Source organism: Typha angustifolia, chromosome 5 (assembly GCF_048772165.1).
Source record: "Typha angustifolia cultivar Huaian chromosome 5, ASM4877216v1, whole genome shotgun sequence".
Lineage (NCBI taxonomy): Eukaryota > Viridiplantae > Streptophyta > Magnoliopsida > Poales > Typhaceae > Typha > Typha angustifolia.
In genome coordinates this window covers 1,890,604-2,034,782 of record NC_133243.1, presented here as the reverse complement: position 1 = coordinate 2,034,782, position 144,179 = coordinate 1,890,604, and the positions used below count along the sequence as shown (strand labels likewise).

The 144,179-nt window shown below is 37.5% G+C and overlaps 6 protein-coding genes across 14 annotated transcripts; 5 read left to right on the top strand and 1 right to left on the bottom strand.

Moving 5' to 3' along the window:
- Window positions 1-6,553: 6,553 nt before the first annotated feature.
- On the bottom strand, window positions 6,554-10,422 carry LOC140759882 (uncharacterized). Its single transcript, XM_073096565.1, has 3 exons — window positions 9,991-10,422; window positions 9,471-9,618; window positions 6,554-7,034 (listed from the first exon to the last, which is right to left on the bottom strand). Exons 1-3 carry the CDS (start codon window positions 10,342-10,344, stop codon window positions 6,805-6,807), a joined length of 732 nt encoding a protein of 243 aa, XP_072952666.1. The 5' UTR covers window positions 10,345-10,422; the 3' UTR covers window positions 6,554-6,804.
- An 8,569-nt stretch (window positions 10,423-18,991) lies between these two features.
- Window positions 18,992-21,189, top strand: LOC140760199 (uncharacterized). Its single transcript, XM_073097050.1, has 2 exons — window positions 18,992-19,084; window positions 20,661-21,189. The coding sequence occupies exon 2, from the start codon at window positions 20,695-20,697 to the stop codon at window positions 21,187-21,189; it is 495 nt and encodes a 164-aa protein (XP_072953151.1). The 5' UTR covers window positions 18,992-19,084; window positions 20,661-20,694.
- A 412-nt stretch (window positions 21,190-21,601) lies between these two features.
- Window positions 21,602-22,710, top strand: LOC140760200 (uncharacterized). Its single transcript, XM_073097051.1, has 2 exons — window positions 21,602-21,772; window positions 22,354-22,710. The coding sequence occupies exons 1-2, from the start codon at window positions 21,602-21,604 to the stop codon at window positions 22,426-22,428; spliced, it is 246 nt and encodes an 81-aa protein (XP_072953152.1). The 3' UTR covers window positions 22,429-22,710.
- Window positions 22,711-32,878: 10,168 nt separating this feature from the next.
- Window positions 32,879-34,904, top strand: LOC140760488 (uncharacterized). The gene has a single exon (XM_073097468.1). The coding sequence runs from the start codon at window positions 32,944-32,946 to the stop codon at window positions 34,768-34,770; it is 1,827 nt and encodes a 608-aa protein (XP_072953569.1). The 5' UTR covers window positions 32,879-32,943; the 3' UTR covers window positions 34,771-34,904.
- Window positions 34,905-42,826: 7,922 nt separating this feature from the next.
- LOC140760506 (ATP synthase subunit b', chloroplastic) lies at window positions 42,827-43,892 on the top strand. Its single transcript, XM_073097489.1, has one exon. It carries the CDS (start codon window positions 42,926-42,928, stop codon window positions 43,616-43,618), a length of 693 nt encoding a protein of 230 aa, XP_072953590.1. The 5' UTR covers window positions 42,827-42,925; the 3' UTR covers window positions 43,619-43,892.
- A 15,456-nt stretch (window positions 43,893-59,348) lies between these two features.
- Window positions 59,349-135,163, top strand: LOC140760111 (telomerase reverse transcriptase). Of its 9 annotated transcripts, XR_012104333.1 has the most exons (15): window positions 59,349-59,722; window positions 67,343-67,420; window positions 68,364-68,453; window positions 68,543-68,722; window positions 68,801-68,860; window positions 73,723-74,769; window positions 81,370-81,496; window positions 82,516-82,654; window positions 83,252-83,390; window positions 94,364-95,677; window positions 97,162-97,835; window positions 98,132-98,401; window positions 116,614-117,716; window positions 133,840-133,939; window positions 135,087-135,163. XR_012104333.1 is itself a non-coding variant. In XM_073096932.1 (13 exons), exons 1-13 carry the CDS (start codon window positions 59,411-59,413, stop codon window positions 112,588-112,590), a joined length of 4,440 nt encoding a protein of 1,479 aa, XP_072953033.1. In that variant the 5' UTR covers window positions 59,349-59,410; the 3' UTR covers window positions 112,591-112,781. The 9 variants fall into 9 exon arrangements, 8 of the variants coding, with proteins under 8 accessions (XP_072953033.1, XP_072953034.1, XP_072953029.1 ...); XM_073096932.1 differs by lacking the exons at window positions 116,614-117,716; window positions 133,840-133,939; window positions 135,087-135,163 and adding an exon at window positions 112,581-112,781; XM_073096928.1 differs by lacking the exons at window positions 116,614-117,716; window positions 133,840-133,939; window positions 135,087-135,163 and adding an exon at window positions 111,858-112,572 and having other exon boundaries at window positions 59,350-59,722; window positions 68,388-68,453.
- Window positions 135,164-144,179: the final 9,016 nt, after the last annotated feature.

Here is a 144,179-nt window from a genome sequence, read left to right as displayed (position 1 = left end):
GCTGTTGATTTAGGATAGTTGTTGTCATGGCTTGGATCACCTTTTCGATCCTCTTGGTTCTATCTATGACTTTCTTCACAGATTCTCATATCATCATTGCCCACACATCAACGGTGGTGGTTGTTGGTGATGGTGATGGTGACGCTAGAGAAGCTTCCATAGGGATGAAGATGAGTTCTTGGTCCTCTTTGACAGCAATCTCCCTCGGATTTGTCTTGGATCGTGTGTTCACTATCGGTTGAAAAATAGTGGCTCTAATACCACTTTTACCAACCAGATCTTGATCGATCTATTCGTAAGAAAATTATAATTTTTTAATGGGTTGTATCCTCTTGAGTTAGAGATCTTTTGGCTATAGTTGCTATGATTTCGGGGTCGAGGACAACAAAGGAAGGTCAAAATAGACAAATTTATAAATTTTCAATATTGCAACAATCGTTGGAGGGCAATAGACGACCAAGGGTGGTAGGAGACAATTGAAAGTTAGGTTGGCTCATAGAGGAAGGTGGTGGCTAGGGTTTGGAGCTTATAGAGGTTCTAGTGTTAAGATTTACTCTTAGGGAAATAAAGATAATTTAATAGCTACGGTAAAACGATAAATGTACAAATAGAAAATAGCTAAAACCAATATCCATTCCACACCTAAAAATAACGTATAACCTGTAACGCCCCCGCCTGGCACGGGCACATGCACGCCCATGCACCCACACGGCACGCGTGGCGCACGCGATTGGTCGGCGGGGCCCGTCACGTAGAGATACTCTCCTATGCACATATAATCAAGACATCATCAAATAATACCTACTAACATATTCATACTCACATAATCAAAAACCAAATAAATCATATTTTCAACCAAATAAAGTTGTTAACACATGAATATCCAAGTCGACAATAATATACACTATACCACTACCTAATCTGGCAGGACCCACACAGGCCACAACAAACCATCAAGATACAACTAAACAACTAATACACGAGTGCTCTATAATCTGACATATACTATACAAATCATCATCTGATACAATAAAGCACCAATATAACAAACAACGATACAACTTAATGTCTGGTTAAACTATCTTCTATACCGCTTCACGTCTATAGCTCACATCATCCTTACTTTAAAATATCTCATCAAGATATCTCAAGTCGCTATCACGTATCATAATATCTGGAGGTTAGAAAAGAAATAAAGAGAGAGTCATGAGCAAAAGGCTCAGTGAATAGATCTTACCCCGAATCAGTGATGCCAAATAGAGAGTAAATCATGTACTGGATAATATGAATCAGAAAGCAGCATGATGCCATGTATAAGCATGTATATATATATCCTCAATGGCATATATATGAATGATATCAATTCTCATGAATGACCATATTATATCCTCAACTAAAAAATATATCACATGATGAAATTACCATATAACCTCACTGAATATCATCGAATATATCAACATATGATGTATAACAATCATGATCCAATGATACTAGTCACATCAATGATGATGCATGATGCATGCCAACCACTAGATAATCGTATATGTCAAAAGCAGATATAATCCACATATCTCTCACTATCACAATCATCCATCTCAAATCTGAATATCATCCACCATGCTGGACTACGGTACCCATCCCCAAACTCGATACACATCATGTCACAAGCTCAGAGCATACCCTGTCATACGCTAAGAGTATTTCTATAGATAAATCTTACCCTGCCATATGCTAAAGGTATCTCAGAAGAAAGTAATCATACCCTGCCATACGCTAAGGGTATATCAATGATAGTTGTACCCTATCATACGCTAAGAATACAACTATCAGCCATCACCATACTCTGTCATACGCTAAGAGTATGTCTAGTACCAATCCGAACCAGATACCGTTCCAGCTATCACATCACATCACATACACATGTGCATGAGGGTACCCCCACCCTTGGTAGCGCATTTAAAGATCGCAAAGAGCCTTCGACCTTCTTTTGTGATGCTTCATGCAGTTGGACTTGATGACCACCCTGGTTGAACACTATTTTCTATGGTAGTGAAGTTGAAGGTGACCGGTCCAAGTCCATAAATCCATTGCACGCCCAACACTAAGTCAGCTCCTTGAAGAGCCAACCGATAGAAATCAATCTGGAAGACATGGCCCTAAATGTGTAGCTAGACTTGGCGACAAATGCCTTCCATTCTTAGCCTTACCATCTCCTATGGCGATGTCAAAGCCCATGTAAGGCTCTGTCCATGAATCTAGAAAATGAGGACTTTACGCTTCTCACTGGCGAATGTATTAATGGATAGCTCAACATGGACGTCAAGGGGGTTGTCTGCTTCAAGTTGGTCTAGCTCCTCCTCTAGACGTCCTCCACGTCGCCCTCAGGATCATCCTTCACCAACTCCTCCATTAGCATGATGATCGTGGGCTATTGGGCACAGTTGTGCCCTGAAATAAAGTGCTCATTGCAGTAAAAGCAAAGCCCTTTGGAATGTAGTTCTTCTGGCTTCGCTTTGGTAAGGTGTCGACCCATCATCTGTGGCTACCCCTTTAGGTCCACTAAGTCACTGTAAGTTTGGCTGGTTGGGATTTGGCCAAACCCACCCTGGACATGCAAGGATGGTGGTCTTGGGTTACTCCCTAACTCGGTTGTGGTCCATGTTGGATGATGGATTGCCTTCAACTCCCTCAAATTTTCTTTCATCATTTGTGCCACTACTAAAGCCTCAAGTAATGTACCCAGGGGAGTAGATTTAACCTCCACTTGAATGTCTCTTCGAAGTTCGCTAAGGAAAGTGCCTTTGAGGGCCGAGTCTGTCCACCCATGAACTTTGTTGCTAATCCTCTCGAACTCCTCTTGGTAGACCCTCACAGAGGTCTTTTAGGTCAGTTTTGTTAAGGTAGTTTGAAAGTCTTCAGAATCAAAGGGCCCAACTATAAAATGGTCGCGCCCTTTGATGGCTTGAAACCATCTCACTGCTATGTTCTCAAGGTAGAAAGAGGCCATCAAGACCTTGTGGTGGTTTGAGGTACCTTGATATGTGAAAAATTACTCCACTCGATAGATCAAATCCAACGGAATGCCTCCACTTAATTTTGGCAACTTCACTCGCACGATTTTTGGCTGGAACATATAATTGCGTTCATCCTCTTGTCCATGGTGTAGTGGCTCAGGTTATGAGCAAATAATTTCTTGATTAAAAAAATTAGGGTTGCACTCCACATATATATAAAGGCTAACCCTAAGCCCACTCAAATTAGGACTTAGTCGACTTAAGCGACTTGACTTAGCTGAGTGATACTTGATCTCAAAATACTTCTCATGATTTGACTAAAATAATTGATAGACTTGGCTAGACTCAATAAACAAATTAACAATTCGAGTACATAATTAGCTAGTAACTGAGTCTATGACAAATGAAATAGCAGGTGCTGAAAAAGAGTAAATGTCTAAACTAAGATAACTAGGCTCGACCCAGCGAGCCCAATGTGCTATGAATGGATCCGAGCCGAGTTGGAGCAGGGTATGTGGGAAATGTTTGGTTTAAACCGAGACACTTGTGGGATTGCAATAAGGACTCGGGATTTTATTTAACTAGTTTTTGGTTAATAATTTATTAATTAAGATATATCTGTGAGCCAATGGTTAGGTTCGATGTGGCAATTGGAGACGGGACGGTCCTGCAGGCGGATAGGAAATATGAAGTAGTTAAGGTCCAAATCCAAGGTCGTGAGTTTGAGCTTGACCTATACCCGCTCACACCTCAACAGGGTAGACCTAGTTCAGACTCGGCCCAATCACTTTTGACTTTAGAGCACTTTGGATAGAGTTCGAGTCCAAAGGCAAGGTGGTTCAACTCAAAGGTGTGGACCAGCAGACTTAAGCCACCTACCAAGCTCTAAGCGAGCTACTACAAACTAGCCATCTAGTGACTCGGATGCACTTGGGCGCAAATCCAGTTTAACCTGATTAAGACTAGACTGAACTCACTCTACCATGCCTAGCTGAGGAAGACCAATTCGAGTGCATGAGAGAGGAGTTGACCTACATAGAACCAGTGAAGATGACTCAGCCAAACCACTCGAACCCGATCACTATTGGACTGGTCCCTCCTTACTGCGCCAAGCCAAGGAGGCTACAACTACAATTGAGATGGTGTAGGTTAGACCTAAACCAAACCTAGAAATGAAGCAGATGTGCAGAATCAAGACAAGAAGGCTAAGGCGTGGTCTTAGGCTAGACATCGATGTCACCCAACTAGGTCAAAACAATCGGAGAGGCACAAGGGGAAGCAATGATTGGAGAAGGCCAAAAGACCAAGGCCTGTAAGGGAAGAAAATGGGTATAAAAGGGGGACATTTCGTTCTCTGATCGGTGGAGGATTAGAAAGGCCAACATTGGAGATTGAGCCTTTTTCCCAACTTGAATTACAAACTTGTTCCTTGAAATTAGTTGACTCGAGTTAGGGTAAAGATTTGGTCACCAGTGAGAAGACCCCAAGCTGACGTCTCCTATGACTACCCACTCATTAGAGAGGTACATGTGCTTAAGTTCGACAGTTTTTCCCAACTTGAATTACTTATTACATGTTGCAGTTCTTGATTTAGAAACAGATTAGGTATGATCAAACAGATTCAAATTGTATTATTTTCTATCTTTGTTTTAGGAAAATAAGATGACTTCTACCGGGTGCAATTCGAATGCAAGTGGAGAGCGTTTGAATGAGGTGTTCAAACGCCTAAGATGCGTTCGCATATACAGAACACTATTTTTGGCGAACGCAGTATTCGAACGCCTAATTCGCGTTCGCATATACAGAGCCCTATTTTTAGCCATTCGAACGTGATCGAGGAGCATTTGAATGCGCATCAAATAAGTTGTTTCGTATTAGGATTTGTTTAGGGTTTTTTAATGATTGACTAGCCTTCAAATATGTGGAAAAGTAGCTGTCTTTGGATTATTGATTATTGGAACTTGTTTTGCATCTAAGCTTGAGCCAACTTCTCCCTCCTCCTTCCTCCCCCTCGGTAGCCAACTTAAGCTCTCGTCTATGGCCGAGGTTAATCCTCTATCACTTCTCCCTCCTCACTCTAGCGACTAGCCACACTTAGAAGCTCCCTTCTCCCACCACATCTTGTTCAAGGTACTAATCCATCCACCATAGCCATCATCATCTCCCATAACCCTAACCACATAATCTACGTCTATCCCACCACCTCTTGACCTTTTGTCATTGTTTTCTTAATAAATTTTGATCTCCTAACCCGATCGATAAGATTCTGGTTGCATTGGATTTCTAACTTCTAGAGGAATAACATATCCAAATATTAGATTGTTCGAACGGTTGGATTGATCCCTATTACCTTCGTGAGTTCTACATTGGTTCTATCCAGATTAACAAATTGGATAGACAATTATCTTCCTCGAGGGTGACCATAATAGTTGATATCAGAGCTAGCCTTCCTTGGCACACATCCGCAATGACGCCAACTACTAGATCTATGGTGGCTCAAAGAAGAGAAGGAGAAGGGGAGACATCCATGCGCGCAGGAGAAAGGAACTCTACAACTCCATCAGTGGGCAACGAAGGGCAAGAGGAGCACGCGCACACAGAGTACCTCCTCCATCCTCCATTATTGACTCAAACATAGAGATGCTATCAAGGTCTATTAAAGTATTAGGACAAACCTTCTCTCCATTCTTACCCAAACCGTTGAAACCTTAAGCCAAATGATCGCGCAACAAAAAGCCAATTTGTTGCGGGCAACTTGAGAAAGGCCAAGCTAAGGACCAAAGGTACCTAGGTCTTTCACACCCGAACCCCCCATGCCGGTTCCACTAGTCAACCAAAGACCACGAAGGGAGACGATGGTGAGGGCATACCAAGAGGAATTTGAGCTGGTGTCTAGCCGATGTGTACCACCTTAGACGGACCAGCAACTCAAAGCCAATTCTAGCATCAGATTAAGGGAAGAAATTCAAGCCGATGTACGTGCCTTGCGACCTTTGAACTTAGGACAAGCGGTGGAGGACGCCTTGCTCATGGAGGACAAACATCAAGCACTCAAAGGACATATGAGGCACCCATGAGTTAACAAGCCATAGATGAAACCAAGTGGCCCTAGCAGCTCAGTTTACCTGCCAAGGACCCTTGCGGGTACAACTAGACAATAGCCTACCTTTTGCATTTCCTCAAATGTGAAGACAATTCCTAGGGCCCCTCTATAAACTCTCACACCTGCCCAGGTGGAGAAGCAAAAGGCTAAGAGGTTGTGCTTTAGATGCAACGAGAAGTTCACCCCCACTATGCACGACAAAGCGGTTCAGTGATGCTTATAGATGGAGAGGCTGAGGAGGATGGTCAGATGGATGATGAGAGTGTTAAAGAGGACGTAATAGATGAGCAGCAGCAGATTGAGGTAGAGGAGATTGAGGCAGATGAGATTAGAGTTAGATTGGAAGATATCTTCCAAGAAGTATACAAAGGTCGGAGGGTGATACAACCCAATTAATCAAGATCAGGAAAGGACACAATTAAATGACGAAAATATGTACATATAATTAAAGTACCTATATTTCACAAAGAATTATACCCTGATTTGCAGAAGTACTGATGATTGTTGTTATAGTGAGTAAAGGGATCATTATACCCTAAATACTCAACTAAAATGACAGCTATCTAGCTTTTCACTCATTACAATCCCTACAAATTTACCACGCCAACTTATCTGCGACAACCAAGGATTCATATTCCTTTTAAGCGCCCAACATAATAAGTTCATCCCCTTTGGTTACTGACTGCATTATAGTTTATATTCGACTTCCTTAAGATGTTCTTCTGTGACATGGAGTGTAGGAACTTTAACTCTCAAAGGATTGCTTGAGCTGTAAGAGTTGGCTGCCAAGAATATTATATGGGGATTTCCATCTCTATCGACATCCAAACTGTATAACTGTTGCCCAGCAGCAAAACTACCCAGTAACTGATATGATCTCTCAGAGCCATCCATTGCCAAACAAAGTTCATCAGTACCTGCACAAAACCAACAAATGCAGAATTTATAGTGAAATCTCAGTTTGATTAATCAAACTAACAAATCACATGCTTGATAGAAATATATTGTCTCATACCATAATAAGAACACCACAGCATGCTGCATCGAAAGATCACTTTGAGATAAACAATGCATTTTAGGCTAGATTTATAACAACTTTACATATGTATCAATTCAAAATCATCTGATTTACTGGCAAACCATCTGACTGTAATAAATAAAGCATAATTGTTGCAACTCCTAGTGATACACTCTATGGTGTGGACACCATCTTTATACGTGTTCTCTCACAGGTACGAGAGGGGCAGCCCACCAGATGACACTCTAGCTTGGCAACAGATCATGAAACGACTTTGTTGTTAAGGACATATTGAGTCTTTTATGTTAGGGTACTTTAGTCTATTGTTTTTTTAGTACTTATTTGCTTTGAGTTTTGTGACGCGAGGAGGGGGCCCTTAAACTTTGTCGCAACTCCTAACCAAGTTCAGCAATAATTTTTTTCTTTTTTTCTAACCAAAGTCACTCCCCAATATAAAATAAAAATTCTAATATAAATTATAAATTAATTCTAATTTTACCCTTGGCATAAATTTAATCTATCACTTCTATGTCTTATCAATGTTGTTTATCTTTCTCTCTCTCCTATCTCTTATTTCTCTTCCAAAAAATGCATTATCTTTTATTATAAAACAAGTCATCTTTTATCAAAGCTTATAAAAAATATAACCTTGGAAAGAAAATATTCCAAAACACCGGTGAAAAAAGTTAAAAATATATTATTTAATATAATTTATAAATAAGTTTAATATGTGTTTAAAATGGCTAATTTACATTTATATTTTATAATAATAATATTTTGGTACTATTTGCATGGCATATACTTAGTTTCCTAAAAATAATAACTATTTCAGATTTTTTCGTGCGATGATAACTATACCCCCTATTTCAAATTTTCTCTCATCTATCTCTAATTTTTCTCCAAAATAAATGCATTTCTCTCCATTTTTTAAATTTAAAGTTTTAAGTCCGTAATAACTCACTTTTTTAATAAAAATATGCAACTTCTTAAAAAATATTAAAAATAATCATATTAAAAACATTAAAAATGATATTAAAAAATAATATCAAAATTATTCGGAAACAATAATCTTATGATGTTATATTAAAAAAATATTAAATTTATATTATTTAGAAACTAATAATATGTAAACCCGCAAATAGGAATACTGCATGTAAGCCTATTTGTAGGAATGCATGTACATATAAGCCCACAAATAGGCTTACATGCATGTAACCTAGGGGTGAAAACGGGTCAGATTAACTTCGACTTGACCCGCTATCCGACCCGACTCGGATCGGATTCGGATAAAAAATTTCTATCCGACTCGGATTCGGATTCGAATACGGATAGAATTTTTGAAAAAAATTCGGATACGGATTTGGATACGGGTCAGATAAATTTTTCAAATTCGGATATGGATATCGGATATCCGTTTACCCGCATATTTTTTTAAATGATTTACAGTTTTTAGTTTGCTTATTTAAATAGTAAGTATTAATATTATTACTAATAATACATTATATATTATTTATAGAGATTAATTTCTCTAATTTTATATATTTGACATACAAAAAAATTATTTCTTGTAAAACTCTTAATAATTTTGTGTTAATTATATTTAAATAAAATATTATAATTATTTTAATTTTAATCAATATCCGTTTAAGATCCGATCCTTTATCCGAAAATTATCCGTATCCGTTTAGTTAGGATATGATTTTAAATTTTGCTATCGTCCAATATCCGTATCCGAACTAAAAATACGGATCGGGATATGGGTTGAGCACTATCCGATCCGTATCCGATCCGTTTTCACTCCTAATGTAAGCCCTTTTGCGAGCATATACATATAAGCCCACAAATCAGTAATTAAAAAGCTTTTAATTGATAAAAAATAATACTTTTAAATTTTATTAGTAAAATCAAAAAGTCATGTTGATCTATTAATTTTATGTCATTTTTTTCCTTCCAAAACTAATATATATTTTACTTTTTCACATCACATCAAAAATAATAATTATAATTTAGCCTACTTCACAACCAAAGATCATATTTTTTTAGCCTAGAAATGAGGGTAGTTAATTAAGTTCGGATAAAAACTTATATAAGGTTTGAGATACTTTTATTGAAGATTAATGAATATTAAAATGTTTTGAGATATTTTTATGCGGTGCAGATATAGAAATGAACCATCTACACACTCATCAAAGATTTCTAGACTAAATAGATAAACAAGTAGATGAAATCATGTGTTTTAAAAACAAAACTACCCTTTAGGTTGTGGTAATAGAGAAAATTGTATTTGTCAAGTAGAACAAGTTACATAGCCTGGAGTAAATAGGTAGTAACTTACATGCAGCAAGCTCTTTCTGTGTCTGGTATACAAACTCCAATGCTGCCGAGACCTCCTCCTCAAACCGAAGGAATGGTCCTCGATTGAAACCCATCTTCTTAATCTTGCAGAGCCCCTCGCCCAATTCCATCATCGCCCCTCGATGGTTCTGAATATCAACCAAAACATGAGAGATACTGATAGAATCAATCCAGTTCACGCCAGTATCAAATTTTGTAACTGATAAAAACATATGATTTTCATGGAAAGCTCATAATTTATCCTCCAAAGTTTCCCTTCTTAAACAAAATCCTACTTGGCAATGCATCCTTTTAAGTATCATATAGTTTTCATTAAATTGGTCCTCAATAGAAATCAAAAGTCCAAAACTTCAATATATTGATAGAATCAATTCAGCTCAAGTCACCACCAAAATTTCCAAATAACATAAGGGACATAAATTTGAACGGAAAGCTCATATTAGTATTACCCTTCTAAAACCCCTCATAATTCGAAACAGAGATAGGGTTTTTGAGATCACCTGGTTGAAGAGGTGATGAAATCCCACGGCGCACTGCAGGATCCCATGGAGGAGGGTCCGGGTCGGCTCCTCCGCGCCGTACCAGAGCTCCTCGAGCACATCGTGGCATCGGTGGTAGTCGCCGCCGTTGAAGAGCCTTACGGCTGCATCGAAGCTCGGATCTTCCCCGTCCGGCAGCACCTCCAGTGGGACATCGCCGCCAGTTAGCCGACGATGAAGCCGGAAGTCGACGGCGCGGCGATGCGGTCGGCCGTCGCGCGGGCGGACGGCAATGTAGGATTTCGGAGGCGGGAGCGGGGATCTGATCTCTTTGAGGGAAGTCAAGGAGGGGATGAATGTCGATGCAGCGGCCATTTGGGCGTGGAGCCGACTCGGAAGGTCTTGTATTATTCACCATGTGGTGGAGGTGAACCGAGCGCGATAGCGTGACGGAAGAGCAACGCTCTAAATCTACGAGTTCTTTACTATAAGTATTTATCAAAATTTACTGAATTTTATTTTATCTTATTTTATTTGGAAAGATTAAGTGAAAAAGACATGGGTTATTTGCACCGAAAACCCTTGGTTTTATATTTAGTCGGACATGGTCATCTTTTGTTTCCCTTATACTTAGAGGGTTTTTTTTTATTTTTCTTCCAATTTTGCTCTTTTTACACTCTAGTCTTTCATTAAATGCTCTAGACAGAGAAAACAATATTTATTACGTGGAGGTGATTGATTAGACGATATAGGAACAGATTGAGTTGCTTTTTCTTCTTCCTTTTTCCTCTTCCTCCTCTTCTTCTAGTTTGTGCATTTAGAAACTTATCTTTATCAACTTGTCTCGCCCTTCTTTATTCATTATATTAATAAGAATAGAACATCTATCTGAGCGTAATGTGAGGGTTTTGTTTCACTATAATAATACTATTATTTTGGACGATAAGAAAAGATTTTTGCTCTATGAGGGCGATTGTATTATTCACAGAAGTATAAGCAGACAATGTAATTTATTAAATTTGAAGTCGAAGTTCTTTGAAGTAATGTGAATCCTTCGATGTGAGTTTGAAGTCGATTTAAAATACCTATTCCCTTACAACCATGATATATCTGTCGATATCTTAGAAGATAGTGATGTTGTAGAGATGTATGATTTGTCACCGTTATTTTGTTAAGCTATACAAATTTTTGGAACGAGGAAAGAGAAGGATTTATCCAGATAAATTAACATTTTATGTTCGTGATTATATTGAACATATGCAAGAAAATTACTTTTTGCTTATTTTAATAATAACATTGAACATAAAAGTCATTATTGATTAACATATGTCGTACTTTAATAATGACATTAGTAATTTAGCTACGAATTTTGTAATCAAACTACAAATTTAGCTATGAATTTCACAATTGAATTACGAATTTACCTACAAATTTCATAATTGAATTATTAATTATCTACGAATTTCATAATTGAACTATGAATATAGTAGCTAAATTTGTAATTGAATTACAAATTTCATAATTGAACAACGAATTTAGTTACGAATTTCGTAATTTAACTACAAATTTAGCTACGAATTTCCTTAATATTTGATATCGTCGTGTTAGTAATGTTATTTTAGGACAATCCAGTTGAAAATTTCCATGAATGAGCAGTTGCCTATTGTTTCAAATATTCCAAGTCCTAGCAATATTCACTTGGATACTTTAGGGGCAGGAGGATCGTCTCTTCTCAATCATCCTGATGATCAGCCCTTCGATTTAAATAAATAGTATGTACCCGACATTAAGGTTAATTCTCTTGTACGTGATCCTCATAAAATGCAAAAAAAATTTGGTGTTTCAATATATTACTATAAGGCATATCGTGCTAAACAGAAGGCAATAGAAGAGATCTATGGCAGCTATGATGAATCTTACAAGTGGTTGTAAGGCTACCTCTGTGAGCTAAAAAAGAGGGATCCTGATACGATAACTAAATTTCAATGGGCAAACTGTAAATGTTTTAAGCGTGTATTTTAGGCTTTTGGTGCATGCTTGCGTTCATTCAAGTCACACTTGCGGCCATTGCTCGGCATCGACGCTACTTTCTTAACTAGCAAGTATAGAGGTTGCTTAGTTGTTACGACAAGTTTGGATGCCTGATACGACTCGGTCAGATTGGATCCATTTGCGACACATTGAGTTTATTGAAATAAGCATATTTATCTAGTTTGATTTCTTGTATTTCTTTTTGGCAACTGGCTTATTAGTTCAACCATGAACTCAAGTACCTACTAAATATGGACTCAACTTATTAATTAGTTAATTGAGTCTAATCAAGTCGATTACTTATTTTAGTCGAGTCATGAGATGTATTGTGAACACAAGTTCAACTCGCGTTAGTCGAGTGGTATTGGTTGATCGAGTCCTTATTTAGGTCGCTATAGGGTTAGTCTTTATAAAAATATGGAGGAAACCCTAATTTGATTATGATCTAATTATTGAAGCATTATAGACCCTATCTCTCTCTCTCTCTATAGTCCCCGGCTCTCCTCCCCCCTCCCTCGCCCACCGTGCCATCATTCCATTGGTTCAGTCTCTCCTAGCTTCTAGTCCCCCTCTTCTATATCCTTTACCCCTTCTAATCTATCTACTATCGTCCTAAGCTCTACACCACTAGTATCCCTATCGATGCCATCCCATCATTGTCGGCCTACCACCACCATACCTCACCTTGGAGTTCATGTCTCCATCCACAGATCCCAAATCCCGTTTTGACCTAATCTCGTAGGTCTGACCCTCCGGCCTTTATCTACCTTTTCGAAGATATCCTCCGATCTACACATTAGATGTACATGAAACTAGACTCGTTGGAAATTCTCCCAAGTTTATCTCATATCAAAATTTCACATTAATCTAACAGCTAGATTCTCTAAAATATCTCTCGAAAGTTTTATGCAAAGTCTATTTAGAACTAGTTGTGAGACGATCAAACCTTTCAAGGGGAGATCATAACAATGCCAATAATCAAATCCTTCTAATAGCATTTTGTGTTGCTGAAGTTGAAAACACTGAATTATGGACTTGGTTCTTATATCATCTTCCTGTATTAATTAAACCGTTTGAGCATACGATGGATATTATCAGATAGGCAAAAGGGGCTAATTCGTATAGTGGATAATGCATTTCCTGGAGCTTGTCATGGATATTTGTTATTAACCGGCTTGATCCGATTCATAGCAATTCTGCATGGGATTTGGGATCCGTAGGTAGAGACACGAATTCCTAGGTATAGGATGGAGGTGATGATGGAGAGGAGGCCGAGTAGTTAATGGAGGTGGCTCGATGATAGATGGTGGTGGTGGTGGTGGTTTGTGAATACAGTTGTCATAGATGGTTGAAGCCTATGATTGGCCTACAATTATGGTAAAAATCATACGGAAGATAGAGACAATTAAGATAAAGAGACAAAAGGAGAGAAGTAGGCTTGTCTTACGGGACTAGGGGGATCAGCGGCAAAGGGAGATTAGAAGTTAGACAAGACATTGCCAATGGAAGAGGTGGCACTAGTTGGTGAAGAGGGAGGAGATAGCTATAAAGGCTAATGACCTAGTTGAGAGAGATGCTAGGGCAAAAGCCACTTAATCTTTTATTCCAAATATGCCTAAGATACAAGCCATAAGGCCCTATTTATAGAGATTAAATGAAAAAGTTAAATAAATTTAACTAAACCAGTCTTCCTTATCTTCTTAGATTAAACCTTCATTTTGCCGTAGATATATTTTGAATATGAAGAAGTCATGAACACCAAAACTTGTACATCTGGAGGTTGGCGATCTTATCCAACTAGTTTGATATTATTCGAATATCTGTAGAATATTCTACGAATATTTTTTTGAAACTGCTTGCAGAGCTGGATTTAGCTAATTAAATAAAATTCTAACATACTAAGACTTTGACTAAACCATATAAGAATAATAAATAAGATAACTAGACTTGATCTATCAAGCCCAATGTCTTTCGAGGTGATCCGATCTAGTCCGAATTATATCATTCCATAACGCTTTCGTTCACCTTGTCCTCAAGGTGAGAAGTAGTCCCCATCTATGAAAAGACGTCTCTTTTATCCTTAAAAATGCCTTCATGATGTTTTGGTGTTGCCTTTCTTGTGGTTAGCATCTAGTCCGAGGAAGACATGCTTTAATACCAAATGTTACAAACCGGCTTGATCTAATTCGTAGTGGTTCTACACAAGATTTAGGATCCGTAAGTGGAGGCATGGATTTCTAAGTATAGGATTGAGGTGATGATGGAGAGGAGGCTGAGTAGTTGATGGAGGTGGCTCGACAATAGATGATAGTGGTGGTGATTTGCTGATGTAGTTGAGATAGATGGTTAAAGGCTATGATTGGTCTACAACTGTGGTAAAAATCATACGGGAGATAGAGACAGTTAAGATAAAGAGACAAAAGGAGAGAAGTAGGCTTGTCTTACGGGACTAGGGAGATCAGCGGCAAAGGGAGATTAGAAGTTAGACAAGACATTGCCAACTGAAGAGGTGGCACTAGTTAGTGAAGAGGGAGGAGAGAGCTGTAGAGGCCAATGACCTAGTTGAGAGAGATACTAGGGCAAAAGCTACTTAATCTTTTATTCCAAGCATGCCTAAGATAAAGTCATAAGGCTCTATTTATAGAGATTAAATTAAAAAGTCTAAAAGAAATTTAACTAAACCAGTCTTCCTTATCTTCTCAAATTAAACCATCATTTTTCCGCATATATATTTTGAATCTGGAGAAGTTGTGAATACCAAACTTGTACATTTGGTGGTGATCTTATTCAACTGGTTTGATATTATTCGGATATCTATAGAATATTCTGCGAATATTTTTTTGAAATTGCGTAAAGTTGGATTTAGCTAATTAAATAAAATTCTAACATACTAAGACTTTGACTAAACCATATAAGAATAATAAATAAGATAATTAGACTTGATCTATCAAGCCCAATGTCTTTTGAGGTGATCCGATATAGTTTGAATCACATCAATATTGTATGGTGCACCTTTTCTGAAACTTTCCAAATGCTCCAAAAAGTTTTCCTCAATATAATAAGTTTTGGGCAGCAGCACAAACTTATAGGGAGACTTAGTTCAATTACCTCATAGAGCAAATAAAACAAGAGTTTCTTCAACAGTATGTTTACATGAGTAAAATTCTTATAAGTATGTGAGCTAATTATTATTTTTCAGATAGAAGATATTCTAGACTAACTACTAACATGTCTGAAAGCCTAAACAATGTTATTCGTCAATCGAAAGCTATGCTAGTATAATATTTGATGGAGACGACGAGATAAAAGATAGTTGATGTTACGAACCATGTGTTCGCTACCCAATCAAGATCAAATGTAGGGAAACAACCCGCGTAGTCGGAGTAAAATAATCACCAAATATTCTATCATAGACAGAAAATTATGAAACTAGAGATGGTCGATTCGTAACTTCCCGATTTATAGTTTAAATATTTACTCTCTTTATAGATTCTAACTATAACTAGGATGAAAATGTGCAAAAGTGGCGGTGATGGTGAGGGTGATGGGTGACGGATGATGGTGATGATAGGGGAGAGGATGATAATGGTGATGGGATGGATGGATCATAGTGTTAAGGAGATAAGGATGAGGGGAGAGAAGTAGTCAAGATCCAAAGGAGGAGAGAGGACTCGATAGATGAGGAACAATAGAAGATCACTGGCATCGAGATGACGCATGGCTAGGGCTTGAATGAAGAGGAAAGAAAATTAGGGTAGAGAGAAAGGGAAGGGATAGAATTTAATATTCAGTCATAATTGATTCCTTTTGGTTTTCATCGACACCTTAAGAGGTTAACCAAATAATCCAAAAATGACCAATAATAACCCTAGAAATAATGAATTCTCGTCAATCACGTTCGAATAGGGTCAAACGTGTTTGAACATAGAATTCTCATTCTTTTCCGATGCAAACGTATGCAGGCATTTGCACACGGGCATTTGAATGGGGTTAAGTGCATTCGAATGCACAAATCTCTATCGATGGAAATGTCTATAGGCGTTCACAAGGGGCGTTCAAATGCGACCCTCTCGCATTCAAATGCGACATATAGAATCTTTATTTTCTAAAGGAAACAACTAAAACAACAATAAGAGTAGACTCCCATAGGGTGTATCCATGCTCGAGATGACTCGATGGGTCCGAATCACATCATTCCACTATGCTTCCGCTCACTTTGTCCTCAATATATCGCTCAATCAAGGTTGCCTCAGGTTCCCATGTCGCTTGCTCCTATGTCTGTCTGATCCAGCTTTCTAACATCTCTGTGACTATTCGTCCTTCTTGTCTAACCCTCCTTGTGCTAGGACCTTCTCGAGAGCGGCCTCAACTGGCTATAATTTGGGTTCAGGTACTCGGGCTCTCAAGTTGGATACATGGAAAATCGAGTGAACTCAGTGACTCAGGTAGGTCCAGCTTATTGCAACTGCTCCCACCTTCTCTAGGATCTAAAATGGACCAAAGAAGAAATGTGCCAGTTTTTGGTTTTGAATAGTTCATACCAAGATTTGCCGGTATGGTTGGAGTCGAACATAGACCAAATCACCAACTTCATAGCTTCTTTTCTAGTTTTTGCGATCATACACTTGCTTCATTTGGTTTTGTGTCGCTGTTATGTGAAGCTTGAGCCACTTGAGTACTTCATCCCGTTCCACTAGTACCTTATCTATGTCAATACAGTCAAGTGCGCTTGGCCGGCATATGATCGCAATTTTGGGGGCATGCGCCCATAGACAGCCTCGAAGGGGGTCATCCCAATAGCGGTGTGATGAGCTGTGTTGTATGAGTACTCCGCCTAGCGTAGGTAAGTTAGCCATCTTTTCGGTTGCTTCCCGGTGATGCATCGCAAATATTGCTCGAGGCGACGATTAACGACTTCAAATTGCTTGTTGGTTTGCGGATGATACGCCGAACTCATTTTTAGTTTAGTACCTTGCTGTTTGAAGTACTCTTACCGAAAGTGACTTGTGAAGATCGAATCACAGTATGAAACTATTGACCTTGGCATTCCATGCAACCGAGCTATTTCTTTCACAAAAATTTCTGCTACCTTCTTTGTAGTGTACGAGTGCGCTAGAGCTGAAAAGTGTGCACTTTTCGTCAATCGATCAACCACCACCATTATCGCCGTATGTCCTCTAACCTGGGGTAGTTCTTCAATGAAGTCCATCATCACATCTTTCCAAATTTGCTCTGGAATTGGTAAGAGTTGCAACAACCCCATCGGTTTTGTCGAGTTCGCCTTAGCGCGTTGATAGATTTCACATGCTCGAACATAAGACATCACTTTTTTCTCACCCCTGCCCATACATAATTGTGTGTCAACCTCTTATAGGTGCTAAAGGTTCCCTCATGCCCCACCATAGGAGTAACGTGGAAGTGGCGAATCAAAGTCACCTGTAGTTCAAATTTGGTCGGTATTCGTACTCGCCCTCGGTCTAGTAGTAGACCGTCCTTCACTTCTAACCGGGGATAGTTAGATGGTTCTTCCTTTACCTTCTTCATGAGCTCCCTTATCTTTGTATCTTCCACACATGTAGCTCTAATCTCTAAAAAAAAGGGAAAGACCGGGATAGAAATCATGGCTAGGTCGGTCGGTTTGGGTTGTCGCAATAATGCATCGGTGACCCAATTTTCAATTCCCTTCTTGTACATCAATTCGTAGTCGTAGCCTAACAACTTTATCACCCACCGCTATTGTTTCGGAGTGTTAATTACACTCTTTTTAGACTATAATAGTGGATACTTGCTCACCATCTTCTAGTGAAAATATTTCAGATCAGTAGATGACCCTGAGCCCATAGAAAATCTAATAAAGAATAATTTATAGTTTCTTTTTATTTATTTTATTAATTTAAATTAAGCTAGATGGCTTATATCCCCTATGTGGGCAATTATATCTGTCTATGGTTATATATTTTGGGGCTTGTTGTGGCATATGATATTATAGGCTTCCTTTTATTTTATATTATTTGTGGAAATGTGATTTTTTTTTTTCTACTTATTGTGTTGAAACATTGACCAATATGTCAAGTGGAAATCACGTGGGTTCTATCCACATAAAGGGCATGTGTATTTGGTAACAAATTTTATAGTTTTCATTAGAAAATGCAAAAGTGTTTAACGTCTTACTTTATAGAAAACACTAAATAGTTTAGCATTTTATTTTTAGATAGAAACACTGAAAAGTCTCTATTAGAAAATGTGGAAGTATTCAGTGTCTCATTTTTTATAAAACGCTAAAGAGTTCAGTGCTTTATTAATGAAAGATAGACAAAATTTAAAATTAAAATTTAGAGGAGCTATCATCTTTTTTTCTTGTTGACTATAGGGAATTACTATGCCAATTCAACACATATATCTTTTCTATATCTTAATAATCAAGATTAAATTTATGACGCTCTAAAATTTTTGTGTATATTTTTATCAGTTTGAGGTTTAATTAAGTTTTGATCAAAATTATTATATTTATTTTTTCTATCTTCGTAATGATATATCATTTATCTGAAATAGGCTATTGGGTAGAAATTTATGACTTTGAAAACTACGCTAAATAATTAAATAATTTTAACAATAAGACACTTAATTGTTTAGCATTTCATATGAAAAAGATAGTATCTTCTTTCTCCAGTAAAACATCGATTTTTCAGCATTTGTCTTTTGAATAAAAATACTAATAAGATTAGAATTTTACTTAAAAGATAAAATGCTCCATTTATCTAAAATTAAAACACTGAACTTGGGTCTGTTTAGTGTTAAGTTTGGGGCGTGGTCTGTTTCAGTAAATAGAGCTTAGAAGAGGGCCAGTTTGGTCAAAATCCCGAGTATATAACCTAAAATCTGCACAAAGTCAAAGCCCGGGGGAGATAACGGGTCGGGTAAATGAGTTTGGTCAGAAATTACCCGAACCCATATCCTTATAGAGAAACTCCTCCCTCGAGCCCTAAATCCTCTCCAATCTTCCTCCCTCGGTTCCTCCTCTCTATTACGGGGCACGGCGGCGAGCGGCATACGACGGCAGTAGCGAGCGGCAGACGTGACGCTGGTATGCCCACCCATCTCTCTCTCTCTCTCACTACCATATACATTTTCTCACTCTCCAACTCTAACTAGTCACTTCCCATCGGTCGCCACCCCAACCCTCTCTCAGCAACCGGCCCACCTTCCCACCAAAATTATTCGATTCGATCTAATAAATACCATGTGTAAGAATTGAGAATTCGTATGGCTCAAATACTTAGTATTCTCTCATTTATCACCTGTATCTACTATTGAGGGATCACTACTCACTCTCTCCCACGTCATTCTCACCTTCCTGCTGCCAAAGCTACAATAAGTTGCTTAATTGTTTCTAGGCATGACAAACTGTCCATCTCCGCTTGTCAATGAAGACTCAACTGATTTATTAGTTAAACTGAAGTTCTAGTTTTTGCTTTTTGTTTTCTGTGAATATATGTTAACTGTTTATTACTTAAATAGAGTGATGTGGTAGAAAGTTCCAAACAATTGTAAGAAGCATAATCAGGACTCATAAATCTTAGATTTAACCAAGATCTCGATAGATGTAGATTAGTATTACAGTATAATATAGATTACTGCTAGTTACTTAATTAGTTTTTAGTTTTTACTGTTTTAGTAGAAATAGAATGTCGACTACTAGTTATTGCTATTTATTTTTTAGTATTACATTAATTGTGAAATTTTATAAAGATTATATTAGTACATATTATTTATCATATATAATTATTTTTAATTTTTTATATATTAAAATTTTAGATTACATATGTCTTCGTATATGCACCTGGACACTGCCTAGGTGCTATATGGTGGGGGTGACCTCCTGCATATTGCGAGTGCCTCTCCGAACATTGGTTAAATATTCGTCCTTATCGTGCACACCTACTCCAACTGTGAGGCATAAGTTAGTCCAGCATTTAAAATAAGTTGTTGATCCACTCACCTAATTCTGTTATTAATGCTATGTTATAAAGTTAATACATAGTACAGCATTTTAGCAATTTCTTGATAGGTATCCCTCTGTGGGTGTGTGGGTGTGTGGGTGTGTTGTATGTGTGGAGATGCACCTCCCATGACCATCACCTCTTTCACTACCACCCTGTGCCACAGTGACTCTTCGCTTCCCGCACACACTCACGCTCTCACAGGGAGAAAGTGAGTTAGTTACTTATTAGATATTAGATGAGGTAAAATTGTGACAAATAGAAGACGACTTATTATTCAATGATAAATCATTGAATGCTGTTGAATTATTCTTGTTAATCGATCAGTAATCAAACCAAAGTGCTACGCTATGCATGAATGATGAAAATTAGCTTTGACTGATTGAGTGTAGGAATCATGCTTATACAATTATGACTATTGGATAAAAATGTTAAAACTTAAAAGCATGTCTCATTACTTCCTTGGGAATTAGATCCGAGTGATTGAGTAGATGGGAAATCCAAGTTGATTTTTTGTTTTTTTTGGTCATTCTTTCAAATTTGCTGGTTAGAAGTTGTTATCTTTTCTCACTGTAGATTTTGTCGCTATCTTGCCTTAAAAAGTGAAAGAAAGAATTCAGGAAAAAACTTGTGGATGAACTTGAATTTGGGTTAATATAGGACACCACCAGATTTGGAGGGCTTAAGGAGTACAATGAAGCTAAAGGTTGTTTGCAGGAAATTATATGATTACATTCGATATGATATAAAGGAAATTGCTTTTCCATCATCCCTGCCTGACCCTCCGCATCACAAGAAACGAAAAGAATTGACCTGGAAAGAACGTTGGTATGTTTTCAAGGAAGCATCTAGGCTTTATGCAGCTAGCTGGGTGCAAGATATTGGCCCTGACCTCAGACCAAATGACTATAAAAAGGATGTGGAAGAAGATGGTCAACCTCATGTAGAAAATGCTAGATCTCGCCAAAGTGAACCTTCAACATTGGAGGATCTTGCAGTAGCAGCAAGAGGTGGGATGGAGACCCTGAGACCTGCATTGCAACGCATCTATATGATGCGTGCTTCCGCTTATAGAGATGCACTTAAAAGCTTCATAGAAGGTTATCAAGAAGGGATAAAGCATGTCATGGAAGAAAAAGTAAATGCTAAATCTCAGCATCAAAGCGATGAACCAAAAAAATCAATGTGATCTCTGTCTATGAAAGATTTCTGTAAGTTATTTGTAGCCTTGACACTTTTAGCCATAATTTCAGAAATACAGTAGAGTCCAACTGAGTCTAACCTTCTGATTGTTTGTTTTGAGATATCTCTGTCACAATCTTTTTCTTAATAATATCTTCTCACTTTTCTAATTCTATCTACCTTTCCATTTTGGATGGTTCAAAGATCTCTGGGTTAAATTGGCTTTCTAGATTCTTCAAGTTGTTATGTAATTTTATTATAGGAATGAAATGCATGACATGAGTTAGTATCTCTTTTATCATATAACATGTTATCCTTTTATTATTGCCTTTAAACCAAATGTACTTTTTTTACAGATCAGTCTCTATTTGTTACTGAACAAGGCTTTGTTGTATGTTGTAGGTGGATAAGTTGGCAACATGGGCCGGAAGGCTGGGGGTTTGTACATAAACCCGAAAAAGTTTGGTGCTGTTGGAAAGCCTTGCATGAAGGAGATGGTAGCATTTCTTGGTTGTTTGTCTCTCAATAAGAACAGTGACGATAAGTGTACAAAACAGAAGGATCTCCTGCTAGCTTGTGCAGAAGCTCAGGTGCTACTTTTGTTCATCTCTTTTGAAAATTTATGCAAGTATTTGTGAAAAGATTTCTCCATTATGGTTCTTTGCATGTTTGGTGGATTCAGTTTGAGTTAACCTTCAAAGACGATTCTCCATGAATACGTCAGCTTAGTTTGCTTGTATTTTATCTTTTAAGGATATTGTCTTTTAATGGTTGTAGTTCCTTACTTCCTTTGTATTTAAAGGAGAAAGTAGATATATTGCTCTTATGAATATTCTTTTCGTTGTTGAAGTTTAACGTAAGGATAATTCCTATAGAAAAGGGATAACTAGAGGTTCATTCTCTAAGTCCAACATTGGAAGATTTTCTCAATAACATGGAACATGTAGTGCTTTATGGGAATCTCAACCCCCCACCCCTCACACCATATATCACCAGACAGAGACACACACACACACATTGCAATATATTAATACTTTTGTACATCTAGTATGTTGTAATTAATCTCTTGCTTATTTGACCAAGTATGATTTTTTTGCCAATGCATTATTTGAAGTATAAATGTTCTGAAGCATTTCTTATTATGTTTTTAACTGTCTTGTTCTTATTGCAGAGAGGAAAACCCAAAAATCCAGCAAGGACGATTAACTACCATTTGCAGCGACTTGGCAGAGCAAAGTTCTTTTAGTTTTATATGCTACTCTCTTTCATCTATGTTAAAGCATCTACATTAGATGAGACCTACATTAGATGAGAGGAACTTTTTGAGTATTTTTTTTTTCTTTTCAAGTTAACAAATTGGCCTTTGTGACCTTAACATTTTGGACAAAGCCCATTGTTGTTTTGATTGTGGAAGTAGATTTCCTAACTTGGTTCAGCTGATGTTTGGATAAATCGTGTGCTGCAGCAGCGCATGGATCGTAATACTTTTTCAGTCTTTCTCTATTCTTAAAAGAGACCATTTATTCAATTCTTTTGCATTTTGGGTTGCTATTTCCACCATGAGAGCAGGACAAGTGTCTATTCATTATTCATTACCTGATCCATGATCCATGATCCATGATCCATATGCTGAAGTGTTTACATGTATGATTGTCTTGATGATGTTGTGTTCTGGAATTTATTTCATGATATATTTTTTTTCTGAATGGGCGATTGATTTAGTCTGCATTTTGTGGACATTAGCCCAATCACTATGATTATGATTTTTTTTCTCAATCCTGCTCAAGTGGCAATTAAGCAATAATGCAGCATGATACTCAGAAAAATGAATTTAAGTAACAGCAATACTTGTGTTGAAAGAAATGCACTCATTTTTATCGTGCCTTTCCATCAATTTAAAAGAATTTCGGAAGTTTTAAAATATCATAATTACTGTTGTATTTTTTTTAAATGTCATATTTGCCATCAAAATTATTGCCCTCTTATAAAATGCCATTCCGCTATTTAAATCTAACTAATTATAATCAAAACACAACTTAGATTCTACAAAGACTATATAAATTATTTAAAATGATTAAAAGCTATTAAATATTATACCCAGTACCTTAGTATAATGAAAAATATATTCTTTTATGCTAGATCAAAGATATTGATAAATATTTTAAATTTTAACTTAAAAAGAGAGGGTATTTTAGTGTATTTGCTAACTTTAATAATAATTTGTTGGAAATATTTTGTTAAAAAGCTAATCATACTTGTAATTATGAAAGAGTGAAGATTTTAGTGGCAATCTTGATATTTAAAGAAAGTAATAGCAATTATAATATTTTAAAAGTTTTAGGTGGCAATTATATAAAATATCTTATATAAAACATCCTAAAGTAGCAACATTTACTAAGTTTTTGATCTTACTATATCTAGCGTAGTTGTTTTTACTTGTCTAAGTATAACATCCCAGAAAAAAGAGCGTATGTGTTAAGCCATCAGCAACAAAATTTAAAGATCTAGCAACAAAAGAAAAGGATAAATGTATAATTTAGTAGACTTGTATCAAATCTTCTTTAATAGCTTCTCCATGCCAAAAGTAAAGCCATATTGTCATTTAGAACAACGCATCCATGAGTCAATTTCAAATAGAATATCAAGCAAACCCAGTCTTGTTGCTTCTTGGACATCCCATATGAGACAACTTCAAAAATTGACCGAAGGAGTTAGACAGTGGAAAATAGTTGCTAGTTATATTATTTGGAGGCTTTGTAAGAAATGGTACTCTCGGATGCATGGTCAGCTAGCTTGCTTAATAGAATATCTTTAGGTTATTTGAACATATCGCCGTGAACAGAGCTTTGTAAGGCAAATGTATTCCACACTTCTTTAGTAAAAGCACAATAAAAGATAAATGATTCAGGGTCTCCAAAGTGACATGATAATGTGGGCACATGCGATCTGAAGTTGAAAAATCAACCCATAGAATCAACAGTAGGTCCTTTTCCCTAAAATACGCCATAAGAATTATTTTATACATAGTCCACAGAGTATCCACCAAACATTATTCCACCATATTTGTTGATCCTAAGAATAGGATGATTTAAATGATCGAAAAACATCCTTGGAGGCTTTGCAAATCTATCTCCACAAGTTAGAACAACTAAAGTACATGTCAAAGGTAAAGAGCATATTCATTTATCTTTGGCACACACCACCTAGTGTCCAAATAATGTCACCATGGTGGAGCAGCTGACAAGCTTATTTCTATAGGTAATTTCATGTATTTGACATGAATTTTTTTTATTAATTTTGAACTAAGTTTTAAGTGGGGTATATACATCTTTAATGATGATTTAATAGTGGAATTAATTTAGTTCAAAAAATATTTTATTATCATATATTCACTTAATCAAATCCATGAAGAGAAGTTAATAAAAATTGGCTCTAATGTGAGTATCATGATAATGAAAATAAAGAGAAATGAGTTTAGTATCATATTGGATATTTGAGAAATGTTAGTATGGTATATAAATGACAAACTTCTTATAAGCTTTGGGCCCAAAAAGGGTATCTATTTTGTGGGTAAATAGTACTATGCAACTTAACTCACACATGCGTGCCCGCCCGGCTCGACTCGGTTCGCATGCGTGGGGTTAAGTCAAATTTAATTTTTTGCCTGGTTCAGATTGGTTGGTTGAACCCGACCCGAATTGGTGCATCCATTCATGATCATTTACATCCTTTCGTCGAGCCTATTTAATTCTATAAATAGGCTATCAGTCTGCATAATTTTATACACAATTTTGGTTCATTCCTTCTAAATCTGAGTCGAGTCTTAAGTTAGAGTCTACATTTGAGAGAGAGTAAAGCACGGTTCAAGTTCAACAAGGCATTCCAATAGCTGCTTCCTTTCGAGTGTGTATCTTGGGAGACCAACGTCCATTATTCCAAAAGTAATCGGTGGAGGGCCAATTGGTCTTAAGGAGATAGTGTCCAATACTAAACTCGACTATTCAGAATTTTATATTCTATAATCTGTAAATTTATTTATTTATTTTTGATCGGTTTTTTTGTGACTTTATCGCCAACAGTTTCATCCTCGGTACTCGCTACCAAAGATCTAATTTGCACAAACCGAGTCCTCTAGTATAAATTCTATCCCATCACATCCAAAAAAACCCAAAATATCATCTTTCCCGTGAGAAGCTTTGACCTGACTCCTCAATCTTTCAAAAGATAGAAATTAGGAATATGAATAGCAAGCATATTATACACAAGCATGGAAAGAAAAACAAACTGTAAAAGCATGACCTTACTGTCCTAGATATATGTTTTGAACCCCACTTAGAAAGCCCAAGCTGCACTTTTAATTGGATTAAAATCCACAGCTTTTAGCTAACTACAACTGATAGGAACACCCAAATATTTTCATATGGAAGTGGATTCCTGAACCTAAAGGCGACAGACAAATCAACAACCTTTTATCAATGGTAATTTTGGAAAAAAAATATAATATTTAATTTTCAGGATTCATCTCCAAACCTGACAAATCTCGAAATGCACTCAAATTTCGTTGCAATTTTTGAACTTCAGTTAAGCTGAAATGAGAGATTCATGTGCATAAAGCAGGTGAAAAAGTGTAAGATTTGATGACCTGTTGAACTATAAGCCAACAAGTAATGCACTTTGTCTCTTAAGAGATGTTATAACGCTTCTCGAACTAGTAAGAACATGTATGGAGAGATAGGATCCCCTTGTCTCAAGCCCTATTGTGTAGTGAGTTAGCCTTTAACCTCTCCATTAATGGTGAAATAATAGAGAGCCTATGTGATATGGTTCAATCAAGCCGAGCCAAATAATGGTGAGGAGACATTGAAGTATCAATTCTGGAATTGCAATAAAGACCCTAGACTCTTGTTATTTATTTTCAGCTTTGTATTTACTTATTTAAGTTGTAATTCAAATTACACCCTAAAGTATAATCCTTTTAATTTCAACACCTATTTGCTTATTAGGTTAGTCAAACCTGAGCTCATTAAGCTAGGCCGATTAGAGTCTAATTAGGTAGCCACTATAAATATTTGTGGTGCACACCTAATTGAACTATTTTGGATTATTGAATTAATTTGTAAAATCGTCTTCTTCCTCCTTATTCAACTACCGCTAAGCCATGAAAACTCTAGCCACCATCTAGGCCGACCATCGCTACCTAACTTCTCATCTGACTAGCACCTCTCGTCCTAGAGAGACGACTCTCTATCCCCTATCCGGTTATCTAGCACCTACACCTATTTTACCCACTATCTCCACCATACCGCCCCACATAGGTCGAGCACCACGACACCCTAGCTAACCTCCACTCCACCATCCATTCCTATAGATTCGTCTGCCATCCCGAATCCATGAAACCTCTAAAATCATTTGCCGATATCCAATAATTGAATCTCAAGGGCGCCATTAATCTTAAATGTTCACGGTAAACTTAGCTTTCTCATTGAAGATCAGATCTCATATCCGAGGTTATCGTTGGGTTCGTGTGGATTATAGGAACTAGTAGATGCCTTAGCATCACTGATTGAAGGAGGGTCTATCAGAATGACACACAAACTATAATCTACTCAATACATCGAGGTGGAAAGCAATGAGAATCCGATAAAGAAAGGACCAACGAACTGGGTCATGAGCCGACCTCATATCCACTTTACGAGTTATCAAGGATTTAGTCTTCGATGCATGCTTAAGTGAGTGAAGAATTTCTTGGGTAACTGCAATATTGTGATGAATATTCCTTCTGAAATTAGTGTAGACTACTCCAGACTAATAAAAATCCATGACTTCTCTAAGTCGACCTACAATTAATTATTATTGTCATAATCTTGTATCTAACATTACACAAAACTGATTAGACAAAATTCCTTGACTCTTCTTGGATTGGCACACCTCAAAATCAAAGAGATAAAGCTTTCATTCAAAAACGGGCTAATGAGCTTGAATCAAAAATTTTCTAGACCACTTGAACCAAATCAGTGCTAACTATATCCCAATGAGACAAATAAAATTCAACAAAAGTACAATCTAGACTTGGGCACTTATTCCTTCCTTGTAACATTCCGTACTAAGATATAAGAAAAAAATCATGTGCATGTGTTACTTTCAGTGGACAAATAAAATTCACTATTAAGTTTAGTATTCTTAATAATTATTTTGACTAGACAAATAATTGAATTTACTCGAGCCTAGGTCTGCAGCCCAACCCAAGTGGCTTTTAGGCTTAGTTGCATTAGGGTATTTGGGTTTTGAGCTAACCCAAGTAGATTAATTACCCTTTAATATGTTTCAGTTTACTTTAACCATTTAATTTATCTATTCTTGTCAACTTGAACCTCAATTATTAATCTTTAGAGGGTAGTTTTGGTTAGTTTTAATAGTTTTTATAAATTAATATTAATAAATGATAATCATATTAAGTGTGCTTTAATATTTAATAAGTTAATTAATGCATTATATTTTAATTCACTTCAATGGACAATTATTAGGGGAATAGATAATGATAATTATACTAATAACCATTAATAGTAGACTCTATTTGATTAATAAATATAACAATTCTTAGGTGGACATACCCTAAACCTATAATAGCTAATCGTGCATTAATTAATTAATTGATTAAGGTAGGCTTGTGCTTATGTATATTATTTTCATTATCGAGGTAGGTTCATTATTATGTGAGGATGATCCGTGACGCAGTTGAAGTTGATTATCTTAGAAGCGATGTTAGGCAAGTGAATTTTCTATAGTCTAGGAATAGTGTAATATTAAAGTGATGATTTACTTTATGAGTTTATCGCATTCATATTATACATATGTAGATGTGTATTCACTATTCAATATAATTATATTTAATTTACTACTTCATAGTTATTCATGGAATATTGGAGCATTTTTTATTATGATATCTTCGATATGCATGTCTTATGTTTGATGATGTTAACCACTGCACCACTTTGCACGTATCACCATGTAGTTTAGTTTCATCTTGATAGTGCTTGTTTACTCACTTAGTGTAGAGTTAGGAGGTAGAGTGTATATTTATTACCTATATTTATCAACTAATACTTGAGGTCATGAGGTTAGGAGGGGACTATCAAGCACCATGTGCGCCAATTTGAGCAGGCGTAACACTACCGAGAATAGAGATAGACACGAGGTGATATGAAATTATGATTGAGAGGTAGGGGTCGTAGACCTATTGTTACCCAATAACATAGGGTCAGGGTGTTTTTGAGTAGCGTGCTTTTGTTTTCCCTGAGCGATGATTCCACTACATGCAACGATTTTATTATATGCGATGATATGGCCTTACAACTAAGGTCCCTAGTTTGGTTGCCACAGACAATCAGTCATATAAAGCGTTGCTAGACATGTACGAGCAGCAATACTACTAGATGTTTATCCCTCCTTAATGTTTGAGATGATATGTGAGCCTATGTTTATTATATGGTGAATAGCTCTTTGAGCATGTTTTGATAATTATGGCCATGGCTTAGTGTGAGCTTGATATAAATGATTTGAGATTTAAAATGATACATATCATGTATTCTTTTATTAATATATGTGAGCTATTGATATAAATATGTTCCATAGATGCTTTACTATGATTATATTGACATACATATGTACTATGTGAAATCCTTCGTTATTATATTTTTCCAGACTATATAAATGTATACTTGCTGGGCTTTAGTAGATGACCCCGAGTCTATGGAGGAGTTGGTGAAGATCTAGTTATATATATTTTTTATTTGTTTTAGTATTGTTAAATAAATTGTATGAATTGTTGTCCCTATTGCGGGCATTTGTTTTGACGAGGTGTATGGATATGTATTTTAGGGTTTGTTGCAACATGTGATAACTTAAACTCATTTTAGCTTATTTTATTTGTGAAAATACTAAATTTTATCCTGTATATTATGTACAAATATTAACTGACAGATCACGTGAAAACCATGTGAGGGGCACGTGTATTTGGAGGTAGATGCTTCATTCCAATTGACTACACTATCTTTTTAATATTAGTTGTTCTATTAGCTACATAAGTAGATTAGCCTGATTCTAAGAAAGATTAGGCAAAGTGGGAAAAAAATCTTGGCTAGGTTCACCTTCAGCCACCCAAAGTTCCTTATAGTGAGCTTCAAAGGCGAGGACAATTTACTCTAAAGAGGTGTCAATTCAGTCATTCGATAGAACAATCTTCTTGATGGGAGAGCGATGACCGAAAGCAGTAAGAAACTAATAAAACAAAGAAGAGTTCCTGTCACCACCTGAAATCCAAGAAAGATAACGATGTCGACATGTATAACCATCTTGCTGCCACGATAAAGTCATATATCACTATTCAAGACTACGAAATATTGTGTTTAATGCTAAATGGCTGGAAGATAGAGGAATTGATTTTAAACACTCACAAACAAAACCAATAGAACATAGCAAAATATTAGGGTAAACTAAATATTAGTAAAGCTAATATCAATACCAAAGTAAAGCTAATATCAATACCAAAGTAAAATTCACAATCAAGATACTAAATGTAAAGAACTTTAAATACCTAAGCTAATCACTAACAAGAACTCTAAATATATGTAAACTACAAAGAAGAAAAGAAAGAGAGAGAGAAGATTTATGTAGTTCGATGATGTGCCTATATCCACGGGTAATGCAAAGCTTCAATCCACTAATCCACTGCAAATATAATACAAATACAAAAGATTTTTCCTCTCCAATATCTCCCAAATACAATGGAGGAGTGTTTTCTCACAAAACCCTCTCTATTTCTCTCTATTTCTCACAATACTTTATCATGTATTTGATTAGACTAATCTGGGATATGAGTATGCTGATGATATATAGAGATAATTGGAGATGGATAGATTGCTATGATTTTGTGTCAGGATGATCTCTAGCATGAGTATGCATATGATAAACTAGTAGGGATATACATATGTTAGATATACGATTGGAGACTACATTGCATTATTTTTCTCTTGACTTACCACCTAAATTCTTGATATGCATGACTTGTTATAGTACTGGATATATGCACGTGATCTATCATATAGAAGGAAAGACATACATCTCATTGATAGGAAAGTTGATAGAAAAGCATGAGGGTACCCGAGTAGGTGCCAAGGTTAGGGGTGCCTGGAGTGATGATTATGGTCGCTGATATGCGATATCTCAGGCCCATGTAGGAGGTCAGTTGAGTCTATGCGCATAGACAATCGGGCACCTACTATTCGCTAAGGCATGCATGTGGCGAATTACCCTCATGTGATTTCTATTAACTGGTGGGATACCCGATTTGGATGGATTTTGATATACCCTTAGCGTATCGCAAGGTCTGATTATGACTGAGATACCCTTAGCGTATGGCAGGGTATGCTTTGAGCCTATTGGTAGAATGTTGAGATCGGGTACCGGATGTTGACTGTGTATAATGGTCTAGTATGATGATGACATATAGAGATGACATTGATGACTGAGATATTAAGAAATGCATATAATTTCATTATCATCTGATTACCTGATTATCGAGTGGTCAATATACATCATATATGGTTGTATTTGATATCATAACATGGTCATAGTTGGCATGCATCATGTGTCATATTTGAGAGAGAGAGAGTTGTGATGATGGTATGACACGAAGATGTATTTATACATTGTCGAAAATTATATACTTTGATCAGTTATGACATGATATTTATATATCATTTATATATATTATTGAGAATATAATCATATACTCGTTCATGACATGATACTCTTATGTGATTCATATTATCTAGTACATAATTTACTCTCTGTTTGACATTATTGATTCGGGGTAAGGTCTATTCATTGAGCCTTTTGCTCATGACACTCTTTATTTCTTTTCTAACTCCATCAGATATGTGGTACGTGATAGCGACTTAGGATATTTTGAAAAGATATTTTAGAGCGATGATGAGGTGAGCTATAAATGTGAAACGGTATAGATGATAGTTTATATAGAAATTGAGTTGTACCAGTATTTGATATTTGTACTTCCTTTATATTAGACGATGATTTGTATAATATATGTCGGATTATAGTGTACTCATGTATTAGTGATTTTAGTTGTATCTTGATGGTTTATCGTAGCCTGTGTGGGTCTTGCTAGATTATTTAGCTGTCTAATATGGTTGTTGTGGGCTTGGATATTCATATGTTAACATGTTTATTTGGTTGATAGTATGATTGATCTATGAGATGGATTATGTTGAGTACAGATATATCTGTACGCGACGGGCCCCGCCCGACCTGTCACGTGCCGTGTGGGCGCATGGGCGTGCACATGCCCGTGCCGGGCAGGGGCATTACAAAATTTTTAAATTATTAGTATCCCATTTAGAAATATAACCAATATCCAATATCTATCGATCGTTTTATTGTAAAAGAAAGAAGAATCTATTTAGCAATTAGGAACAAATCAGAGGTTTATATTAATAGAGAAATGCCAACTATAAGCTTCATCCTTAACCTTAATGAGATTAGCAATCCATCATAGTAGTTAATACTACAAATCTAATAAGAGTAAACATGAACTTTTTAACTAATGAATGTTAACTAAGCAAAGTAATATTCAACCAGGAAATTAGAATAATTGTAGAAAATGAAATTTCAGAATCTAAAAATAAAATTTTAGAATACGAACAATTTCATAATTTAAATCAAAGTGAATTGTAGTAGTTTTTCTCCTCTCTCTCTCTCTCTCTCTCCACTCAAAAGTCACATCTTGCCATCATTCAGGCTATGGATTTGAGGGGTGATACTTGTGCCTTATTCTTATCCGATGTGGTGTAGTATAATACCAATATCTAAGATTTGCATCTACACCTCTACGCCTTGTGATTGAGGGTTTTCCTATCGCCTCCATTATTGTCGTCATATCAAGAGAATATCCAACACCTCGCATGTCCTTATTCACCATCCTCATATGCTCCAAGAGTTTCTCTGCCTCCTTATTGAAGTAGATGAGCCCTAAGAATTGCCATGTCCTTAACTGGACACCACCACAAACTCCTCTGTTGCATTACTGAGTGCATACAGTGTACAACTGGTACCCTAGCGAGCCGCTCCACGAAAGCCTTAGGCATCCATGGCTAGATAGAACATGTGTGCTGTGTGTGCCCATGTTAGGCCTTGAGAGGAGGAGGAGATGCCGGATCGAAGGGCTCGCTTCATGCAGGTAGTGAGAAAATGGACGGTGGAATTGAGATGGGTTAGGAGGGAGGAGGGTTTATGATTGAGTTTAGGAAAGGATGTGGAGATGTAGGAGAAGAAGGCCGTGAGGTGGGATTAGATTAGAAGGAAAGGGTTTGGGGCTAATGGATACCGGATACAGGTTTAGTTTATTTATAACTTATGCAGGTAAATGAATATTTGATATTTTGATCTATATCCATTAAAATTTATCTGATCCGTATCTGTATCCGTATTTAGTTCTCTCGAAAAACTTGAGTCGTATCCATATGTAGGTCAAATAGGGCTTTTCTATTGATATCCGCTTAAATCTGATTAAATCGGAGCTTTTCACCCCTAGGACCGGGCCTTCCGTCCAAAGGCCCGGGTACCTGTCCGGCCCTCGGCCATTCGTAGAGAAAGAGCCCTAGCACTTATCGTATAAAAATATCAATAGGGTTTGGGCTCGGCTTCACTCTCCGAGCTCTCTTCCATCAGTTTTCCTCTTCCTCCAATGGCGATCGACCTCTTCGACGCCTGCGACCCAGCTTCCGATGGCGACGATAGCTTCTCCAAGATCGAGATCGATAAGGAGTTCGCCCGCCGATTGGAGCACAACAAGAAGCGCGAAGCCCTCCAAAAGTACGAGGAGCTCAAGAAGAAAGGCCGCGTGGCCGCCTCCGACGATTCGGACAACGAGTCGTCTGATGACGATTTCGACGACCTAGCCGGATCCCCCCGGAAGGACCTCCAGTTCCTTAAAACACTCGTCAGGGTCAAGAAGAACGACCCCGAAATCCTCCAGAAGGACGCCAAGATCTATCCTTCGGATGAAGACGACGACGAATCAGAGGAGAGTAATAAGCTTAAAGGTGCGAAGAAAGAGCGAGCTTTGTACCTGAAGGATGTCATGGCGCAGCATCTAATCGAAGAGGGACCAGAATTTGGAGAGACGAGTGTGAAGTATGACCGAAAGGTTTATAACAAGGAGCAGGAGGAGGGTCTGAAGGCGTTCCTGCAAGCGGACAAGGAGGCATTTGGATCCGACGAGGATGGAGATGTCATCAAGGAGAAGGAGACCGGTTTAGAGGTCGCTGAGGATGAGGATGTCCTCAAGGTCAATGAGAATTTGGATGAGTTCTTTGGGAAAGATGACGAACTGAGCGACAATGAGAAGTTCTTGAAGGATTATCTTCGGAATAGGCGGTGGGCTGATAAGCAGGAGGAGAAAAGGCTTTCTTTGGAGGACTTTTGCGAGGTTTCGGAAGATGAGGATGAGCTCGAGAAGCAGGATAAGTATGAGGCGGAGTATAATTTCCGGCATGAGGAAGGACAGGATGATCGAGTTTGGGGTCACTCGAGAGTCATTGAGGGGTCAGTGAGGAAGAAGACAAGCAACCGACAGCAGCAGAGGAAGAGTAAAGAGGAGAGGATGGCGCAGGCTGAGTTAGAGAGAAAAGAAGAGTTGAAGCATTTGAAGAATCTGAAGAAGAAGGAAATACAGGAGAAGCTCGAGAAGATACGGGCAGTGGCGGGGCTAGGAGAGGATGTTCTTTGCAAGCTCGGGGCAGAGGATTTGGAGGAGGATTTTGATCCGGAGGAGTATGACAAGAAGATGAAAGAGACATTTGATGAAGATTATTATGGAGCCGAGGATGCTAATCCGGATTTCGGAAGCTATGCAGAGGGTGAATTGGAGAAGCCCGATTTTGACAAGGAAGATGAATTGCTTGGGCTCCCCAAAGATTGGGATGTTGGATCTGGGGAGGGGTTTAAGGCAACTAGGGAAAGAGTTTTGAAACATAAAGAGGAGGCAGAACCCTCAAATGAGGAGGGTAAAAGGAAGAGGAAGCGGAAAATGTCTTTAAAGGAAAAAGTGGAGCTTGATAAGGAATTAGAAGAATATTATAAGTTGGATTATGAGGATACAATTGGGGACTTGAAGACTCGGTTCAAGTATAAGTCTGTCCCGCCTAATAGATATGGATTGCATTCTGAAGAGATTTTAATGGCAAACGATAAGGATTTGAACCAATATGTTTCAATGAAGAAGTTAGCACCTTATAGACAAAATGAATGGAAGGTGACATATCACCAGAAGTTGAAGAAGAGTTTGATACTTCAGGGTGTAAAATCAGATGGCAAGACTACTGGTAAGAAGTCTGGTTCAATGGTAGGACCATCTGTTGAGCAAGCAAAGGGAAAACAGAGAGCTGAACAGGAGGAATCAAATGGTGAACAACAGTTATCCAGGCGTATCAGGAGAAGGCGGAGACAAGCTGAGCTGAAACTTTCCCGTTCGAGGCTCATGGCTTATGGAAAGATTCCCTCTAAACCTTAGAAGAAACACTAATATTGATGGAGGCGTAGCATAGTTTGAGGTAGTTCACCTGAAATTGTGTTGATGTTTCATATATTTTGAGATTGTGAGGTTGGCAGGATCCATATTAATGAATTAAGGTACTTCAATTTTCATGTTCCTCATAGCTGTGGAGTTGCGTCCTTTATAGTGACTACTTTCTGCTACAATTCCGGCAGAAATTTTGACTATTCATGTTCGAGAAGCTTAATTGTTGTAATCTTTAAGTTCACTTTGCCGCTAGTTCCTGCTGTATATTTTGTTTTCCTGGATCTAGGTTTTAGCATGTCTTTGATGTGTTATCAGAAAGTGTGTTAATGAAAAGCATGCAGGAGAAGATATCCAGAATTTATTTCCTTGTGTTATTTTTATAGAACTTAGAAATGCTATCGGGGCAGCAATTAAAAAGTATCTGAGCCAATGGGCGGATCAAGTGACCAGGTACTATATTGGGCATTTTACATATTTGTAGGAGAACTTCAGTTAGAGAGCATAGGGTCCTTGATATACTAAGTTAAGCAAATGTTTCAACCATTTGTTTTGTTCTGCATGTACACACCACCTCATGGGTTCCTTACTATAATGGTCTCTCTATCTACTGAAATATATCCATTGTTGGTTTGTTCCAGAAATTATCTCTTATTGCATGCATACATGATGTACATGTACTCTCTTGGAAAGAAATTTTGTCATTCGTTCAGTTTGCAAGCACAGAAAAGCTAAAAAGATCAGTGTGAAAAAGTTCCATTACTGAGTTAACATAGGAGTTTTATTAATTCTATGGGAATGGTCATAATGCCAAAGGTAACTCATTTTTAAATTGCTCCTGAGAGTTACCTTCATATTTACAGTTATTGTTCTAAATACATTGTCAAGCCAACTTGTATCTTGATTTTTGGAACTTGCTATTCCAAAACAGAATAAATTCAAAGTCAACTAAGTATTTTTGCACCATCATTAAAAGGTTTTCATTACCTGTGTTATGTGGAATTTGCAGGTGGCTACTGTAAGATTTATGATTTGATATTGAGTTCATTGAGACTTTGTTAGCATTGCTTTGTCCATTTTTTTCCTTTCTAGTATAAGTTTTTCTGGATTTTTTCACTTTCCTACAAGTTCTGCATCTACCTGGAAATCTTTAGTGATCAAAAGAAATTTTATAGAGAAGAATAAAGTAAAATACATGAAGGCATTTGAGTCAAGTAGTTATCTGATATAATGTCAGAGTATAAGTCTTGAGTTTAAATCTTGTTAGGCTCATCTATCATTTAATATATATATATATATATATATATATATATAAACCCCACTCATTTGAGATAAGTCTGCTTTTTGAGCCTGTTAAAGTTGGTGTTTTAAAAATTGGAAAAGGCGGCAGCCATTCGGTCTAGCTCTCACATAAGGCAAGCTGCCTGAGTGCCAAAAGGTGCTAGGTGGGCCACGCACCCGATAAGGCGAGATGGCGGTTCGACCTGCTAGCTTGCCCTATCAGGGTACAAATGGGTATAGGATCGAATTATTATCCGCTAAAATAACTAACTCATTAACCTTAATATAAAAACTTTCTTCTATCTCTCTTGTTGCTCTCCCCTCTTGAGTCTTGATAGAGAAATTAGAAACCCTAAAGGGCCTAAACTTTCGATCCTCTCCAACTCCCATGATGTTAGAAGAGAGCTCTCCTATATAGGTACCAATAAAACCTAATCAAATACTAATGTAGCATGGTAGTATCAACGGAGAAGAAGACAAACTCATGGAGTCCACTAATAGGAATCCACCAACAAAACAAAAGTACATAATATCAAAATCTCAAAATATTTATTAACTTCTAAAGATAACATAACAAGCATTTACATAAGCAAACCCTATAAATGTAAAAAAAACTAAAATGCTCCTCTAGCAAAAGTTTACAATCTCTTTATGTGAAGATCTCTCTGTCACGAGTCATCACCCAACCAAAGTGTCACTGGATGGGCTGCTCGCTTGTATCTGTGTGAGTGCACGTGCCTAAAAGTTGTGTTTTATAAACTCTCCTGGTGTGGGAGAAACTCAACTCTATTGGATGAGGCTGAAAATGGCTTTGGTAGAAATATGAAAGGTTAGAAATTATCTTCTGAAGCTCCTCGTGTCTAATCCACATGCTATTAGACTTTGGGCGGTATATTCCTAAGACCGGTGAACTTCTCTATCAGCGTGACAGGTACTTGTTTATCCAAAATAACATATATATTTTTCTTTTTGTGGATGGAAGAAGGTAAGCGGCATAGTTTAAAGTATATATATCTAGAGCGGTGAAAGTAGCTATGTTATAAGAATAATCAAGGGCAGTTACAAGAGGTTTATAGGCTATTAAATTTTTGATATTAAAAGTGGAACTAATATCATAATCAAAGGGAATATTTATAACATAAGCATTAGGTCCTATATATTTTAATATTAAAAAAAGTCGAGCACTACAGGCTTGCAAATTCCTTGCGGTATCTAAAGAAACCGCTTCAATTTGATATGAACAATAACATGATCTCCCATCATGGGATTCCTTAGCATGTCAATGCAAATCAGCCTGTAATTTATATTGAAGATTACTAGTTTCGATTCGCTTAATTATTTCTTGATGTAATGAATGGATACGATATACAAATACTTCTACAGATTCAAAGACTCTAGAATGCATAAATTTAGGAAGGTCTAACGGTTTATAAACTTTATACTCATGGACAACCTCAAATTGTCTCATGCATATAGACATATTAATGGAATTGTTATATATAAATTGTGCTATAGGAAGAACAAAATATGAGTTTATATTATGATCACATACAAGATAGCGTAAAGATTTCCTAGGCTATGATTGACAACATCTGTCTGATCATCAGTTTGAGAATAATAAGCTGTTGAAAATTTTAGTTTTATGCCTACCATATTCTATGCCTTGATTTATCATCTCCTTCACCATCATTGTAATCTCCCCCTTTTGGACGTCCAGATACCTATAAGGTCACATGTTGGTCAATTCAGCCTTGGGAGTAATCTCGATGCAGTGATCTGAATTTCTAACTAGTGGCAACCCCTTCTGTTCCTTGAACATGCCAGCAAATTCAGTTAGTAAACGACATGGTTTAACAATTATACCTAAACTTGAAACCGGTTCAAGGGTTGTTGGTGCCATGAGTAGCAAATAATACATCTTGTTTGGCCTTAGTAGGCCCGTCATGGGCTACAAAGTAGGGTATCTTAGTGCTTATACTCCATTGAACTGCACCACCCTGCCGTCTCACCTAAACGTCATCCATATGGCACTAAAATCAGCCATTTTGATTCTTCAAATACTCGTGGGTAGGCTTGTAAGATAGAATTCTAATCAGCCTTAATTTCATTACCCAGTGCTCCGGGTCCTTCTCTGGTTAAAATAAGCCGCATCAAAAGCCGTGGCAGCCAACTTGTGGAAGTCCTATGGCCTGAAATGATGCTTTTGGGCTCGGTTTGATCCCTTCTAGTTGCACCTTCTTGCCTTTGGATTTGAACTCTATTTGCATTGCACCAAAGTCTAATGTGATGGGACCGAGCACCTGGAGCCATTGGACTCCTAAGACCATAGCCGCCCCTTTGAGAGCGAGGGGGCATAGATCAAGCTCAAATTCGTACCCTTGTACCAATACCTTGACTCGCTCATATTATCATTCAGTCCTAAGAACCGTGCCATCTCCAATCGTAACATCAAACCCAATAGTAGGAGTCATGGTCAAGCCCAATCTTCACACCATCTTCTCCTCTAAAAAGTTGTGGGTACTGTCCGAGTCAATCAAAATCTCAACTCGGCTTATGTTTGATCATTCCTTCAACTCAGTGTGCATCATTTCCTCTTCTTCTTCTTCCGTAGCCTCTTCATGGTATTCATGCTCATCTTCCCATTGTTCAGTTTTTTCCTCTTCTTCAGTGGCATCAAGTAGCATGAGCGTCACGGGTTGCTTCTTGCATTTATGGTTCAGTGTGAACCATTTGTCGCAGTAAAAGCATAAGCCTTTGGATCTGCGATCGGCTACTTCAACAAGTGTAAGTCTCCGCTGGCTACTCCTCCTCTGCCCTTCACCAACAGTTAGGGGTGCTCGAGGTGGTGGTAGGTGTGCACTTGGTGCTCCTCGACTCAATCCCATCCCAAAACTAGGGCTAGGTCTAAACGGAGTCAAGCTTGATGTAGGACGTGTGCTATTCCAATTCGAGGCCATTCCTGATCTGCTGGTCCTCCCCATCTCTTGCAGCTTCTCTTCCATGACCTCTGCACATGTATAAGTGTCTAAGAGGGTCATCAAATTCATGGCTCTCACCTCAGCTAGAATTTCAAGTTTGAGTTCCCCAATGAAAGATAAGCGTAGCTGTGAGTCAGACCATCCTCTGGTTTGATTGTTGATTCGGTCGAACTCAGCCTTGTACGCTTGCACTATAGTTTTTTTGTTGGAGTTGGTATAGAGCCTCCTCGAAATTCTTGTAGTGGGTTGGACCGAATCACCTACATATAGCATAAGCGAACTTGGCCCAAGTCTGAGACGGTTGGGTACGATTGGCAGCCCAGAACCAATCACATGCCTCATCTTGTAAGTGGAACAACAATAGTCTGACTTGTTGGTGCGCCAGGGTCCCTTGGTAGTCAAATACCTTCTTGACTCGATGCAACCAGTTCAGCGGATCTCCACTTGAAAAAATAGGAAATTCAAGCGCAAACTATGAACTTGAACTCTAGGGATCTGGTTTTCATCTCGACCCACTTGAGCCCAAGGCTAGTTGTGCGCTCTATACCCTTGAACTGGTGGAACTTTTGGTGTGAGTTTCATTGGCCTGATTACCGTCTTGGCCCGCTAGCCCACAATCTGCATCTTTTGGTTCTATGTTAAACCGTGCAACTTATGGCTCAATCCGCGCACTTGGTTTAGTAGGGTGAACCCAAGATTTAACTAGTTCATTAAGATCCCTAGGCGTTGGATCTGGCTCATAGGCTGCACGATAAGATGTACCAGGTGCATCTTGGGCTGGGCCTTGCGGAGCATGCCCTAGGTCTTGGTTTGCAAGAAATCCTAGAAGCTCCTAAGTATTTGTTGTAGCCGTCACTGCTGCTGGTGCAAATGTGGAAGGAGATCCTTGACGAAAAAAAAAAGGAAAAACATTATTTTGAATTTTCTTACCAATTGTACTTCTCTTTCCTTCTCTCTCACATCCTGCGCTTGCAAAAGGAAGGCTAGCCACTCAGGTGGTGCTGGTGGTGGTGGTGCGACTGGAGGTGGTGCCGCCATGGTTGGAGATGCTTGGTCTCTCGATGGTGTCAACATTAGGGGAGAGGTGTCTTCAGTACCTGATGATTTAGAGGTGTGGGGAACTTCATTGGCTGCTACCCTTGCTGCTCTAGATTTGTTTTGCACCATGGAAATGTTCCAAGGAAGGCAAGGCTCTAATACCAATTATAGCGGCCCAATTTCTAGAAAAGAAAATCTGGATTTAAAGGAGTTGCAGATGCTTCTAGGTATGGTAATTCATTCATTTGGGGTCGAGAGAAGATGGCCACGACCTGGTGGAGGAGTGGTGGAAGAGGGCTGCAATGGAGATGTAGAGAAAATTTCGGAGGTGTTAGAGGAGGCTATTTAGATTATGGCTACTCCTAGGGCTAAAACTAGCTGATTCATTTCATAATGAGCAAAAGAGTTGCATACCATAATTTATAGATGGCTAACTCCGAATTAGATTGTTTAACCCTCATCTGGACCAACTAACGCCAATAAGTAAACTTAGACCAACTAGGTCTAATAAGCAAATGCAATAGACCATAAGGTCTTAATTGAACAACTTAAAGGAAATAAGCAAATCTAAGATGGATAGTGTGTAAGTCTAATAGTAGATCAAGTGATTTTACTTGGCTAGGCTAGATCAGCTTGGGCTTGGGTCATAAAAGCTAACTCATAGCTCATGAGAGAACCCAAAAGTTTATCTAAGCTAAGCTTTGTTCTCTTGCCTATTTTATTGTAGTGATTTTTTGTTCCCAACTTTTTGACAAAAATCTAATAATCTTTCTCACCATTTTAACATTAGTAAAAGATTTGCCAAGAGATTTCAAAACATTAGTCATATTGGTAAATCCAGTAAATATATCTAAAATAGATTCTTCTGAATTCATACTAAAGAGTTTATGACTATGCATAAGCATACTAATTTTTTTACTTTTTAACTTGATTAGTATCTTCATAAGTAACTTCTAATCTATGCCAAATTTCTTAGCCGATTCATGAATATCTATTAAATTCATTAGGATCTAATGCACAATACGATAAGTTCATAGTTTTTGCATTCATTCAAATATTTTTTATGTCAATTTCATCCCATTTATTTTTGGACTTGGTAATAATGTTTCCATCTACAACATGATTGGGTATTCTATGGCCATTTATAATGACTTTACATAACTCAATCTATGACTTATATATATATATATATATATATATATATATATTCTCATTTTAGCCTTCTAATAACTATTATTAAACCTGCTAATTAATGGTGATCTATTGCCTATTGATTAATTGATCTTTGGCAAGAGAGTTCTTACTATGATTGTCATTATCTATTCTAAGACAGATAAGTCTAAAAATAGAGACCTTGCTTTGATATCAATTATTAACCAACTAAGCAATTCAAGAGGGGGTGAATTGGATTTACAAATTAAATAAGAAGATAAAAACTAAGTATACAAGTATATAATCAAATTGTAACCATAATGCGAAATCCAAAGCTTTCCGCAAATTAAGAAAAATGTAAATAAATAACTTAAGCTTATGTGTGTGATTATGCTATTTAAACTTAAATGAGATAAGCAAAAAAGAGAGCAAATATACACTAGTTTATCAAGGTGTTAGCAACTTTTACATGAGATTTATCCCTCAAAATTTCTTCTCTCAAAACAGCATTTGCTTTGAGTCAAAAAATTCACTAACTTCTTCCAAAAAATCTACCCAATCTCTTACCAACAAACCTCAAAGATTTTTCACCTTCTTTATAAATAAAATCGAAACAACAAACACACCCAATGTGTGTAATAACTCTTTAATAACTCTTAAAGAGTTTAATTTACAAATAAATCTCACTAAGAGAAAGAAATAAGAGAGAAAATTTGTTAAATGGGAACTTCTCTTCTTCTTCAATATGATCTAAACTTAATTGCTCTTGTTTTATTTTTTAATTTGTCTTTTATAGGCTTGGAAAGTCTCTTTTCTATTTAAAATTATTTGAAATGATAAAGATCATTTTGCAAAGCATTTAATGGGTGCAAATTTTAGTCAAATTTTTTCTCTGCCTTATAGCACTTTGTTGATAACTAAAACGGTCAAATTAGACTTAAACATAAGTTGAAGATCTTTTAAGATGTCTTTCCAATCCGATAAGAATTACATCAAAATTACATTTGACTAAAAAGTTGCCTAAATACCTAAATCTGTGTCTAGAAGATATCAGTTTGAAAAACAACTATGTTTAGTCAATTCATAGAGTTTATTGCACATAGGTAAGATCCAAATTTTATATATCTGTATATATCGGGTTTAAGTTGATCCAATCCGAATACTTAAATGTGTTAAACATGTTAAATTGGGTCAGTATAATAAACTAGAACATGACCCGATTATTAATCAAGGTAGATGGATTGACCCATTAACGACTCAAACACAATTATACTAAACCCAAACTCGATTAAAAATTAAGTTATCTTATATGAGTTATTAGATGAGATTAATTTTTGCCACCACTAAGATTCTCAAAGCATCGCACATGCTCATCACGTTCATAGTCACATAGTCAACACGAGGCATTAAAATTACCTTCGCAACATCTCAAAAGATAATAAAGAAAGAGGAATTTCTAATTTTCTTCGTTTCGTCTAATCTATTTTCCATTTTATCTGGTGCCAACGAATTGCAATTAGGGCCTCTTGTTCTTGCAACCTCAACTCCATTGTGTGGTAGAGATTAGGTTAGGATAGGGTTTGTTTTCCTTACTCCAGATTTCCCCTTCCCTTCCACACCCACTGGCCACTGACGAACTAGAGAGAGAGAGAGAGAGAGAGAGAGAGAGAGCGAGGAGAACGAAGCATCCAAATTAAACCATGGCCAGCGCGGTCGTGACCTCTTGCTCCACCTCCGCCTACTCTACCCATCACTTTACATCGAAGAGATCCCCACTCCTCCCCAAGCTCACCGTCGTCGCAGCGGCCAAATCCAATCCCTCCTCCAAGAAATCGCCCCCAATCCACCACCGCCTCATACGCTCCCTCGCCGTTTCCCGTCACTCGTCCGCCGCCCTCGCCGCCGCTCTGATGGCCGCCGCCTCTCCGCTCCCGGCGCTGGCAGAGCAGATGGAGAAGGCAGCTCTCTTCGACTTCAACCTGACTCTCCCGGCGATCGTCGCGGAGTTCCTCCTGCTGATGGTGGCCCTCGACAAGATCTACTTCACTCCGTTGGGGAAGTTCATGGACGAGCGGGACGCGGCGATCCGGGCGCAGCTGGGCGACGTGAAGGACACATCGTCGGAGGTGAAGCAGATGGAGGACCAGGCGGCGGCGGTGATGAAGGCGGCGAGGGCGGAGATCTCAGCGGCGCTGAACAAGATGAAGAAGGAGACGACGGCGGAGTTAGAGGTGAAGCTTGCCGAAGGGAGGAAGCGGGTCGAGGCCGAGCTTGCCGAGGCGTTGGAGAATCTCGAGAAGCAGAAGGAGGAGACCATTAGGGCGCTCGACTCGCAGATCGCAGCACTCAGCGACGAGATCGTCAAGAAGGTGCTCCCTGCTGCATCCAAGTAGTGAGTAGCTCATTAATTGTCTCATCTTAAGAATGAAAAATTTAGAACCACTCCAAATCCTCTCTCTTTCTTCTTGTATGGGTTGTGTTTTGTTATTATTAATTTTGGTTTCCTATGTATGTATCCCTTGATGTCTGGAAGAGAGTCGAATACAATGGGAGTCACTTGAGACTTCATATCACAAAATGGTCAAGAGTACAGAATTTGGGTATATGTGTAATAATATTTTCTTTGTTGTGATATATATCCAAGTAGGAAGAACCATTATCTTTTAAGATTTAGTTCGATTGTTTAATTCTTCAAAGTTCTACCATCCCATATTACTGAGTAGAGAAGTTGGAAGTATAGGCTAAATTACACCTAAACCCCACTAGTATCATTTATACTTCCAAAAGAAATATATATATATATATATATATATATATATATATATATATATATGACTTCTAAAATTATAGAATATTTCAAGATTGTTAGCCTTTTTTTTTTCTTTTAACTTTTTCGTCCGAAACTAATATGTGAATGATATGTGGCTAATTTTTGCTCTTACTTGTGCGGATATTAATGCGTTTATACGCTTTTCTTTTTATTCTTTGTTTATCATTTCCCTCTCCTCTTCTTCCAACATTTCTCTCTCCAAATAGTAATCTTTATGATATTTCTATTCTTCTCCTCCTTCTTCTTCTTCTCAATCTCTCTAAACTTGTTTCTCCCTTCCCTTTCCGACATTTCTCCCTCTCAAACACACACAACCCATATATTACTTGCAATTTCTCCTATAACAAAAGGAAAGATACAAGATTTTTGTCAAATCTACTTTTTCATCAACGACCGAACCCTTTATAGAGATTATGATAATTCAAGGGTTAGTATCTTTTTTTCTCATTAACGATGTATATGATTAAAAAGGTTAGATAAGTTTGGGTACTTTAGCATGTGGATGGTTCCTTGTATTTATAAAGAAGAGTTTTGTACAATTGGCCATAACAAACATAGATAAGATTTGTTGTTCATAACAAATAGATAAGATCAACTCAAATACTTAACAAAATGATTCCTTAAAATTTTTACTTAGTTTGGCTTGTGATTATATCCATAATAGTGATATTGGGGCATAGGTATAATTTAGCCTTCGAAATATCCATATAATACTGTTTTTGGCACTTAAAAGCTAATTATAAGGAAGGCTATCAAAATAATCAAGCCGGCTCGAAGAAGTTCGGCATCTATTTAAAATGAGTCGAGCTTCATTAACTAGATCAGGCTTAAGCTCAAGCACCGGCTAGCTCTATCAAACTTTGCTTAATAAATATTCCTATTATATTAATAGTAGAACAAAAGTAAATCCACCAAATATGGTCTCAATCTTTTCTTTTTCTGCTCCTAATAAGAGAAGAAGAACTACTCCAGTCTCATAAATCTATCCCATTTTTTCTTGGGTTAACCAAAAGATATCTCATATTTGAGAGATGAATGAAAATGATGTTTCCCATTTTTGAACCTGAGATTGTGTTACGAATCGGCCTCATTCAATCTCCAACGGTTCTAGATTCAATGAAGTTTATAACTTTCGAAGGGATCTGTGAACAATTTAATTGACGGATCTTTCTGAATTTTGGATATGTCGTCGCTCTTGGAGAGAGTTTTCCAACGAATCTAAGATCACAGGATTGTGATGGTTAGATCTCAAAATATCAACCAAACAGTGACCGAAGGTCAATTAAATCCTAGCTTAATAGTCCTCCAATGGCTAGGTAGATGCTAGTTTTTCTCCTCGGTGTGAAGGAGGAGAAGTTGTTGTAGAAGAAGTGGGGTTAGAAGCTAGAAGAGGTCAACGAAAGACTTGGGTAGTGGAAGAAGGGAGATGGGAGAGAACGTCAATAGCTAGAGACAAGTTGAGAAGGAGATAAAGGCTAAAGCCAATTTAATTATCTAAGGTCATACTCCAATTAGAGTTTCCTCTATATATTTATAGAAGCTCATCTTAGGGACTCATCAACTAAGTTAAATAATCCTAACAAACCCTAATAAACCCACAACTTTCGCCGCGGTACATTCAAACGTGTCCGATCTCGTTCAAATGCGCAATTTGCGTTCTCTGTAGTTGTGAACACGTGCAGGTGTTCAAACGGCCCCGTTCAAATGTGGGTCTCTGACGTTCGAATGCCCCCCTAGCAAAAGGTCTTATTCTCTCAAGCAAACACAAACTAGATAAATAGGCTCATCCTAATGAACCCAATGCCGCTAGTGGATCCAATCCGGTCGAGTCAAATCATTCCACCACGCTTCCGACCACCTTGTCCTCAAGGTGTTCATGGTGGTTCCCAAGCCTTAAGTAGTTGCTTTGTCGAGTGTGCAACCTTTTCAATTTGTCCATGCTCTTCCCACGATTGGTCCTCCATATCGCCCTCTAGATCATCTTTGATCATCTTCTCCATGAGCATAATAGCAACAGGTTGTTTGGCGCATTTATGGCCTAGTACAAAGTGCTTGTCACAATAGAAGCATAGGCCCTTTGAGTGTCGATTTTCAATGTCCATTGGTAGGAGGCATCGACCTCTCAACCTCAGCTAATCCTTAGGGTTTGGCTCGGTTCGAGGTGGGGCTGGCCTACTTGGATTTGATCGAGCCTGTCCCGAATATGACACACCCGAGGCAGGTAGTCTTGGGTTGCTCACTGGCATTTGATCCATAGTTGTTGACTCCAATGTGGTCCACTTTGGTTGGTGTATTGCCTTCAATTCTCATATCCTTTTCTCTATCATTTGTGCTGCTGAGAAGGCCTGTAGCAAGGTGGTAGGACGAATAGCTTTGACTTCTGCTTGGATATCATGTCGAAGCCCAAAGACAAAAGTGCTTTTGAGGGCTAAGTCTGACCATCCGTGTACTCGATTCCCAATTCTTTCAAACTCCTCTTGATAAGCTCCTACATATGTCTTTTAGGTTAGCTTCGTCAAGGTGGCTTCGAAGTTCTCATAGTCTGAGGGTCTGAAACACACACAAAGCGCATCGATGAACTCCTCCCAAGTGATGAAGGCATGTGCACGATGTGCTACTTGAAATTATCTCACCGCTACGTCTTCAAAGTGGAATGAAGCCAAAAGCACCTTTTGGTGATCAGGTGTCCCTTGATAAGTGAAGAATTGCTCCACCCAATAAATTCAATCCAACGGGTCACCAACACTGAATTTAGGAAAATTGACTCAAACGGTGTGGGGTTGTAGCATTTGGTTGTGTCTATTCTCGCGTCCTCAGTGAAACGGCTCTTATTGCTGGACCCTTGGTTGATGTGGGGGCTCCTCTTCTAGATGTGGGGCTATAGGTTCCCTCGGGTGCTAGGGTGGTAAGTCGGTGCTACGCCCATGCGGTTCGTCACGCTATTGCCATGGTGTCTCTAGGATTGGTCATTGTCGGTTCCCCTCTCTAGGTAAAGGGCGTTTCTTATGTCTTCGATGACGCTCAAAGGTACACCTTGGAGGATAATGGTTCCTGTTAGCAAGGGTGGCCTTGATCTCCAACAATGTTTACGCCATGAGCGCCAGGGTTTATGCGAGATCAGGAGGGTTCTCTATCCGTCCTCTTGAGCTTTAAGGGGATGGAGATCTTGACGGAGCCATGTACTCCATCTCCAAGCCCTGATTGCTTGCTTGCTTAGCCGACTTCGACCTTGTGGTAGCTATGACGGTCGGAGGAACGTTGGCTTTGATACTAGTTGTTACAAACCGGCCTGATTCGATCCATGACGATTTTAGACTCGATGACGCTCATAACTTCCAAAGGGATCTACGAACAATATAACTGACAGATCCTCCTAAATTTTGGATACATTGTTGCTCTTGGAGAGAGCTTTTGAACGAATCTAAGATCACAGGATTTGGAGGGTTAGATCTCAAGATATCAAGCAAACAGCGGCCGAAGGTCAATTAGATCCTAGCTTGATAGCCCTCCAATGGCTAGATAGATGCTAGGTTTTCTCCTCGGTGTAAAAGAGGAGAAGTTGTTGTAGAAGAGAGGGGTTAGAAGCTGGAAGAGGCCGACCAAAGACTTGGGCAGTGGAAGAAGGAAGATGGGAGAGGGCCCCGATGGCTAGAGACTAGTTGAGAAGGAGATAAAGGCCAAAGCCAATTCAATTATCTAAGATCATACTTTAATTAGGGTTTCCCCTACATATTTATAGAGGCTTACCCTACGGACTCATCAACTAAGTTAAACAACCCTAACAAACCCACAACTTTCGTCGCGGTGTGTTCAAACACGCCTGATTGCATTCGAACGCTCAATTTGCGTTCTCTATAGTTGCAAATGCGTGGAGGCGTCCGAACGGCCCCATTCGAACGTGAGTCCAGGGCGTTCAAACGCCCCTTGGCAAAAGACCTTATTCTCTAAAGTAAATATAAATTAGATAAATAAGCTCATCCCAATGAACCCAATGCTGTGAGTGAATCCAATCCAACAAAGTTGTATCAGATTATAGAAAAATGGTTAGAGCAACCTATTAGTACTGTGTACGTAGTTGTTAAGATGGAATTTTAGAGATAGGAATAAACCATGGATAAATCAATATATGTTATTGATAAATAAGAATAGTTTGCTTGCATGTCTAATTTTATTTTATTAAGTGTAAATCATCCAAGATTCAATTTAAGCTTGATTCTGGTTTGATTCAAGTCGCTCGAACTTGAAATAGGCTTGAATTGAATCTAATCAATTTAAGCATGATATTGTTGGTTAGTCTGAAAACTGATTTAATCCAAACTTGAGCAAAAATTGGCTAGGTCAAGCTCAGCTTGTTTACAGCACTATTGTAAGCTACATCGAGGTGGTTTCTTTATTGATAAATTTTACTTTTACAAATATTTCTCTCAACTTGATTTTTGTAGCTCGAACGCCTAGACCCGAAGGTGGGGTGGTGAATCTAGCTAATTTTAGACCGTATAAAAAATAACATAAAATAATAAATTACTCCTCTCTCTCCCTTTCTAAATATCTATCTCTCTAAATTACTCCTCTCTCTCTCTCTTCTCATCCATCTCCACTCCAAGCTCCCTCTCTCTCACGAATTTGTCGTCGGGGTCCCTAGAACCTGTCGCTGCCACCGCCACTACTACTAAGCCACTGGTGAGACTCCTCCCTTCTCCTCTCAGTTCTTCTCTTTTCTCTCTTCCCTCTCTCTCTCTCCCTTGGGCTTGAGTTTGTCGGAACTGAGCCGCCAGCAATAGGCCGACCGCTGGCTGATTAATAGCGATTGATCCCCTCCTCACCAACCTTGATTCGCTTCCCCTTCCCTTACATTATCTTTCTTCTTCTCCTTCTTTTTCTTCTTCTTCTTCTTCTCTCTTCATTCTCCTCTTTCTCTGCTAACCGCACTATAATAGATAGATTTTCTCTCCTTTTTCTTTTAATTATTTAATTATTTTTAATGTAAATTAGATTTAATTAGAAAGTTAATTATTTTAAATAATATGTATTCACTAATATAACTATTAGCCAAGTATAATTAGGTTAATAATTGATTAATTATAATTATAAATATTTGCATATAAATATATCTATAGCTTATACATTGTTATTAAACGTTCAGGAAGTGTATACAAAACATAGTGACAGTTCAAGGTCTAAGTGGAATTATTCCTAAAATATGTTATATGAATCTAGTTAATTTTAAACCTAATAAACTATCATATTTTAAACGAATGGATTCTAATTGAATAAATAGCTAATTTTATACTATTTAAATATTTTCATATCCCGAACTCCTTATTTGAGACCTTAGCGACGCGTCTTCTCGCCGCTACGAGGACCTGCTAGACATCGACCACCATCGGCTAGCAACCTTGCTTAGCTGATGTAGGCACCCATGCAACATGTGGTAGGCTCCTAGGCTAGGGAAACATTTTTTAGCCCAAGGGTTAGGGTTTAAGCTTATCAACATCCATCCAGACCGGACACCCTTCTAGCTGATAGAAATCTCGTGAGGATAACTCGCCACATATACCCTAGCGAACGGCATGTGTCCGAATGTTTGCTGTGCACACAGACTAACGATCTCAGACATAAGGCCAACAAGATCGCGACTATGTCAAGCGATCAATCATCCACCAAGCGCGTCCTAACCCTCTCGCCCACTCGGGTATCATCACGCTTTCTATCAACTATCCTATCAATCACATTTTATACTTTCTTTCTAAATGATTATACAAGTACAATGTAACCACGTCAAGTACGATACAAGTCAATGCATAATAGAAATTTAGGTAGAATAGGAATCAAGAGAAAAATGATGCAATGTAGTCTCCAACTATATAGTCAACACATGCATACTCATGCTAATGTATTACATGCATACCCATGCTATAGATCAACTGGACATAACCTTACAATAGTATAATCATCTCTCATTATCTCTATTTATCATCATCGTACTCATATCCAAGATCAGCATAATTATATGCATGATAAAAATATCTCGACTGTAATCATTTCTAAATAAAGTCATATAATCATGCTGGAGGCCAAAACATGCATGTACATAATATATAATATAACCTAATTAGATAAAGGGATCTAAGGGATAAGACTACTCACCCCACTACAAATACCAAACCACCACTCGTTCACGCTACTACTATAACGATCAAGTCTCAATAGCTAAGTCCACGGGGTCTTGAACAGGGGGGTCAGGATCTAAAATTATTTGTAACAAATATGTCAGTCTTTCTATTAATTAAAATTAACCCGACAAAAAGATATTTCTTGTTGTAATTATGTACTCTTCATTTCTATATTTGTTTTGTTATTTATTAAACATAATTGTATTATTTAATAGTGTATTTAAAACATAATTATTTGCCTATTATTCTCCTCGATAATTAAGAAAATAAGAATTAAATTACTGCAAATAATTATGTAAGAATATACGTACATAACCCTAATAATTACTATTACCTACCTAGATTAAAATAGTAATTTATATTGTAGGTGTTTTGCTAAACATGATATAATTAGAATTATTTAATAACTATGATATAATTATATTTAATTTATACAAATTAAATACATTAAATTAACTAAACTAATTGAATAATTAATAATATAATCAAATATAATTAGAAATAAAAATGTGCATATATATATATATTTATATTTATATAAACTATACATAGTGCTGGGCTCAACCCAGCGCCATACGCTGCAAGGGCGCTGGGCCGAGCCCAGCACCACTTGTAGGGTGCAGTCTAAGAGGAAAGAAGGGAAGAAGAAGAAGAAGAAGAAGAAGAAGAAGGAGAAAGCGGAAGGAAGGAGAGGGTTGGGTCGTGGGGGAGGGGTGCGGCCGCTGGTGGCCACTCAACGGCCAGCCTCTCCCCGACGGCTCAATCCTCTAACGGTCACGAGAGGAAGCCGACAAAGAGAGAAAGAGAGATAGAGAGAGAGAGAAAGAGAAAGAGAAGTAGGGAGGCTCACCGGCGTTAGTGGAGGTGGCGGCGGCAGGGGCAAGCCGACGAAGTGACGACGGTAGCGGGTAGAGAGAGAGAGAAAGAGCGTTTGAGAGTGGGAGAAAGAGAGAAAGGTGAGAGAGAGCCCGAACGAGAAAAAGATAGAGAGAGGAAGAAAAGGGAGAGAGGCGGTGGGAAGGGAGGCTGCGGCTACGGCGACGAGGGCCCACCGCGCCAACTAGCCGGGCTAGCGCTTCGGGCGCGTGGCACCCTTCCTAGCTGCCACTGCATGGCATGAAGCTGTCGTGCCATGCAGTGAAGATTTTTTTCCCTACCTTGGGTTATTACAGGCAGGACCCACACGAGTTACGATAAACCATCAAGATACAACTAAACAACTGATACAGAGTACACTATAATCTGACATGTATTATGCAAATCATCGTCTGATACAATAAAATACAAATATAACAAACAACGATACAACTCAATTTCTATACAAGTTATCATCTACACCGTCTCGCACCTATAGCTCACCTCATCAATCTAAAATATCTTCTCAGGATATCTCAAGTCGCTATCACATACCACATATCTGAGGGGGTTAGAAAAGAAATAAAGAGAGTCATGGGCAAAAGACTTAGTGAATAGACTTTACCTCGAATTAATGATGCCAAACAGAGAGTAAATTATATACTGGATAATATGAATCAGAAAGAGCATTATGTTATGAATGAGTATATGAATATATCATCAATAATATATAAATGAAAAGTAGATAATATGTCATAACTAATAAAAGTATATAATCCTCAACAATGAATAAACAGATCACCATGTCATATTATCATCATAACTCTCTCTCAAATATGACACATGATGCATGCGGACCATGACCATGCTATTGTACCAAATGCAACATATTTGATGTATATTGACCACTCGATAATCAGGTAATCAGATTATAATGAAATCATATGTATTTCTCAACATCTTAGTCATTAATATCAGCTCTATGTGTCATTATCATACTAGACTACTATGCACAGTCAACACTTGGTACCTGGTCTCAACATCATGTCTGAAGGCTTAGAGCATATTCTGCCACCCGCAAGGAGTATCTCAAATATAACCATACCTTGCCACCCGCTACGGTATCAATATCCATCCAGATCGAGCATCCTTCTAGCTGATAGAAACCTCGTGAGGATAAGTTGCCACATATGTCCTAGTGAACAGCATGTGTCCGAATGTCTGCTATGCACACAGACTAACGACCTCGGACATAAGGCCAACAGGATCGTGACTATGTCAAGCGATCAATCATCCACCAAACGCGTCCTAACCCTCGCGCCCACTCGAGTATCCTCACGCTTTCTATCAACTATCATATCAATCACAATTCATGCTTTCTTTCTAAATAATAGATCATATACATATATCCAGTACAATAACAAGTCAATGCATAACAGGAATTTAGGTGGAATAGGAATCAAGAGAAAAATAATGCAATGTAGTCTTCAACTATGTAGTCAACACATGCATACCCATGCTAATATATTACAGGCATACTCATGCTACATATCAACTAGATATAAAATTATAACAATATAATCATCTCTCATCATCTCTTATTATCTCTATTTATCATCATCATACTCATATACAAGATCAGCCTAATTATATGCATGATAAAAATATGTTCGACTGTAATCATCTCTAGATAAAGTTATATAATTATGTTGGAGGTCAAAACATGCATGTACATAATATATAATATAACATAATTTAATAAAGGTGTCTACGGGATAAGACTACTCACATCTTATCAAAAGACCCAACACACGTATCTCTCAAGTCTATCAATCAACTGCCACTTATTATTAGTGAGATCCCCGGGGTCTCAAATAAGAGGGTTCAGAATCTAAAAATGCTTAAGTAATATAAAATTAGTTATGTATCCGATTATAATCCGTTCGAGTAAAATATGATATTTTATTAGGTCTAAAATTGATTATATTCATAGGATAAATTTAATTATGATAATATTAATATGCTAATTATAGAATAAGTAATAAGTATATATTAATTTGTCTCCTTTTTGTAAATAACCAAAGACGACTATATATATGATTTAATAAAAATATAATTATAAAATAATATTATTAATAATTATTTTGTAATACCTACTCTTATTTAATTAATCATAAATTATACGCAAAATAGTCATTATTCTATTATACAAAAATAATATGCAAGTTTAGTATTCCATTTTATACAAACTATTTGACAATAATATACTCATATAAAATATAAATTAAATATAAATATAAGATTATTATCAATAAGACTACATATATTAGACTAATGAATAATAACTAACCTATAAATAAATTTATAGGCAATATTTATAATTATAGTTAATAAATTATTATACTAAAAATACTTAGTAAAATTATATTAGTGAGTATAAATTATCAAAATAATTAATTATCTAAATAGACTAATTTACCTAACATTAGAAAATAATTATATAAAAAAACAATAATCTTCTTTGCTATAGTGCTGGGCCGAGCCTAGCAATGTTGCAGCAAGAGGGGAGGAGAGACCGAGAATGGAGAAGAAGAAGAAAGGAAGAAGAAGAGAAAGAAAGAAGAAAGAAGAAGAAGATGAGAAGGAGAAGGAAAGAGGGCGCGGACCCGGGTCGGCGAGGAGGGCGTCGGCCGCTGCTGGCCAGCCGGTGGCTCGACTTCAATGAACTCAAGCTAAGGAGGAAGAAATAGAGAGAGAGAGAGAGAGAGAAGAAGAGAGAGAAGGAGAGAGAGCTCACCGACGTCGGCAGTTCCACGGGAGGTGGCAGCAGGCCGGTGCCAGTAATGAGAAGAGAAAGAGAGTGTCAAAGAGAGTAGAGTGAGAGGGTGACCGAGAGAGAGAGAGAGAGAGAGAGAGAGAGAGAGAGAGAGAGAGAGAGAGAGAGATTTAAAGAGAGAGAAGGTGGTGGGGACATCGACGCTACGATTACGGCCTCGGCGGGCCCACTGGAGCTAGCTAGCCCGGCCTAGTTGGTCGAGCCGGCGGCTGGGGGTGCGTGGCACCCTCAACTCGTGCGACCCCAGCATGGCACGAGGTCGGCCACATTATGGCCGGCCACGTTGTGCCATGCAAATATTTTTTTTTTAAGAATAGGTTGTTGCAGTTATTATTGGACGTCATGCATGGTAATTATATTTTGTAATTCAGTAAGATTTCATATATCTTAATGTTTACGCATATTTATTGGGCATAATCATGTGATTAGCATGCAAACATGATAATGATGGATATTACATTATGCTTGCTATATTGGATAATATCATGTCACTTACATACATGCACTACCATAAAGGGGGTGACTATTGCATCTCGATGGTACCCGACACCTCTCCAGCCAGGGTTAGGGGTAAGGGATATTCTTATATCTTAGTCTGTTGATCACAGACAATCAGATAGTCATTTCGTCGGGTAATGGGCGATTTACTGTCGATCAATGAGAGTCATACCCTTTATGGTATTTAAGATAGAGATAGAGAATGGTAGGATGATGTAGACTTAGCGGTACCTAATGACGCAGGGTGAGAGAGTTCGTGAGCGACGACTCATGATTTCCGCACGGTGGTGCGTTGGTGTGGAGTTGAGGGCTTGGACGGTAGTATTGATATGGGATATTGACCCTTTTGATGGGTTGAGGACTAAGATCCTTAGTTTGCGGTGGTGGACAATCAATCATGCTGTTCGCCGGATGATGGGTTAGCGATTCGACTACTAGGGTCTACCCTCCCTTGGGGTATGTGTGTGATCGAGTGTGAGGATTGATGTCGCCTACGGGCGTAGCTCTATATAAGCTAATATTTCGGACTTGGTAGTCCGAGTTAATGCATATTATGTGGCATGGTGTTAACATAGCCTATGGGGGAGCTCAGTGTGAGCTCAAGTTTGAGGACTTGATAGTCCAGATTGATTGCATGGTAGGTTATTGATCGTTGATGCATTGAATTAATCATGATGCACATATTCATATTTACTTATTGTTGCATCATTTATCGCATTACTTTTAGATTGTAGAAGTAGAAACTTGCTAGGCTCTATGCTCACCACCATCTGGTAGAAATATTTTCAGATTAGTAGATGAGTCGGAGTTCATGGCGAAGCTGGTGAGGAAATATCATTATTTTCTCTTATTTATTCATTCTTGTAAATTAAGTTAAATGGCTTTATAGCCCCTGCGTGAGCAATTTCATCTGTCTATGGATATATATATATATATATATATATATTTTTGGGCTTGTTGTGGTCTTAGTGTTATGAACTTCTTGTTTGTATTATTTGTAAAAAATGTGGGCTTTTTCGCTTGTATATTGTGTTGAGGCATTAACCAGCAAATCACGTGGTAATCATGTGGGTTCTTACCACGTGAGGGGCATGTGTTTGGTGGCGAGTGTTACACTACCAACTATCCTATCAATGAAATTTCATGCATTTCTTCTAAATAACAGATCATATGCATATATCTAGTACAGTACCAGACACGAGATAGATCTTTCAAAGAACATGGCTTTTTTCGATAATAATAAGTTAATGCATATTAGGAATTTGGGTGGAACAAGAGTCAATAGAAAAATAATGCAATGTAGTCTCCAACGATGTATTCAACACATGCATACACATATTAGTCTATCACATGCATAGTCATGCTACAGATCAAACTCGACATAAATTATAAATAGTCTATTCATCTCCAATCATCTCTATATAATATCAATATATTCATATCCCAGACTAGTCTAATCAAATGAATGATAAAACATGCTCTACTGAAATCATATCTAGATAAAGTCATATAATTATGCTCGAGGCCAAATCATGCATGTAGATAATATATAATATAACCTAATTTGAGAAACGCGTCTAGGGGATAAGACTACTCACAGCAATTGTAATTACCAAACAACCACTTGTTCACATTGCTACAACAACGATCAGTCCTCAATAGAAAGATCAATTGGGTATTGAACAGGGGGGGTCGGAATCTGAAATTATTTATAACAGGGGGGTCCACTAATTAAAATTAACCCGGCTAAAAGATAAATTCTCGTTGTAATCATATACTCTTAATTCATATATTTATTTTGTTATTTATTAACCATAATTATATTATCTAATAATTTATTTAAAATATAATTATCTGCCTATTATTCTCTTTGATAATTAAGAAAATAAGAATTAAATTAATACAAGTAATTACATATGAATATATGTACATAACTCTAATAATTACTATACCTAGCTAGGATTAATATAGTAATTTATATAACATATATTTTGCTAATCCTAGTATAATTAGATTTATTTACTAACCATGTTATAATTAGATTTTATTCATATAAATTAAATACATTAGATTAACTATAATAATTAAATAACTATGTTACGATTCAGCTAGTTATGACTTTTATTTATTTTTTGTTTTAGAAATAACTTTTGTTTTGGAAAAATAAAATTTCTAACAGTCGCGTCCGAACACGACTATCGAACGCTTGCATACGTTCGCAAAAATAGAGAACGTATTTAGTGCGTTCGAATGACCTGCACATGTTCATAACGACAAAGAACACAAAATTGGCGTTCGAATGCAATCTATGAATTGCTTTATCCTAGGGTTATCTTTTAATTATTTTGTTTCATAGGTTACCCTCTAAATACGTGGAAGGCAACCTAATTGAGGATTATAGATAAAATATTAGTGTTATCCTTCCCAACCCTCTCTTTTTCCTCCAATGGCATCCAATCTTGGATGTCGTCTTCTTCCTCATTTAATCTGACTGTGGCCCCTTGCCTCTCAAGGATCAGTCCACTCTCTCCCTGTTCATCTAGCTTAATGTTCTACCCCACCACCGTTGTCACAATCTTCCACAAACCTAACCATTATTTTGCTATTCTATTACTCACGTCCCCCACGCCACTATCTAACCCATGGTTAGTATTTTTCCATAACTTTTGATCTACAAGTCTAATCGACGTGATCTCGGTTGCATTGGAGATTCCTTACTTCAAAAGGAACAATCTGTCCAAGTTATAGATCTATTAGACAGTTAGATCTCCTATATATCTCCTCAAAGGTTTTGCCATAAGAAGAATTTGAGCAGATCTTCAGATTGTTGCAATCTCATTATTACTGATCCTATCTAACTAATAACATAATTTAACATAATTTAAATAGTAAATAAATAATTTTAAAAAATATATATCATACACAGTGCTGGGCTGAGCCCAGCACCTCACAGCCTCAGGGTGCTGGGTTGAGCCCAACACCCAAGTGTAAGCCCAGCACCACGACAGCCAAGAACACCCGAGAAGAAGCGAAGGAGGAGAAGAAGAGGAAGAAGAAGAAAGGGGGAAGAGGATGGAGTCGGGCCGCAAGGGAGGGGAACAAATGCTGGTGGCCATTCAGCTACCAGCCTTTCGCCGTCGGCTTGGTTCTCTAGTGGCCCCGAGAAGAAAATAGAAAGAGGTGGAGAACTAGAGAGAGAGAGAGAGAATGATAGGACGAGAAAGAGAAAATTAGAGAGAGAGAGAGAGGAAGAGAAAGAAAGGGGTCGGGGTGGTCACATGGCGGCGACGGAGTGGCCGGTCGGCTCAGTCCCACCTCCATGCGTCGTCACGATGCCAAGAAGAGTAGCTTAGTAGAGGTGCGTGGCACCTTCACCGTTGCCAAAGCATGCGAGGCATGCTGAGCACGAGGCCAACTACAACATGGCCGGTCACGTTGTGCCCAGCTAATTTAATTTAATTAATTTATTTTATTTTATTTTTTTACTACTTGGGTTATTACATCAAGTATCTATCAAGTACCATATATCTAGGGGATTAGAAAAAAAAATAATGAGTCATGAGCTAAAGGCTTAGTGAATAGATCTAATTCTAAATCAATGATATCAAACAGAAAATAAATCGTATATTGAATAATATGAATAAGAAAGTAGCATTATGTCATGAATAAGTATAAAAACGTATCCTCAATTATATATAAATGTATGGTAGATAATATGTCATAAGGGATATAATTCTTGACAATGTATAAATAAATATTATTATTATAACTCTTAAATATAACACATATGATGCATGCCGACTATGACCATGTTATGATATCAAATGCAATCACATATAATGCATGATGACTATTCGGCATACATCATAGTAGTAGTCCATGATGATTTTTGTGGATTTAGATATTGATATATTAACATATTTATTTGGATGATAACATAATTTATCTTGAGATAAATTATATGAGCATATGTGTATTTATTGAGATAATTTGTTTTGAGATGAATCCTGTAAGCAAAGGTATATGTAATGATTGAAAGGTAAATGTGCAATGCTTGAGATGTGGGTATATAATACTTATAAAAATATATTATTATAATTTGGATATATTTAAATTTTATAAAATATTACTTTATTAATATTTATTCTTTTTTAACTTAATCCTACATATTTAGTGGTTATAACAAAAATGTATTTTAAATGATATTATATTTTATACTCGACAATAATAAAATTTTATTTTACTTGGAAAGTATATAGTTTATTTCATATGAGATTATTAATAATGTCAAAATATCTACACTTTCATATATTTATTTTCCCAAATTTCTTATTTTATTATTTTAGAGAATAATACATAGTTTCAATAGTAAATGTATTATTTATCTTTGAATAAATATTTAAAATAATAATAATAATAATAATAATAATAATAATAATAATAATAATAATAATAATAATAATATTATTATTATTATTATTATTATTATTATTATTATTATGCATCGAGGTGTATTGATTATTCGTCCTATTTGATACATTTGTCCACCAAACAAGGGACCGATGGTTGATTCGACTCGATTCCTTCTATTATGATCCGATGCATGGCAGCCAAACAGATCATCAATATTGTTCATCGGTACTGTTCACATATTATTATTCATAGGTGTGTGAGAGAGATAAGAGAGAAGAGAAATAAGCGATGAATTACTATAAGACAATAATAAGACGGAGAGAGAAGTAGTTAATTATGATAAAATAATAAAAGATGTTTGAAAGAGTGGAGTGATAAATTATAAACTTAAACTAATAATGAGCTGTTAGTACATAAGTGGGTACCCTCCCAATTTCAAATGGGGCTAAATGGTTTAGTAGATCCCTTGAGCAAAAAGACCCAAAGTTTCTTTAAATTAGGTGAGTATAAAGAACCGGTGCACCCAAACCGCATCGTTTCCCGTCAAAAATACAATCGGCTACCCTCCCCACCTCCTCCCATGGCGAGATCAAAACGTCGGCGGCGGCGAAACCGAGTTCCCGAACTCTTCCGGCGAGCCTATGACGATCGTGCTCATTCTCTAAAGGAGGCAATACTCTCCCTCCTCCCTTCTCCGCCACCGCCGTCGTCCGAGGAGTGCACGTGCGGTGGGCGCCGCTGCCTCGGATGCGCCGATGCCTCGTCTTACCTTCTACGCGCCCGCGACTCCGCCGCCTACAGGCACCTCCTTTCGCGTGCCATCTGCGTTGTATCACGCGCCGCCCCGTCGCCGCCCGTCTTCTTTCTTGGCAATAACTTTACGCAACGCCAGGTGATTCGTCTCCCTCCTCCTTTCTGTGTTTTCTTCCGGTTTTTAATGTAATAGAAAAATTCGTGATGGTGTAATTCGTTTCTCAGCTTATTGATGTTTCCTGTCTACGTTTTCCTTCTTCCATACCCTCTGTTTCAACCGCATGAAAATTAGTTTTCTTCTATGACCTTTTAGCTCTTTAACAGTTTAACCGTGATTGGGCTATCTTAAAAGTTAAAACCAGTACTGGGTATATCAACTGGCTATATTAATATCCGGATTAGAATTAGAGAAATAAAAGGATATGGAAGTATTTGGCTAAATATTAGGATGAGAATTATTATCAGTTTTTGTGATAGGCTGTAAACTGTTCTTTAGCGAACTTTTTTTTTCTTTGAAAATGCTGGAGTCACTCTCTGTGCTAACTTTAACTTAACAAATATCACCAGGGTGGTTCTGAAAATGGAGAATAATGTTTATGTTGAATCTAATTGAATCTAATTGCTTGTAATCTCCAATTTGCTCTTATTTTTTTTTCTGTCAAATGGTGAAATTATATTTCCTTTTTTACTTCAAATTATTGTAGGAATGTTTAGTTAGGTTGTGTTGGGCTCCATTTAAGTTTTCATCTATTAGGTTCCAACATGATTACACAATGGTATTGCCATAATTTGTTAGGCCTTGTTAGGCTAAAATTTACGACTGTTTCTGAGATTTGTTCCTTCTAAAGAACCATATTAAGTTTCTGATGCATGACAAATATGGGGGCAGAGATGGATTCAAGGAAAAACATCCAAGATGAGAACAGATATGGATTCAAGGAAAAACATCCAAGATGATAACAGATATGGATTTCAGTAGTAAAAACAATAAATATATCAAAACATAGATAGAGGAACACAAGAGAAGGGCTATTAGATTGGAAATCTGAGTGAAGAAAAAGTTTCGTACAGTTGCTACACTATTCATCTCATAAAATATATTATTTTATAATTTAGTTTTCAGCAGTGAAAAGAAATAAACAGCAATAAAGAAGAAATTGATAGAAAAGGAAAATAGACGAGAGTATAGATGAGAAGAGAAGATATTAAAATAGAGAATGGTAACCTGGAATTACTCTTGTAGTGGTCTATACCTGAAGGGTTTGGCATCACACTAATCTACACTTTATGCTTGTTATAAAACAAGGTAGGTTAGCATTACAAGCTTGATTTCTTTGATCGGCTGTCCTATGTTAAATATGAGGTGACTTAGAGCTATACAAGGTAATAAGCATAAAGCTATATAAGTTACATCAATCATCATAAAGCTATACAAGGAAAATAGATCAATCAACATAAAGCTATAGAAGGAAAATAGATCAATTAGCATATTTATGTTTTAGGAGAATATATTTGGCACTCTTCTATGCAAGGAAAGAAGATCAACATATCTACATTTAAGACATCCATCTATTTCCTAATATAGAACACATCACACTCGATGACAATGCTAAGGAAGAACAGAACATCCTAAACAGACTCAAAATCTTAGTCGGATTTGGTAAAAACAGACCTCATCCATATATGCAGCAATAAAACCTATTTAAATACTAACTTATTGACTCAAGAGCTTTAAACTGACCAAATACAAAAGTTTAAAAAATACATGTAAATAGGTCAAATAAATGACGAAGATTAGAAGACCAAATTCAGCTTTTCCAGGGTACAAGAGAATTAGTATGCTATCAGCCTTTATGCTCCTATATCACACCTTCTGCTGCGTGGTAATTCGTCTCGAGCAAATTGAAATTCTCACCATCATAGTCATTCACTTGAAATGAGTACTCCTACAAATTGATGTCTTGATATAATTGAAATTGAGATGCAATGGTTATTGGCTATCAATTTTGTAGTTAATTGAAGGTAATCAAGTATTATAATTATTGAATCTTTCTCATTACTTTCATAGTAATCTTGAAGATCACCAAAATTTGTCTTTTGAAATTTCCGGACTGCCAAAAAACCTCATCTTCAATATGCATTATGTACCCAATAAGAACTGTGCTGCTTGTATGAGTTTCTTCCAGCACATTATTATCATCCTTTGATTCAATTGAAACTTTAGTTAATGATCTTCCTTACAAGTTTCTAGATCTACTTCTATAGCTGCAATCATTTCACCCTCTTTCTCTGGTAATTCCTTTTTTTTCCTTCTGATGAGAAGTCTGTAGACGCTTCATTAATCAAACATTGTTACTATCCTGGTCCAAAGGTAGATTGGTCCATTCATTACAAGATTTTGACTAAGAGAAAGATTGATAGGGTTATGAGTAGAAGATTTGCTCACCCTACTCGTCTATGGTACCTTAATTGAAGAAAAGAGTAAGATCCACGTTAAACATTTTTGAATAAAAATCTGCCAATGCACTTTGGCTGACTTGTCATTGATAGCTTTAACTACTAGAGCACAGTAACTGAACACACCAACACTCCTGAGAAGAGGCCTTTATGTGTAGCTCTTTAATACCGTGCATTAGCACAAGTGCCTCTCCTTTGAGGGCATTCTTGCATCAATCAAGATAGATGGCTTCATAGAGCCTAGTACTGAAGTCCTAGTACTTAGAGAAAGATTCTCATGCAACCATTACAGCCACCACGCCACGACTCATTGATACACTTAGTTAGGATTTTATCTAATTAGTTAAATCCAGCTCTGCACAGTTTTGGAAAAATATTTGTACAATATTCGACACATATCCAAATAATATCAAACCAGTTGGATAAGGTCGAAAACCTCTAGATCTACAATTTTGATATTTATGACTTCTCCAGATTCGGAATATATCTATGACAAAACGAAAGCTTAATCCAAAAGGTATTCGGAGAAGATAAGGAATACTGGTTTAGTTGGTTTGTTAGGGTTTTATATTGTTTAAGGACTTGTTGGCTAGCCTTTATAAATATGTGGATGGCAACCAATTTCATATTGCTATTGGATTCTTGATTTCTTGCCTCCTATCTTCTCTCTAGACTCCTCCCTCCTCTCTCTTCACCATTTTTTCACCTCTATCATCGGCAAGGTTTCTTCTCGCTTCTAATCTCCCTCGACTGTCGAGCCACCCCTCTTCTTTGGGATCTCGACCACTTCGTTCCCTTCGTCTACTTCTCTTAATCACTTCCACAATCCACCCTCATCTCCATACCCATCCATAACCCTAATATCCATTCCACTCGTCATCACCACCATCACCCACGTTATTCCGTATTTTTGTCCCTGCTACAATTCGAATCTGCAAAGGGCGTAAATACGAAAGTTGTAGATTAGGAAGATACGGATCCAACCCAATTGGTTTCGTAATTTTCTAACTACAGGAGAATATCTGACGAATATTTTCCTATGGTTGCGCGGACTACTTCCTGCAATAAATTCAGATCTTAAGGAATTGTTCCGTAGTCGATCTTTTAGTTCTAGATTTCATCAATTTGGTATCCGAGCTTTAACAAATTAGTATTAGAGCTTAACAAATTGGTATCAAAGCCTATCAATTGATATCAGAGCCTATCACTCATCTACCTAGCAGAGATCCCCAGCTGGGTTAAGAGCACTTGGGTCAACATAGTTAGAAGGAGCCTCAACTGCAGGGAAGGAGTTAGGATCCCTTAAGGGACACCTACCCATGAGTCTATCAACAACAGAGATGACATTGTAGGGTGCTCGCCCTTGAAGACAAGGCCATTTCTATGCTTCCAACTCATCCAAAGGGTTGTGAGTGCATATCCAACTCTGTTACTATCCAGTGAAGAGTTCACAATAAGGATCCAAGTGGAAAGATTGAGACAACAGGAGCTAGACCTTAGTCCGAGCTTGCTGGCAAACCAGTGCAAAGCTGCAGTTGAGGTGTTGGTCTACCTCAATTGATTAGTTAATCATTTAGAAGGTTTAGATAAAATTGATGATAGTAAGACTAGTAATAATAATGATGGTGATGGCGATGGTGATGGTGATGGTGATAATAACGAGACTCAGTCTAGTGATAATGATGATAGAGATGAGAAATGCATTCCTGTTACACAACTTTCTTAGAGAGGTATTATTTTTACAAAGGACTTGAGTCTGTAGGTAGCAGAACATTAGGAGAGATGCACCCATAGGATAATATGAGTTCATCATAATTACCATCGTATCAATCACACTCACCGTAGCCAAATATTCTTATTATACTCTATATTTATAATCTGCATATGCTTATGGTGTGTTTGTGCCTATCAGGTGCCGTTTATTCCCGTGCATGTTTAATATCCATATTATATTATTGAAGAATTATATAATTTCTATTTATATGAAGACTATGTGAGACGTTATATTGAGCAATACTATTAGCGAACGAGTTTTGAAAATATTAATAGTATTTAATGCAACATTCTCGTATTATTCTTGTGCCGACAAAGGGAATCTTTGATCCTCCTCGTCATTTTATGTTTAACTAGATATTAATTTTAATTATTAAAGTATTATCAATTAATAGTATGTCTTCAATTATATTATAGAGTAATCAATTATATTATAGAGTGCTCAATCATTAGTATTAGTTTTAATAAATGTCTTCAATCATAGTATATATTGAATAATATTTATATTTAACCGTTGCTTTATCTTTAAGGATAACGGTAACCCTACTATTAACTAGTTTATTTTTATTTATTAATTTCACAGTAATAGAAATACATGTTCTACTGAGATAGAATTTGTAACTTGCTATCCTCTTGCTTATTAGGCAAAGATCTACCTCTGATTCTATTCACATTGAACCTAATGCTTAAGTAGTTTGACTAATAGTAGATCAAGAAATATTGAACAATAATGTGGACGAGGGTTTCTGAGGAATACAAAAAACCTTCGTTTTTTTTCTAAAATAGGTCATTTACAAAAATAATCTAAAAATAAAGCATTATTATGTAGGTTTTAAACTTTACATATATTTAAATTAAAAACCAAAAATTAATATATCGAAGACCCAAAAACATCTTTAAATATCCTAAAAGGTAAGGTTCGAAAAATCGGGATCGGAATCAGTATCGGCCTTTCGAAAAAATGATACGTATTGGCCGGATCAGCCATATCGGCCGTATCGGTCGCTTGGATCGGATCAGACTTTTTAATTATATAAAATACTAATTATTGTTTAAAAATATAGGAAAACTTCTAAAAATTTAGAAACAAGCTTACCAAAAATAAGAAAAGAAAAAAGAAAAACTATGGTGCAATAAAAATTAAAAAAAGAAGAGATTAGAAATGCGTGAGTGGAAGAAAATCAAACAAAAAAAACTATGATGTAGTAAAGAAGAAGAAAAAGAAGAAAAAGAAGAAGAAAAGAGAACAAAAAGGAAGAGAGTGGAAGAAATGATAAAAATGAGAGAAATAAAAAAATTAATTAAAAAGTTATATACTGTAGTTTGCCGGAGTTCACTAGAGTTCGTCGGAGTTCATCGGAGTTCATCGGAGCTAGATCTCTTCGTAAGAAAAAACAATGATTATATGTAAGGAGAGAAAAAAAAGAAAGAAAGAGTAAAAGAAAGAAAAAGAGTAAAAGAGAGTGAAAAGAAAGGTTGAAAGAGAAAGAGTACGGATTGGGTCTGGATCGGGATCGGGTTCAGTTGATCTTGATCCGGATCGGCTGATGCGTATCGAGATTGGCCGATATGGTGAACTATGCTAAAAAGTTTATTAAAAGTATATAAATGCGTGCTAGTAGCATGTAGGGATGTGCCATTGGCATGTAAGGGTGTGCCATGACATTGCTTAAGATGGCATTGGTGGCACTAGTGGAAACTTACAAAGGTGTCGGCAACGAGGGGTGGTTGATGAAGGTGTTGTAGAGATCTTATCGAGGTTGGAAAGGAGCAGTGCTAATGGTGACGAAAGGATGGGCCTAGCGATTGAGAAGGTTGAGTGAAGGCATGCAGTAGTAAGGAAGCTTGGATAAGAGAGGACGGTGGTGGTCCCGACGGGAAAGATCATAGATAGTGGTGGGTGAGGTCACTGATTGTTGCGACATTGACGATGGTGGCACTTGAGAGCTTTGACTCAAGGAAGTCGGCGATCGTGTAGGAGGATGACAATTGTGGGAAGGTAAAAACTATGGGGAAGTTGGCATTAGGGAGTCGTGGGTGCGGAGATCCGCTAACCATATTAGTTCGGGATCGCCTTTGGATCCGATGATGAGTTTGAGAAGATGGCGTGCAATGGCTAGGACAAGTGCCAACCACGACGTCGGACTGCGCTGGTAAGGAAAAGTTGGACTACGTGAAGGCAAGGAGATTTGGTAGCCAGATCGATGGGCAAGGTGGCATCGTTTGCGGTTAGGATTGGTGGCGAAGAACGTGGGGTGGTAGATAAAACTAGTGGCCGCAGTTGCGGAGTGGAGGAGCCAAGATGGTGGTGGTTGAAATGATTAGAGAAGGGTAGGGTGGTGATTGGCTGAGAGATGAGGAAAAAGAACAAAAATTGAATTGGCGGTGTGGAGATGAATAGTGCTGCAGTGAGGTTAATAATTTTAAACCCTAAAAACTATTGCTTAGATATCAAACATAGTGTGAAACAATGGGGATCATTAGGATTTTAGGGAAGATGTGGTTGGAAAGGAATAAGAGAGGTAGGGTTTTACACCTCATCACTAAAATTAGGTTTTCAATCCCAAAACTTACGATACAGGCAAATTTCAAAATTCTTCATTCATTCATTGCCTCTAACTAGGTAAAAGTTGATCTATATATAGATCTTATAATAACAATAAGTAAATAGAATCCTAAATTTAGAATAAGCAAATACAATCCTAAACATGATAAATAAACAAGTACATAATAAAAAATGACTCAAGACTAAATCCATGAAGGAGGGACTCAAAATCCTTAAATTAAGCCCAAAACAAACCTTAATATAGAAGCTGTGAAAATATATTAGAACAGGTAAACTAAAGGACGAAAATTAGAACACTAACCAAATAAACTTAATCCTAATTAGACTTGACTCAATAAAGACACCTAAAGATTGACTATCAATTATCTAATCTAGATTATTTTGTCGGCTTTTATGCTCCTACATCACTTTCACTTGTTATTTTCTCTTTCTAATCCCATCATTCACTTTCTGAGGAAACTATCAACTTTCATATATATATATATATAATTTTATCTTTTTGTTTCTTTGGTTTAATTATTTTGATTTGTAAGGTGCTGAGGGTATATTTTCATATATTCTTTCTCAATGTACAGTTATATGTACTTATTATCTCCTTTGCGTATATATATATATAATTTTATCTTTTTGTTTCTTTGGTTTAATTATTTTGATTTGTAAGGTGCTGAGGGTATGTTTTCATATATTCTTTCTCAATGTACAGTTATATGTACTTATTATCTCCTTTGCGTAACTTACTTGAGTTTTGATGTTATATTCTCTGTTCTGGGCTTTTTTTGTTGGTGTATTCACTTAGGAGAATGTGGTCCTTCATGTATTGTCAAATTTAGTGAAGGACCACAGAAATCTGATTTGTGGAGGGTTTTCGGTTGTCATTTTTCTTTTGTTTTTTTGTTCGTTGAAATTTGGATTGCCTGATCTATTAGTTTTGTTGTTTCTTCAAAAGTACTGACTAAGGTTCAGATTGTCAGGAGCACAATTGAGTTGATAATGGATAGTTCAGACAGGATTGACAATGTGCTATGCAACAGTTATAATAAGGTATGTGGATAACTTCATAATATGTTATCAACATGGCTATCTTTTGTATATTAAGAATCAATGATTGTTAGCTCAAACTTCCAATTCTCCTACTCGTTGTCCCCCTTGGGTAGCCCTTTGATCAGCTTGCTGGTTTGCTACATGCTTTTCCTCAGCAATATGCTCCATTTGTTTCTATAATTTTCATTCTCATGCTTAATCTTTCTATTTGTTCTACCTTTTGGTTTACTTGAAGCCTTGTGCTAGACAAGTACCAACTACCAAGCGTATGCAGTGTTTGTATTTAATACTTAGGACATTTCTAAACAAGAAAATGAAGGAGCACTTCCATACAGATATTATTTCCATGTAACATAAGCTACATAGTACATACTAGAGTTCATCGTGCTCAACTTATGGGATATTGAAATGCTGAAACAAAAATGTATCAGAGGCTCCATAGTTTGAGGAGTTCATAGACTTGTGATGCATGGGCTTTCATTTGGTTGGTTGTGATTGTAAGCAATATTTAATTTTAATTTGATATAAAATTGGAGCTTTATCTTTTCTGTTTGAAGTTCTTGCAGATGCAATTAGGTTTCATGCATTTCAAGTTTAAATGAAAAATCAATGTAGACAAAAGTGTTATGACTTCCCTTTTTTCTTCCCATAGTTTTTTTGAGAGGATGTGCTTTGACATCCAATTAATTGAAATGGATGTCAGATGCTGCACATGAGCGCAACCTGGCCCTTGGAAAGGATATTTAATGGTTACAAAGTAAAAACTGGTTATAATATTACAGTTTATATATGTAGATGCAGTTTTTCTAATTCATGAAGGCAAAAAGCCCCATTATGGTCAAGTAATATCTCGATTTCATCTTTATCAGTTATATTGCGATGCTCCTATTTGATACTTGAGTGATGCCAATTGCTTCTTTTTTGGATTTTTATTTTCTGATAGTTATTTTCCCCTTGTCCACATCAGCAAGTTCACTTCAGTCCCCTTGGTGAATTTGTTTGTTCATGCACTTGGGATCTTCTTTTGACTAGGGTAAGCTTATAATGCTATCCAAGTTGGAATTTATCTAGGTTTCATAATAAAGTTGCTCTTCATTTTATGTGAAAATGTTTCACATGCAGATTGGTGATCCACTGATGATTTTTCTTCTAAGATATTCATCTATTTTTCTACCTGTTAAAAATAGAGGCTACCATCAGGTAGCAGGTCCTCGACTAAATACACTTCTTCAGAGCTCAGATTTTTTGCGTACCTCATTAACATCAAGAAATCAGGAGCGAATGGAGATCATACCTAATGCGGTAATTATACTGTGATTTGATATGACCTTTTGTATCTTCTGTGCTTACTTTATTGCTAACTGCTGTGCTACACTGAAGACATTGCAGTATCTTGGTCTTGCAGAAGCTCCTTATTTTTTTACTGGTAGTCTAACTTTTGTAAGGCTTTCCTAAACTTGATGACTTTCATTTCGTATGCTTATGTTGTGCTTGTCAAAACTCATTATTGTTGTTATTTGATGTGCTTAAGATCTTAGTGGCATATATTTCTCAAATATGATAGTAGTAACAAAAAATATTTGCCCAAAGGGAGATGAGTTTAGGAAAGAATGTTTGGTAAGTTCAGAAAATCTTCCACTGCTTTATTAGATTCTAAATGCAAACTTAATGATGGAGGTTCCTCTCAGTTGATGATGATTGCAGATCATGGATGTTGTGTATGTTGAGTGGTCGTACTTCATTATATAATGGCCGCTCACAAACAAGAAGCCAATATCTTATGTGAGAAGATTCAGATGATTTGTGCCAGAAAAACACGCATTTGTAAAGTGTGCTATAGGCCACATAACCCATGTCATCCTTCTCTGCATTGTTACACTTATCCTATCAATAATTATTTGAAAATTTGAGATTTAGGAAGTTTTCATACAAGAATGAAGAAGATTTTTGAGTTATCAAATGTTACGATCACCTTCGAGGAGGTTGCGATCACAACAAGGGACAACTCCGGACGATTTGGAATCGGTACATTTGAGATAAATGCTGATCGATATAGCCATCCAAAAGAATTGAGATTCTAATAAGTTGATCCTCTAGAAGTCAGGGATCTAATGCAATTGGAATCACGTCGATCGAATGAGTAAATTGGGAGATATGATGGAAAAACTGACTTGATATGTCATCCTAACTTGGATTGCTAATCACACCCCGTATGGAAAGTTGGCAATTCAAATTGGGACAAACATTCAATCCCCAATGCAGCCACCATTCCGACGCTCGCCATCGTAGGTTCTTCGCTAGCAATGGAATGTCTTTCCCACTCCATCGACCGCTAGAACCTCCGTGCTCCTCTGCTGCTCCCATGAAAGGTATATAGCCGAGCTGAGCCAATGGAAAGTCATCATCCCGTCCGGATCCCAAACTGCTGTCTCCGCCTCTCGAGATCCTTGTACTGTCGCTGCAGGTTGACATTCTGCACTTGCCTTGACTCGGTTGAGTCGCGTCCATGCCCGATTCGGGTCCGTCTTCAAGCTGCATCTTCTTAACTTGGTTTGGCTTCAGCATCTTTGACCTCAACTTGGTTTCATCCACCACTCCACCACAACGCAACTTGGAATTTGGTAACATCAGCTCGGACTTGATCCCTTTAGGCTCGGGTTTGATTTCATGGAACCAGGTCTTGTTGATCCATCTAAAAGGGTCCATAAAAGTTCTCTATATCTTGAGCCTAATCACCTCGGGTGGTCCTTCCAAGTGGTCACCCTTCCGGCCTGAAACACAAGGAAATTGGAATAAAAAAAATTTAGTCAAGTTGTTCGGCTTGACTGGGTGTGAGTTTGCCTCGAGTTCCTATGGAACTACATGTAGCTTGTCCTTGTGCGAGACCTACATCATGCCCACCACCTTCAGTCTTGCCTATTGTGTCCGAGACAGCCCCACCATGGAGTGCTAGGTAGGGTTCAAGCCATTCTTCTTGCACGCCCCTCCGAATTGCCATTCGCATGCCGATGAAGTCAAATGTTACCGGACCCAAACTCTGTAGCCATTGGACGTCTAGGATGACATCTACTCCTTGGAAAGCTAGTGGGTACAAGTCCACACTAAAGGTAGAGTCTTGCACCCATAGCGGCACGCCTCGACACACCTCATCAGAACTGTCTTGAGCCATCGCCTATCCTCACCTCCAAATCCACTATCGGCTCCACTTCGAGTGCAACCTCCCTTAGAAGCTTTTTGTTTAGGAAGTTGTGGGTGCTTCATGTGTCTATCAAGATCTGAACCATAGCTCGCTTGATAATTCCATTCACTCACAACTCTTTTGGCTTTGCTGTGCTTGAGTACATGTGCAGCGAAACTATAATTGTCATCTCTTCTTTCTCCTTCACCTCGCCTACCATTATTTCTCGACTCCTCTAGACTTTCTGTAGTAGCAAAGTTCTCCATGTCATCCTCTGGGTTGTCGAGAAGCAAAACAACGCCTTTCGATTGTGAGCAGCGATGACCGGGCATGTACTTCTCATCACAACGGAAGCATAGCCTTTTGGAGCGTCGCTCCACCTGAGCAGGTGTGATAGTCTGTCCAGAGTTCTAACTGGATGCTTCATGTCGTTAAAGAGCTTCAAGGGTGCTCCCAGCCCAGCACTAATCATCGTCGCTCTCCAATCTGGTGCCGCGTTACCGTTGGGTGCGCTCAGCCGCGTGGTTTGGTGCAAGTCTCGTCCCGTCCATGCTCGTTGGTGCATCCTCAACTTGTGATGCTTCTCATCCATGAGCAGTGCGTCGTCCTCCACCATCTCCTCCATAGTGCTCGGCCTTAGGGCTTTGACGTCAACTTGGATGTCGCCGTGAAGACCTGAGAGAAAGGCACTTCGTTGGTAAATATCGGACCATGGTGGATTGCAATGACTGTGGATGCTCTTGAACTTTTCCACACATGCCTTCACTATCGTCTTTTGGCACACCTTGTTGAGCATTGCATTGTAATATCCATATGGACCAAACCACTTGGTGAACTCGGCCTAAGTCCAGAATTGATGGTAGGAGCTTATCGAGTGGAACCATTGCAGCAGGGTTTTCTTAAGATGGAATGATGCCATGACCACCTTATATTCTTCGAGCATCCCTTAAAATTGGAAGAACCTCTCCATCTTGAAGATCCACTCAAGTGGATCACGTTCATTGTACTTGGGAAAATTGAGCCTTGTTGTCCGACCCTTGAGTGCGTTCTCCCAATTTGGATCAAATCCAAACCCAACTGGTGCAGGAAGTGGGTGCATTAGGGGTTCCTGGTGAGGTGGTCTCTAAACCGGTGTGCGCGTTCGTGGTTCCTCCGACTCATGCTTGGACTTGGACTCGAGTCCAACCCACGAGTCAGCATCCTAGATCATTTGAAGGCCCTTGTCCTCCTCCTGCTGCTCTGGCCAAGCCATAGTCATGGCCTTCGACTCCAGAGAACTAGGAACAATCGATGACTGCGACATCGGGGTGTGGTCGTGGTGGTTGGCCGCTTCCGTCTGGCAGTAGCCCTAGGTCTAAGGGCTGAACCAGCTGCCCATGGTTGTGGTTCATAGTCCTTATCATTTTCAGCATGAGGGATTTCTTGGATGAGGGATTCCTTGGTTGAGGGTGGATTTGGACTCGGCCGACCACCCGAGTGTCAAGGAGTTTCGGGGTCAGTACTGTTTCGCTCTTATCCGGTTGTTGACGACTCCGATACGTCCTCATTGATCATGCACCTCGAGGCCATAAACTTGGTGGTCATTATCTCCATGTGGTCCAAGGTTCGACCTGTTCTGATACCAAGTTGTTACGATCACCCTCGAGGAGGTTGTGATCGCAACAAGGGACAGCTCTGGAAATCGGTACTTTGGAGATAAATGCTGATCGATCTAGCCGTCCAAAAGACTTGAGATTCCAATAGGTTGACTCTCTGGAAGTTAAGGATCCAACACAACCATAATTACTTCGATCGAATAAGTAGATTGAAAGATATGATGAAAAAACTGACCAAAGATCAGGTGTGGCGAGATGGACATGGAAGGTGGAAAATGGAGTGGTGGTTGGAAGGTGGAAGATGGAGGATGGCTGTGGTAGCGGGATAAAATGTAAAGCTAGATGAGGGAAGAGAGGTGGAAGGTATTTTTGAGGGACGAGAGGGGATGGGCGACGGTGACGGTGGCCATGATCAAGGACGATGCTCGGTGAGAGAGAGGGAGGTCGAACAGAGGGAGTGATCGAAGAAGAGAGGATTTAATTCAAATTCCAATTCATTCAATAATCCAAATATGGTTAGCACTTAAGTATTTATAGGTGGTACAATACAACTTGGTTCTGCTAGCGCGACTGTATCAACTGAACCTATAATGCAGAGCTAAAAGTAAATGCGCCTAACACATCAATTCTAAGGTTAGGTACAGCACCATAAGTGACTTGGTGGCTACCTAACTTGACTCGGTTGGCCAACTTTAAGAGCTCGGACTCGGCTCACCTATCTAGAAGCTAAACCTCAATTCTTTGATAAGCAATTGATTAATAAAATTAATTTGATAACTCGCTAGGGTGGTTAGGCACGCCCTCACCCTCTTCCGTTACCCAGTCCAATGTGATTGGGCTCACCCATCTGGTCCGTTTGTAACATCAAACTGCTCAGTATCATCACCTACACTGAAATCCACATAGAAAAAATAAGATAAATCCTGCTGATGGGGTAATAAGCATGATTACTGGTATCCAAATGGGAGATGAGTGAAAGATTGATGGTGAACTATGATATTGAACCATTGAGCAGGAATACAATTGCTTAACTTAAAACCTTTTAGGCTGAGGACCTCACGTCACACTTTCTACTTTATTGGTTATAGATTTGCATATTATTGTTTTGTTTCATTGCTGTTGATGTTGTGATTACCTTGCGAAAATATTGTCAGTCCTCTCCTGAATTTGATTTCCAGGCCATTAATTGAAGCACTTTCCTCTACTCCCTTTCATTTAAATAATTATACTAGTTGTTCTTATTCATACCTTTATGTGCTATGCTGCTTCTCAAAATGATTTTACATTATGACACTTCATGTACTGTAGCTTCATAATTTACACGATGTGGGTAGTTCATGTGTGTGTATGTGTATGATAACAGGCAAATTTCTTTGTCTGAAGGATATAATTCATTAATTCCTTAATTAGCTGTAGTTATCTCCGGCTATCCTTCATTTTGAGAGACGCACACTAATATCATAGCTATATTTGAAGATCATAACTCCTTAGCATTTGATTCAGATGTTAACTACCAGTGTTTTGATCAGTGTTCATTAGGACATAAATTCAAGAGAAACCATGCTAGTTTTGGAGAGAGACAAGATGTGGATGCCACTTTGCTGCCTAGTTGTCCATTAAGTGTGGACAAGTACATTCCTTGTCAGAGTTACCAGACAAGTTATAATCCTTCAAAGCATCTATTAGTATGTCAAAGAACTAGTCAACAAATTGATCTGCAAGTTTTATTGAGAGACCATAGAACAGACAGTTTCTGTTATGAACCCAATTGTAGTGTAAAACCTCCAGAACAAGTTGGCAAAAGTATATGCTTCCAGTCTGAGGAACAAAGGAGTTGGCATAAGAGTGATGTTATCAGTCAAACATCTATTCTGAAAAAGAAGGAATTTTTGCATTCTGTTAATGATTGTAAAGTAGAATCTGGTAAAGCTCTCATCACTGAGAGTGAAGCTTCTTCACATGCTGAAGATATGCATTTAGAACAAGTCACGACATCATCAGAGGACAGATGTGGTTCCCTTGGATTACTTATTACTGATGTTTCTCATCTGTCTTCCATTTCTTTCCATAGTAAGTCCAAAAAGCGCAAAAGATTGTTTAGTTGGCAACGCCACAAAAAACGGAAGTTAAACTATTCTAGAGAAACTATATTTACAGAAACTGAGCCAACAGTATCTGATGTCAATGCCTCTCATCATTCCCTAGAAACATATGATTTGAAGCATCAGCGGGTGATTGGCATTTCTGAATGTATTGTATCTGAAGATGCTGTAGTTTCCAACAATGGAAATTGCCATTCTGTGCATGCTATAGATATGTACCAAGGAGGAACGATGTTATCTTCTGAAAAGTCCATTCATCAGTTGTCTAGTGCTGATGTTGCTGAGGTATCTGAAGGGAAAAACTACAATATCATGGATAGTTTAGGAATTCAATCTACATTTTCTGAAGAGACTCTTACACCTGAGATCTTATGCTTCAAGAAGATGCTCACCGAAGAACATAAAGATGAGCTTCTCTTTGAAAATATTGGTTCATCAAAAAACAGCAATAATCTTCAGATTCATTTTCAGAAGGTTAGCTTGAGCAGTATCTCCCATTTTATGATGTCACTTTGTATATCGTCATGTTATTTGCATGCTTCTTACACTTCCTATCCTTAATATTAAGCTTATCAGCACTATTTGTTATTATCTTAGATGGCTTCTAGTCTTCAGCAGATATGTCCGTCATAAATGCTAAAATTTCTTTTTTTTTTGCAAAAGGTCGAGTCTCCAATGTGTTAGACACCCTATCATCCCAGAAATTTTAGTTAGATAATGAGCCAACAATGTGTATCATACCTTAACATGCATTTTCATGTCCGACCCCTTATACACTACATGTGGACAAGAAATTGGTAAGAAGATGTGTGACCTCCACACTTCACTTAAATAGATAATAGAAATAGAGATTAGTTAGGACTAGATGAGGTTTGAATTGATGGGCTCTGGAAAATCCGGCTTTTAGGTAATGCACTAACAATATATATTATGTCTTAACATAATTGAAGGAAGTAAATTCATATAATTCATGAAAAGTGGTGGACAAGGATTTCCCTATGGTAGACTTTATGATTAATTCAAGTAGTTAGTGGAACACAAACTCATAAAACAAATAGCTGCTGCACAATTTGGACATTTCATGAGGATTATTTTCACCATACTTTGGCTCTCTTACCTGCACAACTATGAACTATGTTTCATTGAATGGGAAAGACAATCTAATGTTCTTTTATTTCCTACCTCACTAAGTTTACTGTGACAGGTCTAAAATGAACCACTTTCATCATACTGTCAACAATAATGTTGGGTGTAGGACAAATTGGGCAGGTCCTACTATGCAAAGGTGAACCTACTCGTAGAGATGAAGGCTCCCAGTTTCTGCCCTAGCTAATCTCGATCCTAGCCGAAACTAGCTGGTTGGCTGGTTTCGTTTGATACCTAATCTGTTTCGGATGAGATCAACCGTATCGTCCAATCCAGCCCAAAATGGGTGGGAACGGGTTGGATCTGTCCTAGGGAACATCAATAATTGATATCCTCCCCACCTCACTCCTTTTCTCTCTATTTGTCTCTCCGTCTCTCTCTTCTTTCTCTTTCTCTCTTGCTCTTCTTTCTCACCTCCTCCAGTGGTGACCAAGTAGATCTCTGGCAACATTCTCATCGAAGATTCGGTGACCTCGGGCGAATTTTTTTTTAAATTTCTTGCTCATTCTTTCTCTCTTCCTGCGGTGATCTACTAAGAACCTGAGAGGGGGGGAAGAAGTGAAGAAAAAAAATTAGAAAAAAATTGAGGGTTTTATTTTCTTAAATTTTAAATTATTTTATATTTTATTTTGATTTTTGTTTATGTTTTTTAGTTACAGAGTTATAGTAAAAAATATAAAATATCAATGGTTTCAAAAGAGAAGTTATATGATACCGACATCGGGTGACAACATTGCAGTACTATTGGGCAAGATAAAAAATATGTTAAATGCAACTAATGTAGAAAAGAAATGAATGGTGGTGTTAGTTGTTTGAAAGAAAAATTAGTTAGAAGGTAAGAAAATGTAGCAGTTTGCACTCAGATGTCCGTGGAAGGTAGAAAACAGATATTGACTCATCTAATTAGCAAAAAGAAGGATAAACAATTTACACAATAGATAAAGTCAATAATTCATGAAGAAGTGATGTATACTCTTGTACACATTGATGATGATAACAATAAGCAGAATGGGGAGGATGATAAAGAGAGATAGATTATAAGGGCAATAAAAAAGTAGAAATATACATAGAGAGGAGAAAGAGATGAGAAAAACAGTGGTGGTAACTTTCAAAGATCAAGATCAGTTCATATCTAGAGAGAGAAGATGGGGGCAACTGTTCTAACCCTAGGACTCCTAGTGTTACAGTAGAGTTTGAAAATATTAGACCAATAGATATGTATCTTCAGAAAAAGGGGTCATAGATAGACTGCTATGAAGACAGCTCTCAAATGAATTAAAAATATAAAGAAATATAATAGTAGGGTTATCTCTAAATTTTTCTTCTTCAACTATATTTCTTTTAATGTAGCTAATAATCATTATTATCACACTATGGTGGATACTATACAATCAGTAGGGCTTAGTTTTTCGCTTCTTAGCTCAAATGATATTGGTACTAAATATTTTGACTTAGAGATAGATGAGCTTCGTACTTACATTAAGACTTTTAAATGGTATCGGGATGAATTTGGTTGTACACTGATGTGTGATGTATGGAGTATATAAAAAAGAAGAAATATAATTAATTTCTTAGTGTACTCGGGCATGAGGATAATATTTCTAACGTCTGGTTGCTATTGCTTATATAAAAAATGTAGATTATGTTTGTCTTTTGATGAATGAGGTGGTATAAAAAATAGGTGAAAAAAGAGTAGTTTAAGTGGTTACTGATAATGGGGCTAATTATAAAGCTGCTGGAAATTTACTTATGGTTAAAAGATTTCATTTATATTGGACGTCATGTGTTGCACATTGTATTGATCTAATATTAGAGGATATTGCAAAAAAGTCTGAAATTGATATGGTTATACATGAAGGTCAGATGTTGACAAATTTTATATATAATCATGATTGAGTTTTTAATTTAATTGGGTAGATAACTATTGGTAGGGAGATCATTAGACATGGCGTTACTAGATTTGCCACTCACTTTATTTGTCTTTCGAGAGCATTATGTGCTACAAGGATGATATTATACGGATGTTTATATCACATCAGTGATTTATAAAAATTAAGAATATAAAATTTATAGATAAACTTTAGGTAAAATTTTAAAAAATTTGACTCTTAGAGAGCATCATGTGTTATAAGGATGATATTACGCGGATGTTTACATTATAGGAGTAATCTATAAGAATTAAGAATATAAACCCTAAAGATAAAACTTTAGGTGAAACTTTGAAAAAAACATGGTTATTGGAAATGCATTTTAGGATAATATTACAATTGCTACCACAGTATTTAAGCTTCTTGTTAAAATATTACAACTTGTAAATAGTGATGATAAGTCTGAGATGAGTTTTTTATATGAGGCGATAGACATAGCAAAATAGTAAATAAAAAAATGTGGGCTAAAGTTATAGGAAGGAAAGGAGATCGATTTTAGATGGAATAGACAACTACATGGAGATATATACATGTTAGTGGTGGTAGATATGCTTTTAAGTTTTAATTTACTAATTTATTTTTATTTATGAATATTTAAAAATTTGAATGTATACAAATTTTATTTTTCTATAGGGTATTTTCTTAATCCAAGATTTCAATTCTTTACAAATATCAATAATAATAGTGAAGTCTTTTTGGGAGTTAGGAAAATAATTAGCAGGTTTGAGTTCGATATTCATAAACAAATCTTTTACGATAAAGAAGTGAGTTATGATTCAATTAAATAATTTTATTATTAATTTTTTCAACTTTTAACTTTCAATATAATCAGTTTCTTATTAAATATATGCAATAATATATTTTTTATTTCAAATTGAAGATATAGATTAGGAACTGAGCAATTCAATACTGCTAAAGTTGCTATAATTATATTTCATAACATTCCAACTAAATAATAGGAGGCACTAAATTTGACATCAATAACAAAGAAGATTTTAAGTCAAATTATGTTTTCATCACAGTGTGAAAGAAATTAGACTACTTTCTCCTTAATCCGCACTAAAATACGCAACCGATTGACAATGAAAAAATTGGAGAAGTTAATTTTTAGTTATTATAATATGAGACTGAAGGAGAAAAATTTAAGAAGAAAAACAGAAAATGAACAATTGATTGATTTAAATTATGATTTTAATGAATAAGACCTCTTGACTCTGTGGATTAGAGAAATAGAGGATAGATTATCAGATGACAGAGATAATCTTTGGTTAGATGATATATTGGGGGAGACTACAATGAGGGCAGAGGTTGCTACGAGTCGTTTGGCAGCGAGAGATAGTATACCTACCAGTATTGGTCATAATCCTGATGATACACCTAGTGGTGAGATCATCCCATCTACATTTGCTGAGAAAAGTCAAGAATGCATAAAGATTGAAGACAAAGAAATTGAGGATGTATATACATATCTGCAATGTCGTCATGAGAATGTTGCTTTCTATGATTATAGTGCATTGAGTATTTATTATTTGGAGCCATCATAAAATTTATTTGCTAGTTATTATCTTTAGTATTCTTAGACACAAGATTTATATGTTAGTTATTATTTTTTTTAGACACAAATCACACAACAAGATCTATACAGTATGAATAGTACGACAAAATCACTTTTTAAAGCATCAGGTCCTAGGCATCATTATCTACAAATTTATGGTAATTATGATGATGAAGACCATAGAAATTTACGAGAGCCAGCTTGATATTCATCAAAGTTTTAAATTTTGAGTAGGTTAATATATTTTTTAAGATTTTAGGCTTCATATTTGAGTAATTTTTATTTTATTATTTTTCTGTCACTTTTTCTAAATTTTTAGAAATTTTTCTACAATTTAAATATAATATTTAGAATTTCACATAATTAAAAAATAATTCAATCTGATACGAGCGGCCAATATGGCCAATATGTATCATTTTTCAGACAGCCGATACCGATCTCGATCCCGTTACTAGGAACCTTGGTAGAGACGAATAAAGAAACGAGAGAAGGCGGAAGATGAAGAGAACAAGAGAGAAAGATCTAAATATTTTAGAGAGAGAGAATAGATAAAAGGAAAGAGGGAGATAACATGATACACCTTGCCAAAAGAAAATTTCCTTTGATAACTCCATTTTGTTCATTACACATTGGGCTTTTGACAGCTTTTATTGGAAAATAATAACTTTTAAGAAACACGCTTTTAATCTAATAGGACTCTTTAGCCTAAACAAATCCTAATCTAGACTATTTATGACTCTTCAATAAGATAATAATAAAATATTCCTTGGTATTGTTCACTGTAAATAGTATTGTATTGACTCAACAGTATTGTGAAATGTGAATAGTGCTGCACTACATGGCTACAATTTTAAATAAAAATAAAAAGAAAACTAATAACCAAAAGTCAAGCTATGTAGGATCTACTATACTTTCATCTTCATCAACCTTGACATTCAATACATATCATACACTTTGTTTGCTATAAAAATCTGATTTGAGGATGAATTTATATAAGTATATTTACATGCTTAACTATTTGTTTTATCAAATATCATTCACTATCTAGTTCAAGGATTAGACTATTTTTAGTTATTTAAATTAAAAAAATCTAGAAGTTGAGAAAAGACTAGATTGCTCACATAGGATAGTAACAAGGGGAGGGGGTAGGAGGCCTCTTTTATGTGAGGTTAACAACTACTTTGCAACAGAGGTGAGTGTATGAGTGTTAAAAGAAAAGCTAAAAAAAGGAAGGAAGCATAAAATGTGGTGCTCAAGAGTTGAGACATTAGGACATCAATAATTGATGTCCGAGCTGTATTAAAGATAGATGCAATTCATGATGCTATTGGCAAATAGTTCATATAAAGGAAAAAATATGACTAATACTATTGAACCGATACAATTGAAACTGAATTGATATAGTAGATAATGGTCAAGACCAAAGAACAATTGTTGATACTGGACTGATATGATTGGTATTGGCTTGATATAGTAGATATTGGTCAAAATCAAGGAAAAACTGGTCCCTGCGACGATTTTAAATTAGCATTGGTCGATTTTGAATCGATACTGACTGAAGCCAAGGGAAAACTAGTTTCCCCCAGTTTCTAATCAGTATCGAAAATAACATTGGTAACAATGATGGCCGTTGTTGGATCCATTAGTGATAAATCTCTTAGAGGTTCAAAACAGATTTTATTGATCCGAAATAGATCCATTCAATTTTTTTTACTTTTTCCTATTTCAATCATATTATGGAGTGTTGAATCATTGCTCATTAATATTAATTTTAATGATTATATTCAATCATAATATGTGCATAATGTTTCTATTTGATTATTACTATATCTTTAATAAAATTCAAAAATAATCTAAAGATAAAAGTCTTTAATGTAACCTTTAATACATATCTTCAAACAAAAAACTAAAGGCTGACACGCTGAAGACTCCAAAACATTTTTAAATACTTTAAATGTTTTATTAAAAATATGGTAAAGGTATGCTGGTGGCATGCAGGGGCGTGCCGATGGTGTGCCGACTAGGGACCGGCATGCCCCGTGCCAAGCAGGGATCGGCTTGGTCATCGTTGTGCTAGCCTGAGTGTGCCCACCTTTTGGGAGCTCTTGGAGTTCTGGATGTCTTGGAAAAAAATTTATAGATGTACAGTTGAATGCTTTATATTTAGCAGTTTCTCTACTATTATAGATGATCTTGCATATGGATGTGAAAGTAAGCTCTATAGTGATCTTGTGAGTTTTTAACTCATTTATAGTTCTGAATAAATTTAGAAAGGCATCCAGGTTGGGCGGTTTGTCAAAGCACAGTCATGGACTATAAGAACATTCAATGTCGAGATGCAAATTTACAAGTATTATAGTATATATTTTGCAAAAGTACATTGTCATATGGTTCACTTTACATTCTTAGAAACTTTTTGCTTCTCTGACTTCTAGCTGCATGCAGAATAGTCCACACTGCTTTCATTGCTTGACGATGCGAGCTTCACGGAAAGTATCAACGGATGCTCAAATAAAGAGACAATATATTTTTTATAACAAATCATCATCCTTCTCTATCTTTCCACGAAATCGTATCCTTTTTATGTTACTGATCTCCTACAACAATTAGCAAACAGCATATGAATTTTTCACTGATTCATGTAACTCCATCAATTATACCATTCTGCTACATGAGAGACTCTTTGCATGTATAATTGATTTGAAATATGAGAAGTTTTGCCTTTTTTCGTTTAGTTTTTAAGTATACTATAGACAAGAAGTTGACAGGTTTAGATGAAAACTATTAAAGGAGTGAAATTTATGCCAAATATGGTATACTGTATTTTTTTTCCATTCAGAAGTCTGTTCTATTTATTTCCAAACATATATCTTATACAGCATGTGCCTTGCTTGGCTTATATTTTTCTTAATGGTTCTATCTTTATTTTAGTGTCAGCCACAATTTCTAATGATGTGTAAAAACTTTGGATCACACCAAATCTATCTAGACTAATTACCTTTCTCCTCATTTCAACTCATAGGAATTTAAAACTATTTTCTAGATGTGTCTTTGGTTCATGTTTCTTTTTCCATCACAAAAGGTCATGTTTCCTTTTACATCACAAAAGGTAAATAACTAGTCAAGGTTTGGAATAGTAATATCAGTATCGGTATCCGGCTTTTTTTCAATTGCACAAAATTCAAAATTATGATATAAAATGTTGGGAAACCATAAATATTCAAGGAATGATACAAAAAGAAATTTGTTTTTTCACATAAAGAGTGTAATATTCAAAACCAGATCGAGCTCCATGGTGAATATCATAAATATCCGTGTCCATCGTCTTTGTCATCGTTACAAGACAGTAATAATAGCGATATCCACTGAAATAACAAATATGCCTCATATTCCACATACTGCAATTGTTTCATATTCATTTACTCCAGTTTTTTTAAATAGGTATCCTAATTTGAGGTCCCATGAAATGCAGAGTCATGTTCATATTTTCCTGTATTAGGTAATTTTTCTATGACTCCAGTGAGTTATTGTACGGATTATTGTGCATCGATTTAGGTATTTCCTGCTATACAATCCTTTCATGATATATAGACATTCTTAATAGATTAAAACCAAATGATTCTGGGGCACACTCACTTATGAAGCATATCTTCGGGTTTCCTGATAGCTGCTTGAATTTCCTGCCTTGCATATGTTATGGTGGCTCCACTACCTACAAATCCGATTGCTTGTGAGTAGCAACTTATAGTACTTTATAATTCCTTGTTTTCATATAATTAATTATTCTACATTAAAATTTTTAAATTTCTGTTGGAGTACCCAAGTATAATCTCGTCTTTCTTCTGTTACTGCTGCATGAATATTACGATCATGGAAGACTTCTCATGATGGAAAGTCTCTTGCCTATAAACCTTTGAGAGCTGCTTAACTCTGTCTCTCTGTCTCTGTCTCTGTCTCTGTCTCTCTCTATATATAATGTGATATATGCAGGACACTATATGCAAATTTTGAGCTTTTAGAGAGGCATGCATGCAAGTTCTTGACATTTAGATTGGTACATCTGCAGACATTAAAACATTTGAAGGGCTTCAATACCATTCTTGATTGTCATCCTTTCACTAGATGGCTCCACCTTGATATCTTGTAGCTAATTTTAAGATGTTACTGTAATCTTTGGCAGAACTTGGCCATTTTTAAAGAAGATTCTGTCCCCAGCACTTGCGTATATTAATCTTCCTTTTTTCTGAATTTTGGCCTATGCTTTCATTATTATTTTTTCCGTTCTTTTTCCAGCTCTACCTAATAACGAGTAATTTGGCATCATCAGGTATCACATACTTCTGTGTCTTCTGAAATCTGTTATACGAAATGCCAGACGTTGCCAGTATAGGAAGTTACTACTTAAACATTGCAATGTTACAGATTTGAAGCAATTCAAAGAGGATGACAGCGACTCAATTTACGAGGTTTGCATAATTTCAGAGAGTTTTCTGAGCTCCAGGATTTGATATTTATGCAGCTAGTGTACATGTATCACTACTTGATCTTTGATTCTTTATTACGCTGAGCATATCTTCTTCTTTTGGTAATGCCTAAATGTCTAGTCTTCAAACATGGAGGACCTTAATTGAAGTTGTATACATATTTCAGTTGATTTGTAGGTGAATACTGATAAAAAGCCTTTCTTTGATCTGTAGATTTTAGTAATACTAGATTTAGGCATCAAAATTTAACTTTTGTGAGTAGACAAAAGTTGGGAAAGAGAGAAAATCTCAAAATTTATTAAAAATAAATTGAATTTTTATGACCATAGGCCTACAAGAATATGTGCAGAATAACCAAGGTTCCCGGGATCGGTATCGGCCGTCTAGAAAAACGATACGTATTGGCCGTTTGTATCGGATCAGACTATTTTTTAATTATATTAAATTCTAAATATTATTTAAAAATGCAGAAAAATGCAGAAAAATTTAGAAAAAATGACAAAAAATAAGAAAACAAAAATTACTCACATATGAAGTCTAAAAACTTAAAAAAATGTATTAACTTATTCAAAATTTAAAACTTTGTTGAATACCGACCTGGTTCTCGTAAATTTCTAGTCTTCATCATCATAATCACCATAAGTTGTAAATATTGATATTTGGGACCTGATGCTCCAAAAAGTGATTCTATCATACTAGTCAAATTGTATGGATCTTGTTGTGTGACTTGCGTTTGAGGAGGATAATAATCAGCATTTGGATTTTGTGTCTGAGAATACTGAGGATACTGAGGATAATAACTAGTATATGGATCTTGTGATTGCTCTAAACAATAAATACTCGATGTACTATAATCATAGGAACCAAAATGCATCTCATGACGACGCCGCTGATATGTATATATATCCTCAGTTTCTCTGTCTTCACTCCTTATGCCTCCTTGACTTTCCTCAACAAATGTAGATGGAATGATCTCATCACCATATGTATCATCATGACTATGTCTGTCTTCACTCCTTATGCCTCCTTGACTTTCCTCAACAAATGTAGATGGAATGATCTCACCACCATATGTATCATCAGGACTATGACTAGTACTATTAGGTATACTATCTCTCGCTGCTGAATGACTTGTACCAGCCTCTGCCCTCGTCGTGGTCTCTCCCAATATTTCATCTAACCATGGGTTATCTCTATCTAATAACCTGTCATTTATTTCTCTCATGGAGTCAAGTGGTCTTCTTCATCAAAAACATGATTTAAATCAATCAGTTGTTCATTTTCTGCCTTTCTTCTTAAATTTTTCTCCCTCAATCTCATATTATAATGACAAAAAACTAATTTCTCCAATCTTTCCATTGTCCATCGGTTACGTGTTTTTGTGTGGATTAAGGAGAAAGTAGTCCAATTTCTTTCACACTGTGATGAAGACACAGTTTGACTTAAAATCTTCTTTGCTATTGGCGTCAAATTTGGTGCCTCCTCCCATCCATAAATAGACCACCATCCACCATTCAGCTGGAGTGTTATGAGATATAGTTGCAACAACTTTAGCAGTACTGAATTGCCCAGCTCTCAATCTATATCTCTCCATCTGAAATCAGAAATATATTATTAGCTTATTGATTATATTGATTATTGAAAGTTAAAATTTGAAACAAATAATAAGAAAATTATTTAATTGAATCATAACTTACTTTTTTATCGCACAGGATTTGTTTATGAATATCGCACTGATACTTGAATCCATGAACTTATTGTAAAGTCAAAAGAAAATAGATACATAAATATTTACATTAGCATATTATTAGACTAAGCTATTTGATTATGCAAAATTACTAAAAATAAGATCTAGTTGTAGTGTTTTGATAATTTGCTACACTAAAATATGAGACAATTCTAAGACATATCAAACATCAAAACTCAAAAAGTGACACTAATCTGAAGTCAAACTGAACTTAGTTCACATTCTCCAATTTCAATTCAAAATAATATTTTTCATTTTTCTTTCAGTTTCTCTCTCTATTTTTATGTCAAACCAATGTTATATTGCAATAATGGCTTTCATATACGTGTTAGGTAGCCCTTTTTTGTAAAGCAACGTATGAAAGATAAAAGATAGTGTTAAAAAAATGAGTGCATGGTGTCAAACTGGATACAATCAAGACGACTTTCACACTATAAACGTAGTTGCCCTTTTCATGATCTTTCTATAAATACTAATAGAAGGTCAAATAGTGAAAGTCAAACTATTAAGATAGACATTTAGAGAGAAACTAAAAGGATAATTGAAACACCCAAACCTCAAAATACACGTGTAAACCGCGTGGGTAAATCCCTCCACGCGGTGCATCACATGACCTGTCAGTACAAGGATTTCACAAGGCACACAACAACACAATTTCACTATAAATAAACTAAACTATAAGAGTCCGGATACAAGTTTCACAGGCCACAACAAGCCTTCCAAATATACATCAAAAATACAATGCTAAAGTCTAAAATACAACATCATCATAACGCCCTCGCAGGGGCTTAATACAACTAACATACATACTGAAAAGGAAAAACAGCTACTCCTCGCTACCCGCACCTGCGTCCCCTAGCTCTGAAATAATGCCACCACGAGGTGGTGAGCTTACAGCCCAGCGAGTAGGATCCATACAATCTAAAATAATAAAATCACAGGTGTATATCCAATGTATGCCTATATTTGCTAACAATAACGATATGCTTGTTGAAATGACTTACCACAAATTACTAAATCAATGAAATTGATAAAGATTACCAGTCACTATCCTGGAACATGCTAGTTCCTAAACGTATCACGATAAGTTCACATAGATATAAAGCTTGATACAATCTCTTATTCGTACACATCTTAATCATAGGTTTTACATGTTATGCATAGCAATAAAATAGCAGTTTAGTCATCTTATGCCTATCAAAGCATTAATCATACTTATCATCGCTCACCGAGCTATTCACCACACAGGGTAAATACTCTCAAAAAACAATCAGCCATCATCTCATACATCGAGGGGGGATATATACACATCTAGCGGTAATGTCATCTACATGTGTATGGTGACACTACATGTGACTGGTTGTCTATGGCCGTCAGACTAAGGACCCCGATCGTAAGCCCATATCTCACTCTCTCTAAATCATCACCGCCCTCGGCGGGAGAATCGGGAGCCCTCGGCTTATCAACAGACGCCCTAACCCTGCGTCGTCGGGTATCGCTAGAGTTATATTCTCGCCTCACAATCATGTTCTTCTATCATCATAATCTAGTCCTGACTATGCAGTATAACTACCTGAATGCCACACAGGCTTCCCGACCTTAGGTGTAGGCCGCTAATAGTATAGTCATATAAGATACACTCTACCCTTAACCCTGGACTGAGTGAGTAAGGGTACTACCTAGTTAGAATTCGACTACTAATGATAGGTGGAAGTGGTGCAGTGTCTATGGGTGTATAAAGCATGTCATAGTCATCCTGATCGTTATATTCTATATTCACAATAGATATATATGCAAGAGTATATCATACAGGATACATGCAAAACATATCACGCTAATGCTTATACTACATTAACAATCTCATAATATCATGATGAGCAAGTTATCAATAACTGGATATGTAAAGATATAACATGGTGTACTAAATGCATGCATTAATACCGACATTTCCTACAGTGTCATAACAAGTATAATGACTGTAATTATATTATTCTAGATTTGTATAACTCTACTCGCCTGGGGGATTTCCACAGTATGGTAAATCTCGTCAGCTAGCCGGCTCCTCCGGAATCCCAAAATTTCCCTCATGCGGTGTCAATCCTATTAATTCACGCAAGTAAGCTATACGTTAGATTAGCGAACTAATAGAATTAATTATTTTATTTGAGCATTTATGTTTGGCAAATACATGAGTCAAGGGTCTCCTAGGGCGAGTCTTATGTTATCCTAAAATTCACATGATACTAACTTGTCATTACGGGGGTCAGGCAAATTAAATTAGGTGGAAAGAGATAAACAGGGCTATGGGATCCAAATGGCCCCAATTGGGCTAGGCTAGAGGTAATGGATTAGGCTGTGGGGAGGGAGGGGGGTGGTGTTGGATTGGGCCCAAGCCCAACTCAGAAGATAAGGAGGAGATAGCTCGTGGGCTGCAGTTAGATTGCAGCCCACGGGCTCCGTGGGCTCCATGGGCTGCGGCTGGACCGCAGCCCAGTAGGGGTGTGGGTGGGGGGTTAAACCACCCCTACCCTCGCACGCCTTTCCCTTCCAAGGGAAAGAGACAGAGGGAGGGAAGGGGAAGGCTCACAGGGCCGGCGGCGCAACACGAGGCCTGTGGCATGGCCACGAGACCGACGGGTGGTAGGGGGAAAGAAAAGGAAGACGGGAAGAAAAGAAAGGGGGAGGAGGGCCTGACGGCGGCGGGCCGCGCTCCATGGCCGACGGCCATGTGGGGGGATCCTTCCTTCCTTCACGAAGGGCCCGAAGCCCAACTAGGGAGGGTTTCTCTCCTCCCACCGGAGCCCTCGGACTGGCGGCCGGACGCGGGGCTGCGGCCACCGAGGGCGTTCGCGAGAGGGAGGGAAGCTAGCTAGCGAGATTAACGACGAGGTTGAGGCTTACCGCAATCCGCGCGCTCGGCTTCGTCGGCAACTCGCGAGAGAGGGAGAGAGGTAATGTGGTGGAGGAGGAAATGGGGGGAGGATCGGGGTGGCTGTGGTGATGGGAAGGGGATAAGGGAGATGGGAAGGTGGCGTGCACGACAAGGGAAGGGGAAGAAGGAGAAGAGAGGACGCTGGGGGGCAGGCTTCCGTGACGCACGTGCTAGGTGCATGCGTCAGGGAAAATTTTTTTTTTTAAAAATTAATTGGGGTGTTAGAATAATGCTCACACTAAGGATGAATCATAATAACTACAATGGATAAAGATGACAGAGTTTTTAAAAGTGAATAAGGCACTTAGAAATAATATACCAAATATTTATACATGTGACTAATACTCCAACAACAATTCTTTCATAAGATGACTTACTCATAAGCTGACTTACTCATAAGCGTCATTCTAATTCAATAAGCGCATCACATTTTGAATTTTTTTTCAAGATATGCAAGTGAAAACAAAAACAAGAAACACAAAACAACCAATACAAACTAAATCCTGAATCACTCAATGAATCGTTAGAAAGTTTAGCAGATAACAAATAGGTGATTTTCCAATATTGTCTCAGAATTATCATTTTTGGTCCGAGTCATCTATGAAAAGAGAGAGCTTAAAGAGAATCGGCTTCTCTCTATCGATAGATTTCACCAAAAACAAAGAATCGCGTTTGAACGCCCTTGCGAACGCCTGTATCAGGTTCGCAAAAACAGAGAACGCAAAATGTACGTTCGAACGCCTGCATCGCGTTTGCACATACAGAGAACACATTTTGTGCGTTTGAATGCGATCGTCGGGAATCTTCTAGAATTAGGGTTAATAATTGTATTTTGGCTTGTTGGCTAGTCTCTATAAAGGTGTGGATGACAGCCAAAATTATAATGTTATTGGATTATTGATTTCTTGCCTCCTATCTTCTCTCTATTCTCTCTACCCCAATCTCCCTCCTCTCTCTTCACCAACCGACCATCTCTATCGTTGGCAAAGTTTCTCCTAACTTCAAATCATCCTCGACTATTATCAGAAATAGATAAATAAATACAAAAAAAAAATAGAATCCATGAGCCAACAACTATAGCTCAGTGAGTGGAATCCACGCAAAAACCAAATCAATTTTTAATCATAATACTGCTGAACAAAATTAAACTAAAAGCAACAATATCCATAACAATATGTAATAGGCATGCTCTTTAAATAATAACAATGATAACAATAGAGAGAGTCACAACTTGTAACCTTGCACGGTTTCAACATATTAACATCTTTTCAATATTTATACTATCATATGTCTCAATGGGTCTAAACCCTATGGATCCACATCAACTAGAAGTCACTTCGAGATGACGTTCGGGACTTTTCTTCATAGCTGATTTAGTTAGGGTCATCAAATGGTATCACCATGCGATCAACACACTCTGTTTTTTGCACTAACCGTTGAGAGAAGTTAGAGTCAACTAGGAAATTTTCTCATTCATCCTAGGACTGTTTCCTAACCCCGCTAGAGTCACCTAAGAGAGTCATCGCAGTGATCTAATTTAGGACTTTCCCCTGGACTTCCAGATAGATTTGAGTCATCACGAAAAATCGTAAGCGATTTATATTAGGACTGCTCTCTAAGTCGTACCAATACTAGTCTCATTTTTCTTTTCACAAATTTCAATATTTGCACGAAGTATGGTGATGCATCGAGTATAATGATTAAATGCACACAGAAAATATAACAATTAAATTTTTGCACGTACGGATAAAATAAATAGATTTGCACACAAGAATTGTAACAATTAAATTTTTGTACATAAGGATGAAATAAATAATTTGCACACAAAAAATTTACATGGTCCGACAAAAGTACTGTTAGAACCAGAAATAAAAAAAAAAAAGGGGTTGAGAGAGGAGGGTGCACGTGCTCTGCACGTGCAGCCCCTCCCCTCTCCCTCTCCAGCATGCATCGAGGCGTAGAGAGAGAGAAATCACGCCTAATCCGGATCGGATTAGGTCTATATTTCCTTTCTAATCTAAATTAAAACCCTAATATCTGCTTAACCATCTTAACCCTCTTCTCTCTCTTCTTCCTCCCCTCTTTCGCTTTCTTCTTCCTCACCGTCGGAGTTGTCGCTGTGGGATTGGCCCGCCGGAGCACTGCCGGAGCCATCGGACACCACCACGCGACTCGTTGGTAAGCCCTCTCCCACCCATGAATTTTAATTAAAGTTTCATAGAGTTTAGTGAAAATACCTATTTTTTTGTGGGATGTCGGTTTCGCCGGCAACTCACACCGGCCGGGGGCTTCGGGTTGTTGATGCTTGTGCTCAAGGGCTCCAAGCCGTTGGCCTTGCGCCACGGTTGCCTTCTGGGAGAGCCCTCGTGGCTCTAATCACCGTCGACTGTGAGTTGGCCGTGGTTGTCGTCGTCGGCAACTCCACCTTGTGTGGTTGCTGTGGCCATGTTTGTGATGGGGGGGTGGGGGAAGCTTAGAGTTGGCTAGCGACCGCCGACGGCGGCGGTCGCCAATGGACTCTCCCTTCCTCTCTTTTTTTTCTCTCTCTCTCTCTCTTCAGCTTGGAGAAGACAGACTCGGGCAACCCGAGTCTGATCTTCTCCTTTTTAGTGTTTGGATTCGGGTCGGGTTGGATCCGAATCCAAGGAACCCGACCCGGTTCCATTAGCTAATTGGATTGGGCCTTGGCCCAATCCATTTAGGTGATGGTTGGGTGGGCTGCGGGCCAACTGCAGTCCAGCCCAACTGATTTGGGCTTATTTTAGCCCAAATTAATTACTTTTGGGTTAAAATTATAAAAAGATTTTTATATTTGTTTTAATTAAAAAAATATTATTGTTATTTATTATTTAAGGTGGTGATTTTTAGTACGTGAGCTAGAGATTTGAGATTTCGATTGTCTTGCCTAGACTCAGGTGAGTGGGTTCACTCACATGTTTATTTTATTGTATTTCGTAGTTTTGTCAGACCATGTAAATTTTCTGTGTGCAAATTATTTATCACCCTTATGTGTAAGAATTAAATTGTTGCAATTTCTGTGTGCAAATATATTTATTTCATCTGTATGTGCGAAAATTTAATTGTTTTATTTTCTGTGTGTATTTAATCATTATATTCAGTGCATCACCATACTTCGTGCAAATATTGAAATTTGTGAAAAGAAAAATGAGACTAGTATTGATACGACTTAGAGAACAGTCCCGGTATAAATCGTTGGTGATTTTCCGTGGTGACTCAAGTCTATCTGGAAGTCCAGAGGAAAGTCCTAAATTAGATCACCGCGGTGACTTTCTTAGGTGACTCTGGCGGGGTTAGGGAACAGTCCTAGGAAGAATGAGAAAATTTCCTAGGTGACTCTAACTTCTCTCAACGGTTAGAGGAAAAGACAGTGTGTTGATCACAGGGTGATACCCTCTGATGACCCTAACTGGATCAGCTATGAAGAAAAGTCTTGAGTGTCATCTCGAGGTGACTTCTAGTTGATGTGAATCCACAGGGTTTAGACCCATTGAGACATATGACAGTATAAATATCAAAAAGATGTTAATATGTTGAAAATGTGCAAGGTTACAAGTTGTGACATCTCTCTATTGTTATCATTGTTATTATTTAGAGAGCATGCCTATTGCATATTGTGATAGATATTGTTGCTTTTAGTTTAATTTATTCAGCATTAATATGAATTAAAATTTATTTGATTTTCGAGTGGATTCCACTCACTGAGCTATAGTTGTTGGCTCATGGGTTCTATTGTTTTTTTTGTATTTGTTTATTTATTTCAGGTAATAGTCAGCGGGGCGACTGAGCGAGATGTACCCGGACTTCACCTCTACTTAGGATTCACCTATTTACTTTTTCGCTCTTTTGATTTTATGTTTTAGATTAGATGTTTTATTTATTTAGTTTAGAGACTCAAAAACATTAACATTGTGTTTTATTTTAATTTATTTTTATTGTAATTATTTATAAAATTTAATAAAGCATGTTCTCATTTTATTTATATATTAGAGAGTATTAATAAGGCTTCGTGTATCTCAAGCATATTGAGATGCATGGCCGGTCATGATTCCTATTTTGGGTCGTGACAAGTATGAAATATAATAAAATAAATATGTGAGTGAACCCACTCATCTGTGTTTAGGCAAGACAACCGAAATCTCAAATCTCTAGCTCACATACTAAAAATCACCACTGGGGAGGAGTGTGGTGGTCCCAAATTCCTCCGGTGATGCTCCGGCGATCCGATTCCACAGCGACGACTCCGACGGTGAGAAAAGAAAGAAAACGAAGGAGGAGAAGAAGGCTGGGGGGGGGGGGGTTGAGGAGAGAGAGAAGATTAGGGTTTAATTTATAGATTAGAAGAGGATCAAATCTAATCCGATTCGGATTAGATGAAATCCCCCTTTTTCTGCGCCTCGTCGTGTACCGGATGAATTTCAAATTGGTCCAAGGAAAATTATGCATTGTTGTTCTTATTGATTGTTTGTATAGTTGTAGATATTAAAGATCCTAATGGTCGGTAAATTTCAGAAGAAAAGTCATTATTTGGTGATTGACAATTCTCTTATAAATTAAACAGAGAAATATTCAACTTTCATGATTTGTTCTGACTGACTGTAGATTTGTCTACCAAACATCTCAATTTTAATTGTGTCAAGTCATCAATTCATGGGAATACATTATTGGTTGCTGACTTATTCGAATCAGAGAAACTCATGACGAGTTGCCATGCAGTAAAGTGTTTCATGCAGGAGCATAAAGTTCATTGAAGATTTCATATCAGAGACTCATCAATTAGTCTTTGACATTCTAATTGAGTCAATGTAGTTGACATTTGTTATTTTGGTCCTGTTTCTGATTTATGTCATTTATTTAGGTTATTATTATGTATTTTCAGATATTCTATATTTAGTCTATTTAGGCCTTGATTTAAAGCCTTTGGGCCACTAAGTTACTATTTGATAGGTTTTATTGTTGGGCAAGGTCTGTTTTGACCTAATCCAAATAGGAATTTGAGTTTTTTTAATGGTTTTTCATGCACCTCTTATTAGAAAATGGGATGGATATATCTTGTAATGATGTTTATTGCTTATTGCTAGAGAAATAAAGAAAAGAGATGCTCTGTTCTTTTTCTTCCTTTGCATGAAATGTTGACTCGTATGAAGCCAACCCTCTATGTGATTTCAGTGAGCCAGAGTGAGTTTGGAAGTTATTCCTTTCCTATGTTGTTTCTTCTTCTCTTCTCTTTTTTCTTTTATTTTTTCTTATTTTTCTGCTTTATTTCTCCGGCAATCTCAGTTTCTGTAGAACAGGCCCAACATTGATATATATGTTTGGCCTTTCAGCCTGGATTTTGAAGCCTATAACCTACAAGCACTATTTCTTATGCTTTCCCTATATCTATACCCTGAACCTATTCATGTTTGATCCGCAAAGTGTTGTAAAATCTATTTGGATTACCTGAATGGCTGAATAGTGAAGACAAAATTCCCCTGCAGCCCTCTAAAAGAGCCCTGTTTGATTTTAAATTAACATGATATCAGCAACCATTTTCTTCCTATATCCATCCTTGATCAGTTGGGGATCAAATCTGTAAGGTCCTACACTACTTTCTTGTAGAGACAGATGTTTGGTCTCATATGTTGTTGCTTTTCTTTGGAAGTTTATTGATAATGTAATACACAGATAATCTTTTGCTTGGAAAGCATCACTAAATTATGTCCTACTTGTACTTTCATACTAGTTTCAAGTTTCAACACATAATTTGTTGGTACATCAATGAAAAGTGGATCTTAGACTTAGAATGGAGTTCCAAAAGGCCAAGTAAATGAAGAGTGAGATGATTGGAAGTAGTGAGAAATTGTTGAATGGCTCGATTTATTTTGTGGACCTGATAGAAGAACTAATTTCAGCTCTCCATTAATATCAACGATGTTGCCATGTCCACAAAATAAATCAACACTAGGCACATGGAACTTATGGCCCTATAGAGAGAACTACATTGGTTGGTTCTGTTCAGATTTTTCATAGCTGACATTGCATGAACAATGAAAGATTAGCTATAGAAAACAATATAACTCCAAATTTTATGTTGAGTCTCAAGTAGCCTGCTATTTTTTTTTTTTGGCCAAGTATTCTAAACTACCATTATTTATGTAGTTTGATGTGTGATGAAATGTCTGCAAAGTGCATTAGGCTGATATGCCATTCAGACTTTGTGCAAATTTAACTCTTGTAATCAATTTCTGATGTTTTGACATATCTTGTTTTGTTAAGGCGGTGAATGGAAAAGTGCAGATGGGGAAGGATATGAACAATGAACAACAATATGCATCAAGCGGTATCTTTGCTGGATGTCCTAAAACATTGACTATGCCGAGTAAGCGGCCTCACTTAATCACTTCACAAGATTTTGATCCAAGTTTTGAACCATCCAAATCTTTCTGTAAAAACCAGCATGTGGTTTCCTTTATATGGGCTGCCTCTAGAAGCATAATTCCTGTTTCTCTGCTTGGGAGTTCTTGTAGTTGGAGATCCCTGAGAAAAAACATTTGGAAGTTTGTACAGTTGCGCAGATTTGAAAACTTTCATCTAAAAGAATGCATTCATGGGCTAAAGGTTTCATCTTATCCATTTCTTGCAAAAGTTGGACTCTATGACTGCTGTTGTAATAATGGGACTAGGTATGAAACTGACAATGGCAAAAGATTAAGGGATACCAAGATATCCTGCAACATCAAAGCAATGATTCGTGAGAATTTATTTCATTGTTGGATGTATTGGTTCTTTTCTTTCATGGTAGTTCCTATGATCAGTGCCAACTTTTATGTAACAGAGAGAGAATCCAAGAGGCATGATCTATTTTATTATGCAAAACCAGTGTGGAAGAAGTTACTCAGTAGAGCCATTGCATGCTTGAAAGAGCAGCATTACAGGCTTTTGGATCACGCATTTCTCAGAGATGTATTCTGCCAAAGAGCATTTGGTTTCTCAAAAGTTAGATTTCTTCCGAAAGAGAAAAATGTCAGGCCACTAGCAAATCTTAAAGCACCATCTAGATTACAACTTCCTTGTCATGAGATTAGTTGCTCGGCAATGAAAGAGGGAGAGGAAAGAATGCATACCAAAGTAATGAGCAGTGTCAGGAAAAGAAAATTTTTCTATTACAGGTCTGTAAATTCTTCTCTCCGTGAGCTACATGTCATTCTGAGAAAAATTAAGTTTGATCATCCACAATTGTTGGGATCTACAGTGTTCGATTATAATGATGTCTACAAAAAGATGCACCAATTCCTTTCTAAAGTGAAAACTAGAGCAAAGATGATGCCTCAGGTTTTTATTGTTGTTGCTGATGTATCAAAGGCATTTGATTCCATTGATCAGGATATGTTAATGAAAATAATGGAAGATGTTATTGAAAATGGCGAGTATGTTGTAAGGAAGTACAGACAAATAGTATGCACGAAGAAGTCTATGGGTGCTATTCATGACTTACCGTCATATGGTTGTATTAGTGATGGTAACAGCAGTTCTTCTAAGCCTGAGCTTGCAATTCAGTTGACATCTTCCTCTGGCATTTTTGTTGATCAGGTACTCTGTTCACTGTATATGCACTCCTGACTTTGTGGCCTTCTGAGGTGAAACTTTATGTCTTTTAGGGAATCAGCAGAAGAAGATTTGGGTTGTGAACTGTCTATATTACTTCTTGCCAATTGCATCTAAATTATTGTCTCATCATGTTATTTATTTCTGTCATGTTCTTCTATACATTCTTGTGATTAACCATCTACTGTTTGAACATCTATCAAGTTGGAGGAAAGAAATTGCACATTGATATGCATGTCCTTGTTTTCTTGATTAACTTGAAGTCATGGTTCCAAGTTTCGGCCGATCCCGAGTGGGATTGGCCTAAATGGATCGGGATCGGCCATCCATGGCTAAAACCAGTTGCTAGTCAGGATTGGCCGATCCTGCTTGATATGGCTCTCCTATCTTCTCTCTTCTCTCTTCTTTCTCCCTCTCACTTCTCTCAATTTTTTTTTTCATTTCTTCTATCTTTGTTGTGCCCGTCTCTCTCATTTCTCTCTCTAGCCTTTCCCTCTCTTTTCTTTTAATCTTTGTTATTGCAGCAGATTTTCTGCTACAGTAACAGAGAGTTAGAGAGATGAGAGAGTAGAGTGAGAGAGAGGGAGGAAGAGATTGACAGGGAGTAACAGAGAGAGAGAGAAAAAGAGAAGGGAGAAAAAAGAAATGAAAAAAATGAGAAAAAATTGCCTTGCGGCAATAAGAGAGGGAGGAAGAGAGAGGAGGATGGAGAGAAGAAACAAAAAAAAGTAAAATCAGAAAAACAAAATTTGCCTTGCATAAGAGAGAGAGAGAGGAAGAGGGAGAAAGAGAAGGGAGAGAGACGAAAGAAAAAAATAGATTTTTTTTTGCCTTGGCAGTATTAGAGAGAGGGAAGAAAAGAAAGAGAGGGGAAGAGAAGGGAGAACTAACTCAATATTCATCAAAATTTTGAGTAGTTAATGTAGTTTTTAAATTTTAGGCTTCATATGTGAGTAATTATTATTTTCTTAATTTCTTGTCATTTTTTTTAAAAATTTTTAGAAACTTTTCTGCATTTTAAATAAAATTTAGATTTTTTTAAATTAAAAAATAGTCTGATCCGATACGGATAACAATATGGCTGATATAATCTATACAGGCGATATGTATAATATTTTTGGATGGCCAAATCCCGATCCCGATACGGAGTAACCTTAATTGAAGCATCCTGTTATTAGGCCAAGTGTTTTTAGTTCTCTTGTCAACTTTTTTATCCTCTGTTCAAATCTGCTTAAACCAGGAGATTGATCAAAGAAATTTAGGGCACAATTAAGTATCATGTGAGCACCTAAGAAGTTATGTTTTTCTGGTTTGTGTTGTCTTGGGGTTTTACCATTGTGTGTTATTTCCTATCTCTCGAATAAATTCAATGTTCTATGATAATTTCAGTTTGTATCTTTGGATTTGTCCCCTAGAATAGTGGATCTAATAGATTAATGCAGCTGATTATCCAATTGTCTGTAACATAGGCAGATATTCAGAAGATTACCAAAGAAAAGCTTCATCATCTTCTATTTGAGCATGTGAAGCGCAATGTATTAAAGCTTGATCAGAAATTTTATGTGCAAAAAGTTGGCATATCTCAGGGAAGTTTGTTATCTTGCCTTCTTTGTTCTTTTTACTATGGTCACATGGAAAGGCATGTGATTTTGCCATATCTTGAGAAGTCGTACAAGCAACCAAATGGGAACTCTGAAAAGCACAAAGTGATTAATACTAGTTGTAAATGTGGCAGTAAAGGTTGCAGTGTGGAGCAGGACATCTGTTCATTGTCGGGAGTAGAAACTATCGGAAATTGTGTACAAAAACTAGCAAGGGCTATTAAGTTGGATAAAAATCATGCAGCAAATGAATATGACAATGAGAATTCACCAGACAATTTGTTGGTTAGGCTGATTGATGATTTTCTTTTCATAACTACTTCAAAGAAGCAAGCTACCAGTTTCTTAAACAGGATGAGAAGAGGATTTAGAGATTATAACTGCTTCATGAATAACAGTAAATATGGTGTTAATTTTGATTTACAAAAGAACAAGCCTTTTCTTAATAGGGTATATACAGGTGATGATGGTAAATCATTTCTACCTTGGAGTGGCTTGCTTCTCAACTGCAGAACTCTGGAAATTCAAGCAGATTACACAAGGTAATCTTTTGCTATGTTAGCAGTTAGTTAGGTAATATAATCTTCTTCTTCTTCCCTTATGATTAATTATATTTAAATACTTTTTCCAAATGCATCACAATTTAATATGTACCTGAAATATGAAATATGTCTGAAGGCTTTGGATAACAAACTTTGCTAATTCTTCAAACTCTGTAGTATTTTTTGTTGCCTAGATGATGTCCAATGTCTGTGTACTGATCTTAACTGGTTAACTCACAATCATATGATGCTGCAGCAACACCATTGTGACCTTAAGATGCTATTTTCTTGAACAGGTATTGTGATATTACTATAAGATCCACTATAACAGTTCAAACCCATGCTCGGCCTGCGTATTATCTAAGACGCAAATTATGTGATTATATGCGGCCAAAGTGTCATCCCTTACTGTATGACTCCAACATCAACTCTCCAGCCATTGTCGGATTAAATGCTTATCAGGCATTTCTTCTATGTGCGATGAAGTTTCATTGCTATGTTTGTAGCATGCCTGGCACCAAATTAAATTCAAGTTACCTGCTGAAGATAATTGAGAGGACATTCAGGTAAGTGACTACAGTATAAATTCTTCTTATCATTATGAAGCAAGAATATATTACATAATCATCAAAAAGACAAGAAAAGGGTCACTTTTTCTCTCGTAAGAAATAGAGAATAGGATAATTATTAGTATCTCATTATCTCGCCTATAAGTTGAAACTTCACTTGGGGTAGTGAGCATGGGTGGAGAACCATTCAGCTCAAAATTCATGAAAACAAGTTGGACGGACTACTGATAATCACCAAGACCTCTCCATGAAGAGAGGGATAAATTATTACTTGCATGTCCATAGTATTTAGGGTGCTTTTTCTTTTGATACATAGTGGATTTACCCTAATTATATTTGGATTGAAGAATGTACAAGAAGTGGATACAATAATTTATAATTTGCAGATATTTGAGAACTCCTCAAAGATGACCGAACATTTGCTTGGATAGTAGGGCTCCCATTTCCTTCAGAAATGTTATACTTCTATCATGAATCTAGAGATGGTCTTGGCAGTAGATTGAAATAATCAGTTTTTTTTTCTCTCCCGCCAGATTTTTTACCATATTATGACCAAAAGCATGTGTAGACTTTTGCGGGTAGGGGTGGGGACAGATGCCCTCCAATTAGGTGGTTACTCCAAAAAGATGGCCATAAGTAAAATCTAGAGTCTTGAGGACAGTATGGTGAGCACATTTTTGCAATTGAAGGTGGGAACTAGATTCATCAGCTTCTCCACAGAGCGGATAGGTGGAGGTTCCATGAAAGCCTTTCTTTAGCAGATTATCCTTAGTATGTAGCCTGTTGAGTTGTACTATCCAGAGGAAGATCTTGAGTTTGGATGGAACAGTTAAAGTGCATATAAAAGAAGCAAAGTCTGCAATAATTCCCAAATAGTTTAGTAAATTGTAATATGATTTGGTAGTGTGCCTTCGGCCATGAAATGCCAGGTGATTGTGTCTCGGTTTATTGTTAGCTTTTTTAATCTCTAGAGAGTTTGGGTGCCCTGAGGTTCCCTTTTAGCTTCTGAAGAATATTCTGTGTAATACTTTAGTAGGTAGCCCAAAACAGAAATGAAGTAGGACAATAATGCTGAAAGAACCGAATTTAAAAGACTTAGCGTGCTTCCAATTGAGAGCGATTTTTCTGTCCACCTCCCAAGCCTCTGGTCAAATTTGTTGATGATAGGATACCAAGCCATTGAAGAGAGTGCACCAGTTTTGAGTGGTAATCCAAGGTATCTTATGGGGAAATATCCAGCCGAGCAATAGAGTGTCTCTATCCTATCTTGTCATGTCACCCCCAGCTATGTCTATCACTCATGATTTTGAGAAATTTATCTTCAGCCCTAAAAAATATTGAAAAAGGAGAGACCGGTTTTAAGGCTAGTGACTAAAAGCTTTATCCGCCCAGCAGAAGAGAGTTATGTCATTGGCAAATTGCAAATTATTGGTTCTCCGATTGGGGCTTGCTCCTTTCAAGATTGATAGGTCCAAAGCAAGCTTGATCATCATCGGCTAGTAGATCGGCAATAGGCATAAACAACATTGGTAATAAAGGAGCTCTGTTTTAGTTCTCTGTGCATTGTGAAGGAGGAAAAAGGATAATCATTGATAAGCATAGTGATGCAGGACAACTTCTGAATTATAGATTTGAGAAGAAGTAGGGAAAGTAATTAAACCTGGGGAATCCGCCAACTAGGGTGTTGGAATCCACCGACTTTAGAATCCACCAACAAACATTTAATATGTGAAATTTCTTAAAATATTCATTAACTAATAAAAGAGGATTATAGGTCTTTATATAAGCAAAACAAAGTAAAAGACAAAAAGATAAGAATAGCCTTAAAAGGCTAGTCAAATCCCTCGTTAAGCCAAAGAGTCATGGGTGCAGCTCTCTTATGCCTACGAGAGTAAACATTACGAATAGTGGTGTTTACAGCAACACTCTCGGGGTGGAAGAAACTCAACCAAGTCGAGTGAGGGTGTGAACGGCTCTGATAGTATTCTCAGATGTTAGGGTCAAGCTGTTGTAACTCCTTTCGAGTGATCTATATACAATTAGACTTTGGTTGACCATGCCATCGAACGAGAAAACGGTGAACCTCCTTTTGCAATAGATGTTATTTGATCATCTAAAATAGCATCTTATTTTTTTTTTTGTGATGTAGATGGCAAATGAGAAGTGGTATGTGGCATAGCAAGTATGTTTGGAAGAGTAGTGGATGTAAAATATGGTTTAGTGAGGATATTCATAGGTGGTTGGTAGGCTACTAACCTCAATTTGAAAAGTATAACTAATGCCATAATTAGGGGGAATATCAATAACATAAGCATTAGTGTCTACACGTTCAAAACTTGCAAAGGTCCTACACTACGAGCATGCAACTTCCGAATAGCTCTTGAAGGGAATCGTCCTGGTCTGTCACGAATCATAACATGATCTCCAACATTGAACTCTTTGGCACGTTTGTGTAAGTTGGCATGTATTTTATACTGGTGATTACTTGTCTCAATTTGCTTAGTGATTTCCTGATGCAAAGAATGAACATGATGTGCAAATGTTTTGGCAGACTCAGAGACTAGCATGAGATGACATGAGCAACAAATCTAAAGGTTTGCATGTTTTAAAATTATGAACAACTTCAAATGGACTTATGCCTATAAATCTATTGGAGGAGTTATTATATGCAAATTGAGCTATAGGAAAAATGACATCTCAAATTTTGTTATGATTACCCACGAGACATCGCAAAAGATTTTCAAGACTACGATTAACGACCTCGATTTGACCGTTGGTTTGAGGATGATAGGCTGTAGAGAATTTCGACTTTGTGCTAACCATATGCCATAAGGATTTTCAAAAATAACTCAAAGCGAACATCTCAATCGGATACAATAGTTTTTGGAAGGCCATATAACTTGACTATATGGGCAAAATATAATTTTGCTACATGTGAAGCATTAGATGTCTTGGCACAAGAAATGAAATGGGCTATCTTAGGGAAGCGATCTATGACCACGAAGATCGAATCATGTTTTTCAAAGGTGTGAGGTAATCCTAGGACAGAATCCATACTTACGTCCTGCCATGGGTGATCAAGCATAGGTAACGGGGTGTAAAGTCTAATGTTTTGTTTTCTGTGCTTTGCTAATTGACAAGTCCTACATTGACTAACTAATTTTGCTCCTTCATGTTTGAGACTTGGCTAATAGAATTGGCTCTCAACTTCTTCGATGATCTTATCATGTCCAAAATGGCCTGATAGGCTACCGGCATGGATCTCCCAAACTCGGAAGTCACGTACGGATATACAGAGAATACAGAGCTTGTTATCCCTAAACAAGTAACGATCCTAGAGGGAATAACTGTCCAAAGCTACGTTCGGATTATTCAACAAAGTAAGAGCGATTTCTCCCAAGTCCAGGCAAGTCGTATAGTCCTCCTTCATTTTGTTAAATACAAGAACTTCGATGCTAATGGTAGAAAGAAGGCTAACTCGTTAGCCAAACACATCAGCCTCCTTATTCTCAATCCCAGCTCTATATTTGAGTACAAAATTTTACTCTGTAAGAACTCGATCCAACGAGCATATCTCGAATTTAATTTCTTTTGAGAATTTAGGTATCCAAGAGCTTCGTGGTTAGAATAAAGTAGAAATTTATGCGGGAGTAAATAATGATGGTAATAGCGCAAAGCTTGAATAACTGCATAGAATTCTTTATCGTAAGTGGAGTATTTTTGTTTGGCCTCATTTAGTTTTTCGCTAAAATAACTGCAAAGAACACCGCCGATTCCGATGCTGGAGGCATAACATTTCACCTCGAAGGCTCTAGAAAAGTTAGGAAGACGCATTACAGGTGCCACTGTCATTTTCCTCTTGATTTTTTTAAAACCCTTATTTGTTGACTTACTCCAATGAAAATTCCTTTTCTTTAAGCGAGCAATGATTGGAGATATGATAGTGCTAGACCCTCGAATGAAGCGTCGATAAAAAGTAGCAAGGTCAGGAAAGCTTCGCACATCATGAATATTTTGTTGTTTTGGCCAATCAATGATTGCTTTGATCTTGTTAGGGTCGGTGCGGACTCCTTCAGAAGTAACCATAAACCCTAAGAAGATGATTTGATCCACAAGAAAAGAACACTTCTTCCTATTGCTATGAGTTAGAGCAGCACGAAGCGCTAGACAGACTTGACACAAATGGTCTAAATGAAACTTTTTTGACCGACTATAAATTAAAATGTTATCAAAATAGACCACAAGAAATTTTTTCATAAATGGTCGAAACATTTGTGTTATAACAAGCATGAAAGTGCTTAGGGCATTAGATAGACCGAAAGAAATCACCAACCATTCATACAACTCATTTTTCATCTTATAAGCAGTCTTTCATTCATTGCCCGGGCGAATTCAGATTTGATGATAACCACTTTTAAGATCAATCTTAGAAAAAATGGAAGCTCCCACCATCATGTCAAGCATGTCATCAAGCCGCGGAATAGGAAAACGATATTTGATTGTTATTCTATTGATGGCTCGAATATCGACACACATACGCCAAGACCCATCATTCTTTGGCGTGAGCAAGGCGGGAACAGCACAAGGGCTTAGACCCATCATTCTTTGGCGTGAGCAAGACGGGAACAGCACAAGGGCTTAGGCTCTTGCGGATGAAATCCTTCATAAGAAGTTCATCCACTTGACATTATAGTTCAGTATGTTCTTTGGGGCTCATTCGATAGTGTGATAAATTTGGGAGAGAAGCCCAAGGGACCAAGTCAATTGCATGTTGGATATCGCGTAAAAGAGGCAATGATTCGGAGGATCATCCGGGAACACATCTTAAAACTCATTTAGTATAGGAGCAGTTTCTTCGGATGACGAGTGAGGATAGTGCTCCCAACTTTCACAAGCCACCAAGGCAAACATAACAGAGCCTTGGTTTGCTTCCTTTTCAAATTTTTTGGAATTTGTTATGTGCAAAACCCTTTTTTACTATGAACATTTTTCTTATTATCTTTGTTAATTATTTTAGGACGCATAGGATTTATCTTAATCTTCTTGCATTCAAAAGTGAAGGAGCACGAGTTGGAATACCTAAAAATAGTTACATCATCATCATCATCAAATAACTAAGGGCGGCCCAAAATAATATGCTCCACATCCATCTACACAATGTCACACCACATATCTTCTTTATAAGAAAGGAATGTGATAAGAACTAGGCATCTCTCATTTATAGTGATTGAGAAATTATTGACCCAAGATACTTTATAAGGATTCGGATGGGGTGTGAATTTTAACGCCAAACGAGATACAACACTAGAAGAGACGGTGTTAATACAACTTTCACTATCGATGATTACCTTGCAGTCTTTGGTCCCACATTTAATGTAAGTGTGGACTATTGCATCCTTCGCCAATCATCGGTCTCTCGAGGTTGTGTCAAAATGCAACGAACGACACCAACTGTATGGTCTTTATAACCACGATCATCGTCATTATCTTGGACGTCATCAGGGTCAGGTTCATAAACTTGTTTATCGAGCTTATCTTTCCCGATAGTGTCATCCTGTTTTCCAAGGTAAAGGGCTTTTCAAGGACAGTTTAAGACTACATGACTAACTTATCTATATTTGTAATATCGACGAGGTCATCTTCACCAACATTTTAGTTTATTTGTTTTCTTTTTTGTCTCTAGTTTTGAATTTCAAAATTTCAAAATTTTGAAATTCAGATTTAAAAGATAAATTTTTCTTATTTATCTCAATTAGTTTCTATAATTTTGGGGATTGATATCTATCTTATGGTAACTTTCTAACTTTCCAAACTTCTCAAACAGCTTTTTCAATTCTAAATTTTGATCTACTTTTCTTACAAATCAAACCCAAAACCTAAACCTATTAACTCATTAGCATATCAACTAGACCAAACATTTTAAACCCAAATTCACTAGCTTAATCCAAATCATCATCCAACGCCTAAAGCCAACTTACTAGCTTGACCTCACTAAACTCAATTCTCACTCCACCCAATAATTCATACTCACTTAATCCAAACCTCATTAAGCCCAAACCCCTTAATCCAGACCTCATTTAACCTAAACCTCACCAAACCCAAACCCAGCCGATCCCATCGTCTTCTTCCTCTCTAGTCCTAGCCTTCACCTTCATTCAGATCCTCATCATCATCTTCACCAACATAGCTCCGTTTGTCGACGTCGTAGCCGATCTCCACAGACAACGCTGCCACCCTTCACCAAGATAGCTGACTGTCTTCCTCAGCTCTCCCATCATGTGGCGTCCCCTGATCTCCACCGCCTCATCGCCTTGACCATCGCGTCATTGCTTCACCGCCTTGCCTGCGCCGTAATCTCCGGCGGCCACGACTTCTTGCGGCCTTCACCGCTGCCGTCGCTGCACCCCTACCACTACTGCAACCATTGCTGTCGTTGCAACCCCTGTGCCGTCGCCTACCGCTGTAGTTGTCACAATCGCCACCTCCTCCATCGTTGTCGTCCATTGCTGTCGCCTATCGCTGCCACCCTTACAGCCCATGCTGCTGCCGCTACTGTTGGGTTACAATTAGCATTGTCACTACCATTACCTTTAGTGGACTTGCAAAATTCGGTAACATCCATCATTTTTTGAGTTATTTGTTAATCTTTAAATAGCAACTGCCTTTCTTTTGGTGTGGATTATAATTCTATTGAGCTTGCTATTGCCTATCTACTTACATTGTGTTAATCTGTTTCATTAAGATAAGCGCTTGAGCCTGTTATTGCCTACATACTTATATTGCTTGTTAAAATCAAAACAATTAATATTAATAGTAGAATTAGCTAGGTTAGAGGGAAAATCTTGGGAGCTTATATTACTGGTTTGCAACTTTTTACTAAGTCTGATTGGCTCTTATTGATAATTTCATAAGTGGTTGTAGGTTATTCTATTTATATACTCTATTATTGTTCGCTATGATCTCTTAGTTTGTATATCATTATTTATTTATTGAATTTGTTCCCTTAGTAGTAAAGACACGTTACATGAATCTTTGTAGTAGTAGGGTAGTCTCTAACACTTTCCTAATCTGTTATGGAACCCAATACCATAAAAGATTTTTATCGATTTTTACAAGAGTATTGAAACTATTATGACTAGATTGGACGACATCAATGCCCGTCTTGAGGCTATTGAGATGGGTTATGGACAACATGAGAATAACAGTAACGTCGATGCATCCAACAAGAGTGCCACGCGTGCCGTTCCTAATGTTGATACCCATCGATAAGCTCCATACTATTCTCACCACAAGCAAAATTATAGTGAAGATGCATTCAATTTTCACAATAACAAGGAGTTTTAGAGGCAATGCTATTTTTAGAGAATTTTAAAACCATAAAGATCAAATTATAAAAAATATTAAGGTTGATGCCTTCATTTTTTATAGTTGCTTAGATCCTACTGTGTTTACTGATCGGCTTCGTGAGATGGACTATTTTTTTGAGTGGTATGATCGAATAGAAAACGAAAGAGTTAGATTTGCCCAAATGAAACTAGTTGGTCGAGTCAAATTATTTTGGCAAACTATAGAGCAAATCTTTGTATGACGAAATCAACCTCCCATCATTCATTGGCATGAAATGAAAGAAAAATAAAAGAAAAATAAAAGAAAAATACTTGCTGCATTTTTATCGTGGTGACTTTTTGGATCAATGCAATAATTTTAGATAAGACAATAGGTTTGTGAGGGACTGTCTCCCAATTTGAGTATATGTTGAGGTGTAATATTGTGGAGGGTGAGAGGATGACGCTGAGTCGTTTTAGTCCCAAATTTAATGTGTGGAATATTGTAATCCTTCGCTAATCATTGATCTCTTGGGGTTGCGTCAAAGCGTTATAAACGACACCAAAAGTATGGTCTTTGTAACCATGGTCATTGTTGGGGGTCATTAACAGGTGTAGTTTTATCAAGGAGCCCCTTTCCTTTGTCAGGTTAGGCAGGTGTAGCAGTTTGGGTAGTTTTAGCAGATACTGCTGTTGTTGGAGTTTTTACGCTAGCAGGTGCGTAATTGGGAGGTGTGCGCCCAATTGGTCGCCTAGGCAAATGTTGCCTACTAACCATCTTGTAGTTTAATACAAGAGTTTAAACCTAATTCAAGGAGTTAATCTCCTGGAAAACTAACTCTCTCCGAATGTCGTTGTTAAGGCCACGCCTAAAACGACTCAGCGTCATCTTCTCATCCTCCACAACATTACACCTTAATATGTATACCTCAAATTAAGAGACATAATCGTTTACAGACCTATTTTCTTGTCTAAAATTTTTCATTGATCCAAAAGGTTACCATGATAGGAATTTGGCAAGTATTTTTTTATTTATTTTTTTTATTTCATGCCAATGAATGATGGGAGGTTTATTTTGTCGCACTAAGATTTGCTCTATATTTTGCCAAAACAATTTGGCTCGATCGACTAATTTCATTTGGGCAAATCTAACTCTTCGGTTTTCTAGTAGATCATACCACTCAAAGAAGTGGTCTATCTCATGGAGTCAGTTAGTAAACATAGCAGAATCTAAACGACCGTCAAAAGTGGGGGTATCAATCTTAATGTTTTTAATAATTTGATCTTCGTGGTTTTGAAATTCTTTAAAGACAGCATTGCCTCTAATCCTCTGTTATTGTGAAGATCAAATGCATCTTCATGATAATTTTGCCTGTGGGGTTCTCTTTCATGACCTCTCTCATGGTGAGGATAGTATAGGGTCTGTCGATGGGTATCGACATTAGGAGCGACACGCGTGGCACCCTTGTTGGATGCATCGGCGTCACTTTTGTTCTTATATTCATGACCTATATCAATAGCCTTAAGACGGGCATTAAATTTGTCCAATCTAGTCGTAATAGTTTCAATAAACTTTTGTAAAAATTGATGAAAATCTTCCATAGTATTAGGTTCCATAATAGACTGGGATGGTATGTTAGAGACTACCCTACCACTACAAAGATTCATATAATGTCTTTACTATTAAGGGAATAAATGCAATAAATAAATGATAATATGCAAACTAAGAGATTAATAGATAAAATAACTTACAACTACTTATGAAGTTGTCAATAAAAGCCAGTCAGACTTAGTAGACAGTTGCAAGCCAGTAGTACAAGCTCTCGAGATTGAAACAGAAACTTTAGATATGTCAAAATTCTCTCTAACCTAGATAGTTCGATTGTTAATAATAATTGTTTTGATTTTAATAAGCAATATAAATAGATAGGCGATAACAGGCTCAAGCGCTTGTCTTAATGAAACAGATTAACTAAGCAAAGTAGATAGGTAGGCAATAACAGGCTGAATAGAGTTATGATCCACACTAAAAGAAAGTTGTTTTTAAGGATTAACAAATAACATTAAAGAAAGGATAGATGTTATTGAATTTTTCAAGTCCACTAAAGGTGGTGGTAGTGACAGTGGTAACCGTAACCTGACGACAATTGCGGCAGCGGTGGAGGTGGTGGAGTAAGGAAGTGAGGTTTAGGTTAAGTGAGTTTGAGTTATTGGGTGGAGTGAGGATTGAGTTTAGTGAGGTCGAGCTAGTAAGTTGGCTTTGGGCATTGGGATGATGGCTTGGGTTAGGCTAGTGAATTTGGGTTTAAAATGTTTGGTTAAGTTGATGTGCTAATGAGCTAATAGGTTTAGGTTTTGGGTTTGATTTGTAAGGAAAGTAGATCAGAATTTAGAATTGAAAAGCTATTTGAGAAGTTTGGAAAAGTTAGAAAGTTACCATAAGATAGGTAGCAATCCCCAAAATTATGGAAACTAATTGAAATAGTAAGAAAAATTTCTCTTTTAAATCTGAATTTCAAAATTTAGAAATTTAGAAATTCAAAATTAGAGATAAAAAAGGAAACAAATAAACTAAAATGTTGGTGAAGATGATCCGTCGATATTACAAATGTAGACAGGTTGGTTATATAGCCTCGAACTATTCTCAAAAGGCCTTTTACCATGGGGAATAGGATGACACTATCGAGGAAGATGAGCTCGATGAACAAGTTTATGAACCTGACCTCAATGATGTTTAAGATAGTGATGATGGCCATAGTTAAGAAGACCATATTGTTAATGTCATTCGTTACGCTTTGACATAACCCGGGAAGATCGATGATTGGTGAAGCAATACAATATATCACAATTACATTAAATGTGGGACCAAAGATTGCAAGGTAATCATCAATAGTGGAAGCTGTATTAACATTGTCTTATTTAGTGTTGTATCTCGTTTTGTGTTAAAAGCCACACCTCACTCGAATTCTTATAAGGTATCTTAGGTCAATGATTTCTAAATCGTTATAAATGAGAGATGTTTATTTCCTATCATATTTTTTTCTTGTAAGGAAGACGTGTGGTGTGACATTGTGCCGATGGATATAGGGTATATTATTTTAGGCCGCCCTTAGTTATTTGATGATGATGTAACTATTTTTGGGCATTCCAACTCATGCTCCTTCACTTTTGAAGGCAAGAAGATTAAGATAAATCCTATGCATCCTAAAATAATTAACAAAGATAACAAGAAAAATATTTATAGTAAAAAGGGTTTGCACATAATAAATTTCAAAGAATTTGAAAAGGAAGCAAACCAAGATTCTATTGTTTTTGCCTTGGTGGCTCCTAAAGTTGGGAGCACTACCCTCACTTTGTCATCCGAAGAAGCTACTCCTATACTAAATGATTTTAAAGATGTGTTCCCAGATGATCTTCTAAATCAATTGCCTCCTTTGCTCGATATCTAACATGCAATTGACTTGCTTCCTGGGCTTCTCTCCCAAACTTGTCACACTATTGAATGAGCGCCAAAGAACATGCTGAACTGTAACGTCAAGTGGATGAACTTATGAAGGGTTTCATCTGCGAAAGCTTAAGCCCTTGTGTTGTTCCTGCCTTGCTCATGCCAAAGAAGGATGGGTCTTGGCATATGTGTGTCGATAGTCGAGCCATCAATAGAATAATAGTCAAATATCATTTTCCCATTCCGCTGCTTGATGACATGTTTGACATGATAGCGGGAGCTTCAATTTTCTCTAAGATCGATCTTAAACGTAGTTATTATCAAATCCAAATTCACCTAGGCAATCAATGGAAGACCGCTGTTAAGATGAAAGACGAGTTGTATGACTGATTGGTGATGCCTTTCGGTCTATCTAATGCCTAAGCACTTTCATGCATGTTATGACACAAGTGCTTCGACCATTCATGGAAAATTTCTTGTAGTCTATTTTGATGGCATTTTGATTTATAGTCGATCAAAAAAGCTTTATTTGGACCATTTGTGTCAAGTCTGTCTAACGCTTCGTGCTGCTCAAATCTATGGCAATAGAAAGAATTGTTCTTTTCTTGTGGATCAAGACATCTTAGAGTTTGTGGTTATTTCTAATGGAGTCCGCGTCGACCTTGACAATATTAAGGTAATCATTGATAGGCCAAAATAGCGAAACATTCATGATGTGCGTAGCTTTCATGGCCTCGCTATTTTTTATCGACGCTTCATTCGAGGGTTTAGCATTATTATGTCCTTAATCATTGCTTACTTGAAGAAAGGAGATTTTTATTAGAGTAAGTCAACAAATAAGGCTTTTGAAAAATTATGAGGAAAATGACAGTGGCGCTTGTAATGCGTCTTTTTGACTTTTCTAAAGCCTTCGAGGTGGAATGTGATGCCTCAGGCATCAGGATAGGTGGTGTTCTTATCCAGGAACGCTATCTTGTTGCTTATTTCAGCAAGAAACTAATTAAAGACAAACAAAAGTACTCCACTTATGATAAGATTTTCTATGCGGTTATTCAAGCTTTGCGCTAAGGCGCCATTATTTACTTCTGGATGAATTTTTATTTTATTCCGACCACGAAGCTCTTTGATTCCTAAATTCGAGACATGCTCATTGGATTGAGTTCTTACAGGAGTACACTTTTGTACTCAAACATAGAGTTGGGGTTGAGAATAAGGCGGCTGATGTGCTTAGTTGACGAGTTAGCCCTTTTTCTGCCATTAGCATCAAAGTCATTGGCTTTGACAAAATGAAGGAGGACTATACGACTTGCTTAGACTTTGGAGAAATTGTTCTCACTTTACTGAATGATCCGAACGTAACTTTGGATAGTTATTCCCTCTAGGACGGTTACCTATTTAAGGTTAACAAGTGCTGTGTTCCCTATATGTCCATATGTGATTTCCGAGTTTGGGAGATTCATGCCGATGGCTTGTCGGGTTATTTTGGATATGATAAGATTATCAAAGAAGTCGAGCACCAATTCTATTAGCCAAGTCTCTCAAGTGTGATGTGGCAAAATTAGTTGGTCAATATAGGACTTATCAATTAGTAAAGGACAAAAAACAAAACACTAAGCTTTAGACCCCATTACCTGTGCCTGATCCCCTTGGCAGAACGTAAGTATGAATTTTGTTTTGGGATTATCTCACACCTTTAGAAAATATGATTCGATCTTCATGGTTATGGATCACTTCTCAAAGATGGCCCATTACATTCCTTGTGCCAAGACCTCTGATGCTTCACATGTGGCAAAATTATATTTTGCTTTCCCATATAGTCAAGTTATATGGTCTTCTAAAAACTATTGTATTCGATTGAAATGTTCGCTTTATGAGCTATTTTTGGAAAACCTTTTGACACATGGTTGGCACAAAGTTGAAGTTATCTACAGCCTATCATCCTCAAACTGACGGTCAAACCAAGGTCGTTAATCGTAGTCTTGGAAATATTTTATGATGTCTCGTGGGTAATTACCAACATTCTTTTGGGAAGGCAGTTGTCATCGTAGGAGATGATGCCCCGTACTCTGCCATCTCTTTGTGCCAGCTACAGTCAGAGTCAAGGAGAGTAGAAGATGATGATGAGAGGGTATGAGGGTTTCATTTTGGTCTTAGGAGGATATCTTTGTAGGGAGGGGTACATAAACCGATGTCATGCAGTGTCCTTTCAGCTTGATCTTTCAATCCTCGCTGTTGGAAGTGAAAATGGCGATGAATAGGGTCTGAGTGGCGCCGTCGTTTCCTACAAGATACCGTCTGCCAAACTTCCTTTTTGCCATTAATGCAACTCATCTCATTGGTGGAGTGGAGATTACAGGAGATATGGGTTGTAATTTTTGTATGGCTTGACGTGCAGCGAGATTTTTCTTTCAGCTTGGCTTGCTCCTAGAATTGCCACCAAATTGCCTTTTGGTTCTCCATGGCTCCTTTTCTGAGAGCAAGCCAATAGTTAGTATTTAGGGTGCTAGTTAAGTCAGAACTTTTCATTTACATCTAAAAAGGGTTTGCAAGGATCTTCCGCATTGATTTCTTCACTAGTAGGAAAAGACATGGTCACCTTTTCCTTACGTATCTTCATTTTAGCATCAATATTATTTAGCTTCTGAATATTCATTTGGCTTATAGTTGCTTATTGTTTAACCAGTTACATGCACAATCTCATCAATAAGCTAATGCATGACATGGAGATCCACTCAAATATCCGTCCAGTTCTCCAGCTGAAGAGAAAAGAAATTATATGGCTTGGCCTGTCAGCCTATATCCGTGTGCTGAGAAAGAAGCAGTCAAGGCACAAGGAACTGCTGTCATTTTTGAAATCAAGGATTGCGATATATGGTCCTATGGAGTGTGCTTCTTGTCATCTCAGATATGCTGTTGACGATTCTCATTCATCAATCTTTTGGAGATTCAAGTTCTAGAATGGAAGTGGTGGTAGTTTTGACGCAGTTTCACTCGCCTCCTGACTCTGGCTGCAGGTTAAGCTTGTTACATCAAGCTCCTGCAATGGTGTCAAAGTTGGAAAATCTAAACTATTTGCAGAGTAGTAGACTTCTAGTGACCGGATGCGCTCTATATGCAAAAAAACACCGGTCATGAACTTGCTGCATTTGCTAGAGGAATATTTCTTTTGTAGTTGAACGCTTTGTTAGATCATGAGAGGACCAGTAACATTGTTAAATTTATGGAAAAATTGAAAAGAAAAATCATACAACATTATGACATGTTACTGTAAATCAATTGACATCTTGGATTAGGGCATCTAGTACCATCTATGGATCACTAATCAGGGTTGCCTTATATTTTCATAGGAGTACTCCAGTTAACCCTCATTCACATCAAGCTGTCATTCATGTTCTTTTTAATGCAGGGCCAGCTGAAGTACCAAAAGACAACTAGGAGTTGAAGCCATCTAACTCACCATAAGGATTTCATAATGGCTGAGACTTACTATGGAGAGAGGAGTAACTTGTCTTGCTAATGTTCTTGTGATTGTAATGAACTGGATTGGTACATAAATGATATAACAATTACTAAAGTTTTATTGTCTTCTCCAGAAAAAATAAATAAATGGGCGATTTGCATCATAAAACAATATTGTTAATGTTTTTATGGGCGATTTGCAGAAAAAAAAAACTCCTCAATTATCAAATTGGCAAAAATAGGGTCTCTAATTATCCAATTGCAATTTTGAGCTCTTTTTACTCATTTAGACTAATTTACTCTTCCTCTAAGCCAACTGAACTGTTTATATATAATTAATTAAATATTTAACAACAAAAACCCTTTCCTTTTCTTTTTTTTCAGTTATTTTCTCCTCACACATTAAATCAGCTTTTCTCCTCACCATCAAACTCAACTTTCTCTCTCACGCATTTAGCCAATCTTCCTCTTCTTCATCTTCTTCTTCTGCTTCGTCTTTTTTTTTTCATTGTCCTTCCATTTTATTACGAACTAGTTTGATCCAATCCGTAACGGTTCTAGTCCGGTTTGAGGATGTGATTTTCGAAGAGAATTATGGAGGATAAGTTATTAGATCTTGCTGAAGTTTGGATATGTTGTCACTCTTAAAGAGAGCTTTTCAATATCTAAGATCTCAGGGTTTGGATGAATAGATTTTGAGATATCGACCGAACAGTGATTGAAGGTCAGATAAACCCTAGTTATTGCAAAAGAGGGGGATTAGGAGTTAGAGGAGGCCGACCAAGAACTTGGGCGGTAGAAGAAGGGAGGTGAGAGAGAGCACCAATGGCGGACAGTTTTCTTTAACCTATTCAATCTCTATTTAGTGAATGTGGGCTATTTGGGCTACCTAATACTTGGTGTAATAATCGTCATGGCTCTACTAGAATTTTAGTTTAGTTGAATCATGTTTTTATTAATTCGGCTTTATTAGATGTTTTCTCTCGGGTTTCTATTGAACATCTACAAAGGATTGCCTGAGACCATGCTCGAATTTTGGTTATGATAGGTTTTTTTTAAAAGATTAGTAAGTTGCTTTCTGTTTAGAGATGTTCTGATTTGAGTATCCGCAAGTTCATGATTTGCTTTCCAACTGTTTAGACTCTAATTTTTGTTCGGTCATCCCTCCTATCCAACCCTTTCCTTCTAAGCTTAGCTCGGTCCAGACTATTGTCACCAACTGGAACCATTCCTGGTTGGGTCAACTAGAAGTTAATTTGGACAAGTTAAAATGGAAATTGTCAAGTTAGAGAGGAGGAAAACTGAAACCCTCTCTATGTTTCGAATAGTTTTCCTCTATCTCTCTTGAACTGTAAATATATATGCTCTCCTAAGACAATTTAAGTCTAAAATTGCGAAGTAAGTCTAGAGCTAAATGGCTTGATGATGGTGATGATAATACAAATTTTTTCATCTCTCCACTAAAATAAGAAGATAGAGATTTTATGGACAAGATTACTCTCTGTGATGGCTCTAACTGTTTTCTGCATTCCAGTATTACAAAGGTGTTTATTACTTTTTACAATGAGCTCTAGTGTGAGGATGTTGGGGCCTCTGTGACCCCGGATTACTATCCGGACCTCCCTAGCATAAACCCCACCTACTATGATGATCTCATCAAGCAGTTCACATTGAGAACAGCTTTATGGTCCATGCCGACTAGTCAGGCCCCTAGCCCTAATGATTTTCAAGTTAACTTTTATCGGAATTATTTGGATATTGTTGGCTCCGATATGTTAAAAGCTCTTATTAATTTTTAAACTTCGGCTCTTCTTCTGGCCTAATAGGGGCAGCTGTATTTAACCTTTATTCCAAAAAGCATAATGTAGTTAGGGTGGTGGTCTATAGGTTGATCTCTCTCTGTAATGTGAACTACCATATTCTGGCTAAGATGTTAGCAGGTAGGATTAAGCCCTTTCTCTGGGGCCCGATTAGTTCTGAGCAGATGGCCTTTATGAAGGGCCGGCACATCCACGGTAATATTGCCCTTGCACATGAGATTAGTAATTATATAAACTCCCCTAAATGCATAAAATAGTATATAATGATTAAGGTAGATTTAGAAAAGGCATATGATCGTGTGAACTATTCTGCTATGTCTTATGTCAAGCATGCTAATTTCCCTTCGGTTTTGTTAATTGGGTTGATGCATGTATTTGTTTTCCTATTTTCTTGGCCCTAATCAACGGGTCCCCTCTACTTGGTTTAAAGGGGAGAGAAAATTCCTGAAAACAGAATTGTCCGTAAGATCCTTAGGTCTTCCAGAAAGGTTTCAGGCAAAAGTTACAGCTATTGAGGAAAGTAAGGACATCGACTCTATGAAAGTTGAACAATTGGTAGGAAATCTACAAACATTTGAGTCCAGTCTTTCAAAACCGAGGAAATCCAAAGGGATGGCTCTATCCACTATTGAACAAAATTTAGAGGAGTCTGATGATGAAGGTGATTTAGATGTTGAGATGTTGGCTATGTTTGTCAAAAAGTTCAATAAATTCTTTCGGAAGCCAAACAAGTTGAATGCTGAAAAATTTGAAAAAAAAAGCTTTCGTGAAAAAGAAGAATACTGTGAGTTCGAATACAGGTGGTAGCAACAACAATGTCAAACAGAAAAATAAGAATTCTGAGAATAAAATTCAATGTTTTGAATGTTCTGGTTTTGGACACATCGCACAAGAATGCCCTAATTGTCTTAAGAGAAAAGGTAAAGCTATGAAAGTTACTTGGGATGATTCAGATGAATCTAATGATGATTCTGAAAAAGACGAAGAAAACTTTGTAGCCTTTGTCTCTTCTCTGTTTAATACTGACTCTGTTGTTGATACTGATAGTACAGATGATTTTGATATGCTACCAGTTGAGGAAGATGAATCTGAAATTCAAAAGGCATATAATGACTTGTACCTAGAGTCGTTTAAACTCAAGAAAAGCAATCTTAGACTAATTCAACAACTCAAGGTAATTGAACCAGAAAGAATTCAATTTGAGGAGAAGTACAAATTGGAGCTTGAACGTGTCAAAGACCTTTCTGAATAACTTGACAATGCGAAAAATAAAATGAAGGCTGATGAAATTGAACTAGAGCGATTGCATAAGGAAGTTACATTTCTAAAAGGGAAGAACAAATTGGACGAGACTCTAAAAGCTTAGATCTCTGGAAAAGATAGGTATGGTGTTGGATACACTGGTAATTCAAATAATAATAAAACTGTTTTTGTTTCTGCAGGTATACAAAAGGAAGAATACCTGAAGCCATCAATCGCATTTTCAAAGCAATCCTAGATGAATCCTTCTAAACTGAAGTTGAATCTACAAACTGGTGAATCTTCGACGGTACCAAAGGTAAACTCTAGTCACACTCCTCGATGAAAGGTGAGTAGAAAAGGGTTTGTTCTGACATGTTATCATTGCGGCATTCTAGGGCATATTCGACCTCATTGCAAATTTTTGCAAAAACCTAGAACTGCTTTCATTTATGGGATGAAAACAAAGACCATATGGGTAAAAAAAAAGTGATTTGAAATGTTATGTTGTGCATACTACCTTGAAAGCCTTAAATTCTGATTTGTGGTATTTAGTTAGTGGCTGTTCAAGACATATGTCGGGTGACAAGTCTTTATTTTCTAATATTGAAAAACATGAAGGGGGAGTTGTGACATTCGGAGATGGTAATTCATCAAAGGTAATAGGTAAAGGAAAGGTAAGTACTCTAGGGATTCCTAGTCTCGAAAATGTTCTTTATGTTAAGGGCTTGAAAACAAATCTACTGAGCATCAGTCAATTTTGTGATGAAGATTATGAGGTAAAATTCTCCAAAAATGATTGTACTATTCTAGATCATGATGGTAATGTTATATGTTATTGATCTAAAACATCTGATAATTGCTATGTTGTTGGAACTTCACATAAACTGAAATGTAACAGTGCCTCTTTCGACATTGCAGATCTTTGGCATCAACGTCTTCGACATGTGAATCACAAGGAATTATTTACTCTGTCCAAACATGAAGTGGTAAGAGGAATACCTAAGATGAAAGAAATGTCAAAAAGAGTGTGCGGTTCGTGTCAAATTGGAAAACAAATTTGTATCTCACACAAGAAGGTAAATGCAGCTACCACTGACTGTGTGCTACAATTAGTTCACATGGACTTGATGGGACCAACAAAAACTGAAAGTCTTGGAGGTAAACGCTATATATTCTTAATGGTCGATGATTACTCCAGATATACTTGGGTTGCCTTTCTACGTGAGAAGTCTGAAACCTTTGAAGTTTTTAAATCACTATGCTTAAAATTGCAGAATGAAAAATCTACAACCCTAGTTAGGATTCGTTCTGATCATGGTAGAGAATTTGAAAATGAAAATTTTTCTATATTTTGCGATTCTTTTGGTATTCAACATGAGTTTTCAGCTCTTATAACTCCACAACAGAACGGGATTATTGAAAGAAAAAACCGAGTTGTGCAGGAAATGACTAGGGTTATGCTTCACGCTAAAAAGGTTACTCCAAGGTTTTGGGCAGAGGCGGTCAATACAGCGGTACATGTGATAAATCATGTTTATCTAAGACCAGGTACAAAAATGACTGCTTATGAAATCTGGAAAGGTAAGAAACCTAGTGTTAAATATTTTTGAGTTTTTGGTAGTAAATGTTATATCTTGCGTGATCGAAAATATTTGACTAAATTTGACACTAGATGTAGCGAAGCCATCTTCTTGGGGTATTCGAATAATAGTAGAGCCTACAGAGTATTTAATCTTGACACTTCTACTGTTATGGAATCTGCTAATGTTATGATAGATGAATCCACGACTGACTTAACTGAAACTACTCATATTTCTGTTTCTGCAGATACATATTACGAAGAAATAGGAAAGGAGCTTGATCTAGAAATTGAGAATCATGACGAGGACAAAGTTGAAATGAACAAAAATGACTGCAACGTACCGGAACCATTTGCCAGAGTAAAATCAAATCATCCACTGTCACAAGTGATCGGAGACGTGAATGAACCAATTAAGACAAGATGACAAATCCAAAGTGAGGTATCATTTACTTGTTATACATCTTCTTTTGAACCTAAAAATGTGAAGGAAGCATTGTTAGACGATTCTTGGGTTAATGCTATGCATGAGAAATTAGAGCAATTTTCTAGGAATGATGTTTGGTATTTAGTTCCTAGACCTAGGAATGTGAACGTCATTGGAACAAAATGGATTTACAAGAATAAAAGTGATGAACATGGCAATATAGTTCGAAATAAAGCCATACTAGTAGCATAGGGATACACTAAGGTTGAGGATATAGATTTTGATGAGACATTTGCTCTTGTTGCTAGATTAGAGTCTATTCGTATACTGCTTGCCATTGCTTGTCATTTAAAATTTAAATTGTTTTAAATGGATGTTAAAAGTGCTTTCTTGAATGGTATCCTGAATGAAGATGTTTATGTCGAACAACCTAAGGGTTTCGAAGATCAAAAATTTCCTTCTCATGTTTATAAATTGAAAAAGGTTCTTTACGGGCTAAAACAAGCTCCAAGAGCTTGGTATGAGAAGTTGACCACCTTTTTAGTGGATGCGGGGTTCACTCGAGGGAGAGTGGATAAGACATTATTCATTAGACGTGAAAACAAGAGTTTAGTTGTGGCACAAATATATGTGGATGACATTGTTTTCGGGGCGACGAGTCAATTATTAGCTAAGGAGTTTGCAAATCTCATGCACAGTCATTTTGAGATGAGCATGATGGGTGAGTTGAAGTTCTTTTTAGGGTTTCAAATTACTCAATTGAAGAGAGGGATTTTTATCGCTCAAACCATGTATGCTAAGGATCTTGTGACTAAATTTGGTTTAGAAAATGCAAAACATGCTAGAACTCCTATGAGTACGACTACCAAACTAGGTAAGGACATATCAGGAAAAAGTGTTGATCAGACACTATATAGGAGTATGATTGGTAGCCTTTTATACTTAATTGCTAGTAGACCTGACATTGCATTTAGTGTCGGTGTGTGTGCTAGGTTTCAGTCTGAACCTAAGGAGTCACATTTGTTTGCTGTGAAACGTATAATAAAATATGTCAGTGGCACAGTTGATTTAGGTATCTGGTTTACTTATGACTCGGGTGCTATCATATCGGGATACACGGATTCTGATTGGGCAGGTTCATGTGATGATAGAAAAAGTACTTCAGGTGGATGTTTTTATGTTGGAAACAATCTGGTTGCTTGACATAGTAAGAAACAAATATCGATATCTTTATCTACTGCAAAGGCTGAGTACATTGCAGTAGGGAGTTGTTGTTCTCAATTACTATGGATGAAACAGATAGTCAAGGATTATGGCATTGAACAAGATACTATGGTGCTTTATTGTGATAACATGAGTGCTATTAATATATCGAAAAATCCTGTTCAACACTCGCGTACAAAACATATTGATATCCGACATCATTTTATACGCGAGTTAGTTGAAGAAAAAACAACAGCACTAGAACATGTTGAGACGGAGAAACAGTTGGGTGATTTGTTTACAAAACCTTTGGATTTACAGAGATTTGAGTATCTTCGTACTTCTTTAGGGATTTGTGCTTTGGACTGATTTTATTGGGATTTGTGTTCTTTTTAGTTTGCGAGTTTCTTTCGTTTCGTTTTTTTTAGGTTTTCTTTTGAAATTTTCTTTGATTTTAGTTTCAGATTTGCCGAGAGTTTTTGTCATAAAAAAAAATTGATGCACTCCTAGATTCAATAATATACTCTTGACATAAAAATATGATTTTTCTCTTGATTATGAGTTATTATAGTCAATTATGTCATCTTGTAGTATATTGTATCAATTTTGATTTTGTCACTCCCTCGACTTCTATTATAATGAAACTAAATTTTAATGCACTTATAACGTATGTGTATTCTTGAGTGAGCATGATATCATAAATTATTTTTTTAAATAGCTCACTATTAACCTTCATTTGCACAATTTGACCTCATGCTTAGTCATCAAAAATTTATTCATAAAAGATCAATGAAAAGGGGTACAATGAGTTAGTGTGAAAGTCGTCTTGTTTAGAGTCCAGTTTGACTCAGTACATTATTTGTAAATTTTAAAAAAAAATGACATGTGAATTTCTTTTTGCACATTGTTGATTTGTACTACAAGAAAAGGACTACCTACTCATGTGTGAAAGCTATCATTGCACCTATATGTTTCAGTAAAAAAAAATATACAGGAAAAATTCCTGTTATGTTATGGAGAATAAGTCAAAAAGTGCAAAATTTCAATACTAAGTCGGTTTGACTACTGTGTAGCATCATTGTTTATATAGGAAAGTTTGTTTAAGAAGATTGGTACATGTTATCTATGCTCATCTTGCATATGCATATCGTTATGATCAATCAAGATTAATTTAATTTTGAGTGATGCATTCGAATTGATTATAATATGCTTTTGATGATTTGATTGATCTATATATGACTTATTTCATTTGATTATCATATTCTATGTCTTGAATATATTTTGAAATTCTAGAAGTGCATCTCCAAAAAGATTTTTGATTTGTTTTTAGTTTAAATTAAAAAAAAGGGCGTTCGAACGCAGATTTTTGAGTTCGAACGCTATGACTGGCGCGTTCGAACGCGTAGACTGGTGCGTTCGAACGCACTCGTGGGTTCTTTAAATACTGCATCTGAACCCAAGGGTTTCATCTTCCATTTTCCAAACCCTAAAAACCCTTCATTTTCTCCTTCTCAAATCTTCAAGATCTTGGTGTTTTTCATCGAATTTTTCACTTCAAATCCTTGTAGAGGGTAGTTCTCCTCCGGATCTAGCGTCTTTCGACCAAATCTTTGAGTTTTTCTTCACTTTTGCAAGGTATGATCATCCATCATTTTTCCTATTTTTTATTCAATAAACATGCTTGATCTTGATTGATTTTGTGCGTTTTCACGTTTTGATCACGTTAATGTTAACACCTTGATGTTTCTTGTGAGATTGAACGTGATATCTTTGAGTTTTCAAGAGAAAGATGGGTTCCATTTAGGGCCTTCATGGTTTCTAAAATTTTTTTGGAATTCATGCTATTTTTTTGTTTGCTTTGGGCATGTATTGAATCTTGCAACTTGTTTCTTTCTCAAGAATGCCTAAACAAGCGACAGTGACCAAGAAACCAAGGCCGCCTTCGTCACCGTCTTCGGCTCCAAAATTTTCTTCATCAACGGCTGCCGGGCGCTACAAACATAATTTTGGCACTCATCCTGTTATCTGTGAAAGACCCGTGGTTATTTCTGATTTTTCTGAATTAGGGATTGAACAGATCTTTACTGAGCGTGGATGGTTATCTGTGTGTCGGATGAGTGGGACTGCTTATGTGGAAGTTGTTCGGGAATTTTTTAGTAATGCCACGGTTTTAGATCACTATATACGTTCTACTGTTCGTGGTGTGTCTGTATACTTGGACTCAGATGTTATTCGTGTTGAACTTCGTCTTCCTGATGGTGAGTTCCAGTATCCAACGTCTGCTCCACTTCCTGATGTCAATGAATATGCTGGTACTGTATTGATCAAAGGGGAACGTTGGAAGGGAAACATGATGCCGCATGCGAAGCTGACATCCGTGGCTCGCATGCTTCACCTTTTTTGTCTGTACAATGTCACCCCCAAGACTCGACATTCCAGTATTAGTCTGGATCGTGCATTCCTTCTTCATGCGATGTTATCTGGCATCTCTATTGATTTGGCTGCCGTGATTTATGATTCGATTCTTACAGCTGCACAGAAAGAAGCACCTCGTGAGGGGTTACCGTTTGGCATCTTTATTACAAATTTGTGCACTCAGAGTGGGGTGCGTGTGGATGTTTCGGAACCTTCCCTTACTTCGCAAAAACTTTGGATCGGATTACTCTTAAGCGGAGTCAAGCTCACACCCAGTCGTCTCCTCTCAAGCCGTCGTCCTCTTCCGCCGCTGGTCGTTCATCGCACCTCGACAGTTCTGATGATAGCTCTGACGATGACTCATCTCACACTGAGGGGGAGTTACCACAGTACTCTGACCGTTCGATCAGCTTAGTACTCAAGTGCAGGATCTCCATTCGGCAGTGAATGATTTACGAACTGAGCAAGCTCGTCAAGGGATTGTACTTGACTCTGTGTTGACGATTCTTCATCGTCAGTTTCCTCCTAGTTCCTAGTTTTTGGCATTTGTGTCAAAAAGGGGGAGAGTGTCTAGGTGTCTAAGTGTGTAGGGGGAGTATGGGCATAGGGGGAGTTTATTACAGTCGGAGTTTATGAGAGTCTTTAGATTTATAACTTTGCTTGAGGTAACTATGAACTTTGTCTGTGAATTTTGTCTGCTTAAGTACTTTTGAACTTATGCTCCATTGATAACTTGTGTTTGGATTGTTTATTCATTTCAAGTTATTTTCACTTGATCTTGGATTGGTATATGTTGATTTGTAGGGATTGATGTGCAAAATATTCTAGACTTGTTGATTGCTCAGTTTGAAGTCTTTGTAATATCTTGTAACCTAGGTGTTTTGTCACAAATTGCCAAAGTGGGAGATTGTTAGGTTTTTATTTATTGGCAATTGTGTACAAAATATTCTAAGTGTATTTTTTCATGTATATGAGCTTTACACAAGTCTAGAATATCTCTGATTTGAAGAATTGCAAGATTAGTGGAGAAAAGCTGTTGAGTTCACTGCATTCACAAACGCGTTCGAACGCGGGTACTGCGTTCACACAAATAGAGAGCCGCGTTCACAAACGCATTCGAACGCAGGTACTGCGTTCACACAGATCGAGAGCAGCGTTCACAAACGCGTTCGAACGCAGCTACTGCGTTCACACAGACCGAGAGCAGCGTTCACAAACGTGTTCGAACGCGGTACTGCGTTCACACAGACCGAGAGCAGCGTTCACAAACGCGTTCGAACGCAACCTGAAGAATTCAAGCTGTCGTGTTCGAACGCACTTGGGCCCGTTCGAACGCACCTGAGATTAAGTCAGGCTGTTCGAACGCACCGGGGCCGCGTTCGAACGCACCGGGGCCGCGTTCGAACGCACCTATGAAGTTTGCAATTTATTGGATTTTCGTGAGTACGGATAAGACTTGGATTTGGCTCTATCTTGGAGATCATATATAAGGATTGTGTTGCCCCAACTCTAGGGTAGTTGAAGAAGATTATTGAAGGAGACTTTTTGAGGCTACATCGGTTCTTCAACGAACAAGGTTCCACTCATCTACAAGAATTTAATCTTTCGTCTTAAGGGCTATCTAGACGAAAGATCAATCTCGAGGGCCACTGAGGTTGGACTTCAATCACGAGAAGCAGTGAATCGTGGGTTCTAGCGAGCAAGACTGAGAGGAACAAAGTCATTTGGATCGACGGGTTGTTTTGTGAGTCAGTCTTGTAACTACTACTATCATAGTGATTGGTTTTGATCCGAGTTTGGATCCGTGGTTTTTTTCCCGTTTGGGTTTTCCACGTTAAAATCTTGGTGTTCATCTCTATTTTCATTTTTAATACTTCTTCTGACTTTTACTTAAGCGAAAGAACGATATCATTGCCTAAAGGTTAGATACATACGTGTGTCTAGGGGTTTTTTCAATTTTGACAATATTTTTTACTACTCTCATTTTGCAAATGTGTCTCTGATTAAAATTGGTGCAAAAGTCTTACGCATCACCTATGTAAATTCTATGCATCGCCGATATAAAATATGTGTTTTAATATTAGACAAAGTACCATTAATAATGGTGAAAAAGTCTTACATATCACCTATATAAATTATGCAGATTGCTTATACAAAATGTGTGCTTCAAAATTAGACAAGTTACGCATTTATAATGATGAAAAAGTCTTGTCTATCATCTATGTAAACCGACGAAATTTTTTTTTCAAGTATTAAAATATAAAGCTGTATATAAAGGCCAAATATAAACAAAATAAAATTTAAGATAAAAAATATCATCCTTAGGCTTCTTCTCCACACAATAAAGAAGTAAGGCAATAGTGGAAGATTGCATATATTTTAGTATCTAACAATCATATTAGTAAATATAGTAAAAATATGCACGTCATTTATCTAAAGTATTTTCAAAGACTATACAAAATATGAATAGAAATTTTAGCCAAGGAATCATCTATGGAACTTATACACTCCAATTTTAACCAAGGTATGCACTAAGATATAAAAAAAAAATCACGAATCGCCTACTTATTATATATGCATCACTTATGTAATATGTACGCATTGTATATGCAAATTGTACGCTCGAATTTTAACTAAAGTACGCAACGAGAGTTCCAAAAAAATTGTCCTGAATTGTTTGTGCAATATGTATGCATCGCCTATGCAAATTATACGCTCCAATTTTAACTAAGGTACACATCGAGATTTCTGAAAAAATATCATGCATCATTTATGTAATATGTACACATCACTTATACAAATTGTACACTCCAATTTTAATCAAGGTACGCTTCTAGATTTTTAAAAAAATGCCATGCATCACCTATGCAAATTGTACGCTCTAATTTTAATTAAGGTACATATCAAGATATTTAAAAAAATGCCAGGCATCGTTTATGTAATATGTATGTATCACCTATACAAATTCTACGCTCCAATTTTAACTAATGTATGCATCAATTTCCAAAAATATGTCATGCATCACCTTATCTCCTTGGTGTCTAGCAAAGAAACCTAATAATGATATTTTTATCTTAAATTTTTAATTCCTTAACATTTGGCCTTTATATATAGCTATATATTTTATTACTTGAAAGATTTTTTCTCCAATTTACACAAGTGATAACAAGACTTCGTCATCATTACAAATGTACACATTGCTTAATTTTGAAGTGCGCATTTTGTATAAGCAGTGTGCATAATTTACCTAGGTGTAAGATTTTTTAACCATTATCAATGCATACCTTGCCTAATTTTGAAACTCATATTTTGTATAGGGCGTGTGCAGAATGATGCGAACTGGATCATATTGGATCACATCAAAGGGAGATTGGGCTCAATGGATTGAGTCTAATTATCTTATTTGGTTATTTGGTTTAGTTAGAGTCTTATTATGAACTAATTAATAATATCATCTTATACGAATAGGCAAAACTGTGGTGTATTTGTCTTACAATATGAGGATTGCATACAACAACGTTCACAGTGTGATTTTCACTAGCAAGATATTATGAAAATCAGGATAAAGTTAGCAGCTGAGATCGTCTATGATGGGTTGGTGCGTAGAGGAGGCAGTAGTTAGAAGTTATAAAACATACCATGTAATTGAAATGTAATTGCCATATTTATGATGTAATATTAATGGTGTAACATACTCAGTGATGGTTGATTGTTATTACAGTTAGTTTGTAGGATTGTGTTGTTATGACTGTTTTATATTATTGATGACTTTAGTGATGATTTATGGTGTAACATGCTTAATGATGGTTAAAAATGTTTAAAAAATTGATACAAATTCCAGTGATAATTTATTGTTATTCCAATGATGATTTATTATTCTTGTGGTGTTATGATTTATGGTGCTCGGTGATAATTTTAGTTCTTTGCTCTAAATTTTTCTTTTACTTTCTAGAAGATGAATGTATTCAATTTGTCAAATAGACGCAGACTTTTAATTTGGGTCATGATATTGTGTTGTTTTTAAATTTTTTGTTGCTATGGGGCAATCTAATTTGTCCAATCTCAGTGCATTAATTTCTGAAAGATAAGTGCATTATATTTTACTTTTCTGTTAGTTGTTTTTTAATTTCTATTAGATGAGTGCATTTAGTTTGTTAAATAGATGTAAACTTTTAATTTGGGACATGATATTGTGTTGTTATTAAATTTTTTATTGCTAAAAGGGAGTGGATGCAGATTTCTGTAATCTAGTTTGTCCAATCTTAGTGCATTAATTTCTGAAAGATGAGTGTGATACGATCTCTCCTAAGGCTCAGGTTCGATCTCTTCCAATTCTCTGATCTGAACTAGATTTGGCACGGAACTTTGTAATAAGATATCCAAAGATTCCGTCATTGGATTGACGTGAAATTTGGATATGTTGTATCCCCAGAAAAGAGCTTTCCAACAAATCAAGTTTCAGGTGAATCGGATGTGGCGATTTCAAGATATCGTCCGATTAGTGGATGAATGTCAGGGTGGTCTGATCAGGATCCGTGGATGAAGGCACGAGATCGTAGCTGATGGTGGTTGGAGGCGGACCGACATTTGTGGGGTGGCACCGGTGAAAAGTGGTGATGGAAAGGTTATGGTTGATGGAAGGGTTAGGGCAAGTGTTGGATAGATTGGAAGAAGGGGGAGGAGAGGGCCGCCCCTAAAGGTCTAGGGTGATTGGCTTGTCGAGGGAGGTTAGAAGCGGCGTCGCCGGGGATTGAGAGAACGAGAGCGAAGAAAATGAAGGAGGCAAGGCAAAACTCAATTCTTCAATAATAATCTCTGGTTGCCATCCACATCCCTTTTAGAGGCTAACCAAACAACTCAAAATTAACCCTAAACAATACAATTTCGCCAACCGCGTTCGAACGCACCGAGTTCGCTCTTATCTAGATTTGCGAATGCGATGCAAGCATTTGAACGCATAATCGAACGCGCCTATTTCCCACTTCTTTGGATTTGCGAACGCGATGCAGGCGTTCACAGTGTGTTCGAACGCACAATGCACACTCTCACAACTACGTTCACAACCGCGTTCACAACCGCGTTCGAACACACTCTACCTGCATTCGAACGCGACTTACAAAAAACTTATTTTCTTAGAAATTAAATATTCAAATAAGAAACAAAGACACTCGTAAAGTGTATCCATGCTCGAGACGACATCGGTGAAGTCCGAATCGTACCAATCCACCACGCTTCCACAACCTTCTCCTCAAGGTTTGAAATTTGGGAAGCGATCCATGATATCTGACTCTAGCTCTCATGTAGACTCGTCAGTAGGTTTGCCTAGCCACTCAATCATTACTTCAGTCTCCAATTTGGATCCATGGCGTCTTCTCTTGCGGCCTAAGACTCAGACCGGTTCAGTTGGGCCGTCTTCTTCCATTAGTTCGGGTAAGGCCGAACCCACCACATGGTTATGCCCAATCTGGGCCTTCAATGCCGATACATGGAAGACCGGATGTATCCTGGTTCCCTCAGGTACGTCCAACAGGTAAGCTACTGGACCGATTCATTGTAGCACTCGGTACGGACCATAGTACTTGTAACCCAACTTCTGGTTCAAAATTGGCCTCAATATGGATTGCCAGTACGGTTGAGCTCGAACGAACACCCATTGATCCACCTCAAACTCTCACTCACGCCGGCCTTTGTCATGAGTCTGCTTCATGCAGTTTTGGGCTGTTGCTAAGTGCATCTTGAGCCGTCTCAAAGTTTCATCTCGATCAACAAGTTCCAAGTCAAGCTCGGTCCTATCCGCCGCCGCAAGTCTATTGTAGGCACACAAGACAGGGAGAGTGCGACCATAAAACGCTTCAAAGGGGGTCATCCTCAATTGAGCTTGGATACTTGTACTCCTACTGGCCCAAGGTGGAATTTGGGTCCGTCTACATTGAGTCCACTTAGTCTTGGGTGGTCGAACCAATTGACTCAATGTCAGTTTAGTAATAGAAATCTGGTGCATCCGATTGCGCTCGGGAGGTCGAGTTAGATGTAGTTGGTGGATCCAGATTAGGTCCTCCTAGTGACTCAAGTTAGGTTCAACTAGCCGAACTGATTGTTGGTTGTGCTCATAATCGTTCTGCCCATCCATGGATTAGGATCCAAGTCAAATGTATCTTGGTATAAGCAAACTCGTCTTAAGTCAAGTAGAGGGTTTCTGATCATGTCCCTTATTTGACTTAACTGAGTCCCGAAGTTCAGAGATGACTCACACTCAACTTGACCCCTTTGGCTCATAGGTCCAACCCAGCTCATGTCTAGCAATTCCACCTAGTCAAACCCAACCATGTAACCATCTTGAAATTCTAACCACTTAGGGTTTTCAAAAAAATTTGAAACCCCTAATATTTCTCCCATAATTTCATCTCCATTAGCCGTTGCCATAGGAGTTGCCTTGGCACGTGGCAGCCTTGGCTGAGTAGTGACCACCTCCAGTAGTTGCTTTAGCAGGGTTCCCGATGGTGTGGTGGCAGTCGGCGGCGATGGAAGGCCGAAGTTGGCCCAAAAAATGAAATCTTCATCTCCTTCTTCTCTGTCCTATCACAGCCATGGCAAGGAGCCTTCGGCCGTCTAGAATATGAAAATAGTTGCCGGTGAGGTCCCTCTTGGGGTGGTGGCGGTTGACTACTGTGGAAGGCTAAGGTTGACCAAAACAAAATCTTCATCTCCATCTTCTTCACTTAGTCGCAGCCATGGCAAGAAGCTTTCGGCCGTCTGGGTGAGAAAAGCAGCAGCCTGCAAGGTCTTTACGGGGCTGTCAGCGGTCGGTGGTGCCATGGGTGGAAGATCGCGGCCTTCTCCTTTAAGTTGTAGCTTGGCAGGGAGCTGCAACGTCATCATTAGTGACGACGCTGTCGCGGTCGACTGTCGATTGACCGAGGAGAATGGTGGAAGGTTGCTGGAGGCCATATGCGATTTCTTCCTAGTTGCTGACTCGCCGTGGTTGCAAAGGGAGGTGGTGAAAGGCGGCCCAAGTGTCGGAGCTCACGGTTCTGGATCATCTCCCTCACCACTAATGAGGATTCCTGATGAGGGATATCTAGCGACCATGCGTGGTCTTCCTCCATTCAATAGTGGTTCGCACGGTTGTCGACTCATCGAAGAACTTCGTTCTGATGTCAAAAGAACATTCCCAACCGTTGAGCTCGCCGGAGGAAATTGCTGCCTTGAAGCTGGACTCTTTGCCATTTTTGCAGGATCGGGAAGGGTGTAGCCAGCCTTTCACGGTTTGTCGATGAGGTCTCCGGTGCATGGGAAGATGTGGAGGTTCTGAGGACTACTACAATGGTTGAGGATCCCATTATAGCCGGTGGTGGTTCGTTGTGGCTAACCATGGGTCAGGGTGTTGAAGCTCGATCTTGCTGTATAGCCGAACTCTCCCATTGTGGGGAATGGGGAGGCCGTGGAGGATGTTGGGTATGCTGCGGAGGGCTCCCCATGCTGCCTTGCGATTGCCATGCTTGTTGAAGAAGGTTTCGGCCACGCCTGTATTTCCCAAATCATCTCCATCATTATTTGGTTGTTGATGGCCATTTGTTCGGAAGGAGACCCCAACACGGCTTGAACACTAGGTTCTTCCATATTCCAATTAGATCGGGCGGTTCCGTGGGTGGAAGTCCCTACAACCATTTCCCTCTCCTCTATTGGGAGAATCTCTTCTTCCTCGTCTCACCGTGCAGCCATGGCTCTGGTTGTCGTTATAGGAAGCGCGTGTCTGAGGAATGGTGGCTCTGATACCAAGCTTGATACAATCTCCCCTTAGGCTAAGGTTCGATCTCTTCCAATTCTCTGATCTGAACTAGATCAGGCACAGAACTTTGTAATAAGATACCGAAAGATGCCACCGTCGGATTGATGTGAAATTTGGATATGTTGTAGCCCTAAAAAAGATCTTTCCAACAAATCAAGTTTCAGGTGAATGAGATGTGGGAATCTCGAGATATCATCTGATTAGTGGACGAACGTCAGGGTGGTCTGATCAGGATCCGTGGATGGAGGCACAAGATCCTAGGTGATGGTGGTTGGACGCGGACCGACGTTTGTGGGATGGCACGGGTGAAAAGTGGTGATGGAAAGGTTATGGTTGATGGAAGGGTTAGGGTATGTGTTGGATAGATTGGAAGAAGGGGGAGGAGAGGGCTGCCTCTAAGGGTCTAAGGTGATTGGTCGGTCGAGGGAGGTTAGAAGTGGCGTCGCCAGGGATTGAGAGAACGAGAGCGAAGAAGACGAAGGAAGCAAGGCAAAACTCAATTCTTCAATAATAATCTCTGGTTGCCATCCACATCCCTTTTAGAAGCTAACCAAACAACTCAAAATTAACCCTAAATAATACAATTTCACCGACCGCGTCCGACCGCGTTCAAACGCACCGAGTTTGCTCTTCTCTGGATTTGCAAACGCGATGCAGGCATTCGAACGTTTGATCGAACGCGCCTATTTCCCACTTCTCTGGATTTGCGAACGCGATGCAGGCGTTCACAGTGCGTTCGAACGGACAATGCACACTCTCACAACCACGTTCACAACCGCGTTCGAATGCACTCCACCCGCGTTCGAACACGACTTACAGAAAGCTTATCTTTTTGGAAATTAAACATTAAAACAAGAAACAAAGACACTCCTAAAGTGTACCCATGCTCGAGACGACATCGGTGAAGTCCGAATCGTATCAGAGTGCAGTATATTTTGGTCTTCTGTAGATTATTTTTTAATTTCTGTAAGATGAGTGCATTCAGTTTGTTAAACAGATGCAAATCTTTTAATTTGTCTAGATATGTGTTAGATGGATAGTATAGTGATATTATTTGTTTTCTTTTAAATCTCGATGTGTACATTTGTTAAAATTAGAGCGTATATTTTGCATAGGCATCGTACAAACAACATAGGTGATGCATGACATTTGTTTTTGAAATCTTGATGCGTACATTTGTTAAAATTAGAGCGTACATTTTGCATAGGCTGTACAAATAACATAGAAGATGCGTGACATTGTTTTTAATATCTCAATACGTACGTTTATTAAAATTAGAGCGTACATTTTGCATAGGCTGTACAAATAACATAGGAGATGCATGACATTTTTTTTAATATCTCAATACGTACATTTGTTAAAATTAGAGCGTACATTTTGCATAGGTGATGCGTACAAATAACATATATGATATGTAACGTTTCTTTTTTAAATCTTAATGCATACATTGTTTAACATTAGAGCGTACATTTTGCATTGGCGATGCGTATATATAACTTAGGCAATGTGTGGCATTTTTTTAAATCTCGATGAGTACCTTCTTAAAAACTGGAGCTGTAATGTGTACAAATTACATAAGTGATGCTTGTAATTTACATATCCCACATATTTGTGTTTTAAAATTTGTGATTATTAATTTATCATAATGATGGACTTCTATTTCTATTTAATATCATGTTAATTTTTTTATTAGTAATTTTTTATTTCTTGGTAAAAATAGTAAGAGTTTCTTTATTTAGATTTTGATGCTTACCTTAGCTAAAATTTCTGTCCAAGTATTGTATAATCTTTGAGAGTACTTTACATAGGTGATATGCATGATTTTGTAATAGGTTTAGATGCATATCTAGTTAATATGATTGTGTTAGATTGTAAAATATATGCAATCTTCCGCTGTCACCTTATCTCCTTAGTATCTAGCAAAGAAATTAAGGATGATATTTTTTATCTTAAATTTATTTTCTTAACATTTGGCCATTATATACAGCTACATATTTTAATACCTAAAATTTTTTTTCGTCAATTTACATAGGTGATGGGCAAGAATTTTTCATCATGATAAATGCGTACCTCACCTAATTCCGAACCACACCTTTTATATAGATGATGCACATAAATTACATAGGTGATGCGTGGGCCTTTTTTTTTTTAAATCCTGATGCGTACATTGTTTAAAACTAGAGCGTATTTATTGCATAGATGATGAGTATAAATAACATAGGTAATGCGTGGCATTTTTTTACATCCTAATGCATGTTTTCTTGAAACTTGAAGCGTACATTGTGCATAGGTGATGCGTACAAATTACATAAGTGATGTGTGATATTTTTTTTAAGTCTCGATGCTTACTTTTTTTAAAATTGGAGCGTATATTTTGCATAGCAATGTGTACAAATTACATAAGTGATACGTGACAATTTTTTAAAGTCTCGATGCTTACCTTTTTTAAAATTGGAGCGTATATTTTGCATAAGCAATGCGTACAAATTACATAAGTGATGCATGATATTTTTTTTAAAAGTCTCGATGCTTACCTTCTTTTAAATTGGAGCGTACATTTTTCATATGCAATGCGTACAAATTATATAAGTGATGCATGATATTTTTGTTTAAATTCTCAATTCTTACCTTCTTTAAAAATTAGAGTGTACATTTTGTATATGCGATGTATACAAATTACCTAGATGATGCGTGACGTTTTCTAAATCTCAATGCATACCTTGTTGAAATTGGAGCATATATTTTGAATTGGCGATACACACAAATTATATAGTTGATGCGTGCATTTGTTTATTTAGATTTTGATGTTTACCTTAGCTAAAATTACATAGCTGTTTACCAATTTTAATCAGAGACACCTTTGCATAATTAGAAGAAAATATTGACAAAATGATATGCAAATGTTGACAATATTTACATGGGTGATACTTCAAACATTTCTTTCTTTACAAAATATTGACAAAATATGAAAGTGTGACTATGTCAATCCTTGAACGGGTGTAGTTTAGCTGCAACTTCTTTTATTATGTCCATTTCCATGACAAATTGAATGTTGTTTCTATTTTTTCTTGTTGTTATTAGTTTGAGCCTCGCCAACTGATGGTCGCCTCTTTTTCTGTCTACGTCCAACCTTAACCTTTACTGTAGAGGGAAGAACTGAACAATCAAGAGTATCATCTTTAGGCCAAAATTTTTTTGATGTGGTAGCTGCATAATCTGAATAAGTGATTCTAAATAAATCTGTAGTGAACCATTTATCACAATAATCATATTCTGAAAGTGACCTGAATCCGGTAGCAGCAAGGGCATGCTCGCATGGAAAACCAAGTACCTTCCATGCATTACATGTGCATTCCCTCTTTTCTAGATTGACTACATCAGCCTTTTCAATATCTGTCACCTGAAATTCAAGCATGTTGGATGGCTTTACTGCATGTCTTCCTCTTTCTCTTGCATTCATTATTATTTTTTCTACTCATGTTGTCAGCATAGTATTCATCTTTGTTGCAACATTATGACACTTCCCAAAATATGCTGCTACCATGTTGTATAAGAAAACATTTTACTCCTTTGAAAAATCCATTACTGTAATAACCCAAGTACCAAAAAAAAAAATTTAGTTGGGCACGACACGACCGGCCACGTTGTGGCCGACCTCGTGCCCAGCATGCGTTACATGCTGTGGTAGTGGTGGAGGTGCCACACACCTCCACCAAGCCACTCTTCTCCACGTCGCATCGACGTGTGGAGGTGGGACCGAGCCCATCGGCTACTCCGCCACCGCCACATGACCACCCCGATCTATCTCTCTCTATATAATTTTCTCCTTCCTCTCCTCTCATTCTCTTGATCTCTCTCTCTCTAACTCTCCCTCTCTCACTCCCTTTAGTTCCCCAGCAGCCACCGACCACCGAGAAGAGCCGCCATAGGCCTTCTACCCGCCAGTGAGTCTCTCTCCTTTCTTTTCTCTCTCTCTCTCTCTATCCCTCTCTCTTTCTTTAGTTCTTACCATTTCCTCTCGAGGCCGCCGGAGGATTGAGCCACCGGCGAGGATGGTCGTTGAGTGGCCACCAGTGGTCGTACCCCTCCCCTACGGCCCAACCCCCTTCCCCTTTCCTTCTTCTTCTTCTTCTTCTTCTTCTTCTTCTTCTTCTTCTTCTTCTTCTTCTTCTTCTTCTTCTTCTTCTTCTTCTTCTTCTTCTCCTCCCTTTCTTTTCTCCCCTCGGCCCAGCACCTGCTGTGTTAAGGTGCTAGGCTGAGCCCAACATTGTGTATAGTTTTTTTAATTATTGATTACTATTTTAAATTATATTTGATTATGTTATTAGTTATTTAACTAGTGTAGTTAATCCAATGTATTTAATTCATATGAATTAAATCTAATTATATCATGGTTACTAAATAAATCTAATTATATTAGGTTTAGCAAAATACCTGCAACATAAATTACTATATTAATCCTAGCTAGGTATAGTAATTATTAGAGTTATGTACATATATTCATATGTAATTATTTGCATTAATTCTTATTTCCTTAATTATCAAAGAGAATAATAGACAGATAATTATGTTTTATATGCATTATTAGATAATATAATTATGGTTATAAATAACAAAACATATATATAGGAATTAAGAGTATATGATATGATTACAACGAGAAATTTTCTTCTAGTCAAGTTAGTTCTAATTAGTGGAAAGACTGACATTATATGTTATAAATAATTTCAGATTCTGACCCTCCTGTTCAAGACCCCGTGGACCTAGCTATCGAGGACTAATTATTGTTGTAACAATGTGAATGAGTGGCTGTTTGGTAATTACAGTTGTGGTGAGTAGTTTTATCCTCTAGACGTCTTTCTCAAATTAGGATATAATATATAATTATGTATATGCATGTTTTGGCCTCCAGCATGATTATATAACCTTATCTAGAGATAATTTCAATCGAGCATATTTTATCATGCATTTGATTAGACTAATCTGGGATATGAGTATGCTAATAACATATAAAGATGATTAGAGATGATTATATTGTTACGATTTTATGTCGAGATGATCTCTAGCATGAGTATGCATGTGATAGACTAGCAGGGATATGTATATGTTATATATATGGTTAGAGACTGCATTTATTTTCCTCTTGACTTCCTTACCACCTAAATTCTTAATATGCATGACTTGTTATAGTACTGGATATATACACATGATCTATCATATAAAATGAAATGCATAAATCTCATTAATAGAAAAGTTAATAGAAAAAGCATGTGGGTACCCGAGTAGCGCTAGGGTTAAGGGTGTCTGGAGTGATAATTATGGTCGCTGATATGCGATATCTCATGGCCCACGTCCGAGGCCAGTTGAGTTTGTGCGCATAGACAATCGGAACTTGCCATTTGCTAAGGCATGTGTGTGGCGAGTTACTCTCATGTGATTCTATTAACTAGTGGGGTACCGATCTGGATGGATTTTGATAATCCCTTAGCGTATGGCAGGGTATGCTTTGAGCTTACGGGCATGATGTTGAGACTGAGTACTAGGTGTTGACTGTGCACAGTGGTCTAGTATGATGGTATTATAACGAGATATCGGTAATGATTGTGATACTGAGAATTGCATACATTTATCGAGTAATTATCATGCTTTAGATACCATTGCATTTGACATCATGACATGGTCGACATGCATCATATGCGTTATATTTGATAGTGGTACAATAATAGTATGACATGGATTTATATATTGTCGAGAGGTTGTGTTCTTGATCGGTTATAACATGATATCTATTATAAATCTGAAATTATCGAGGACTTGCTTATATGTTTATTTATAGCATGATGCTTCTTTCTGATTCATATTATTCAGTACATGATTTACTCTTTTATTTTTCTTGGCATCACTAATTTAGAGTAAGGTCTATTCACTGAGTCTTTAGTTTATGACTCTCTTTGTTTTCTCCTTTCAAAAAACCACAGTGAACAAGTGGAACAGGATACTCCCTTAGAGGTCTTGCTAGTGTGTGAAGAGTAAAGTGTAGTTAGTGTCATATGCTAGATGCATTATGTTATATGATATATCTATTGACATATTTCAAAGTGTCTTTATCCTTGTCTTATATTTTAACAGGTGGCTTTGTACTTGTATAATTATGTATATACCACTATTGTGTATATGTAATAGTAAAATGCTCTTGATGATATCTTGTAGCCTATGTGAGACCCTATTAGGGTTATTTGTATGTTGTTGACAGTCTGACTTAAGTTATTCTTAGTTTAGATGTTGTGGAGAAAATTATGATGTTAAGGATAAAATTATGATGTTGAGGATAAAATTATGATGTTGATACATATTTATTTGATTGTCGGCAACTAACCAAGTTGCAAGGTGCCTTGCACATGCCATGTGGGCTCATGCCATGCACATGTTTAGGGTTTGGGTGTTACAATTATAACTCTCTGCAATATTAGTTGTAATAATGTTATATTTATGTCTAGGAAAACAATGATTTGCCCATCTTTCCTTTGGAATTCTTTCAATATATTTATAATGCTCCACGTAAAACTCCTTTAACATATCCATATGACTTGTAAATTTAGAATGTATAAAAGCACGAGCAGCAGCCCAAAATTGATTATAAGGTACATAATTTTTTGGAGCATCTAGAAGATTTCTTGAAAGATTTTTTATATTGCATTATTCAACCCCTTTTGTCGGTCAAACATAATTGTAAGTTCTGGAATTAGTGAAATGCAATCATGAAGGTGTGTAAGAAACCAAGTCTAAGAGTTTTCATTCTCTCTTGATTACAGCAAAACAAATAGGAAACATGTGATTATCACCATCCACTGCAGTTGCAGTTAACAATGACTCTGTATATTTGCCTGTGAGAAATGTACTATCAATAGCAAAAAATGGACGCATGTTACCCTTGAATGCCCTTAAACAAGCTCCAAAAACCCCCAAAAATCTATGAAAGTGACCCTCTAACTCATATTTTAGTGCACATATGTTTATTGGGTCTCTCAATGTTAACTCCCTCATGTATGGAATTAGTAAATTATACGACTCGTCAAAGTTTCCGCAGACTTCCTCAATTGCCTTTACCCATAAACGGTATGTTTTCTAATAGGATATACATATGCCATACATTGTTTATATAAATGTTTGAATTGACTTCAGTCTTAGTTCTTCATTTCAACAATTTGCTCTCGAACTTTATTCAAAATGAAATCAGTTGTCATTTATCTATGACCTTGACTAACTATCGGTTTATTGCATGTGTGCTTATCAATAAACTTTTTAATCTCAAAAACTGCAACTCCATTCAATTTTCTTGCCATTATCATCCATGGGCAATCTAGGGAGCTATGTCGAGCCTTTACTTTAAAGTACTTACATTTTATAGGTTAAAATTCAAATTGATGTGTGAGTGCATGAACTTGGAAGCATGGTTCAAATCAGCTATCCCATGAAAGCATTGTCCAATGTGTAATTCTAAGACGGGCATATGAGTATCAATCTATTTCAGGAGTATTAAAGTTAATAATAAATTCATCAACAAAATCCTCAAATGTTTCTTTTAATGATGCATTTGCTGCAACTATAGTTACCCCTTCTTTAAAGCCCATGATCAACTTATTATGTGTTGAGTAGGTGGTCAATTTTCAGAAACAATGTCTTCTACTGCTCCGTAATTTTCTATTTTGTCATCCCTAGAGGGTGGTCCACCTTCACAAACAATGCCTTCTACTGCTCCATAATTATCAATTTATTCATCTATAGGGACATAGACATTTGCGAAAGATAATTCAACATCTCTTATTTTCTCTAAACTTTGTTTTAGAATATCAGACCTAAAATAAAATAATATACATTATTACTTGCTTAAAAAGAATATCTTAGAATCAACGACAAAATATAAAAATCAAGATTAGGCTTTTAAATGTGTTCATTTTTTATATTAGATACACACTTTTTTATGACAAAATGCACACTACTTACATAAGATATGTGCACAAAGTTTCATAAATTATATGTATTTAATTGTAAGAAGATGTGTATCTATCATTGTACGGAATTGAAGTCATTTGCATAACAACTATCTAATTTTCTAAAAATCAAGATTATGCTTTTAAATTCGTTCATTTTTTATACTGGGTACACACTTTTTTTTATGAAATATACATTACTTACTTAAGGGATGCACACAAAGTTTCATAAATTATGTGTATTTAGTTGTAAGAAAATGTGTATTTGTCATTGTAGGAAATAGAAGAGTCATTTGCATAACAACTCTCTAATTTTCTAAATATCAACAATGGGTCCTTTTGCACATCTCTTATGTAATTTATATGTATTTTATGACAAACAAATGTGCATCTAGTATATGAAATAAACGTATTTAATTTTAAGACCCCAAACTGTTCATTACTAAAAATAACGGTGTTTTTCTACAAATTAATAGTCTCACATAGACACAACATAGTACGCATTATATATATGCATCTTCTTACAATTAAATACACATAATTAATACATTGAAGACTTTTAAAATCTATACATTAAAGACTTTTAAAATCTACGTGCTTACATTGCATCTGATCTCTAGATTGTTTTTCAGAATACTTTAATCACCGGAAAACATGATGAACAGTGAACAAGATGAAAGAGATGTTTAATGGAGAAGCTATCTTGTAGGATCGCCAAATGACATTTTAGAGGAGAAATGGTATTTGAATTTGATACATTTAGTTAGGGTCTTTTCTTATTGCATTACTTATGTATTTTTAATAAAATAAATTTTCTGTAGGTCGCGTTCGAACGCGGTTGAGGGCGCGTTCGAACGCATTTGCGAACACCTGCATCAGGTTTGCAAATATAGAGAACGTGAAATGCGCGTTTGAACGGCTGCATCGCATTCGCATCGATAGAGAATGCCTTTTGTGTGTTCGAACGCAATCAGGCGCATTCGAACGCGATCGATAGGAATCATAGAATTAGGGTCAATAATTGTTATTTTAGCTTATTGGCTAGCCTCTATAAAGGTTTGGATGGCAGCCAAAATCATTATACTATTAGATTATTGGTTTCTTGCCTCCTATATTTTCTCTATTCTCTCTACCCTAATCTCTCTCCTCCCTCTTCACCAACCTACCACCTCTACCATTGGCAAAGTCTCTCCTAACTTCTAATCTCCCTCGTCTGTCGAGTCCTCCCTCTTCCTTGGGATCTTAACCACTTCTTCCCCTTCATCTTTATCCCTTAAACAACATCAACCACCTACATTATCATCCATAACCCTAACACCCACTCCACCCGTCACCACCACATTATCCGCACTAAATCGTAATTTCATCCCAGTTGTAATTCAAATCTATGAAAGGCTTAAATACAAAAAATGTAGACTAGAGAATTATGGATCGATTCCACTTAGTTTAGTAATTTTATGACTATGGGAGAATATTTGGTGAATATTTTCTCTTAGTTGTGCGGACTACTACTACGATAAATTCAAATCTTGAAGGAATCATTCCGTAGCCTATCATCAGTATCAGAGCTAGGCAAACCTTAGACCTCTATTAATGGTTGAAATAAGGAAGATGACTTCGACAAGTAGACCAATGGAGAGCACACTAACAAGGGAAGACTCAACCCTAACCGTGAGGCTGATTCTTTTGGAGCGACCACGGTAGGATCGAGTCAACCAACGTCCATGGGTGTGAACATGGGCTTGTCGGATGAACTTAGGGGCATATTCCAAACATTGCTGCATAGGGTTGACGTAGTGCAAAATGATCATAATGCTTTAAAGAAATATGTCATGAATCGATTGGCTTCGTTATCTCCTCGATGAAGATTAGTGCCTCAAGAAGGACCAGCGGTGGGACCACACCGAACCGATACCCCACAGGTCCAGGTGCAACATGTTAGTGTCAATGATCCTCTTTTACCAATGCTTACACATCATCCTCCACCTCCGTTACAAAACCCAAGACTGGTTGTGGTGGAACCCGAGAGGCGAGCAGCACTAGTGTACTTCATCGATGAGGAGGATTGGCACTTTGAGGATGAAGTTGATCCCTTCCGAGATGGTGATGGATGTGCTCGAGGATTTAGAGAAAGAGATCAACAAGCACATAGGTTCAGACCTGAACCAAGGATCTTTCGCGAACCCGACAATGCTATTCGAGGGAGGACTACACGCTTGGATTTTCCAAAATTCCAAGGTGGTGATCTGACGGATTGGGTGTTTCAAGTGGAACAATACATTGATTGTCAAGGGACAGTGGAGGATGCAAAGGTCTAGATGGCAAGCTTTCACCTCTAAGGAACGGCATTGCATTGGTATTGGTCGGTTATTCGTGGTGGAGGATTTATCGGTTGTGCTGACTTTTGTAGAAGGATTACACGTAGATTTGGGACAGTGGCATATAAAGATTTTTTTGCCACATTAAGCAAGATGGTTTAGAGGATGACCGTTTTGGAGTATCAAGCTGAATTTAAAAGAGTTAGTAGTTATTGTGAGCCACCTTGGCCCGAACTGATATTGATGAGCACATTCATTTCAAGGCTGCGGGAGGAGATACAGGTGGATGTTCGTGCTCTTTGTCCTACCACTCTTGAGGAGGCCTTTGAGAAGGCCGTGAGGATGGAGCAAAAGCATAAGGCTCTCAAGATGGCAGCGAAAAAAAGTTGGGGCAACCAAGATGGGCAATTTGCGCCTAGAACGTCTGCTGGAAATTCTGCGAGTTCAAAGACAGCGACTGCAAGTACTAAACCACGACCACCTTTGAGACCTTTCGATGTTAGAGGAGGCACAAGACTCCATTCGAACTCTCACACCTGCCCAGGTGGAGGAGCGAAGAGCGAAGGGCCTTTACTTTCGATGCGACGAATGTTTCACCCCCGATCATCGGTGTTCTAAACCGATCGGGAGTGTGATGCTCATTGACGGTCTCGAGGACGACGATGAGGTTGTTGGTGATGGAGAGTGTTCAGAGGAGGTCCATGAGGAGGCCGTTGAGGGTACTTCCGCGCCAAGGATGTTACGGGTAGACAGACTCATTAGAAAGCATTGTATGCACATCCTCATCGATTCCGGGAGTACACACAACTTTCTAGATGAGAGGTTAGTGAGGAGATTGGTCTTGGATGCTGAACCGACTATGGGGCTTGACGTTGCTATTGGAGACGGCACAAGGCTTAAGGCGGAGAGCTTGTGGCGCTGGGTCAGTATACGGGTGCAAGGACACAACATCATTATGGACTTGTTCACGTTGGTGCTATGAGAAGTGGACATTGTCCTTGGCACTCAGTGGTTACAAAGCTTGAGACCCATCACTTTTGATTTTTGGAGCATGTAGATAAAATTTAAACAAGGAAACAAAGATGTGCGGCTTGATGGTATTCGATCTCTACCGATTCCTGCGATGCAGTTGATGGTGGGGCTACCATGTGTGAGTGATTTTACTTATCTTCTTCAGTTAGGACCAGCAGGAGACTCTCAAATGAGTCCAGATACTACCATCAAGTTGTCTAATTTATTAGACAAATTTGTTGGACTGTTTGAAGAACCAAAGGAGTTGCCACTAATGAGCACAGTGGACCATCACATAGAGATTGTACCCGGGGCTGCACCAGCGAATGTGAGTCCATATTGGTATCCATATGTGCAAAAGGAAGTTATCTCTAAGATAATAGCTGAGATGTTAGAGCAAGGCCTCATTCAACCAAGTCATAACTCTTACTCATCGTCCGTGCTATTGGTGTGAAAGAAGGATGAGATATTACATTTTTGTGTCGACTATCGGGCACTAAACGCTATTACCGTCAAGGACCGGTATCCCATTCCGGTTATAGAGGAGCTGCTGGATGAGCTTGCAAGGGCGACCATATTCAGCAAGCTTGACTTGAGAACTGAGTATCATCAAATTAGAGTTCACCTGGCAGATGTCCACAAAACTGCATTTCGGACTCCAGACGAGCACTAGGAGTTTCAAGTGATGCCCTTTGGTCTCACCAATGCTCCAGCTACTTTTCAAGGCCTCATGAATGATATTTTTCGGTCTCTACTACGAAGGTATGTCTTGGTATTCTTTGACGACATTTTCGTGTATAGCATGACTGAATTGGAGCATTGGCGACATTTGGAGGATGTGCTGGATTTGTTAAAGCAAAACCAGCTGAAAATTAATAAGTCCAAGTGCCTATGGGGAGTACCACAAGTGGAGTATTTAGGCCACATCATCTCAGCGGAAGGTGTAGTGGCGAATCCTCAAAAGGTGGCATGCATGACCGCTTGGCCTATTCCTACTACCATAATAGGATTGCGAGGATTCTTGGGGCTGACCGAATATTATCGCCGCTTCATCGCCGGGTATGGCAAGATCACTGCTCTTCTCACTTCTTTGTTGAAGAAGGGCATCTTTAGATGGACGAATGAAGCCACTACAACTTTTGAAAAACTGAAAGTAGCAACGATGATGGCTCCCGTTCTAGCGCTACCGAACTTTACCGAAGAGTTCATTGTGGAATGTGATGCGTCGGGAGTTGGCATAAAAGTTGTACTAATGCAAGGAGGATGTCCCATACCTTTTCTTAGTAAGGCTTTATCACAAAATCTCAGCAATTATCGACAAATGAGAGAGATTTTGGCAATTCTACATGCAGTGACAAAGTGGAGGCCTTATCGGTAGGCAATTCATTATCTGAACCGATCAAAGGAGCCTTCCATACTTTAGGGGATAGGCGTATACACACTCCGGATGCACTATCATACCAACCCGATACCGCCGAGCTTGCAGTCTATTCTTCTCCTACTTTTCCTGTAACACCCCTACCCGGCAGAGGCACGTGCACTCGTGGCGTACGCAATAGGACGAGTGGGACCCGTCATGCATAGATATACTCCTGTGTACATATAATCATGACATCATCAAATAATACATGCTAACATATTTATGCTTACATAATACAACACTAAATAAATCATATCATCAACCAAATAAATCTGTTAACATATGAATATCCAAGTCCACAATAATATACACTAGACCACTACCTAATCTAGCAGGACTCACACAGGCCACAACAACCCATCAAGATACAACTAAACAACTAATACCCGAGGTGCACTATAATCTGACATGTACTATACAAATCATCGCCTGATACAATAAAGTACAAATATAACAAACAACGATATAACTCAATTTCTATACAAACTATCATCTATACCGTCTCGCACCTATGGCTCACCTCATCAATCTAAAATATCTTTTCGGGATATCTTAAGTCGCTATCACGTACCACATATCTGAGAGGGTTAGACAAGAAATAAAGAGAGTCATGAGCAAAAGGCTCAGTGAATAGACCTTACTCTGAATCAGTATGCCAAACAAAAAGTAAATCATGTACTGAATAATATGAATCATAAATAGCATCATGTCATGAATGAGTATATGAATGTGTCCTCAATAATAAATAAATGAAAGGTAAATAATATGTCATAACTGATAAAAGTATATAATCCTCGATAATGAATAAACAAATCTCCATGTTATACTATCATCATAACTATCTCTCAAATATGACACATGATGCATGCCGACTACGACCATACTATGATATTAAATACAACCATATATGATGTATATTGACCACTTGATAATCAGATAATCAGATAATCAGATAAAAATAAAATCATATGCATTTCTCAACATCTCAGTCATCAATGTCATCTATGTATATCATCATACTAGACCACTGTGTATAGTTAACACTTGGTATCCGGTCTCAACATCATATCTGAAGGCTTAGAGCATACTCCGCCACCAGCAAGAGTATCTCAAATATAACCATACCCCACCACCCGCTAGGTTATCAACATCCATCCACACCGGGTACCCTCCGAGCTGATAGAAACTTTGTGAAGATAACTCGCCACATATGCCCTAGCGAATGACATGTGTCCGAATGTCTGCTGCGCACATAGACTAACGACCTCAAACGTAAGGCCAATAGGATCGTGACTATGTCGAGCAATCAATCATCTCCAGGCACGCCCTAACCCTCGCGCCCACTCAAGTATCCTCACGCTTTCTATCAACTATCCTATCAATCACATTTCCTGCTTTCATTCTAAATGACAAATTATATGCATATATTCAGTACGATAACAAGTCAATACATAATAGCAATTTAGGTGGAATAGGAATCAAGAGAAAAAATGATGCAATATAGTCTCTAACCATGTAGCCAATACATGCATAACCATGCTAATCTATTACCTACATACTCATGCTACAAATCAATTGGACATAAAATTATAACAGTATAATCATTGGTGTGAGCAAGAGAGAGATAGAGATAGAGAGGGGGGAAAGGAGCTCACCGACGCTCGCAGAGGTGGCGACGGTGGTTTCCAAGGACGACGACGACGGTGGTTTCCAAGGACGGCGATGACGGTGATAGGCCGGCCTCGATGAGGGAGAGAGAGAGAGAGACCAAGAGAGAGAGCGAGAGAAAGAGGGATATAGAGGGAGAAAGAGAGGCAGTTGAGGGGGAAAAGGGCGACGATGTCGGGGCACGCCGCGGCCAGCTGGCTGCAGACCCAATCTTTTAAAAAAAAAGAAGTTTTTGGGTACGACGTTTTGAGATTGTTACAAGAGGTGATGGATGATTGGGAGCGTCATCTAGATTTGGAGAATCGAGACGGTTTGTTGCTGGACAGCGGATACATTCGGGTGCCCACAAATGATGGATTGCAGTAGAAATTATTGGAGCACTTCCACCAAACTCTAGAGGCTAGTTATGAGGGTGTTTTGAGGACTTATAAGAGGATATCTCAGAGTAGCACGTGGCCATAATTGAGGCGGGATGTGAGGAGTGTTGTCCGTGCTTGCAAAGTCTGTCAAAGGGCTAAGACAACCACATTGAAACCGGCTATATTACTACAACTTTTACTTATACCAGATCATGTTTGGGTAGACATTTCTATGAATTTCATAGAGGGTCTTCCGCTAGTACATGGATATTTAGTTATTTTTGTGGTCGTTGGCAAGTTGAGT

Bases quoted from the DNA above. Each gene is read 5' to 3' on its own strand.
- LOC140760488 (XM_073097468.1), top strand. From the start codon at position 32,944: ATGGCGATCGACCTCTTCGACGCCTGCGACCCAGCTTCCGATGGCGAC.
- LOC140760200 (XM_073097051.1), top strand. From the start codon at position 21,602: ATGGGCCGGAAGGCTGGGGGTTTGTACATAAACCCGAAAAAGTTTGGT. The intron at 21,773-22,353 runs GTGCTACTTTTG...TTCTTATTGCAG, and splicing joins TAGCTTGTGCAGAAGCTCAG to AGAGGAAAACCCAAAAATCC.
- LOC140760111 (XM_073096926.1), top strand. From the start codon at position 59,411: ATGGCGAGATCAAAACGTCGGCGGCGGCGAAACCGAGTTCCCGAACTC. The intron at 68,454-68,542 runs GTAAGCTTATAA...TTTCACATGCAG, and splicing joins GGGATCTTCTTTTGACTAGG to ATTGGTGATCCACTGATGAT. The intron at 83,391-94,363 runs GTTTGCATAATT...TGTTTTGTTAAG, and splicing joins ACAGCGACTCAATTTACGAG to GCGGTGAATGGAAAAGTGCA.
- LOC140760199 (XM_073097050.1), top strand. From the start codon at position 20,695: ATGAAGCTAAAGGTTGTTTGCAGGAAATTATATGATTACATTCGATAT.
- LOC140759882 (XM_073096565.1), bottom strand. From the start codon at position 10,344: ATGGCCGCTGCATCGACATTCATCCCCTCCTTGACTTCCCTCAAAGAG. The intron at 9,619-9,990 runs GTGATCTCAAAA...GTTGATATTCAG, and splicing joins TTCATCACCTCTTCAACCAG to AACCATCGAGGGGCGATGAT. The intron at 7,035-9,470 runs GTAAGTTACTAC...GGTTTTGTGCAG, and splicing joins ACAGAAAGAGCTTGCTGCAT to GTACTGATGAACTTTGTTTG.
- LOC140760506 (XM_073097489.1), top strand. From the start codon at position 42,926: ATGGCCAGCGCGGTCGTGACCTCTTGCTCCACCTCCGCCTACTCTACC.